Raw genomic sequence first — 144,179 nt, forward strand, 5'->3', positions numbered from 1 at the left:
AAGGGGACTGCCATGAGAGGGATTCTAGCTGTACTGGGATGTAGCTTGCTGCAGATCCAGCATTTCTCCAAACCGGATTTTTGAGCATAGCTATATTTGAATTTTAGTAGTAACATCTTGTCAGTCAGTCCCTTAGGTGACTCATTAACGGGTATAATACTTCTGCTATGTCTTTGGCCGGGGGTATTATTCATCTTAGGTGGTCCACATATCCCTTTTAATAGACCTAAGTCTTTTGGATGATATATACAGTTGGCTATAAACCATGTGGGCAGGAATACAAGTAGTACCAGACTACCCCAGAGGCATACAGCCTTCCCTGACACTGAAGGTAAAAACATTTCTACAAGTTCTTATGCTTGTCCTTCTTCCTCGCTATCGTGTAAGGTTTCAAGGGTTAATTGTCCAATGCCTTCCTGAATCTCTTGCAGTTCCGGTAGCTGTTCGGGTGGGTCGGGTTCTCCTTCAATAGGTGGGGGGTCGGGGGTTGTGGGAAGCGGTGGGCACTTTTTCAGCCTGCTGGCATGGATCCAGGTGTTTCCTAGGTCAGTCAGGACCGCAGTTCTGGACACCTTTTCAACCTTCCAAGGTCCAGAGTAGATTGGTCCGATCCTCTTTTTGTGGGCCAGTTGTTTGACTAGCACTTGATCTCCTGGGATGAAGGGGTGTGTTGGCTCTGTGGAGAGAGGAGAGAAGGTGACAGAAACTTGTTCGTTCGTTTCATGAAGCATACTTACCAGGTTTTTCACGTACATTTCCTGTTGGGAATAAATGTCAATATCAGTGTCTTGGTCTAATGGGGGTAATTCTATGTTTGCGGGGACTCCCATCAAAATTTCAAAAGGTGAAAGTTTCGTTCTGGCGTGGGGTGCCGTCCTAATCTGGAATAGCACAGAAGGGAGGTGATCAAGCCATCCCTTCATTGTGCCCCCTGTGGCCTTTTTCAATTTATCCTTTATATTTCTATTCATTCTTTCCACTACCCCTGCGCTTTGAGGGTGATAGGGGATGTGTAGTTTCCATTGCAGCCCTAACAATTTAGCCACAGCCTGGGGTCTGTTAGAGGTTGGGGTGTAGGGTGGCTGTGCAAGCGCATGGTTTTGAGATGGTGTTTGGGGAGGTGGCGGGTATTGGGGGTACCTTGTAGTGTGAGGGGGGGGCGATTAGCAGCGTTGTACCCCCTTCCCCTGCCCCTTGGATAGCTCACCCTCTGTCTATATGGGCACTGTGATTTCCAATGTCCCTGTTCCCCACAATTGAAGCATCCTTGGTCAGGTGGGTAGGGCTGCATGGTCATGAGGTGCGGTGGTGAGGATGAGGTTTCAGGTGTGACTAGGGTTTGTGTTTGTGTCAAGGAGGGGAAAATTCCCCCTTTTTGTTCAAAGACCCCTGAAGTCTCTCTGGACCTAGCGTCCTTCATAAATTCATCTGGTGCTTGCTCCGCCCATTTGGGGTTTGTGAATTTGAGCAATTGCGTCACTTTGGGATCGCCTCCTGACATGATGGTAGTAGTAAATAATTGTGGTGTGGCCCTATCTACAGCTTTCCATAGGGAGTATACTCTGGTACAGTAATCATAGAATTTCTCTTTAGGTCCCTGCTTGGCTAGGATCAGTTCTTGGAGTGCAGATGACCCTTTGTATAATTTGGACCAATGACATCCCATGCCTTTCCAAAAGGATATCCAATCCTTATTGATCTGGATATGGGTTGCCCATAGGTCGTCTACAGGGGCTTCTTCTGGGCTGTCTGGGTCTACAATGCTAAGAATACCTTTTATGTCATCCTTGTCAAGCCCTGTGCCTGCACTATATTTTGCCAGAAAGGTACCTGCATCTCGTGGATACTTCTTGGGATCGGGACATAGTTCTTTTATTTTGGAGAGTGTACCCAAAGGTAATGGTATATGCACCTCGGTGTTCCCCATGGTCATCAAAGGTGCTTTGAATGAAGCCCCTACTGCTTCTTTCTCAGTTTCCTCTTCTATGGATAATGTCCCTTTTTTACTAATTGGACCTGACTCCTCAGTTTTGGGAATAGGTGTCTCTTTTGTATGGCTTCTTGTAGTGGTGGGGGGCAGCGCTATAATCCTATCCTGCGCTTCTTTTAACATTTCCTCCTTCTTCCCTAATTGCCTTCTTAACTTTTCTAGTTCCTTTTTTAGGTCCTCCATCCTTTGTTCCTCTCTCTCTCTTCCCTCCTGGAATTCCTTCTTCCTTTCTTCCAAGTCTTTCTGATACATTTCTAACATTATTTTCCTATCCACTTGTACCTTTTCTGCCTCATTGAGGGCTATTTCTTTTTGTTTTAGTCCTTCCATAAGTGTTTCTAACTCAGTTCTCCTTTTCCCTATTCTCTCTTCTTCCTCCTTTTTCCTCTCTTCAAACTCTTTTATCTTTGCCTCTAATTCCTGCTTTTCGGGACTACCCACTTCTTCTTGTCCTGTAACTTCCTCCTGTCTCCCCTCTTCCTCTCTGCCCCTACTTACTTGTTCCCATTGGGCCACTTGTTGTGGTGTTGCTGTGGTGTGTGCTATGGCGGCTAGGACTACAGGATCCAGTGAAGGATATAGTTGAAGGTATGGACCTGGCGTCCCATCCTCGTTTTTTACCATAACATAAGGTGGGGGTGGACATTGAGGCGGGGGAGGGGGAGGTGAAGGGGGTGCAGGGGCTTCAGCCATAGTACTGGGTCCTATATTTGGAGTAAGCTTTGTAGTTTTATTAATATGCTTCTTTTTATATTTGCATAGACATTTATCCCATGCATGGTAACAATCTTTCATGTATTGAATATTTTCCCACTTCCCTGGAGGGTACGAATTTTTGTGGATTTGGCATATTTTACTTACTTCCTGCCAGTCTTCCTCAGTACAAGGACCATATGGCCCTGGGTCATGTATCCCCAATTGCTGACACCTTTCTCGGACTTGTGTCCAAAATGGTTCTACCTGGGGGCCAGGGATCATATTACTGACAAATTCATAGGGTGATGGGGTGGCCATGGCTTGGGTTGCTGCAGAATTCCCCATCTAGTAGTCTGGGCAGTGTGTCTAGTGGCAGGACACAGGTGATAACACCCGGTTTGTTCAACAATCCGGTCTCTGGTCTGGGAGTAGGATCCCTGATCTTTTTGGGGCAGATGGACTTATATAAAACTATGAAGATTTACCCTTAATATACGATGAAGGGTAAATCCTTCCTGGTGGCGGGATATACCCCTCTTACACCAAGTCTGCAAGAGAAGCCTGTAGGTCTAGTGGTCAAAAGAATCTACCTTTCATTAATGCTAAGAAAAAGTAAACCTAGCGTGCAGCGTGAACAGGCGGGTGCTATCTCACTACAATCTGGTTCTTAATACTCTGTATTCATTTAACAACATTTGGGTTTATTCAAACAGATATCCACTCTATATAATTATATCTTATACAACGTTAATACTCTATATACTTACGCTTGCACCTAAAGAGAAACAGACATATTTTTATGGTTTAAGATTTCAGCTTTAAAACTTTACATGTACATTATCAAGTAATCACATCATGATGCATTTCATTATTTATAGTGCACTTTAAAAGTTCTCAAGTGGGCGTCCATTTAGCCAATCCTTATGTCACGGGCGTATATGATACCTCCCGTGTTAGAATATAATCATGAATATCTCTCTTAGTTTATAGTCGGACCAACCTAGTCAGACTCCTCAGTACCTGCGAACCCTTTTCACCCCCCAAGGGACCAGCCTAGTCCGTTGCGAAGGCACAGTTTATATATATATATATACAATTAAATTTCTTATAATGGTTGTTTGGACAGGTCAAGCATAAACGCCAATTACCATAAAAAGAGGTAAAGGTGTAAATGACTTACCTGTGCAAACCCCACTTTCTGGCACCAAAACTGTAAGGTGTTCGTCTTCTAGATTCCCCTGGATAGCCTAGGCTGGAGTGGCTCAATGGAGGTCCCAATCGCCGGCGGTTAATCAATACACATACTCGTGGGTACGTGGTGAAAGATTACAAGGTTTAATGGGAGAGTGGACCGTCTTTTATGTGGTATTCCACAAAGCCCTGCCCTGTGAGGGGCCAATCGGGTGATTTACACATACATCAACAATTTTCTTAACTCATGACATTAGTTCTTTCCTGAAATGTAAGTCAAAGGTTAATTACAATCTTCTGACAGTTATTTTGCCCTTTCAGCATCTGCTGACTGACCATATTCTTGCGTAACCAGTCCTTATCTAGCTTTTGTGCCTCTCAACAATGTACAGAGAAGAAAACACAGGCAGATATTTTCCTGAGATATCAATATCTAGCATAGACCCTCATGCAGATATCTGTCATCTAGTCACGCTATTTTGTACATAGTATGTCACGTACGCCAGTATGCTTGTCTTAATTCTGAACCTATTGAAATGCAAGCCTAAGCATATTGGTACTAGATTTTGACTAGTAATTTCAATAGGTATCCCCTTATATGTACCAGTTCAAAATTACAAACAGATTCTACTTAACACAACAAACCTACACAGTCCCTGTCTTGTTTTCACCGCCTGTATACTGCTGTTCTGAGTATATAGGGCCTGGGGGCCAAACTTCTTTCCTTTTTTTAATATGGGTACGGGGTTCCCCTTAATATCCGTACAAGACCCAAAGGGGCTGGTAATGGGCAGGGGGGGGGCTACCCATGCCATTTTTATCAATTATTCTCATCCATATTGCCGGAACCAGATATTACATTAAAACCGCAAGCAGTTTTAAATGACTTTTTTTTCCGTTAAATGTCATTTTGTGCAGGGACTGTTCTAAACATGGGAAACACGTGGCACTTCACATGCATACTATACCCCCAGGCACGATATTTAAAGCAATAATTCACTTTTTTTTCACTTTAATCGTCATTAAAATCAGTGCTCCCGAAAAACCGTCCGTTTTTAAAATCATTTTAGGCATTGAGCCATGTCCCCTGGGGCAAGAGCCAGGTCCCCGAACCCTTTTTAGGATAATATCTTGCATATTAGCCATTCAAATTAGCACTTTTTATTTCGAACATTCAAGTCCCATAGACTTCAATGGGGTTCTAAAGTTCGCACAAATTTTCGGTCCGTTCGAAAGTTCTGGTGCGAACCGAACCGGGGGGTGTTCGGCTCAGTGTGTATCGATATTTCGTTTTCTTGAACCCTCTTTTTACAAGTTACTACTTGCAATGCTAGTGATGCTGATCTGCAAAGAAGGCTGTTTAGCAAATTATCTTTCATCTGGTAAAAAGTTTTTTTTTCAGGAAATGTGGAACTCCTTGGAGTAATTGTGTAGGCTTTTCAGCAGAAAATGCAAGTGTTATTGTGGGAAGATGCCTACAGAAGTTGGATAGTAACCACAGCAAGCATGATACGTATGTCATCCTCTCTACTTAAACCATTGTGTGTGGATGCAGGCTATAGTGTAATTATAGATTTAAATTAATTTTCTAAAAATAGCAATAGAATGGCACAGCTGATGACTTTCTGTAAATTCCGCAAGATAGAAAACCTCAAATTACTGAAACATGTACTTTAGCGTCAAAGTGGCTTTAAGAAAGCTGTTAGAATAATTTTATACCAGATGACTGCTTTTAAATAATATCTGAATTCACAAAGCTGTCTAGTGGCCCCAGGTGCATAGGGGGGCCCCTACAGCCCCCCCCCCCCCCAACAGGGGGAATCACATGTGTTTTGAGCTGGTGATCAGTGCGGTGGTTGGGGGAAATAGCTGGAATCAATCTTTTGTGGCTCTCTAACTGCAGCAACTGAAAGCCTACATTTCTTCCTCCCTCCTGCATTCAGCTGCTGCAGGATGAGCCACAAAAGATTGATTCCAGCTATTTCCCCCAACCATCACACTGATCACTGTTGGATTCCCCCCCCCCCTCCAGCACCGCTGGCTTCCTCCACTCCTTTCCCATCTGCAGCAGCTGCAGGCACACAGGGGGGGAAACCTAATTATGAAAACCAGTATGTATGTCATTTACCAGTCCCTTCCTTTTTTAAGTGAGCACGGTACCGATCACTCACTGTGTTCATTCATAAACTGAAGCCTAGTAGACACAGTTTAGTACAACCACTAACAGTCACTGTCTCTTGTTCAGGTGCAGAGAGCAACTGGGGACTGTGTCTCCTCAGTCTCTTTTTCTGCCTCAAAAGTGGGACTTCAGGGGTCTGTTTAGACACCTGACATCTCACCAAAGACCCTACAACAGCATTGTGAAAAAAAAAAAATTTTCAATGATTTTTAATTTTTTTTTTTAAATAATGGAAAAATTCAAAATAAATCAGACCAAAATTTCTAAATAGACTAAAAAGCTATGTCCAATATTTAGCATAATGTAGCCGCATCCACTGTTTGCCACGGCACACGTAGTGTGCCACATGTAGCCATCTTCCTGAGGCCCCAGTGCATTACTTTGTCCAGCGGCCCATGATGCCACTGGCATTGGCCACACTACCTGAAGACTTTTTTGCAGCAAGTAAAACAATTCTTTATATGTTACAATCTACTCTATGAGAATTCTTCAAAAAAGTTAAAAATAACCTGCAAACTTGTGGCTCCTATACTGTTTCAAAGCATCTATAGTTGTGCAGCTATAACCTCTCTGCCTTTTCAAATGCCTTCTTATGGCATCAGAAGAAGTTCATATTTTAATGTATGAATTTCATTACTTGAAAATCCTGGAAGACAATGAATTTGAAGTGTCCTAAGATATTTAAACCCATTGATTCCACATTTTAAAAACAAAATTGCTGTTATGGAGTCTGGCAAGGAATTTGGCAAGTTGTGAAGTTTTTAGTTTTTAGCTCTACCACACAGCAATGCTGACATTGAGAGGGTTTTCTCTTTAATAAATATATATATATATATATATATATATATACACTATATTACCAAAAGTATTGAGACACCTGCAGAACAGGGAAATGTAAACAAGGCATTTCCCTGTTCTGCATAGTGACATGACAGGGATCTACTGCTCCCTGTCATCAGCAGCAGTGATCTCTGTCATGCCCTAGGTATCCCATCTCCCCTACAGTTATAACACGCCAAGGTAGAACATTTAACCCCTTCATCGCCCCCTAGTGTTTAACCCCTGTCCTGCCAGGGACATTTACACTGTAATCAGTGGCTATTTATAGCTCTAATCACTGTATAAATGTCACTGGTCCCAAAATAGTGTCAAAAGTGTCCAATATGTCCCCCTCAATGTCGCAGTCCCGATAAAAAAAAAAGTAAATCGCTGCCATTACTAATAAAAAATAAATGAATAATAAAAATGCCATAAATCTATCCCCTATTTTGTATACACTATAAGTTTTGTGCAATCCAATCAATATATACTTATTTTTTATTTATTTTTTAACAAAAATATGTAGAAGAATACCTTCTACCTTCTTAAAAATCGGCCTAAACTGAGAAAGAAATGTGTTTTTTTTATAGGGCCCTGCTCGTTAGAGCTTACAATCTAGAAGGGAGGGTCAAGTGGAACAAAAGGTAATAGCTGTGGGGGATGATCAGATGGAGAAAATGAAAATACACTTGTTAGGTGTGGATAGAATAGGCTTCTTTGAAGAGAAGGGTTTTCAGGGATCGTCTAAAAGCTAATAGAGTAGGATATAATCGGACAGATTGGGGGAAGGAGTTCTATATGATTGGAGAGGCTCTGGAAAAGTCCTGGAGACAAGCATGGGAGGAGGTGATGAGAGAGCTAGAGGGCAGGAGGTCTTGAGAAGAATGAAGAAAACAATTAGGTTGGTATTGACACTAGGTAGATCTGTGGATAGCTTTGTAAGTAGTTGTTGGTATTTTGAATTTAATTTGTTGTGTGAGCGGAAGCCAGTGGAGGGATTGACAGAGAGGAGTAGCAGACACAGAGCGATTGGTAAGGTGGATGAGTCTTGCAGCAGCATTCATGATGGACTGAAGGGGGGATAGTCTATGTAGAGGTAAGCCAATGAGGAGGGAGTTGTAGTAGTCGAGGCAAGAGATGACCAGTTAGTGAATTAAGAGCTTGGTTGTGTCATTGGTTAGAAAGGGGCATATTTTGGAGATGTTGTGGAGGATGAGGCGACAAGATTTGGACAGTGACTGGACATGGGGCTTAAACGAGAGTTCAGAGTCCAGGACTACACCTAGGATGTGTAGTCTTTGGGGTGTGGGGATGGGCTTATAGTCGTGCCATGAATTTTGACAGAGATCGGGGATGGGGCACGTGGGGGAGGAAAAATTATAAGTTCCGTTTTAGATAGATTAAGTTTGAGGAAGTAGTGGGACATCCAGACTGTTATATCTGATAGTAAATTAGTGATACATGAGGAGACTGAAGGAGTGAGCTGAGGGGTAGAAAAATCGATTAGATGACTTCTGATGGCAATTGGTTCCACTAGATTTTAGTTAGGGGTATCAGAGTAAAGGGGGCTGAATACAAATGCACGCCACACTTTTCACATATTTATTTTCAAAAATGTTGTAAACCATCTATCATTTTCCTTTCACTTCACATGTGCCACTTTGTGTGTGTTGGTCTATTACATAAAATCCCAATAAAATACGTTTAAGTTTTTGGTTGTAACCCAGCCTTTCTCAACCTTTTCAACACCGAGGAACCCTTGAAATAATTCTTCAGTCTCGGGGAACCCCTGCTAAAAATTAAAAATCTATAACTGAGAAGAATGCTCCATACACTTGTGGTCATTGGGAAAAATTAAACCTTTACAGATAGCTAAAATGATTACTGGTGTCAGTGGGAACTTATCTGAGAGGCAGAAACTGACTATTGCTCAAGCAACCTCTAGCCACTTCTGAAGAAACCCTATGGTTCCATGGAACCCTGGTTGAGAAACCATGTTGTAACATGACAAAATGTGGAAAAGTTCAAGGGGTGTGAATACTTTTTCAAGGCACTGTACATTGTGCATTAGCAAGGAGAGTTTGATGCAGTTAATGGTTTATTATAAGTTATCTTGTTCAAAAAAACATTATTTTATTGCTTACACCTTTATTGGGGTGTGCGTCATTATTGTAGTAGTTTTAGCTTAAAACTGTAGTTATTATGTACTTTATGGTGTATTTGTACTGATTATTTTGATTCATACATATTCTCCTTCTTGGTGGAGGTCTGTTGTAGCCTACAAAGTGGTGCAGTGCTTTTATATATGATATTGTATGTTACTGTAGAATCTGGACACCCTTAAAGCCTTTGTTACCCCAATACTTCATATTCCTGATATGTACCTGCTGTACCATGTACTTGTATGAGCGAATATCCTGTTCTTTTTCTAATGCTTCCTTTATGTGAAATCCCTGGTGTTCCTGCCAGTCCATCTGCTTTCCTATTAAAAACTGACCGCACTAAGCAGGAGAGCACACTGTGGTCAGTTCTCTAGCTATGCCGAGAACTCAGTATGATCTTCGCTAATAAACAGACTTGTCCTGACATGCCTGCGCTGCACAGCCCTTCACTGGGAAGCTCAGTGTGCTGCTGCTTCTCCTCCCACAGACATTCCAACAACAAAATCCATCAGATTTTTTCTGACAAATTTTGGCACAAAATTGTCTAGCATACACATGGTCGCACAAAGTTGTCGGAAAATCTGATCGTTCAGAACGAGGTGACTTACAACACGTACGACGGGACTATAAAGAGGCCAGTAGCCAATAGCTTTAGTCTCATAATTTATTCTGAGCATGCATGGCACTTTGTGCGTCAGAAATGTATACACATGATCGGAATTTAAACGATCAGATTTTGCTGTTGGAAAATTTTACATCCAGATCTCAAACTTTGTGTGTCGGAAATTCAGACGGAATTAGTCCGATGGAGCCCACACATGATCGGAATTTCCGACAACACAGTCCCATTGTACATTTTCCATCGGAAAGTCTGACCACGTGTACAGGGAATTATGCAGCTGAGAACAGAAGAAATGTGATCACTTATAGAAAAAAGGGAAAAAAGGTATTTATAATGTATTTTTATTTCAATACAAAAATGTTCTGCATTTCATTTCTATTTTAAACTGAATAGGTTGTTTTACAAGGTGATCGTTTACAATCATTTTAAGTCCAACTTTTAGTACAATTTGTCCATACTTATGCCCCATACACACTATCAGTTTTTCTGCTGAGTTTTTCCTTCAGATTTACCAAAACCATGTAGTGCAAGGGCCTGCCTGATTGCATACAAATTGAAACTCCTAAGGTTTGACCTCATATTACATGGTTTTGGTAAATCTGAAGGAAAAACTCAGCAGAAAAACTGATAGTGTGTATGGGGCTTTAGACTTTAGCACAACACGCAAAGCACTCTGCAATTGCTTCTGCCCCATTCTCCACACAATCTCAGGAATTGCAGTTTCCAAAAGTTAAATTTCCATTTTCATTAGGATATGCCACATTTAGAGAAACCCCAGAACTGCCATTTATGCTGTACCATTAAGGCAAATGGGAATCTGCAAGCAAACAACTCTGTACACAAGCACTTATTGTCACTAAGGCAATACCACACATATGTAAAGTGGTTGTAAAGGGTGAAGGTGTTTTAACTTCATGCATTCATGCAAAACTTTCAGTGTGCAGCCCCCCAGCATCCCCCTAATACATACCCAAGCCTTATCCAGCTGTGTGCACAAGAGCAACGGCTCTCCCAGGTCTCTCTCTCCTCGTTGGCTGAGACACAGCAGCGGAAGCCACTGTTAATTCCAGTCAATGAGGAGGGGATGGGATTGAGCCATGCTCTGTCCAATAGACACACAGAGGTGGCTCCGGTGCAAGCACGCATGAGTGCCACCAGTGCAAGCAATTTCCTATGGGGACACTCAGCAAGCGGTAGGGGCCAGAAGCACCAGTGGGGGACCCAAGAGGAGGAGGATCAGGGCTGCTTTGTGCAAAACCACTGCACATAGTAGGCAAGTATGATGTGCTTATTATTTTAAGAAAATAATGGAACCTTTAGAAATACTTTAAGGTTTAGGTGGGATGAACTTACTTGGAACTTAAAGTATGTTTAAAGTCATTTTTGCAAGTGTTGGATAGAGTAGGGACTCGGGAGGAATAGGAAACCCGTGTCAGGTTTTTAAATCTGTTTGTGTTCTTTCTGGGGAAATGTACCCTCTCTTCTGTCCTGGTGATCATTGTCCCAGTGCAGAAAGTGATACAAATTCCAATATTTTGAGTTATCTTCTGAACCAAAGTAGAGAGGAAGTTTTCCAATAGGGACACTTGTTTCGGTAACATTTGTGTAAGACATTTTCTGCACTTTAACATTTCTTCATCCTTTGTTGTAAGTCCAGCAAGGGAAGCAAAGAGAAATCTCCCGAATGGGGCACAGATGGCCAAAAAATAAATAAAAAATGGCAGGGGCTTTAACTATCCCCTACTCTATCCACATTTTTTACTTTAGATATGTGGGGCTGAAGACTCTGTTCCCTTTACCATGTGACAGTGTTGGGTGTCTGAGAGGCCAATTACCAAACAACAGTATTATCACATAAGAGGAATGTATTTATATATTGTATGCATAGTTCTCGTCTATATGAGTTTTTCTTGGAATAAATACATTTTCTATATGTATTGTGTAATATAGTTTGATCCTTACATGAGTATATACTGTGGATTTCAGTTATAGCACATAATTTGCAATATATTACTATTGTATTGTCAGTGCTCGTCTGAATGAGGCCTTAGAGTTGGAGGGGTTCTATTATCCTTGATGGTGCAGTACAATCATAAAGTGAACTATTTTATTCAATTTATTATACATAGAACATTGAAAGTCATCCTGAATAAGTAAATGAATGGGGACCTTGGATTGTGGGCTCCTTGAGGGTAGGGACCGATGTGAGTGTGCAATGTACAGGGAAAGGGACAATTGTAGACACTCACTCAGGTTGAACTGTATGGACTGGTGTCTTTATTCAACCTTACTAACTATGTAACTATATGTAACTATGTAACTATCCTAGAAAGAATTGTAGAGAGGTGGAATCTCCAAGCACCAATGTTGTCAAGAAGGAAGGAAGAGGAGTCAATCACATGCTCCCCATACACAAGAATATTGAGTATCCCCCTTCTTGGTGACCAAACAGATTGACAGGGGACACAAAAGAAAGTATGTGCAGATCAGTAGGGCGGCAAAAAAGGGAACCTTTTGGAATCCCTTGTGGGCAAAGCAAAGCTGTCAATACACTATAATCCCAGCCAAAACGTTTCTCTTAGTTTTGAATAAAGTATGGGAGGATTAGAACCTATGTCAAGTTTTTACTGATATTTTGGGTGTCATTAGACATATTTACCCACACTTCCTGTCTTGCTGACAACATTTTACCATACAGGAAGTAAGAGGAACTTTCCAACAGCAACGCAAATAGTAATACATTTTTTTTTTTTTTTAGTAGAGCAGGGGAAAGCTAGGAACCCTGTCAGATTGTTATTTCTGTTTGTGTTCCTGTTGCAGATTTCTCCTTACTCCCTGTATGTAGAAACCATTGTCAGCAGTACAGTAAAGAGAAAAAGAGAGGGGAAATCTCTCTAAAGCCCCATACATCAGGTTTTCTGCTGATTTTTTCCTTCAGATTTACCAAAACCATATAATATCAGGTCAAACCTTAGGAGTTTAAATTTGTACGCAATCAGGCAGGCCCTTGCACTACATGATTTTGGTAAATCTGAAGTCAAAAATCAGCAGAAAATATGATAGTGTCTATGGGGCTTAAAGAGGAAGTAAACCCAGATTGGCTTTACTTCCTCTTTTATTCCCTGCAAAGTAAAAGCATAACAGGCTAATATGCATTGCATACAAGCCCATTATGTGCCAATTACCTGCAAACAAAGCCCATGATGTCCCCGCTGATGGCCGCATCCCTCTTCCTTTCGGGGGGCCCTGGACTCTGGCTCTTTGACTGGCTGGAGTCGCATGACGTCACTCACATGCATGCGCGCAGGAGCCAACAGTCACGGCATGGGCCCTGTTGAAATGGCATGACTGTGCCCTTCTTTCAGTGCACATGCACCGATGACTTCGGCACAAGCGTATATGGTAAATATCTCCTAAACCGTGCAGGTTTAGGAGATACAGTACCTACAGGTAAGCCTTATTATAGGCTCAACTGTAGGTAAAAGTGGTGTGTAAGGGTGTACAACCACTTTAACAGAGCTCCAGATAACAGTGAAAACCTGCCAGATTTCTAATACTTCCTTATGCTGTCCAAAACAAGAAAAACATGTACAGTATTGGCTTGACATACACCGGATGACAGGTTCACAGTGAAAGTCCATTGACACTGCAATGTGTGCATTGAGGGTGTGTAAACACATGTGCATTACATGCATTCATATGCCCATGCCGGCTGCATTGTGTTGCATTTTAAAATGCACTGCAATACTTTTTTTTTTTACTTAACTAAGGTGTACTTACATGCATTGCGTCACATTGCGCCAGTGCACCAAAGAGCTTCTCTTGCTGTCATTGCCAGGTAATAAGCAATGCAAAAAGATCAATTCTGTCTCGTTTTTTTGAAATACACCATATGACTCTGAAAGCTGTTTAGAGTTCTAAATGTGTAATGCTGCTTTGCATCTGGGCACTGAAGACAGTTAATCATAATGTCTGTGCCCACATTGAATTGTAAAAAAAAAAAAATCCAGACACTGACAGGTTTGACAGAAACATATTTTTGTAATTAGTGAACTGCTGCACATGCAAACACTCTTCCTCTTCATAGATTCCCTTTTTACCCAGCAGGCATTTTGAAGCAAACACAGGATTGCCGAATGAATGAGCTTTTAATAAATCAGTCTTATTTTTGTACTTTTCCCAGAAAAAAAAGGTTTTACTTCGAGACCTGAATTATGCATTTAATACAAGTCCTTCTAATGAAAGTAAGGCTGGCCTATGCAGCAGGTAAAGATGTATATGGTTTGTATAACTTGGAAGTATAGGAGTATAAAAATAAAGAGTGAATGTAACCCCAAAGAAAGAAAAGAGGGAGATAGAACAAATTCAAACTTCTTTATTATTCTCCGGATGTATGGGGCCCCCAGTATGTATGGAAATGGCATTTAGTTACATTAGTCTATACCATTAGTCATGTCATAGACGCAGATCAAACAACTTGTAACTGTTGTTAGTAATTCTGTGTGCTTCTGTAGATGGGATAACACTGGCACTGATGGCAGAGACTTGGCAATAGCAAAGGAACATACAGTTCTGCATTTGTTGATGCCCTTTTTATTCTGGGTATGTTTGCTTGTTCTTTGTTAAGTATCAACCCTATTAACAATACTTTTTCAAAAAGAACAGAATAAAAAAAAACAGTTCCTGGGAAAAAAATTATTAAATTTGCACATTAAAAAGTGGTACATTATTCAGAAAGGGATTGCAAACATAACCACAAAATAGCAGTATTTTTTTCCAGGTACCCAACCTACATTGGGATTGTAAGACAGAGACCACAGAGGAAGAAACAGCAAATGAAATTCAAATCCTTTAATCTAAAAGTACAACACAAATACAAGTGTAAAGGAATCATTTGACAGTCATAGGCATCACCTTCATAAGACTTTTACCACATAGTTAAGCTATTTTTGCCTCTGAGCATCAGTCTCTGAATGATTTGGGTATCTTTTTAAGCTCTTAATTACAACCACAACATTGTTTTTGCATGTCACATAAAGGCTGAGTTGACTTGTGTTGATCTCCTGTTACATGGATAAGCTCTGTTATAGAGGCAAGAGCCATTCCTGAAAAAGGCCCACAGATATCACTAATGAGGGTCTCAGGGTCAGGAGCTAGGCAGACTGGGAATATATCATCCAGGAAAATAACCCACCTCTGATCCTTTACATAGGAAGGGAGGAGTGCTAAAGGGAAGAGGTGCAAGAAGAAAGGACAACAAAATAAAAAAAAATGGAAACCTGGAAGGAGGAGGACAGTGAGGACAGGAGATGACCTTCCATCAGCTGTGTGCAGGAGAGGACAGCACTAACTAACCGCAAACTCCAGCTTTACTCCCCCAACTCTTATATCTCCAGTGTTAATGGTCATTACAATCATGTTCTCTGCAGCTTCAAAACTCTACTCAGAAACTGACGTTTATAAAGACTGCAAGCAAACTGAACTGCCATTATTAGCTAGTCCTGGGGATTGGGGCATTCCCATGAAGAAAGAACGGATGTGAACATACAAATCAAATGTTTTACAACACAGGGAGTGTGTCCGATGAGGATTGTACACATACACTCATCACACATATTATATTCTGTCATTTCATTTCTGCTCTACATTCACTTTACAAAGTGCATTCCTACCTATTGTTACCTGTTATGTCCGACCTCTCCATCGGGATTCTAACACAGCGATCTCCCGAAATTCTGTCTATAGTGGAGCCCTGCAATTCATCTAGCCGGCAATTTCATTAGGGCAAGACAAACATCGGCCATTCATACACATACATTCTATGTGTAATACTTTATATATATGTTCATGCAAATTTATTTACACATCACATGTATTTTATATATATCGCAATCACCTCGTATGACTTACATTACAGCGTGTTACAATTAAAAATGTGATATATATATATATATATATATATATATATAAAACATATCACAAATTTTTAATTATATAATATTATAACGTGTTTACATTGTGGGAAATATATATATATATATATACATATATATGTATATACAGGCATACCCCACTTTTAAGTACACAATGGGGTTTATTTACTAAAGCTGGAAAGTGCAAAATCAGGCTCACTTCTGCATAGAAACCAATGAGCTTCTAACCCCAGCTTGTTCAATTAAGCTTTGGTAATAAAACCAGGAAGATCATTGGTTTCTGTGCAGAAGGACGCCTGATTTTGCACTTTTCAGCTTTAGTAAATATATATATGTATATATATATATATATATATATATATATATATATATATATATATATATATATATATATATATATATATAAATAAATAAATATATATATATATATATATATATATATATATATATATATATATATATATATATATATATATCCCAGAAAAATAATAAAGCAGTACAATAATTTACAGTGAATGACTTACAACATAAATGCAGCATAGAGTAAAGTTTGCAGATGGATAACAATATACACTTTGAACACAAGCAATAGAAGGGAACGGGGAAGGAAAGATTTTCATCCAAAGGGCAAAAAATAGAAATTTAGAAATTGTCGCTGCTTTTACCATACAATCTGAAAGATAATAACGTGCAATAGAAACGGCTTTGCAAAAGGGACATTTCTGTCTGGTGTGAAATATAACATACATAGAATTATAAACACTAGTGTATAAACTTTTTAAAGGGGACAATGGACAAAGGACGAATGGAGCATCGTGTTGATATTTTATTCTGTATTCTGTACAAATCATTATATATCAGGGTTTTTTTTTTTTTTTTTTTATTGAAAACGCACAGATGTCACACCAATGTACTTATATGTATATACAACACACACACACACACATATTTATATATATATATATATATATATATATATATATATATATATATATATTTATATTGTTTTTTATGGCTAGTTATGTATATTTTTTCTTTCAATTAATGCTCGGAAGCTGCTTAAGGGAACACTCTACCCTCAAAAACAAAAAGTATGTTCCAGACTAGTTCCCATCGCATTCATTGCTATCTATCTATCTATCTATCTATCTATCTATCTATCTATCTATCTATCTATCTATCTATCTATCTATCTATCTATCTATCTATCTATCTCCTCCTACACACCCATACAGAAACTGAGAAATACTGTCTTACCTGTGGAGCTGCCGATGTAGTAAAAAAAGATGTGTGTTGGTTGGTAATTTTGTATTCTGTAGGATTACTGGACAGGGATCATTTACGTGTTTCAAAACATTTTTTTTACCCTTCATAACATATTTATTTAACATATTTCTTATTCTGATAATGTCATGTCACTTTTAATACCAGTTTCTGAACATTCATTAGGGACCTTTAAAATAAAGCTTGCTTAGTAGCCTTTGTCAGATATGTGGTTAGCAGCTTTTATTCACATGAAAGTATAAAAAGAATACAGTTAATATTAAGAAATATTTATTTTGTATTCTGTGTACATGAGTAGACGTGAGTAGTAGATTATCATGGTGGGGCCATGTCCCAATACAAAGACAGGCATACAGCAGTGATCCTAATCACTCGCCCATAGGACACAATGAGGCTGATTTACTAAAGGAGTTGAGAATCTTCACACATTTACTTCAACGGCCCCACCATGTGCAGATGAGATCAATTTGATTTTTTTTCCATTATTAGATAATTGAACTGAATATTTCTATAAATTATTGAGCGAAGATTTTCAATTCCTTTAGTAAATCAGTTTCAAACTCAGTTCCATTGTTGTCAAATATGTATGCGTTTATATCTTTGAAGAACATCAGCTATACACATAGAAAGCTGAAATGTGACAATACTGTTACAAATCAGGCAATGGGTTGCAGCCTTGGACTGTATTCTGTATTGCTGAATGGAAGAAAGCTCCTGTGGACACAGGTTAGCAGCACCCTGTCACTCCCCAGCTGCTGAAGATGAGCTCTGGGAACAACCCTATTCATATTGCCAATCTGACATCTCGAATGATCACAGACTATAGTGGTGTCTGGAAAGGGTTAACCTGGGGAAATGAGAAAAAAAAATCACATACACCCAGGACTTGAGCACAGTGATCTATCTGATTCTGTACCTCCATTTCCTGCTAAACTCATAAAATCCTTCTTTTTCATTTGATTTACAATGCATCTATGAACCTGCTCACAGGAACATGTGTTTGGTCTTGTAGAAATTAACTATAAAAAAGCAAATTGTTGCAGCCTGAAACCCAGCAAATCTGCCCTCCTTTTTTTTATTGGTCCTTAATGGGAGCTGCTGGACTGGACTGGCCATGGCACCCTGACTGTGGATCAAAGGAACCTGGTCTGTGGTGGAGAAGGCTGTGGGGCAACAAAGCCAGTGCTGGACAATAAAGACCAGGGGCCAATGGTTCTGTGCCTGATGGGGATGGAGGGGGTCAGCATCCTTCCCTCCCAGGTGCCACCATGACCTGAAGTCATCAGTGAACCCATAGAATAAATAGGCACCAGCAGTTATAGAAGCTTACTGTGCAGATCAGCAGACCGATGGGCTTCCCATGGTCTCTTGGAGGACATGCACTGTATATTGGCATGAAATCATAAAATCAGGCTGGATTTTCTGTCCCAGTAAAATCTCTTGCCCCATAATCCATCCTCTGTGGCAAGCAGAAGGGGTGATTTACAGGTCTGTGCATGGAGAAAATAGCAGCCATTCAGCACACAGCGCCCCTAATGAGCTCAATGGCAGCAATAACCTCAATCACATGTAAAGCAGAATGCACTTATTATAGGGGATTAAGGGAAAAACCTAAACTTTATGGACTACATCCCCACTGCATCCCAACCAAACATACCTAATATATTCCATAAACTATGACAAGCATCCATTTATTTCCTATTCCAACTTCTGAGCTATCAACTTGAATCCCAGCTTAACCAGAAAAACATTTTATTTTTGCTGGTCAACCATTTTAATTAGGTGGAGCAGAGGGAGTCTATCCCCTTCAATAGTCTTTAACTCTTTGCAGGAAAGGAACTGAGCAAGGGGTTAAAAGCTGGCTATATAGAACAATAGAAGGAATGCAGAATAGATTACAGTGAATGCCTCAGAGAGTGAAATGTCCCTGCTCACACCATATATTGTGAGGAACTAGCTAAAGAGAGAAAAAATAGTCTTTTCTACTCCATGAATCCAGGTTAGACAGACAGAGTGTGGCAGACATGCATTGCATACAGAGGTGTGTGTCTGTATGTATGTGTGTGTATGTGTGTGTGTGTGTGTGTAAATCACCCACCTGGCCTCTCCATTCTTTTACTTACAATGTAAAGATCTAGTTTTTTGTTTTATATTAACGGTCTAAAATCTTAATCCAGGTGTTGACTAAGTGTTTATCCACTCTGCCCCACGGGACAATGGACCGAAAGCCAAGAAATCCAGCACATGGGATATTCTGGAGAGGAGATTGCTATTGCAGACTGGGACTTGTGAGAGGCCGGCGCTAGTAAACACTACAGTCCTCCCTTCCTAGAACAAGTACAGCTTCACACAACTTCACATGTCTGCGTCTGCACTCAGTGCTGCTGTGCGGAAACCAATGGCAACCTGTCTGGAGCAAACGCTTGCTCACCGTACAGTACTCTTTGCGCTGTGGCAGATTGTTATGAGTACCCCTAAATGTTACATACACATGAGACAAGAATGGTAATACAATCTATCTTCTTTCATCATCTTCGTTCATTCTTTTGAAGGTATCAAAGTTTAATTATATATAAATTGTATATGTGTGTGTGTGTGTGTGTGTGTGTGTGTGTGTGTGTGTGTGTGTAAATATGTTTTATATATATATATATATATTTGCTCTCTCTTTTAGAGTACAAAATCACTTGCACTTACAATCTTCCCTTACATGTTTGTGTGTTTAATATATATAAATTAAACACACAAATATATTATATATGTACTATTATTATTATTATCAATATTTATTTATTAATTGTTATACAAAATAACCTGCATATCACGTGCATTACATTGTGTGTGTGTGTGTGTGTGTGTATATATATATAGATATATATCTATATATACACACACACACACACATATATATATATATATATATATATATATATATATATATATATATATATATATATATATATATATATATATAAAAATTAATGTAAGGGATGTGCAGGTGATTTTGATTTTATATGTGTTTGTATTATATGTATAGCATCACTTACATATCACATAAATATAAATATATATATATATATATATATATATATATATATATATATATATATATATATATATATAAAAATATATATAATATATATATATCTTTAAGAAAAAAAAAAAAAAACCACTTGCCTGTCTATTTTAACCAACAGCGGCAGAGAGGCAGCAAGCAGTGGTATGCCTATTTTCTCCCCACTGCTGCAATTTGCACTAATGTCCATTAACATGATATTTAGCACACGTATCCACTCCCACACAGGACAGAGAACACAAGTGGTGTGTATGACGTGCAGCCCTAACAAACACACATAACCCACATAGACAAATGATCGTAATGACAGCTCCATACAAATATTATAGTGATTGGAAGAGCAGGCGGTGTGTGCATTAGCAGGGAACAAATACTCTCTGGGAGTGTGTGCAGTATTTGATTGTGTACAAACTGAACACAAGATAAACATTGGCGAAGTGCACCACTGGGTCCTTCCACTTTTAACTTTCTCATCATTATTATCCTTACTTGCATTGTAGCTTCCTGCAGGGTCTACTGCTAAAATCAAGCAGAAAGAAGTCTTCATATACCTTATACAAGTCAAACAACAAGAGAGAGGCTACAAAATAACTTTATGGTACTGAACATATATAGCAGTGTGCTATATTCACAAAAGGAGCAAGTATCTGCCTACACAAAATTAAGGGATGCTTGGTATCTATGCACTTCACTCATCACATATCTATCTGTTTATCTATCTATCTATCTATCTATCTATCTATCTATCTATCTATCTATCTATCTATCTATCTATCTATCTATCTATCCATCTATCTCTCCTTCTTTATATATATATATATATATATATATATATATATATATATATATATATATATATATATATATATAGAGAGAGAGAGATATATAGATATAGATATAGATAGATAGATAGATAGATAGATAGATAGATAGATAGATAGATAGATAGATAGATAGATAGATCTATATCTATCTATCCATCTCTCTCTCTTTATATATATATATATATATATATATATATATATATATATATATATATATATATATATATATAGGGAAAAAATTGAGCTAGATAGATAGATAGATAGATAGATAGTTAGACTGATAGTTCCTTGTTTGCACACACAAGAAAACAAAAACACAAACAATAAAGTATAAAGCATACAGAAAGATTTAATTGTTGTTACCCCAAAAGCATGCTAAACTTTGGCACAGAAGAAAAGTTTGTATAAATAAGCCCCTAAATGACATTATTGATACCTAGTGGGCACAAAGGTGGGCACAAAGGTAAGTGTGCTGTGCAGTCAGATTATTGCACTGGTTGTGGGAAATGTTTTTAGCGGTGCAATAAATGAAGGAAATACCTTGTCGCCCTTTCACTCTCCCCTCACATGATTTCATTGTTAAAAGTACTCCATCATTTCTCTCTAAAACCAATGAGTAAATCTTCCTGGCTAAGCCTGGTGACTCCTCTTTTAAACTGCAGACAATCTGGCAGCCCAAGTCAAGTTAATGTCAGAATTAGAACAACTTATGTCTTGACATTCCCAATGTTGCCAACATGATTATCAAAGGAGAAGGGGGAGTCGGAGGGGTTATGGGGCAATCAAATAGGGACAAAAATAGTTACTTATATAGATATGATTTCTAGGCCGGAGATAGGCGACTGAGAAAAAAAAAAAAAAAGGAAAACTAGAGAGTTAATTCATACCCAACTCCGCTGGGATCCGGCAGAGGACTAGAATGTGCTCTGTAGGCTGACTGGGAATCACATAAAGTTACAAGAACTTTTTTTCTGTATTAAGAGGTGGATAATTGAGTTTGGACTGTAATTCTACTTACAGGTCTCAGCCAAAGGAAAAAAAAAAAAAAAGAATGTTGGCTTTTGTCACACCAAAATCTGAATGCTATAGCCTGTCACTTCTGTCAGACCTGGAGAAAATGAATCATTTGTGGTGCTGGCTTGACAACTACTTCTGTTATATGTATTTCTATATGATGCTCCGTGCACACTAGCGTAAAAAAAAACAAAAACGTTTGTTCTCTTTGGAGTAAAAAACGCTCATACAGAGCATTTTAGTTTAGACGAGTTTAGGACAGTTTTATGTTTGTTTTTACTGCCAGTGAGCTCCAATCAGAAAGGCGAATGAGAAGGTTTGATCTAAAAATATGTCTGTAAACCTTCTAATGTGCATGAACATATAGGATAACACTGAGTTGCTTCTACAGGTAGAACACAAAATTCCTTTAAGCAACGTTTTTTATGCCAGTGTGCATGGAACTGGCACAGTCACAATGAAAAACATGGTGATGTGACGCCAGGATATATGTATATATATATATATATATATATATATATATATATATATATATATATATAGATAGATAGATAGATAGATAGATAGATAGATAGATAGATAGATAGATAGATAGATAGATAGCTATTCCAATCTGCAACATTTTTTGCTTCAAAGTAAAGGTTTCAAAACAGCAATGCAGAAGTAAAGAATGATGCAGATTGGAGATTGTATTCTTCTTCTTTGATACATATTTGGTGATGGATGATCAGGAGCCCACTAGTGATACCATCTCCACTCCATACTATCTCCACTTGTTGGACTTGGATACAAGTGGAGTGACTCACCCTGATATATATATATATCTGCATGTGTGTGTGTGTGTATATATATTTACATATTAAATATACAAGGATACAAATGTGTGTTATTCTAAGGCTCCAGAAACAAGGATATGAATGTACATAGGCTTCAGAACCCAAGATAATAAATAATGTACATTATGGCTCTAGAGAAAAAATAATATTAATATACATTGTTATTAGGCTCCAGATACAATGGTAATATTGTACATTGTCATTAGGATACAAGGATAGTAGTGTAGGCTCCAGAAACAAGAATAATGATGTACATTATCCTTAGGCTCCAGAAAAAAAAGAATATTAATGTACATTTATTAGACTCCAGAAACAATGTCATTAGGGTAAAAGGATAGTGTATATTATTCTAAGGCTCCAGAAACAAGGATAATATTATACATTACTCTGGCTCCTGAAACAAGGATAATAATGTACAAGGATAATAATCTACATTGTAATAAGGCTCCAGAAATAAGGATATAAATGTACATTCTTATTAGGCTCCAGAAACAAGGATTAAAATGTACAAGGATAATAATCTACATTGTAATAAGGCTCCAGAAACAAGGATAATAATATACATTACTATGGCTCCTGAAACAAGGATAATAATGGACAAGGATAATAATGTACATTGTAATAAGGCTCCAGAAACAAGGATATAAATGTACATTCTTATTAGGCTCCATAAACAAGGATTAAAATGTACAAGGATAATAATGTACATTGTTATATGGCTCCAGAAACAAGGATACAAATGTACATATAGGCTCAAGAATCAAGGATAATAATGCACATTATTCTTAGGCTCTAGAAACAAGGATACTTTTGTGTATTAGTCTTAGGCTCTATAAACAAGGGTAATAATGTACATTATTCTTAGGCTTCAGAAACAAGGATAATAATGTACATTATTCCTAGGCTCTATAAACAAGGATAATAATGTACATTATTCTTAGGCTCTAGAAACAAGGATAATAATGTAAATTAGTCTTAGGCTCTAGAAACAAGGGAAATATTCTACCGTTCTAGGTTAGCTTTAGGCTCCTGAAACAAGAATATTATAGTGCATAGGCTCCAGAAACAAGTATAATAATGCACATTAGGCTCCAGAAAGAAGGGATACAAATGCATGTTAATCTTAGGCTCCAGGTACAAGGACGTGGATGTACATTATTCTAAGGCTCCAAATAATATACATTCACATTGTGCTGTTCTATTACTTGTACAGATTTCTCTCCATGTTCTCTATTTCTTTCCACAGAGCTGCTTGGCACAGTAAAACGAGAGCCAGCACATCAGTCACACTAGAAAAACAAATGAAGACAGTGACAGAAAAAGTGTGGCTGGGTAACCCCTTAGTTACTCTAAACCAGACCTCCATAGGCTGGCACATGATGGGTTAAGGTCGAGATTATCTAGGAAGAAGCAATGGTGCTGCTTTATCACAGTAAATAATTACTCTGTGAAAGAGATAGGGTTCAGGCAGGTTATCATTGGCTATATATAGCTTCGGCCATGGAGGTGTCTGTATATTCATTTGACTTGCACTTCTGCAAAGGCAGAGAAATCAAATGCCCACTAATAGCAGGTACCCCTAGTAATTGCAGCATTTTACCATGGACAGTTAGATCTCCACGTTCTACCCTTTTCTAGTCATTTCTCCAACCATGCATTCTGCTGCGCTGATTGCATTGCCTGTACATTCTCTGTGCTGGGCTATCTAGGAGATAAGGCTGCCTGCCATAAGACTCCCTGCACTGTACATCCTCTGCACAGCAGACCAGGGTACAGGCCGTGACGTCACCCAGCCCTAGAGGTGCACTGTCTGCTCCCACAGACAAGCCTTCTGTATGCTCTGGGCTGCAACAACAATATTTCATTTTTTTTTCTACAGGGAAGTTGACTTTAACCATGCTATCCTAAATCAAGAAGGATTTATGTGATGAAGACCTGGTCTGGTAGCTGTATTCCAGAGACCAGCACCCCATGGTAGTAACATTACCACCTTTGTGCAGCTTGACTGGATCGTTTTTACCATAAAGGTAAGAAGCAAGAAACCCTAAACAAGACAGCCTAATGTTATATATGTAATAACGTAGGGATGTTATACAAGGGGTGATTTACTAACACTGGAGAGTGCAAAATCTGGTGCAGCTGTGCATGGTAGCCAATCAGCTTTTAACTTCAGCTTGTTCAATTGAGCTTTGGCAATAAAATCTGGAAGCTGATTGGATTCTATGCAGAGCTGATAAATATATATATATATATCTATAGATATATAGATATATATATATATATGAATATGTGTATATATATATATATATATATATATATATATATATATATATATATATATATATATTAGCACACTCAGCCCTGTACCTGTACATTTATCATGTGAGATGAGTACTCTAGTCACCTGGCACTCTCGCCCTCTCTCTCCCTCTCTCTCTCTCTCTCTCTCTCTCCCCTCTCTCCCTCTCTCTCCCTCTCCCCCTCTCTCTCTCCCCCTCTCTCTCTGTCCCCCCTCTCTCTCTCCCTCTCTCCCTCTCCCCCCTTTCTCTCTCTCTCTCACCCCTCTCTCCCTCTGCCTCTCCCCCTCTCTCTCTCCCCTCTATCTCTCCCTCTCTCTCTCTCTCTCTCTCTCTCTCTCTCTCTCTCTCTCCCTCTCTCCCCCTCCTTCCCCCTCTCTCTCTCCCCCTCACTCTCCCCCCTCTCCCCCTTCTCTCTCTCTCTCTCCCTCTCCCCCTCTCTCCCTCTCCCCCTCTCTCCCTCTCCACCCCCTCTCTCCCTCTCCCCCTCTCTCTCCCCCCTCCCCCTCTCTCTCTCCCCCCTCTCTCCCTCTCCACCCCCTCTCTCCCTCTCCCCCCTCTCTCACTCCCTCTACATCACTCTATCTCTCTCTCTCCCTCTCTAATATATACTATAATACTGTAATGACTTACTAGCATATCGGTATTGCTCCCATTAATATTAGCATCCTCTGTGTATCTGTGTATTACATGCACACACACACACACACACACATATATTGAATTAGTATTTAATGTATGTAGGTAAGGCTTTTATTATGTATATCTGTTGATTGTGAATGTAATTATTATGTATGTGTAAAATGAATTGGTATAAACGAATAGGTAAGGGGTTGGTTTATTATGGCTCTATAAGATATAGGTATTCCTCATCCTGCACTTCTCCAGAGATACCTCCCTGCCAATAAAAGCAGAAAGGCCTTTCCTGAGTATTTATGAGATGAGATGTGCACACTCCACTCCTGTCAGTGTGAGGAATGAAAGGGAAGTGTTCTCACAATAAATAAATAGCACACTCAGCCCTGTACATTTATCATGTGAAGTGAGGGTACTCAGCCCTATAGTCACTGGACACAGCATATGCTATACTATCCTGGCTCACTACCATATCAGTGTTGCTCCCATTATTGCTAGCATCCTCAATAATAACACCCTTGGACTGCTAGAATACTAGTAGCAGTTAGGTATGCTTGTTCATATATTTACCTAGGAGAGTGGGAAATCAGCAGACCTATATATACTGTACAATGATACTCCATAGCTGCTATGGTGATGCTGCCAATATGCCATGACTATGTTATCCCTATTACTTGAGAAGATAAGCATGTGAACATTGCAATGAGCTGTAAAAGCAAAGCGCTGGTTTACCTTGATCTGAGCCATTGAAGGAAGAAATAAATAAGGATGGAAGTGAGATAGAGAAGAATAGTGTGGAAGAAAGGGAGGGGGAGAGATGAAGGGTGGTGGTTGGTGGTGGGGGTGAGAGAGGAGAGTAGAAGGAAGAATACCCAGATAAAACCAATCTCCTCTGCACTATGACGGTTTGATTATTTTATTATAGCCGGACCTGCTGCTTTGTATACATTCTGCCATCAAGAGAAATACTTGGAGCATTCCAAGGCATGAAGTCTCTATTTTTACTTCTTTTGATGTCTCCTGCTGTAGCTCCAATGGTGCTGAGAGGGGTACTTTGTTTGGGGTGTAGTATCATTTAAATCCAGAGCTTTGCTCAGTGCATACTCCCCAAATTCATTAGAAAAGACTATTATCAGGGGGGGTGGGGGTGATGAGCACTAGGCCAGGGCAGGGCAGTGGAAGGGTTAATAGTGGCCAGGTCTCAGGAAGCCAGGCAAGGAGCAGAGAGAAGGATGAGGCATGTAGAAGACATGGGAGTGTGAGTGAAGTGAGATAGTGAGTGTAGGGAGCACATGAGGAGCTGGTTGGGCAGTGTCTAAACACTTGCAGTGCTCCCACTCTCCCTCTCCCTCCCCTCCCCATCATTACACTAAGCTGTGTGCAATAGAACAGCTTGGATTTCTCTCTCTATTCAGCGCACACACAGACACAGGAAAGGAATACAGGACAGAAAGACACACCATACACCCAGCACACATCACAAGGCTGCCCTTCCTCTCACCCTAATGTGTCCCCATCACTGGCTGCAAGAAGATTCTCCTCCATGGCCATGATAAGAGCTGCTGGATTTATCATCTCCCTGTCTCCAACAATCTGAGTGTTCACAGGGAAGGATCCGCTGCGTCTGGGAATGACATGAGGAGGACCCTGATTTTACAAGCCTTCTGATCACCTTTCTAAAGCTCCATCGATTTCTTTTCTGGAGACAGAGAGGAGGATTGTGCATGTGCTCCAGGCTGCTCAGTCCTTCTGGGGAGGAAGCCGAACACTGAGAAGATCTTCTTCTACAACAGCAGCAAGCCAGGGCCTTGACCACCGACAAAGGAGAGCCATCCCCTGCCAGGTAATGCTGGGGTGCCAGGAGCCCCGACTATTCTCTGCCCTCTGGGACAGCCTCAAGGCTCCTCTCTGGGCTCACTATTGTTATTAGCAGGACACCGGTATACTTCTATCTGCCTGTATTCCTCAATCAGGCCTGCCTCTGAGTTCTTCCCAATGCCAAACATTATACAAAGGGCAGGGATAGGCTAGAATGTGTACCGGGACTTCCAGGGACTTACCTTCATTCACTGACCTGTATTATGCATTATTTGAGGGCAGTGTGGGGAAAGGCAGCAAAACCTATAAAATTGAAACCAAAAGTATGTTTGGAGAATGATGTATGTCTTTTATCATGTCTTTTACATTGTTCCCCAATTCAGGAAGAACAGGATAAGCTACTTAAAAATTGCCTTATATAGAATTATAATAGTAGTAGTGATAATAATAATAATAATATAGGTGCAGCACAATGCATAATCATGCTCAATAGTGGACTTATATAACATATAATAGTAGAAGTAACAATAATAATAATGATAATAATAATAATATAGGTGCAGCATAATGCATAATCTTGCTCAATTGTGGACTTATATAACATATAATAGTAGTAGTAGTGATGATAATAATAATAATAATATAGGTGCAGCACAATGCCTAATCATGCTCAATAGTGGACTTATATAACATATAATAGTAGTAGTAACAATAATAATAATAATAATATAGGTGCAGCACAATGCATAATCATGCTCAATAATGGACTTATATAACATATAATAGTAGTAGTAATAATAATAATAATATAGGTGAAGCACAATGCATAATCATGCTCAATAATTGACCTATATGGCATATAATAGTAGTAGTAATAATAATAATAATAATAATAATAATAATAATGTAGGTGCAGCACAATGCATAATCATGTTTTTGCTTTTTTTTATATTCATTCCTAAATTTTATATAGTTTCTAAACATGCCCTGTATGTATATATCTTTATCTCTCTACAAATATAAACAGACAAATAGATATACAAAACACACAGGACATCCTGATAGATATCTAAATAGATATATTTTACACACACATATATGTTAGATTGTTAAAATGTTTGTATGATTTGTAAGTTCATGTCTTATGCATAAGTTAAACAGTTTATAAGCAATATCTTTATCTCACTAAAAATATAAAGTAGCCATAACTATAAACTCATTATACATATCTCTATCTATCTATCTATCTATCTATCTATCTATCTATCTATCTATCTATCTATCTATCTATCTATCTATCTATCTATCTATAGATCTAGTGTGTTTGTATATTATGTGTGTGTGTGTGTGTGTGTGTATATATTTTTATATATCACAAATTTTCTATCTATCTATCTATCTATCTATCTATCTATCTATCTATCTATCTATCTATCTATCTATCTATCTATCTAGTGTGTATTGTATATTATGTGTGTGTGTGTATATATTTATATATTACAAATTATCTATCTATCTATCTATCTATCTATCTATCTATCTATCTATCTATCTATCTATCTATCTATCTATCTATCTATCTAGTGTGTATATTATGTGTGTGTGTGTGTATATATTTATATATTACAAATTATCTATCGATCTACCTATCTATCTATCTAAAGTACAAACATATACATATCATAACATATCATAAACACACAATAGACTTACATATTAGATGTTTGCATGATAAGTGAGTTCAAGTTCTTTGTACATTTAGAAGTTTTATATAAGTTTAATTTCTTCTTTTTTTTTCTAAATGTCCTGTGTGTAGTGTATATATCTCTATGTCACTATAAATATAAACAGACAAAAAAGATATACAAAACACACAGGAAAGCCCAAATAGATATAATAAATATCTAAACACATAAGTAAATAAATAAATCTGTGTGTATATATATATATATATATATATATATATATATATATATATATATATATATATATATATATATATATATATATATATATATATATATATTACACAGATATATATGCTAGTTGTTGTTTGTATGACGTATATATAAGTCCAGGCTAAGTTCATGTTTTATGGACATAAGGCTTAATGTCATGTTTATAAAACAACATTATAGACACTTTTTTTTATACATTCTGTAAGTTTCATCGTATTGCTGTGAAATGTGTTCGGATTACTGGAGGGGTGAGAGAGAATAATTATATTTACAGGTATTTGAAGTGGTCGGAAGCACAGACAGAAGTAGCTTCTTTATTGCAGGAATGTCAGTTATCTGGTCACAAGCTCAGTGCAAGCAAATGTCAGCTGGAAATAGTTTGGGATTAATTAGGTCGAGAGGAGTCAATGTAAATGTATATACAGTAGAAAAGAGAAAGCACGATCCAGTAACATTCCTATGGTTCCCTCTGTACCTTTCTACTAAGGGTGTAGAGACACATCTGATGTATTGTTTATCGCAATACTATTATATAAAGATACATTTATGGTGGGTAATTAGAGGTGAATTTTATCAATTATATCTATAGGTGAACTGATTGTAGTACACTTTATTTTCTACATCTATATAAAGGGTACCAAAATATATCATTCCCACACGTATACTAATGTATGGTGACTATTTCACACCACATGCATATTATACATGTATATATATATATATATATATATATATATATATATATATATATATATATATATATATATATATTACCATATATTCACGTGGTGGGCAGTTGCATGTGTACAAATGTTGTGTGTTTATGTCTAAAGGCTGATGTACTAAAGGAGTTGAGAAAATTCACATAATAAATTATGTGTATCGAATCATGTACAGAAGTAAACATTTTCTTTTCACGTGATTGGATAACTGACGTTATTAATGATCTTATTGTGTAAACGTGATGAACTCCTTTAGTAAGTCAGCCTCCATCGTGTACTGTGGTTGTTTTCAGTTGCTAGTGAAATGTAGGTTCAGTTTATAAAACTTATCTAGAAAATGAGCTTTATTTCAATTAGGTCAATGTCATTTTCAAATCTCCTTGGAATTTTCTGAAAATAACTTTGTATCCTTATCGTAGTATGTTAACTAGTGAATTGAGGCTACAGTGCATTACATGAATCCCTAGTAAACATGAAACATTGTGATAGAATGCAATGTTACAAATGAAATGACTACTTCATGTCAAAGTAAACTTGGTCATGCATTATACAATTTTCTTGTAGAATTTCCTTTAGACTTACCTTCAACTATGTAGTGCAAGGGCCTGCCTGATTGGATACAAATCGAAAGTGTTGTTTAGGTTTGACCTCATATTACCAGGCATACCCCACTTTTAAGTACGCAATGGGGTTTATGTACTAAAGCTGGAAAGTGCAAAATCAGGCTCACTTCTGCATAGAAACCAATCAGCTTCCAGGTTTTATTACCAAAGCTTAATTGAACACGCTGGGGTTAGAAGCTCATTGGATTCTATGCAGAAGTAGCCTGATTTTTCACTTTCTAGCTTTAGTAAATAATCCCCATTGTGTACTTAAAAGTGGGGGTATGCCTGTATATGCTTTTGGGTAAATCTAAAGGCAAATTGTACAAGAAGAATGTATAATGTATGACCAGTCTAAGGCTTATATAATGTCGCCTAAATATGGAATGTATTATAGACATAGTATAAGCATTGTTAATCAGTGTAGTATAACAATTGTATTAATCAGTGCTGAGCTGTTCGGATAGAGGTGTATTATGTGGCCTCCTTGTCGCAGTAGTAGAGGGGTAGTAACTGGTGTGTGTGGACAGACACATTGACATGATAAGCATATTTTTTGATGAGTCCAACCTTTGTGTTTTGAGTACAGGGTCCTATAATACCATGGCGGACACTGAAGAGGGCTATGGGATGCCTGATACCCCGGTGGAAGCAGACCACAAGGAGCTGCAGTGTGATCCCAAGCAGGACAGTCAGCTGGGGGCTAGCAGCAAGACCCCCACCTCCCCACAAGCTGCCTTCACCCAGCAGGTAAACATGATATTGCATTCTCTGCAGGATGATCAGCCCCTTTACCATGCCCCTCTCGGCCTACAGATCACTTATATGTAGTAACGTTACTATATGGATAATGATCAGAAACTAAACATCCATTTCTTAGTGGGATTGTAAAACAGTCTCAGCTATGTACTGACAGCTGCCATTTTCCTAAAACTACATGAGGGCTAGAATGGCTAATGAACAAAGGGCACATCCAAGATATGGGGTACTAGCAGAGGCCTTCTCCAGTGCTGGATGGACGAAGTCATTGTACACATATGCATGAAATCTGAGTACACAAATGTTTCCTAATTCCCCTTGCCAAGATCCTCAGGGCATATTTCCAATTAATATTGTACTCTATTTATTTCAGCTTGGTGTATCCTGTGCCATGATGATTAGCACCCAGTTTAGGCTCACATACACACACACTTTCTTTTTTTCCCCATATTCTCATAGCATTGTATATATCGCATGCACGTGATGAGTTTTGAATCCAGTCTTCCTCATTCACGTGCTGCTTTGATTTTTGCCTAAAAAGGATCATTGCTACCCTGCCCTGCAATTACTTTTAATCGGGCAAGTTTTAGAAAACTTTTATTATCTCCCTACATACCCCTCAGTAGGTGGAGAGAACATGGGGTAAAATTTAATAAAAATGCAAAATAAAAATACAATAAAATAAAAGTAAGCAAAATACAATAATATACTCTGGAGGACAAGCTCGTATTTATTTACAAATTACAAATTATAACTGTTGTATAATATATACAATTACAATATGCATAAAAAAATAATACAGGTTTTACATTGTTTGATAAGTTTTAAAAGTTAGAAAAAATAACTTTTATCCAGATTGTATGACTACTTATTCACCTTGTACTACTTGTAAACTAGTACGATTTTTTTTCACACGTACGATTTTTTTTTACTCGTTAACTACTTCCACATAAATACATAGAAGTTGATGTTTAACAACAGAGAAGGGCGATGATAATACAAAGCCATAGTAATCATAGTAAAGAGAATCTTGCTTCTTCTGATTGGTTGTTCTGTGGAAATTGATCCCTTTTTTCCAACATAAATCACAGTATACAGGATTAAAATGATTGTAATGATATATACCTATAGATATATATGTATAGATATAGATAGCTATAGTATTATATATATATATATATATATATATATATATATATATATATATATATATATATATATATATATATATATATATATACATATACATATATATTTTTTGTTTTTGTTTTTTGTTTTACCCAGTATTTTTATTCTTGTTCCTCTACTTGGAAACAACTGTATATTAACAAAGGAATTTCAGATAGAAGCACGTGATTTATTTAGCTATGGGAATCAAGTTTCTGATTAAAAGCTGGAAAATCAAGCAGCAGTATCTAATAAATATTTTGCTCTCTGGCCAGGGAATGGAAGGCATTAAGGTATTCTTGCACGAACGAGAATTATGGATGAAATTTCACGAAGTTGGCACAGAGATGATCATAACCAAGGCGGGAAGGTAAGATCATAGTCACTATAAAGTAGTTCTATCCTGGGATATGGGGAGTGCATTCTTTGCACATGCTTTATTTGTCACACGTCCTAGTCAATTATTTTATTCATTAAAACTGGCTGTCAGGTCTGTAGTATTTGGAATTGTATTGTAGCAATGTGCCAGGATGCTATGAAAATAAAGATCCAAGGAGAGAAGGGAAAGGAAGGGGACTGAGTATGTGGGCTGAGGATAAAAATGACTTATTATTTTTTAGTTGTTTCCTAGTTATCCCGAGCACTCTACAACAGGCAGTACAGGCTGACATAACTATCAGCATACAATTACAAGACCAAGGTCGTTGTATGAATGAAAGCATAGGAGCTTGCAATCTAAGAGGCAGGAGGAAGAAACAAAAATAAGAGATCAGTATTTTACAAACAGTATTAGTGGAGGAGTTGTAGTTTTGTAGTTATAGTAAGCTTCATGCACACTGGCTAAAAAAAAATCATTGCTTCTACAGTGAGTTTGTGTTCTCAATGTTATCCTATGTGCACATGCACATTAGGACGATACGTATTTTAAGCTCAAGAGGTAGAAAAAAAACTTTCTTTATTGGTTTCTGATTGGAGCTTTCTAGCAGAAAAAAACCCGCAAAACTCTACTAAACTCACCTATGTACAGTACATAAAACCAATTGTATGTAGATTTGAGCTCACATGCCAGTAGAACATGTGATCACTGTATTCTGATGTGCTGATGATATATGTAGCGATCTTATTCAAAAGATTTATTTTTATTTCACAGGCTCTTCATAATCCACAGGCAGGCCAACAAAAGTGACAGTGACAGGGGCTGGGCATACGCCGTAATTATATAACCGAAGTTTCAGTAACATTACAAAAAAAGGAAAAAAACAAAAAAAAAAAAAAACATAACAAAAAAAATAATAAAAAAAAAAAAGCAAATAAATAGAAATTGTTTTAAGAACTCATAACACTTGTCACACCACTGAAATTGTTATTTTTGCGAGTGAAAAGTAAAAAATAAAAATAAAAATAAATTTTTAAATTAAAATAAATCAATCCATATGCTGAATACTGTATTTATTATTAGATGTATGCAGTTTTCAGAAAATATTTTTTGAGTTTATCCTTAAATACATTTGTAGAGATTGTATAAGGAACCTATTAAAAAGCAATCAGTTTAAACAAACTTGGCTAAAGTGTGGCATGCTTAAACTAGAAGGGAAGATATGGAGGTAGATAGGGAGGCAGCAGCACAAGGAAAAGGTAGTCTTCCCCTGGCCGGTCCTCCTTATCATTGAGCTGGGAAGCTTCAGGTCGGTCTCTCCCCTCTGTACTGGAAGCTATCCAGAGAATAGGTCTGGCACATCCTCCCTGTCTTCATAGGTAGGATTTACAATAACAATAAGAGATATTTCATTTATTTTTATTTCTTCTTTATTTCCATTTGCTCAAATTAATTCTTAATTGTGTGTGTGTGTGTGTATTTGACTAAGAAAAAATGAAGCGTGCAAAATCTAGAGCAGATCTGCATAGTAACCAATCAGCTTCCAAGTCTTTTTGTCAAATGTTCAAATATTAATTGAATAAGCTGAAGTTAGAAGCTGATTGGCTACCATGCACAGCTGCACCGGATTTTGAACTCCCCAATTTTAGTAAATCGACACACACACACACACACACACACACACACACACACACACACACACATACATATATATATATATATATATATATATATATATATATATATATATATATATATATATATATATATATATATATATATATATATATATATATATATATATATATATATATATATATATATGTGTGTGTGTGTGTGTGTATAGTTACATTCCAGCTTTAATGGCATATGTATATAAGATCCCAGTAAAATGAATAGAGCCTATTGTGTGTGCTGAGTTTATTTATGTCATTACTGGCACACCTTGTGTGTGACATTCGGCCTACAAGTGGTTAATGCAAGCTCGTCACTTTAAATGTAAAAATTACATCTTTTTTTTTTTTTAAAGCTGGCTTTGTATACAAGTCGCAGAACCCTGAAAGTTCAGTGATGGATTGGACTCTACAAATGCCTTAGGAGATCTAGTTTCTTCGGAGAAGGGAAAACAACTTTTAATGCAGTTTTGTTTAAAAAAAAAAAAGATTAAAAAAAAAAGTAGGATCGCTTTTAAACGTTGTGCCAGGAACTGGGACAGCATCATAGGCATATATTAGGGCCGCTCTGTAGCTCAGCTGCGTGACCGGTTCTGCGACAAATTGCTTTCTAGCGATTTTTCTGCCGCACAGACAAATTGCATTTTGCGATCCATCAATATGGAATGCGATCCATCTTGCAAAACAAATCAACGAATGAATTCGTAGCCTGCCGGGTTGTATTGTATAATATAAATAGACACAAGTAAAATTCCCAACCATAGACGGTATTATTAAGTAACAGACCGGGGTCGCTGGGCTGTACTAAAGGAGTCATGGTCAGGCTGGTTTAGGGGGGTTCTGGATGCTTCAAACGTCCAATCACAACAGCAGATATTTTTCCCGCAGGTCCCCATATTAGGTTCGCTCTCTATTATATGGAAATGATTCTGTTATTGTGGGCAGCTTAATTCATGCACGTTTGTAATCAGCTCATGCCATACAACGAGCATATCAATAAACCTAATAGAAAATATATAAAGGTCAGGAATATAGTCTGCTGGACTGAGACAGAAGAAGTCAAACAAATGACCCGAATATTCTATTGGCCTCTTTTGCAGAGAAAGGATGGCATGTTCTAACAGTGGAGGGAATAAAAAAAGCCCCCCCACATGTGGTTGTGAATTGGTGGCTAATGCAATATATCAGAGCATCTTTTCCTATCTCTCTGAATGCCAGTACATACAAAGTCCTGCACAGATTAACAACACTTATTAGCACATTTTCAATAATAAATATCAGCCAATCAATCAAAATCCACCATGTACACATAATGTTCAGTGTGTAGATGACTGTATGTTACTGGGTATAAATAGAACACCCTATAGGGGTTGATCAACTAAAACTGGAGAATGCAAAATCTGTTGTGGCTCTGCATGAAAAACCAATCAGCTTCCAGTGTGTTTTTTATTTTTTTTGTTAAAGCTCAATTGAACAAGCTGAAGTTGGCTACCATGCAGAGCTGCACCAGATTTTGCACTCTCCAGCTTTAATAAATCAACCCCAATGGGTGCTGCTTCATTTCAGTGTGCACAGTGAAGGTGCCCTATATGTGTAACTGAGCAGCACAAATAGAGATGGAACCAGGTTGCTAAAACGGCTAAAGTATCTTTAACACCTTTCCAAACAAGTGGATAGGGCACCCAGGTAAAAGTGAGGTAGGTATACCTATAGAGAACCTATGCCCACTGGAGTTGATTTACTAAGGGACTGGAGGCTGTCCATTTTTTAACCACCTCAGCCCCAGAAGGATTTGCCCCCTTCCTGATCTGACCATTTTTGCGATACGGCACTGCGTAGCTCTAGCTGACAATTGCGCGGTCAAGCAAAGTTGCACCCAAACAAAATTTATGTCCTTTTTTTCCCACAAATAGAGCTTTCTTTTGGTGGTATTTGATCACCTCTGCAATTTTTATTTTTAAAAGCACTAAAGTATCCTTAACACCTTACTTCACCTTAGAGTGAGATTTACTAAAACTGGTGCACGCAGAATCTGGTGCAGCTATGCACTGTAACCAATCAGCTTCTAACTTAAAGTGGTTGTAAAGCCTTAAGATTTTTCACCTTAATGCATTTTATGTATTAAGGTGAAAAACCTTCTTTGCTACAGCCCCCATTCCCCCTTTTCCTACCTGAGCCCATCTGATCCAGCGATGTGCTCGAGTACAGTGGCTCCAGCTGCTGTCGCTCTCCTTATCGGACAGATTGATAGCAGCAGGAGCCATTGGCTCTCACTGCTGTCAATCAAGTCCTGTGACACGGGAGCAGTGTGCGGGGCCAAGTCCCCCTGTCTGTGTCAATAGACGCAGCAGTGGGACTCTGGACTGAGTCCGCATGGGTGGTTTCCATGGTGGGCACACGACAAAGAGGATGAGCCAGGAGTGATAGTGGCGGACCCCAGAAGAAGAGGATCGGGCCTCTCTGTGCCAAACCATCACACAGAGCAGGTAAGTATAGGCATTTTTGTTATTTTTTTTTTTTTTTTAAATATAGGTTTACAATCCCTTTAAGCTTGTTCAATTAAGCATTGACAAAAACCTAGAAGCTGATTGGTTACTAGCCACAGCTGCACCAGATTCTGTGTGCACCAGTTTTAGTAAATCTCCCCCCACAGTGTCTTTACACAGCACAGACAAATGCGCACATGTTCATGCGACCTAACAATGGAGGTGTCAGCAACAACCAATCAGGTTTCACCTTTCAGTTTTTGAAAAAAGTTAAACTGAACTAAATGTAGCTGGTGTCATCGGCTGAACTTTTGTGCTCCTTTTCTTTTCTCCAATTCAAGTGACCTATTATATTATTAAAGAGGTACATTTGTCATAATACTCTACATTGGAAGCCTAAGACATTTTATAAAGGAATAATTCTAAAGGGGATACATGTTTACTCTTACTATTACCTGTAGTAACCCTTAACCTGCACTGCTACAAAATAACCAGGAATTGTTCATTCTAGAAATATAACTTATGTTAAAGGTTTCAGGTTTTTTTTTAGCTGTGTTAAGTATACTTCAGGATATTAAGATTTTTTTTTTTTTTTGAAGGACACTCTCTCTCTCTTTTGTTGTATATTTTTATTATATGAGGTTGATTTAATACAGGCGTAGAGAGCCCCAAGTATAGACTTTCATATCAATAGACTGACAGCTGAAGAGTGAGGCAATCACAAGTTTTTCAGCCAGCCTTAAAGCATGCATTTTTGTGTAATGTAGAACTGTCCATTCTAGAAATATAACTTATGTTAAAGGTTTCAGGTTTTTTTTTAGCTGTGTTAAGTATACTTCAGGATATTAAGATTTTTTTTCTCTCTCTTTTGTTGTATATTTTTATTATATGAGGTTGATTTAATACAGGCTTAGAGAGTCCCCAAGTATATGTTCACTTTGTTAAATGAATGACAGTACATATGAAGAATCTGTGTTCATTTTGAATACCGAAACATGTGCCAAGGGAAATGTAATCTACATATTAGCACATGGTTGGTCAATTAAAGTGATCACCTTTTTATATTATTTACTAAGCTTAGCGATCATTCACTGTGGTAAGTGAAAAGTCTCTACTTCTTTGATATATCAAATAGTCTATCTAGTGTCCTCATTCATTACTTAAGAAAGTTACCTCTCTAGCTTGACCTAACTTTAGAGTGATTCCACCAGGTCTGGTTATCAGTGGACAGTCTGGTGCAGGAATCTAAAGTCTGTATATTTACAGCAACCTGGCTCAGTGTTATAGGATTTCAATTTTCTGTATTATCTACTAAAGGTCAGATATAGCCCTAAAGAAATGTTCTGACGCATAGTTTCCTCAAATACATATTTCCTTTATCCACTCTGTGACATTCTAGGCAGAAAATATCTTTTTCACATTATTCACTGTTGTTTACCAAAATCTCATAACTACAGAACTGGAGCTGGTCCAGCAATAAACTCAGCGCCACTTTTACCACAGTAAGGGGAATTCTAAAAAAGAAGGTGGACACTTCCCTCAAGAACAATTGTTGTTTATTAGAGCATACTATATTGCGCAGGGAAATGATTGCCTTGTTTTTCTTTTTTTTTTTGAGGTGGAAACATAGACTTGTTTTATAATAGTGTAAAATTATGACTATGGCACAAGAAAATAAAAAAAAGTATATGTTTTCAATGGAATGCCACATTGAGCAGCCTTTCTCAATCAAGGTTCTATGGAACCCTAGGGTTCCACCAGAAGTTTCTGGGGTTTCCTTGAGCAAGGAGCAACTTTTGTAGTAACCACTGGCAATGATCTTTTAAGCTTATCTGTAAGGGGGGAATTCTTCTCAATGACCACAAATATAAGGTACATTCTTCCCACTGACCATCACACCAATGTACTCTGAGCTGTAATTATAGTATTTAATAATATTGATTCTCTGAGCCCAGAAAGGTTTTTTAGGGTTTCTCCATGTTAAAAAAAAGTTTGGCAAGGGCTGGCATAGAGGAAGAATTAGAGCATTCCCTCAATGTGCATCAATGCATTTTTATAGTAATACATTCTTTGATGTGTATCTTTTTCCACCATGTAAAGTAACAAAAATAATGATTTCTGTTGAACATATGGCTCACATTAACATACATAAGAGAGGTAGAGGTCATACATACAAGTTTTTCCCCAAAATGTTAAACACTTTATGTCCCCGATGCCCAACTTGCAGGCCTTTTGTGCTTGCCATGAAGCCCTTGGATCCCATTAGTCAAAATTGTGATTGTTGATTTGGTAAAGTGGCTACAATGGCAGTGATCTCTAGTAGTCTCTTGCAATGTGACCTCTGTCTTTGACAGTCTTCTGCAAAATGTCTCCAGTTCCAAAACACACCTGTAGCATATTTATAGTCTCTGACAATTTGCTGTAGTCTGCCGTTTTTGACAATCTTCTGTAGCATTGTGTATACTGAATTATTATGTGTAGTCTCATTGGTGATGTTAGGGCTTGAAGTTGAGGCCCCCTATACTTCATTTGTTGACAACCTCTGCTTCAAGGCCTCCATTTATTGCAGAAAAAGAACAATTTGGATAGCACTGTTATATTCAGCACTCATTGAGAAATCAATAGGTAATAGCTTAAATCCCTATCAAGAAAATACATGAAAATACCTTGGAATATATTTGCAACAAAGATAAAAATCCTTCTAATTTCAGCTAACATATTTACCTAAGATCGGACTTTATAATGAATTGGCATGGGTGTGTAGGGGCTGCAGAGTGTCATAGCCCTCCCCAGGCTATACATAATAATAATAATAATATAATACAACAATTGTGGGTGAATCTATCACAGATGTTTAACTTTACCTATGAAAACTTTTGACCGGTAAAGTGGTTTCTACATATGTTTACCTTTGTGGTTCACTATTTGGCAGGAGCTTGCCTTTAAAGCAAGTTATGAGTAAACCAAGATTGTACCATTGTAAAGCTAAAAAGAAAAAAAAAAAAACATATTTTTTTCAAAGTTCATTGCAATTTACCATCAGTTGAAATTCAGTTGCTGTAGCACCTTTTATTTACATCTTGGACAGAGTAGGGAATGCTGAACAGAAGCTGTTAGGAGCTCTCACCCTCATCATCATTTTGCTATGTTGGATACACTGACACTCAAGTAAAACAAAATAGCACCAGTGTTATTAATCTAATCAAATAGCACTCGAAAGTAATAGGCTCATGGAAAAAAAAAGTTTGTACATTCCAAATTAAATCATTTTTATTCCAATAGTTTATGAAAACTGATCTGTAAAAGAGAACGTTATTGGTATTCCTCAACAAACAAAGCTTTAGCCATACAATTTTTACCCTAACCAAGGCATGTGTGTGTATGTACCATTATGAAATCACAGGTAACTTCAAGTAACTCTCTGTTAAACAGAAAATGTACAAATAAGTCCATTCCTAAACTGGCCAGCTATGCCCCCACCTCAAAGAAACACAATATTGCCACAAGGTCGGTTATGGGAAAAGACTGGGGAGTATACGATGTATGAACTGGAGTCAATATCTATAATTATTACAACCTCTAATAATAGTACACATTCACTAAAGCATAGCTTTAGCATGCAGCTAATTTATTGTAGATTATGTTTGTGAAGTTAAGTTATATAGACTTTCCTATCACCAGACTGACAGCTGAAGAGTGAGACAATCACAAGTTTTTCAGCCAGTCTTAAAGCATGCATTTTTGTGTAATATAGAATGGTATTTCTAGGTAAACACAGCAAACTGAATATCATTTTAACAGAGGGAGTTGGGTATTTGGCCAATTACCGGTAATATGAAATTGTGAATGGGAAGTGACACCCTACATGAGTAGAGTTGTTTGGAGCAATTGAGTGGAAAGTATACTCAGAATGATACATATATTCCAGACTTGGCTCTCCGCTCTAATGAAAAAAAGCCTTACAAGTGTTCAGCATTAACTGATTTAAGATTTAGAAGAAAGAAAAATCTTTCCAATATCTGCCCAGTTCAAATTCTCCTATTTTATTCCAGGCGAATGTTTCCCAGTTACAAGGTGAAAGTCACTGGCCTCAATCCAAAGACCAAGTACATCCTTCTTATGGATATTGTGCCAGCTGATGACCACAGATACAAATTTGCTGATAACAAATGGTAGGTGCTTTTTATTCATACATTTGTTTGAAAAGTATTCAGGGAGTCAATTATATTGTGTATGGCTAATTGTTTTGATAGTGAACATGTATTGCATAGTGTCAGCCTTATGTATTATATTTACCTTGGAAAAATGGGATGCACCATGTACGTCCAAAATATTTTAAGTCATCTCATGGTTTCCCTAATTTTGGTACAAAAGTACTATCATTTGTGCTAGCTGTTATGGGAGACACTTAGCTATTTCTTTGCAACTTGATCTTATTTTACCAAAGTCAAAGCTGTGCAAGATGAAATCTGGTTGGATAGTATGGGTTGCAGCATTTGCTTTGTTGAACAAGTTAGCTATATTTTTGCTTTGTTGAACAAGTCAGCAAACACAGAATATTCTATTGATAGCACCCACAAAGACCTTTATCTTTCACTATAAACAGGGCTTTTTTTCTCAAAAAATAGGTGCAGGAACTCAACCACGACCCTCCAACCCCCCCCCCCCCCCATGTACACCCTCCAAACCGCATCAAATGGTATGATCAAAGTTTACTTACAGTGAAAGGGTCTTTAAGGTGCATTAAATATCAGGAGTGCATTATGTACAAATTGCTGAGTTGGGGGGGGGGGGGGGTGTTAAACACAGAGTGCAGAGTTCAGGGGGGTGTGCTACATGCAAAATTTGGGGGTGTGATACATACATTGTGCAGAGTTAAGGGGTGTTCTGCATACAGAGTGCAGTGTTTGGGGTGCATTTCACCTTCTTCCACAGCTGCTTGCCTCTGCATCCCCTATTCACATCTCACTTTCAGTCCTCTTCAGCTCTGTTCTCTGCATGCAACCCCCCTTCCACTGCCTCCATCTTCCTCCTCCCTCCTTAGAAGCTCCACTATCTTCCACATGTCTTACTTGTATTGCTGTATTAAGTTGAAGCACCCAACTGACTCTAGTACCTCCCCACACACTGTAGGTGGTTCTGCCTCTATCACTTGCAGGGAGATCATCCAGTAGGGGTTTTGGAATCTGCACTGCACCCCGGGTACTTTCATATCCCTTGTCCCCATCCTGCACTCTGTCGGAGCCACTCAGAAGATTAGATCTGTGGGAGCAGTTGAGAGATAAGCTGTCACTGATAAACAAAGAAGCTGGACTTCTGTGTTTACAAGTGATAGTGATGAGAAGGGAGCAGAAGGCCTGAGCCAGAGGTGGTAGAACTGACTTTCACTAAGTTCCATCTGACTATAAACATGTTCTGATTTAGAATCCCCATTCCTCAACACTTATAAACCCTACAAGTGTACCTTATCTCTCTAAATTTAAAAAAAAAATAAAAAAATGATAATTGGTCCAATATCAATGCATGAAATTGGTACGGTTTACATGATTGTAACATAAAAGCTGATTTACTAAAGGAGTTTAAAAACCTTACAAAAATGAATATTTACTTCAATTAACCAAGCACGTGAAAAGAAAATTCCTGTCTATTTATTCATCTGCATAAGATTGGATTATTGAAGTGAATATTCTCACAATTTATCATGTGTAGATTCTCAACCCTTCCCACATCAAAAAAGACCTTATTCGTTATCTTTAGAAAACCCTCCATGCTATAGTTTTGTGCAGTCATCCATATGTCACTTTTTTCGATCAGAATGAATGTAAAATCATGAAAATGCACATAATAACAGGTAAAAAAGACTAGGGCAGCGATGGCAAACCTTGGCACACCAGATGTTTTGGAACTACATTTCCCATGATGCTCAACTACACTACAGAGTGCATGAGCATCATGGAAAATGTAGTTCCAAAACATCTGGGGTACCAAGGTTTGCCATCACTGGACTAGGGTATTTCCCTAATTAGCAACAAGATTGATATACAGAAAAAAAATAATACATATTACGATGCAAAAAACAAAAACAAAAAAACTGGTGATGCATATAAGCAACATGAGTAAGTAGTAACATAAAAACTGTCTGAAACATAATTTTCCTGATACCAGTTAAAGCAACTCTGTTACTTATATAAAACTGCTAATAACCTGTATAGAAGAGAGTAAATGTGCACCTCTCCGGTTGGCCGTGCAGCCAATTGCTGCTCCATTAAGGAGAAATCTTCCTCTGAAGTCAATTTCTAAATTGACACTTCCGACATGCCTGTGTCTTGTAAGCACTTGGAGGTCGATTGGAGAAACACAATCAGAACTGCAGGAAACAGAGGGGATCGACACTCCTGGAAGTGTCAGTATCTGAATAGACTTCAGGGGAAGATTTCTCTTCAATGGAGTGGCATTTGAGTGGGACAGCAGTAGCTGTAAATACTAACTCTCTTCTTTACAAGTAATATGTTGATTTAGAATTGTATTACCTACAAATTGCTTTAAGCTTAACCTCTACCTGAAGCATGCGATCAAACCTCAACACTTAATTCTCAACCTACTCCTTCAAAAGAAACCCAAACCCCAAATCTAAACCACACTTACAAAAGCTAGCTTAACTCAAAATAGTGTCAGCCCAAAAACCCAGAATTTTCCTTGACTTAAGTACTAAAAGATAACAGTTCCAAGCCAACAATTACCAGTGCCAAGCCTGCGGCACCAAAAAACACAGCCTTTTACTGGTGAAACATTGTCCTACTTTTCCCTACGTTTAACACTCTGCTGTGGTTCATCAACCAATTTTTCAGAACTAAGGTGTTTTTTCCTGAAAACCATATCTCTGCTGACAGAGCACTATTCTTCGACTTTGATAAGTGTGTTCCTTAGATTGCAGCTCATGTGCACCTCCATATTGTATATGTACCTCTCCACCTCCATATTGTATATCTTAATTAGTAATTGTTGCTTTGCCCTTAGACCTCTGCCATATAGTATGGTTTGTGCAGATTTACTGAAAAACTACATTATATATACAGTAAATAAAATATATGTCTTTAGGTAATTTTAATGTATACTGTTTTTCATAAATACTGAAAGTAAGACAATTTAATTTAGTGAGAAAAAAAGAAAAAATCTTTTGTTTCAGAAGCTGCCTTAATGCATGCAGTTATGACTAGAGGTTATTTACGTAGCTCTTCATTTTATATCCTGACTATAGCATCAATCTGAGTTCTTTGTTGATTTACCCATGCTTTGTGTTATTGGAATACAAATGTCCTGAATTTTCTGTAATAAAGGATATTAAAATCACAGGACACTGATATAATTATGGACCGAAATGTGTGTTTTACAACTTGCAAACATCATGTTCATTCATAGTTTACATCTAGTTTGATATTTTTTGTGAAAAGAATTACAATGCAGTACACCAAAGCCAGTGTAAATAATTATCTTCTTCTTTCAGGGCTCTACATGCAATGGGGCAAATAGGCTGGTCTCTTTACAAAGCAATTTTCCCTTAGTTTGTCCTGAAAATTCTCCTTGAAAAAAATACCCAATCATATACAAGTAAAAAAAAAAAAACACTTCTTACACTGGATTGAATTTTGGAGGTCAGCAGAGCTTCATCTTATTCACTAGGCTAGGGGAAAATTCTCTTGCAATGTGAGCAGTCTATTTGCCTTCAGCAAATCAAGCCCAATTTGTTCACCAAAGGTAATATTGTAACACTCAATGGGGCTTATTTATCAGAACTATAGAAAAGAAAATGAGAACAAAAGCATATTAGCTGCCTATAGCATCAAAAAAATATTGTTCAATATATCAATACAATAGTTCCATATAATAAAAGTTAAACTGGAGTGGCGCAATTCAGTTAGTTATTTATTCTCTCCTGTTTTTTTGCATCAGCCAAATGTCAGATGAAACATCATGTCAAAATGACTATTCTCAAATATAACCTGTCCCTCAAGCTTTTAAAAAACATTGTAAAGGTTGGGTTCATCTTTCATAAACTACAGGCATACCCCAGTTTTAATTACACAATGGGGTTTATTTACTAAAGCTGGAAAGTGCAAAATCAGGCTTACTTCTGCATAGAAACCAATGAGCTTTTAACCTCAGCTTGTTCAATTAAGCTTTGGTAATAAAACCTGGAATCTGATTGGCTTCTAAGCAGAAGTGAGCCTGATTTTGCACTTTTTAGGTTTAGTAAATAAACCCCATTGTGTACTTAAAAGTGGGGTATGCCTGTATTGATACTGTGCAACAAGACAATGGGATTTCTTTACTACAACTGTAGAGTGCAAAATCTGGTGCAGCTCTGCAAAGAAACCGATCAGCTTCCAGTTTCTTTTGTCAAAGTTTAATCGAACAAGCTGAAGTTAGAAGCTGATTGGTTACCATGCAGAGCTATACCAGATTTTGCACTCTCCAGTTTTAGTAAATCAACCCCAGTGATTTCTTCTTCTTTGTGCATAATGTTTATTGCCTTTTGAATCTCCTTTATAAACATACAGACCATTGAAATAATGTACAGCTTGATTGTGTAGATTATGTTTGCAGCAATGTTTTAGTACTCTGCTATGTGAATCGTTTCCTCTAGCTATTGTATGAGCAATAGTCGAGACCGGGGACCCTTCAGAGCAGGAGAATGTGAGCTACAATACATGGGCCAAAACACAACAGCAATAGGTGGCTCAATGCTACAATTACTTGAAGAATTATGTGATTATCTTGGGTTTTTGCCATCCATACAGTTGCTTGCATACACGTCCAAGCGCTGCAAGGCATTAAGATAGTAGCAGAGATTCTCAGTTGTACATTTGCATGAATAGGAATTGTCCATATATGCTCTGCTCATAGCCATTGCATTCTGCAGGAACATTGGTTTATATGATCTCAGAACAAACTAATGTTATACATAATAGGGTTACATAGTACTTAGTCTGAGAAAACACACAAGTCCATCTAGTTCAAGCACTAGCAAAAATAAACAAATAGTAAAGCTAGAGATACAGAATCCTATACCCACAGTTGATCCAGAGGGAGGAAAAAACACTATAAGGCATGGTCTAATTTGCTCCAGCATAGAGATTTTTAACTTCACACATGGCTTATTGCTAGCTAATGTGGATAAGGCTTGTTCACTTTAATCAACCACTCAAGTGCTAGCAAAAAATACAGTTTTTTTTTTTTGTTTAATATTTACTTTGTTGGACATCATCAACTCTCTAATGCTGGGCATACACTATACGAAAAATTGGCCGAAAATCGGTCGTTTGGCCAGTTTGTTCGTTCAGTTAATGGGTACAAAATTAATAATCGTTGGAGCCTTTTTGAGCCGAAAAAACGAAGGACAAGTTTGGAAATTTTCTGCCGAATGAACGATAAATTGAAAGTTTAATGTGTTTCCTATCCAAACTGTTTGCACTAGGTATATGTAAAAAAACTAACAAAAGATTGATTCATTTATGTCCACTGAATGATATATCAATCATTACATGATGGCACTATGGTTTGCTATCAAGGCCGAATGTCTGTCTTTTGAAAATGGGTTTGGCCGAAAATAGTGTATGTCCAGCATTAGTAAATCAACACCAATACGTACTGAGCGCTTCAAAAACATAAGGCAAAAAGATAGCTAAAATGACTATTTAAAAGGCATAATTATGCTCTACTTTACTTGCAAGATACAAATAGATCATATGTATCAGGCATGTAAATGGGGCTTTATTTTTTGTGTCATGTCTCCTCTCAACCCTAAAAAAGTATTTACAGGCATACCCCACTTTTAAGTACACAATGGGGTTTATTTGCTAAAGCTGGGAAGTGCAAAATCAGGCTCACTTCTGCATAGAAACCAATGAGCTTCTAACCCCAGTTTGTTCAATTAAAGTGATGTTCCACACACACAAAAAATAAAATAAAAAATTCTTAAAAAAATAAAAAATAAATACATTTGGATTTTTTTGTTAACTCATCTCTAAATGCCTAGGGGGTGCCTCGTAGTCTGCCTAATTCAGTGCCTGTGCTGGTGACATCACTTCCCCTCGGCACAGGAAGGGCTCAGCTCTGCCCCCTCCCTCCTGTCAGTCATCTGGGACATGTGACAGGTCCCAGATGACTGCGCAGCCAATCATGGTGCGCGCCGCTGCTCGCACAGTGGGTGCCCAGCTGTGCCCACAGTTGCAATGCCGGCGCTGCCGAGAGGAGGGGGGGGACGAGCGGGGCTTCTTCCCCCGCATCGCTGGACCCTAAGTGTCTGATTATTAAAAGCTGCAGTATTTGTAGCTGCTGACTTTTAATTATTTTTTTTTAAGGGAAACTCCTCTTTAAGCTTTAGTAATAAAACCTGGAAGCTCATTGGTTTCTATGCAGAAGTGAGCCTGATTTTGCACTTTCTAGCTTTAGTAAATAAACACCATTGTGTACTTAAAAGTAAGGTATGCCTGTATTTCTCTTGGTAATATACTATTTAAAAAGACAGAAATGTTAACTAATCACATATTGTTGAATCAGCTTCCTTGATGTTAGCTGCATAACGTTTTGGGTCTCATCATGAAAAGAGCTAAAACAAAACATCTTTGAAAAGGCATCCAAGTTCCACATTTCAGCATTATTCTACCCAAAGCTCACTAGTTTTAAGGGTAAAATGTGATTACAGATGAAGGAAGGTCCATGAAATGTTGCTTAGTTTTTGCAATTAATTGATAATAGTTTGGGTGATGTTACCAAAACAATGTGTTTTTACAACTTAATTAATTTGGGGTTGATTTACTAATTTATTAGGATATGCTCCCATATCCTCATATTTTCACTTTGAGTACATGTAGGGATTACAAAAAAAAAACGATTTAGTTTTGCAAATGATTGACTACTTGAAGTAAACGCAACTACATTTTGTCAAATGATTTCACTCTTTGCTGAACATTTACCTTTCTCAGTGAACATTCTTTACATTTTTGGTAAATACACCCAAATATGTTAAAGTCTAAACTTTTTGAACATTAAAGGGGTTTTAAACCCTCGCCGATTTTCACCTGAGCCCTGAAATTTGCACAACGAGAAAGAGCACACCAGCTCCAGCTGTTGTGTTGTGTCCTGATTGGATAGATTGATAGCAGCGCAGCCATTGGCTCCCACTGCTGTCAATCAAATCCAATGACGCAGGTGCCAGGGGGGCAAATCATACATTCGGCGGCTATGGACATTGAATGATGGACTTGGGAGCACATCCACAAGGTAACCCCTGGGAGAGCGCTTCTCCTAGGGGGTTATCTGATGTGGGGAGGAACCCCTGAGAGCTGCCAAGGGACCCCAGAAGACCAGGTTCGGGGCCACTCTGTGCAAAATGAGCTGCACAGTGAAGGTAAGTATGATATGTTTGTTATTTTATTTTTAAAAAGGAACCCTTACAATCACTTTACTGCATTGTTGTTGTGCCCTCCAATTAGCTAACTCCTCTCTCCAATCCACCATTGTTCTGTCTTAAGACACTGTGAGCCATAGGCTCCTGCTGCTGTCAGTTAAGTCCTGTGAGGAGGGAGCGAAGGATGTGGCCAAGCCGTGCTGTGTGTGTCTATAAATGCACATGGGAGCTCACTCCCGTGAGTGCTGCTATAGCACAAGGCTTGCAGGGGGCACCTGTATGAAGGAGGAGCTGACAGAACTGGTGTGGAACTTCAGCAGAGAACATAGGAGACTGCTCTGTGTAGTACCATTGCAGAGAGCGGGTAGGTATAACATTTTTTTAAATTTTAATTTAAAAAAAAGAAACCTTTACAGTAACGTAAAAAGCTATTTAGACACTAAGCCACAATGATCTGAATTAAAAAAAAATGTTGTACTAATCCTGAATGAAACACAACAAACATGAAAAATAACAAACATGTTATACTTACCTGATATGTGCAGTGGTTTTGCACAGAGCAGCCCTGATCCTCCTCTTCTCGGTTCCCCAGCTGTTACTCCTGATCCCTTCCCCCTGCTGAGTGCCCCCATAGCAAGCCCCTCACTATGGGGGCACTCCTGAATACTCACTCCTTAGCCAGCTCTATGTGTCCATAGATATACAGAGCGTAGCTCAGCCATGCCCCCATTCACTCACTGGATGTGATTGACAGCAGCAGAAGCCAATGACTCCCGGTGCTGTGTTTGAGCCACTGAGGAGAGAGAGCTGAGAGCTGCTCTCACGCACATCGCTGGATTGAGATCAGGCTCAAGAAAGTATTTAGATGGAGCAGGGGTTGATTGCAGAAGATTTTTTACCTTAAAGTGGTTGTAAACCCTTACAAACCACTTTGACCTACAGGTAAGCCTAGATTAAGGCTTACCTGTAGGTCCAAGAAATATCTCCTAAACCTATACGGTTTAGGAGATATTTACCCGAAGACAGCCATCGTTGTCTTTGGTGCATGCGCCGTAGACAGTGGTGCGCAGGCGCACTGGGCAGGCCGCAGATCACGGAAATATGCCGCGAGTGTCGGCTCCCGTGCGCATGTGCGGGAGTGACGTCATCGCGGCTCCGGCCAATCACAGCGCCGGAGCAGCGAGACCCGGAAGTCGCTCCAGGATACATGGCAGTGGCGAAGAGGAAGACGAAGGACTGCTTCGGGGGCTTCATTCTCAGGTAAGTTATTCATAATGAGCTAGTATGCTATGCATACTAGCTCATTATGCCTTTGCCCTACAGGGTGTGTTTTTCTTTTGTTTTGTTTTTTGCCTTTACTTCCTCTTTAATGTATAGAATGCATTAAGGAAAAAAGCCTTCTGCCCTTAGAACCACTTTTTAACTAAACCCCTCACGTTAAAGAAAAGTAAACCTAAACAGCAATTTTGTTTGCTGCTATTGTAATATGTACATTACACAACAAACTAAAATATACAATACTTTGCAATGATAAAGACATCTATTTTAAAATATTAAGAACATTATTACCTATGTTTTTAATATTTTAAAATATACGTCTTTATCATTGTAAAGTATATGTACATGTAGATGGGAATAGAGACATGGAAATGGAGAAATGCCATTTGAGGCATTGACTAGCTTCCAGTTATGTTTTTGTAATATGACATTTACATTAGATTACACAGCTTCATTGCAGGCCAGACGGTTCATTGGCAAATTATACAAACTGACTTTGTCAAATATAAATGCTGTTGACTACAACATAAATTTATGAGGTGAGCAAGAAACAATTAGCCCTGAGCCCAAGACAGGGCCCAACCACTGCTTCCCATATATTAGCTGAAAGCCCACGTCACATTCTTTGCACATTTTTTCCCCTGCACATCATTTTTTTTTGTTCTGTTATCTGCTGTTTGAGCCTCTAGTAAAGTCATCAAAATTAAAAAATATATAATTTTGCCTGGCTTTATTAAACATTAGCAGCCTGAGTACTTATATACAAATAGTTATGGCTCCAGGCCATTCCACTCTTACCTGTCATGACACTTCTGGGTGCACATCCGACTTGTCACCTTAAGTCCACGACACCCTAAAAAGGTCATCACTTTCATGCATAAACCTTGTATTGAGGCTCAGTGAAATATATTATATAGCTTAACACTATGCCACTTAGCACTCTGGTGCATTCAATGCTGGTTAACATGTAATCATGAAGTGATCTCTACTGAAATCTTCTATCAGTATACAGCAATAACCACACCTTCCAGGCAGAGCAACCACCACCTGCTACTGATTAGGAGACCACTATCAATCAGTTAAGACATACCAAGTGTAATCCAAATAAACCTGCTTCCACCGAAAACATATTTGCTTTTTGAAAATTCTATCACCAAATGTTATGCCTATGAAAAAGACCCTGTTATAAAAAATGTAGATGCAATGTTCAAAAAAGTTTCTGATCTTCAATAAAAGTTTTAAAGTATAGCTTATAATTGGTCCTTTCTTGCATGCAGGATAGATTATGCATGAGATATTAGGGCATACCATATAGAATTGAGCCAATGCCCTGTTGCTGTTTTTAATGCTTATGGGCTGCACGTGCAATTTTTTTTTAACCTTTGAAATAAATCAAATATATTTCCTTTGATTTAGGTCTGACATATTGACATGATGAACAGAGAATGATAACTGCAATAAGCCTAGTGTGAAATCCTCAAAGAGAACAGCTTTAGTGTTAAATACTCCTAGATAGCAAGGTGTCTTTGGATTTGGAGACTCATCAAAGTTTAGTTACATTTGCATGGCGCAGAATGTAATGACATCTTATGGGAGTTGGATTTAGAGGTACCGCTTGAAAGGCTTTGTAATGCTTAAGCTAGTTTTACTGTATATTACAGCTTGTTCTATTTAGGAATGGGCGTTCCTAACACAAGCCACAGTTTTAAATGTGTGTTTTTGGCTTACAAGCAGAGGAACACATTCTGTATAAACTTTTGACTGTGAAATGCTTCTGTTCGTAATTGTTCTCTGCAACCAGTAAGTTCTGGACCTAATATTTCACTTTCTGGGAGCTACGCCTAACTCATTATCAAGAAAAATAATGCCAACAAGTGCAAATAAGTAAATATATCAAACCTATGAGATATAACTAAACAATACTCTTGTCAATTTATAAGTAAGGATCATAATGTAATGGATGTTTTCTCTACTTTCCCTTATATGTACGGTAATATTTATTTCCTATGAGCAATATTCCTCAAAGGAAGTCATGTTTTTAGTTCAAACTGCTAGTGTGTTACAAAATAAAACACCTGTATGTCCAGGAGCATGCTAGTACCAGGGCAGAGACTCACTAAGGTTGATCTACTAAGGACAAATAAGCTGTTAACTTTGCAACATTTTTATTTTGTAAGGGAATTTTTCCATAGCTTAGAGCATGGGTCTCCAAAGCTTTCAAAACAAAGGTCCAGTTCACCGTCCTTCAGACTTTAGGGGGGGCCAGGGTGTGGCTATTGGGAGAAGAAAATGTCCCAGCATCAGTGGTATTAAAAAATGCCCCATTTTTGGTGTCAGTGAGAGAAATTTTGCCCCATCGTTGGTGTCATTGGGAGGAATGGTGTCCCATCATTGTGTCATTGGGAGGAATAGTATCCCATAATTGGTGTCACTGGGCCCAATTGTTGGTGTCACTGGGAGAAATTGTGCCCCATTATTCGTTTCATTGGTCCCATTGTTGGTCGTATTTGGGAGGAATTGTTCCACATCATTGGTGTGACTGGGCCCCATTGTTGGTGTCATTGGGAGGAATTGTACCCCATCGTTGGGGTCATTTGGAGGAATTGCACACCTTTATTGGTTTCAGATAGGGAAAATTTGGCTCCATTGCTTGTGTCAAGGAATGAAATAGTGCCTCATGGGCCAGATAACAGCAAGCAAAGGGCTACATCCGGCCCCCAGGCTTCAGTTTGGAGACCACTGGCTTTGAGATGAGATGAAACTCTGCTGACTTCTGTCATTTAATCATATGCAAGCAAAAATACTGTCTTTTAATTTCCCTTGCATGTGATTGGAATTTTCACCCCACTCACTAAGCTAAGGGAGAATTCCCTTGCAAAATGAACAGCCTATTAGCAATTAGTAAATCAATCACACTGAATAGGTTTGGATAGTGTCCTAGATGCAGTATGTAATACATGAATCAGGGAATGGACACGTATCAAAAGCTAGTGACACAGCTGCTTTGCGATAGCCCCTTTCAGTACTAGCAAGTCAGTACCGGTGCTATAAAAGGTTGTATCTCTGTTAGCAGATTGTGCACTGCTCAATGCAGTATACTTAAATGGTTTTAACCTATTAAAATTCATCCTGCAAAAATAAAAGGCAATGCTTAATACAGGGTAACTAGACAGTATTTGGGACGATTGCCTCCTAAAGGAGTGAATCTTTCAGAGGACAACATTTTTTAGATCAGAAGTAATTTAAAATCACTTATACTTAGCCTGGCCATGCACAGAATGAATTTCCTTCCTGCAACCACAGATTGCAGGAAATAAATTTGCTGGATTCCCCCATCAACACAGACAGTGTTGATGTGGGAATCCCTCTTGCCAGACCATTGTCATGGTTCCAATCTCGGCCGGTTCCTGCTGAACCATGTATTGCCTGCCTTATTCTCGCAGCTGTTAATGATCATCAAGCAGAGGAAAATTAATAGCTGTATAAAAAAGTTGCACAGATTATAGTGATATCTTCACTGCTCTAGTTTGGGCACAGCAACTGTTTATTCAAAATTAATGCATCCTGAATGAATTGTATTTATTATAGGCAGCACTTTACATACTGTATATTAACATCAGTTCCTGCCCTCAAGGAATTTACACTTTATGGTGTGACCATGTCTATGGAGTGTGGCAGGAAACCAGAGTACCCGGATAAAATACAAACAAGCACAGGGCAAACATGCCAACTCCATGCAGATAGCATCTTGGCCAGGAATCAAACTGGGGAACCACTCAGACACTGTGCTGGTCATTCCTTGTAATTAGTATATTGTAACATATTGTAATCTGGATATTGAGATTTAACAAAAATACATTGTTATCTAAACTCTGAATTTCCAAAACCTCCTTCTTGACAAGATACCTTTTAATACTATAAGTCTGATCATGGATTGTAGATATATACAGTATGTATATATATACAAGGCTTTTTTTCAGCGGGAACAGTTCCGGCATCTTCACCACTGACAGCTGGTGGTGCTGGGGTGTGCTGCAGGCTCTATTGATTGATACTCACTGCTAGGGGATCTATTCTAGCTGGAGGGTATCTATTTTTGCATAGGGGTCTGCTGTTTCTGAGGAAGTCTGTTGTTGCTGGTGGAAGACCTACTGTTGCTGGGGGTGGGTCTTATATTGCTGTATTGCTGGGGGGTCAGTTGTTGCTGGGAGAGATCTACTGTTGAAGGATGGGTCTATTGTTGCTGGCTTCTGGAGAATCTATTGATGCTGAGAATCTATTGATGGGGAGATCTACTGTTGCTACTGGGAGTCTATTGTTGCTGGGGGGGATTTTTTTGTGGTGGGGTGGTCTATTGTTGCTGGCGGGGGCTCTATTGTTACTGGCTGCAGGGGTTCTATTTTACTGCTTTTCTTGTTATAATGACCAAATTCCTTACAGATTACTTAGCACCACAAATTGAGACTTAGTTCTGTATTGTCTAAAAGGGCAGTACTGGAAGGTGGGTAGGGGATGGAACCAAGGAACGGTGCTCGGAGGGGGGTAGGGGTGGAGAAAAGGGGTGGCTCAGAAAGGGGGAGTTCCTGCACCTATTCTCTGATAAAAAAAAGCCCTGTATATATATATATATATATATATATATATATATATATATATATATATATATATATATATATATATATATATATATATATATATATCTATATATATATATATATATATATATATCTATAATCATATCCAACATTCTGGTCAAATGTACTTGCCTGTTTTCTCATAAAAACTTGACTTGACTGTAACCAAGCTTCAATTTCTGTAACAGTTCTGTAAAATATTGTTTTCTGATAAATGAAAGAAATGAATGGGTAATAGTGGGAAAAAAAACATGCTTCACAAACATTTGTGAGGTTCTCAAATGAATAAATAGACACTAAAATGAGATATACATGGATAACTGGAAGAGTATAATTATCATTATTTCTTTTTTTAATGGGCACACTAACGGAATATTCAAATGACATATAACAGCTATACATCAGGGATATAGGGGTTGCTTTGTTAAATAGTATAACAGTAGTATATAAAGTTCTAACAACTGATGCAGACAAACTTATTATATACCATTTAGGTGGGGTGCCTCATATTTGTTGATTATAATGGGTTTTGTGGCTGTGTTTGTTTTATTCTATGTGGGTATTTCATTTGTAGGGTGTAGGCTGCTACTAGTCTTTGTCTGGTGAGGTCACAGGTTGTAATCTGCTTAGGTAAACCCAATCATTAAAATCTTATGTAAGCTTTAACATGCTAAAGAGATCACATCACCAACTTACAAAAATTCTGATCAAATTATTATTTTAAAAATATTTACTTGCAGACTGTTTTTCTTTCCATAAAAAAATGATTTTCATTGCAATGTTCCTCAACCAAACCGACCCCCAAACACAGTTTCCCCTCCCTCCTTGTGATTTCTTAGCCCTCTCGTTTTCTGAGGGTGTGTAATTACCATCTGTGCTGGTACAGCTCCCTTACCCCTCCTCTTCCTACTTAAGCGTTTATGTAGCTGTGGGCGGAGGAGCAAATTAAATATTATAAAAATCATTTGAGTTACAGCACTGAGTCTGCTGGGTAGCTGACATCACAGCATGGCAGCACCCATTAAGAGTCTTAGGGTCTTTGAAAGACTATATAAAAGGAATTTTTACAGGAGAATAACATGCATAAATACAGTATATATACATATCATCTTATGCGAAGACAGTTGCTTAAAGTGGTTGTAAACTTTTACAGACCACTTTGACCTACAGGTAAGCCTAGATTAAGGCTTACCTGGAGATCCAAGAAATATCTCCTAAACCTACATGGTTTAGGAGATATTTGCAAAAAGACAGGCATCGCTGTCTACGGCGCATGCGCTGTAGACAGCCGCACGCAGGCGCACTGTGCATGCCGCTGCTAACGGCAATATGCCCTTAGTTGCGGCTCCCGTACACATGCGCAGGAGTGACCTCATCGCGGCTCTGGCCAATAACAGCGCTGGAGCCACGATACCCGGAAAGAAGATGGACACTCCATGGAAGAGGGGACAGCGGTGACATCGCTGGCTCCTGTGTCAGGTAAGTAACACATAATGGACTACTATGCGATGCATAGTAGCCCATTATGCTTTACCTTTGCAGGGAAACAAAGACGGAGTAAACCCATCAGAAAGCTCTATTGATGGGAAAAAAATGACATACAATTTATTTGTGTGCATCGTTGCGTGACCGCACAATTGTCAGCTAAAATAACGCAGTGCCATAATGCAAAAAATGGCCTGGTTATGATGGGGGGGTAAATCTTCTGAAGGCCAAGTGGTTCGTTAACCTACCTCCGGCTTGCCATATAGGCAATTGATGGCGGGGTGGTTCTCTTGTTCTGGAACAATGTCATATGACGTCATCCCACTCACAGGCGTGCCAATCGGCAGCGTGCTGTGTCTCTGTTACATGGCGCATCCCCGATCTCTGTACAGAGCCGATGACGTAGCTCTTTACCCATGCGATTAGCTGTGTCCAATCACAGCTGATCACAAGTAAACAAGGAAATGCTGGTTATTGGCTTTCTTCTCCTCACACTGACAGCATGATTATCAGTGCAGCCTCAACAGTGCCCAGCAGTGATGCCAGTCAGTGCCCAGCAGTGGTGCCAATCAGTGCCCATCATTGATGCCAATCAGTCCTGCCTTTCAGTACTCATCAGTGCTGCCCATCAGTGCTGCCAATGAGTGCCCATTAGTGTCGCCAATCCAAGTCACCTATCAGTGCCCATAGGTGCTGCCTATCAGTACCCATCAGTGCCACCTATCAGTGCCCATCAGTGTCGCCTATCAGTGCTCATTAGTTCTGAATATCTCTGCTGCATATTACTGCCACCTCATCAGTGTCACCTCAACAGTGCCTTTCAGTGCCATCTCATCAGTGCCCATCAGTGCAACCTATCAGTCCTCATTAGTGCAGCCTCATCAGCGCACATCAGTGAAGGAGAAAAATTACTTATTTACAAAATTTTCGAGACGAAACTAAGAATTTTTTATTTTTATTTTTCAAAATTCTCAGTCTTTTTTTTTAGCAAAAAATAAAAAAACACAGTGGTGAGTACATATGACCAAAAGAAATCTCTATCTGTCTCAAAAAAAATTACAAAAATGTTATTTGGGTACTGCCTTGCATGACCGTGCAATTGTCGTTCAATATGTGACAGCGCTGAAACCTGAAAATTGGCCTGGGCAGGAAGGGAGTGAAAATGCCCTTTATTGAAGTGGTTAAAAATAAATGTCTGCTTTTTATGAGAAAGTGCCTTTAAAATGTGACAAATTACTAAATAAAATTTGCACTTTTCCTTAAGGAGACTGTGGGGTTGATTTACTAAAACCAGAGAGTGCAAACTCTGGTGCAGCCTTGTATTGTAGCCAATCAACTTCTAACCTCAGCTTGTTCAATTAAGCTTTAACAATAAAAACTGGAAGCTGATCGGTTTCTATGCAGAGCTGCATAATTTTTTGCACTCTCCAGTTTTAGTAAATCAACCCCAGTGGAGTTAAACTACATTGGATTACAGAGCGAAAATAAAATTTTGCTTATCCTAAGGGTCAACTCATACAGCCATTATTATTAAAGCCTAGCAGCGGAATTCGGATTCGGAAAACACATTACAAATACTGAGGGGAAAAAAGTGATTGGGCAGGGTTTTCCACAGACTCCCAGGTGCCAGGGGTATGAGAGGATTTGTAGTTTTGCAACAGAATGCTTACCATTGCTTGAATGCCTAACCAAGTCAAATTTGTTTTGTTTTGAATAGAGTGGGAAAAACTATGTTTTTGCAAGGTTTTTATTTCTGTCTGTGATCCTTTTTGGGAAGTTTTTTCTTGCTTTCTGTCACTGAGACACCAGACAAAACAAGGGGATAGCTCCCAACTGTCCCTGATTTTCGCTAGACTGTCCCCCATTCGGAAAAAAAAAAGTCCCTATGTTCCTCTTTTCTCCTCATTTGTCCCCTCATTTTGGTCTGATTTATATAGCTGTATATAAAATGCACTATTTGTCTTTTAAAAAGCATTTTACAGTGCTAAACCTTTTATCCAATTTCTTAATTGCTGCATTTGTAAATTCTAAGGGCCAATATAAAGGAAAAGTGGTTAAAAAAGTACTTGTGGGTTTAACCAATCATATTTTTGTTCAATACTCCTTTAAGGAGGGCATGGGAGGGGTTGTGTCCTATGCCTACATTCATTTCATCAATATATGTCCCTCATTCCCATTTCAGAAAGTTGGGAAGTATGGAAGGGAGTAGTTGTGGTCAGGAGATCTAACATTTCCCCACTTTACTAAAAACACATTTTGATTTTTGTCTTTGGTCCTGTTGGAGAGGATCTAACCCTTTGCTGTCCTATTCAAAGCAAAACCCACAAGTGCTACATTCTTAATTCCTTAAAACCTATTCCAACCAAATCTTTTTTTGATTTGGTTGGAATTGGTTTCAAGGAATTAAGAATGTAGCATTTTCCAATCCCTGCCTTCGCCCTTCTCCTATAGACTATGTCTGTTTATCAAAAGTTCCTTGTCTATCTTTGGATGGAGAAAAAGGAAACATATTTCATTAGATTTCATGCTTTCTTTTCATACTGTAGGTCGGTAACTGGTAAGGCTGAGCCGGCAATGCCTGGGCGTTTGTATGTTCACCCAGACTCTCCTGCCACTGGTGCACATTGGATGAGGCAACTGGTTTCTTTCCAAAAGCTAAAGCTCACTAACAACCATCTGGATCCTTTTGGGCATGTAAGTACCTCTACTGAGTAAAAGGTTGATGTAAGCAGAAAAATATTGTGAAATATAAAAAAAAAATCACTTATTTAACAAATACTTGAGCATGAGCTGTGTTTCTGTAACATGCCACCAGTAGCGGGAAAAGGTCCTTAAAGCTGGCCATACAAGAATCATGGTCATACACCTGGTTCCTGAAGAACTGGATTAAACTCAAGGCATGGGTGGTCCAAGCAGCTGGGCAGAAATATGTCAGTTGAACAGTGATTAAATCCAAACAGATGCTGCCACTGTTTGGGTACTCTGACAGTTGCACGTGCCGGCTGTCAAAAAACAATAGCTGGAAGGGGGTTTTCTCCATTTATGCTTTGTAATCCCTGAAGGGCTGAACAAGAGAAATCTTACAGTGTATGGCCAGTTTTAGGACCCAGAGCAAAAGTGCCAAAGTGCACCCCCCTCCCATGAGCTCAGAACTACATTGGCAGCATAGGTTGCAGGTCCTGCCCCTGTTTGTGTCCACCTACTACTGAAGTTGAAAGGGCTGCTCCCTCACAGTCCTGGACATCACAGTCTTGTGTTGTTGTCTATTGCTACATTATGTAGTCATCACCTCTGGTTTATTCTCAAGTATATTGCCAGTCATATGGCCTCCTAACCTCCTTGACTGCCTAAAACCTCCCTAATGCCTGCTACAGTACCTCTTGTATGCCTAACCATATGTAATTTTTTCTACAATCCACATACAGCGGGAATTGTTTTTAGGATGAAGAAGAGCTTGCATATTGTTGCATTTACTGTAGCAAATGTAAAAGGCACTCTTAGGGCAAGTGTAAAAGGGCACGTTGCCATACACGCGTGACATGTTTTTGATGGAGTCATTTAGCACAGGCTGTAAAACCTAAAGCTCTAGTACATACTGTATGTTGTTCACACAATGCAGCTCAGCACAAGCGGATCTTGCCTTGTCCATAAGTGTCAAAAAATAAAATAAAAATAAAAAAAAGGAATCAGCACTACCACAGTAGCAAGAACCCCAATACATAATGCAAACAATTTATGGTTTGACACCAGGAAATAAGTAATGGTTAATGTATTAGTAATTTTTCAAAAGATTTATCAAAAATATTACATCACAGCATTGCAAAAATACCTAAAATATATCATCATCAATAAATAAATGAACAAATGATCAAATCCTTATGGACTGACCTCCAAATTCCTTTTCCTGGATCTAAGTTCAAATAAGGTGATGCCCTGTTAGTTCTCCAGTCTAGAGCTCAATAGAATCATAAAAGCTCCCAACGTCATATACAAAGTATTATTAAACCAAAAGTGCTGGAAAATATTAATAAAATATGAATACATTAAAATAACACGTTTTTTTCAGCATTCCCCAAATGTTCCAAGAACTGCAAAAATGACATTGTGATACAAAAAATCTAAAGGAATGAGATTAAAATAATACACTGAAAGTAGTGAATCAAGGGCATAAATTACCGCACACTCATCTTTTCTGGGGGGTATCAACAGAAGTATAACAATAGATTATGGATCCCTCTTGGATTACCTCTTTCCATGCGGCTTGGCAGCGTCAACTGTGATAATATGGTCACTGACCAAGGGTGAAAGTGTGCCTAAATCAAAGGAAGCTAGCAGGTGAGCACTAAGCATAGTCAGTACACTTTTAGCACTCTAGATATAAGTTGCCAGGGAGGGTGGGCGGCGCAGGGGATTAACTTTTAACCAGCTACTGATTCTTGTTATTAGTAGCTCCCTGGTCATTTTCAGCATATTAGAATTTAGGGCCTTCGTGCAAATTCTAAACCTTTCCACCACCACCGCTACAGCAAGCAAGTGCTGAAAGAGGTGGTCTAGCAGTCAATAAAAAATAATTGGGGCAGTGGGGCAGCACAGTGGTGTAGTGGTTAGCACTTTCATTTAGCAGCAATAGGGTCGCTGGTTCAAATCCCGACCAAGACACCATCTGCCTGGAGTTTGCATGTTCTCCCTGTGCCTGCATGGGTTTCCTCCCACACTCCAAAGACATGCTGGTAGGTTAATTAGATCCTGTTGGAATTTTTTTTTTACCAAATATGTATAAAGTGTCACAGTTCTCTTTATTATTCTTGTATTTTGTGTTCATCTAACTTTTACTGCAGCCTATTTTTTGTTCTATTAGGGTTAGCGCATTTTTTTACTAATATTTCTACCACCACCGCTACAGCAAGCAAGTGCTGAAAGAGGTGGTCTAGCAGTTAATAAAAAATAACACCCATCATAATATTTTATATTATTACATAATTGTTAGTTACACAACGTATCAGGTTTGTAGTAGCAACTTGAGGATGATAAACATTCTCTTAAGAATCTGAGCAGAGTTCTTGTATATGTAGTTAATGGACTGAGCTCTTCAGGACACTACACAGAATGTCCCCCTTGAACCAAACTAACTCTAGCACAAGAGGGATGGCAGTAGCACACAGTCTCAAGGATCTCTCACACCAGCCTGTACTCATGAATGTCCTTACATAATTGGACAAGTTGTCCCTTAGTCAGCATCAGCAAACTTTCAATAGAATAGGCCCCCCAGTTAGCCCAGCTGGGACCTCTGTGGACCACAGACACATGGCAGGCTTTCCTAGGGGACACACAGCCCCCCCCAAGGTTGTGATCTCCTCCTCAGGGAAAATACTTCTCTGCTCTAGGTCTCAGAGAATTTATACACACTCCCAGCTACCACCTGGGCTCGCCAGGGATTAGCCAGAGCTGCATAATTATTCAGCATCTGATTTGAGCCTTCCTGCTCACTACCTGCTAGAACTTTTCCAGACAGACAGGGGGAAGAAGTCAACTCTCCAACCAGTGAAATTCAGAACAAACCTGAACAATCACACACAGCTACACTGATTACAGTGAGCCCGGAACTAAATGTACCTATCCTAGCACCTATATGGGACCCTCCTACACCAGGAAGACTGTATTTCTCATGCTGGATTCATTTAGTGTGCATTGCCTATCGCAGAAGTTGTAAGGCCAATAAATCTACACTGCTGAGATAGCTTAACAAATGCAAGGTGGATTGGCTGATGACAATCCTGATGACTCCTAATGTGCATCTGACACCACCAATTGTAGACTGGAGAGTTTACAGGGGGTTTAGGTCAACGGCAGGTTCTCCAACCCTTAATGATTCAATACTAGATCTGGGTTATCTTTACATTCACACAGATCTTCTATCTTTAATTTGCTTTAAAAGTCTCTGCAATTGGACCCTTTCCCAAACCCAGGCCCCATAGCAGCCCACAGTTATGCCAAATAACATTTGGGTATTATCAGTCAGTTAGATCCCTATTGGTATATCTTTGACAACAAAGCGATCAACACACTAGCCAAGGAAAGGGCTAAGGAGAAGCCATATGTACATATAACCACCCTTTATTGAAAAACTTTAATATAACATATCCTGACTAGGCAATCTCCTTACAAAAAACAACCCAATTCGAATAATTAAATAAATTACAATGTTGCTAACAACCACACATCATTCATTCCTATCCTTTTGTTGGGGATTACCTAGATATTAGAGCTTTTCTTTCTGTGTTGTTCTTGTTAAAGTGGTTGTAAAGGCAGAAGGTTGTTTACTGTAATGCATTCTGTGTGCAGCCAATGGCTCCTGCTGCTGTCTATCACATGCAATGAGCAGAAGGGAATGGACACACAAAGCAAGTCTCAGGATTGAGCCTGCATGAGTGCACTATGGCAAATGGCCTGGGGGCATTTGGCTGGTGGAGGAGCTAAGAGCACCAGAGGGGGACCCTAGATTAGGAGGATCAGGGTTGCTCTGTGCAAAACCATTGGTTAATATAACATGTTTGTTATTTAAAAAAATAGGTTTACAATAATAGAGTGGGCACACCTTTCCCTTTAATCTCAGTATCACTAGACAAAAGAGAGAAATGAAAAAGAAAAAAATGTAGCTGTATTTTGTGTATCAAGGAAAATGCAAGTATATGGGTTCACACTGAACAACTGATCATGTGCAGAGAAATTTAAAAAGATAGAAATTTCACATAGCGTAACTGAGCAATAGAGCATTAGAGATTTATGTGTATTATGTACTCTTCTAGTAAATTAATATCAAAGATTTGCATAAAATGTACTCGCTTCACTCACCTTCTTCACCCAATTCCACCTAGACCTAACCTTGTGGGTTTGCATGGATGTCCTATACTCAAAATATGCAAATCATTATGCATTAGGGATTAACAAAATGTTCAAATTTGAGCACATGTATCACAAGTTAACATGAGCAAGTTTATCAGCTCACAAATGCTTACGTCGCAAATTTTTACATTGAATATTCCCATATTTTATCAATTCTGATTTATTTAACTATATTTTTAATATTTTTTTTACAAATTAGATTTTTCTGAAACCCCTGAATCCTAATTTATGTTGTACAACTGCGACTTTATTCAATGAGATCCCGCTACATATACTCAGTTCAGCTAAACTCACGCATCTAACGTGTTGTGCAGGGAGATGAAAGGGGCATAACGTGCCGAGGTATTGGGCTGTATTTTCATCTCATGGTTTTATTCTGTTAGGGAAATCATGCCGGTTACTATAGCAACAGACTGGGAACACTGCCAAATGGAATCTCTGATATAGCTGCAAAATTCAGGTCCACTCCACACTTCTAGGTTTACACATTTAAACAGTATAGATGTATTTAAAGGTACAATGGACATAAAAAAAGGATATCTTTGCTTATAAAATGATTTTGTTTTACGCAATTATAATATGCTCTTGAGTTTTTATTGCAGCATTTGCATCTTTGTCAATATGCTAGGTTCAATTTCAATTTTTGTGTTTTAACAAATGATATGAATAGGCAGGCATTAGATTCTAATGAGAATTTGACTCTGACTATATTAGGAAGACATCAAGCCAAGCATTACCTTTTCCTTGAATGGGAGATCGGGGTCGTAGGAGGAAACAGAGATGAAGCCCATAGAGTTGTTGCATCCATGTGAAAATACTATATGTGCTATGCATGTTGGACTGTATTTAATCCCTTCAGATACGGGCACACAGGTTACAATGCTATTTAAAAGCAAATGGCACATGGAGGTATCCAGTGGGTTGCACAACACAAATTTAAGCTGGCCATAGATGGCTAAAATTTCGTCTGATTCCAGCATAATAAGCCAAAATTCAAACCATGTGTGACCTTGTTGGCACCACCTTGCTTGACCAGCTTAAACATAAAAAATTGAAGAAGCGGATGGAAAATTGTTGGCCAAACAGTAATTGAATCTATCAGATGTAGTCGCTGTTTGGATATTCAGACAGCCAAGGGGGCCACAGCTACCTGAATAAAATAGATAGCAGGGGAGATTTCTCCATTCATGCTAAACAGCCAAATCTAGTGAATTTTTTAGGTTCAGTCCACATGTATTTCTATGCGAGTATAGCTAGCTTTAAAGTCATTGTTTTTACATGTCAATAATAAATACGGAATGACCTGATAGGGTATAAACAGGAAAAGTCTAGGCAAACGAGGTTTTTCGATTATTAGAACAAAGTTATGCGTATATAATAGACCTGGCAAATGAAAAATAGGAGCAGTCCGGATTAGAAAATGCAAAGCTATGGTCCAGTTAGCGACAGCTGTTTATTTGTCTTATTTTACAAAGCACTAACCTATGCTACAGCATACAGAACCATGTGCCCATCACAATTATAAAGACTCACACATACACAATATAGTCAATGTACTCAGAAGCCCATTAAAGTACAGGAAACTTTTTGGATTGTATCAAAACCAGGAAGCTCTTATTAATAGATGAGTTATATATAAACTCCACGCAGAAAGTCTGCCTGGTTGGAACAGAACCAGGACCTACGCTCTGTAAAGCATAAGTGCTAACCACTGAACATACAATCTATGGTCAGTCTCTCTGACCCCTATTACCAAAACTGAAAGTTACTACCAACAAATTTAAAGGGGATGTAGTATTTGAAGTGCTATTATGATAAAAATGAAAAATAGATAAAAATGCTACATATACAGAATCATCAATATCTTCTAAAGTTATACATTTATACATTTATGTGTATAATTTGTAACTACCTAATGATAATATGAGCTCAAAGCAGACATAATAGCCCTTTACATATACAATCTCTTCTTCTTGCTTTGCAGAGCTACACAACGGCTGTGTTTTTCTGCTCATTAATATAGTGGACATCTATGTTGATTTACCAAAGTGGCAGAGAATGTTCACTTAGGGAGTTAACTTCCCTAACTTCCCTAAGATTGGTGATTTTTTACTTCCTGGGTGATTGTAATCACCCAGGATGGAGAGAGACAAAGCAATTGCACTGAGACAGTGATAGCTCCCTCTAGTGGCTAATCTACAGATCTCTATGTTTAATAAAAAAAAAAAGCAAACTTGTAAACATGTCATTTAAAAAAATGACTTTATGCTAAAGCCTGCAATAGTAACTGAAAGAATGCACTGACAAAAACACACTTTTAGATTTGTTCAGCCAGAATTAGCTTTATGCATTCCATCTCATTCAGCCTGCGTTACCATGCAAATGCTTTCTTTAAACTGTACTTCTTAGATAGCAGACAAAAAAGGTCTAATGTTGCTATTCTCCCTAAGCACTGTCTGAAAAGAGATTCATGGTGGATTGCTTATTAGAGGGCAGCAAGGCAATGACTGTCAGGCTTTCAAAATGGGATACTTCCACCTCCAGAATGTATGCCCGCTTTTTCTGCAACCGAATGGGGATTTTAAATGGAAATACCATGTCGCACCCATGAACCAAGAGGTTGGCTCACGGTTCGGTGCAGCCCTTGTCACTTGAATGGTGGGCAGTACTGCCTGCTGAACTCAAACTGTTAAGCCCCATACACACTCAGATTTTCTGTTGATTATTAACCGGTACTTCGATTTTCCAAAACCATATAATATGAGATCAAACCTTAGCAGTTTTAATTTGTATGCAATCAGGCAGGCCCTTGTACTACATGGTTTTGGTAAATCTGAAGATAAAAATCAGCAGAAATTCTTATAGTACGTATGGAGCCTTATATGAATTTTGCCACACCGGTGCAATGTGTACTAACACGGCTGCTGGCCATATTAACTTGTAGATAGATAGTTGGGGGACGTTATAAAACTGTAGCTCAACTGACTATTTTTAATGCCCCCCCCCACCAGCGGCCCAGCCCATGTAAATGAGAGCAACAATTTTATTCACTCCCAGAAAAAATATGACAAATAAAAAAGTTATGCTTCTGAACAACACAGGTATTTACATGCACACGTAAATAAGTTAAAGGAGCTAAAAATTTAATATAGCAACAATAGCCATTAATAATACATAAATATTATTTTGTTTTAGGATCCCATTTCTTTAATACGCAAAGCTAGCAAAAAAAAAAAAAAGGCGGTAATTCTGAAAACGTTAATACCCTCCAGTCTAAGATTTCCTTGGATGGTCACTAACAATGTTGTCTCACACACCTATATTGCCTACATCCCAGCTTACTGTATATTGTGCAAGGAACATAGCTCCGCCTTTAAGGAAATAGCATCAGGATGCAGGAATGTGCCTGAATGTACCATATACCATTACTAACAGTCTCTGATCATATTCATGTTAGCAGCTGCAGAATTGTCCCCATCATTGCTGTTCTTAAGGGTCCACACACACACAGGCCAATAATGGCTTCGCCACGGACTGCTCATTTTTTAAACTGTGCTATGGCATGTGTTGGAATATACTGTTTTTCCAACACCATGCCACTATGGTGTTCCCAGACATTGCACACAAAGCCTGGATAAGCATTGCGGTATATTTCAAAAGACACTGGAATTCACCCCTGCATAGAAATTTGCTTTTCATGTGATTGGATAATTGAAGTGAATATTCACACAATTTATTCAAAAAATATTTGTAACTGTTTTAGTAAATACACCTCTTTTTATTCATCATAATGAATTGTATTGTTGGTCCTCTTTGAATCCAATGACAGTTTTGGCTTATGGGGAAGGAAATATGGAACCCTGCACTCTGAAGAAACAGCCCAGGTAAGAAGAGATGAAAGCATCTTCAGCCTGATACCCCCCAGGATAGGCTTCTAACATGTTTCACCCCATCCACATGACTAAGCCCTGAGGGCTGTTAGAAACTATGGGGTCCCATACAGCCTTCCTGACAGGGCCCCCACCCCTGAATTACACAAATAATAAACATTTCTCTAATTATTTAAAAAAATATATGTTTTTGTCAATTTTAAAAATTATTTTTATTTATTTCTTACATTTTTAAATTATTTATTACAATTTTTATTTGTTCCAACATTGTTGAATGGGGTGGGGGGGGGGTGGGGGGGGGGGGGTTGGTTGGTTGAAAGTAAATGGGGGGATCTAAACAGACCCCTAACTTCTCACCTTTGAGACAGTGAAAGGAATTGAGGACACAGATTCTTCAATTCCTTTCTCTGTAGAGTCAGTTGCACTGAAGATGAATGAACACGTGGCAGAGGCATCTGTTCATTCACAAACTGAAGCTTAGTAAACATAATTTACTATGCTCAGTTATGAATGGACACAGGAGCGATCTCTACTGATCGCTCACTGTGTCCAATTCAGAAAAAGAGGGAGCTGGTAAATTACATATTTCCTGGCACCCGCAGCAGCCGAGGGAAGCTGGAAGTGCTGTGGGGGGGGGGGGGCACGGGCATACATGGGAATCAGATGTAGGCAGTACATGGAGGGGGATCAGTGCCACAGGACGGGAGGACAATTAAAGAACAATGCACTGTGTCTGTGTCTCACTCTCCAGCAGCTGGCGGGAAGGAGAGGGGGTGAAACCAGCTTTCAGCTGCTGGAGGGAGAGACACAGACACAGTGTATTGTTCTGTAATTGACTTCCCATCTGCCTCACCTATCCCCCCGCTGTCTGGACCCCCCTGTGTGTCAGGCTTTCTACAGGAGACCCTATAATACTCCTTTTCAGCAGCCCTGCCTGTGGGCTGGGCAAAACATGTCAAAGGCATTGCCTGACAGGCTGAAGCTGCTTGCATCTTTTTTTACCTGAGTTGCTTCTTCAGATGTTTCTTCCATCTTTCTTTCCCTATGTGTATATATAGAGCTGGGACAGACTCTCCCATTGCCAGCACCTGCATCCAATGCGAGTCACCAGAGCATTATAAGATGGCTGTTTGGACAGGCACCAGAAGCTTGTATGGTTCTTGATGACAGATTTGGCTCACCATAGAAGCGAATAAGGAGCCTTCCTGAATTTACCAATGTATGCGCACAGTTTCAAATGGTTTCTGTCAATCTGCAAACCATCATTTGTTTTCCTGGGTCTTAAAGAGTATTATGAGAAAACATCTGATGGAAAGCAGCCCTGGGATTTAAGGAGCCCATTGACACAAGGTGATGAGCAACTAACGTGGTTGATTTTGGTTGTTGCTGAGGTTTTTGCCTGGTCCCCCAGCTTCTTTATGGGTATTAAAGCATGTCTAAACACACAAGGGACAAGTAATATATTGCAGCTTACCAAACCTTAGATGTGGTGGTTGTTGTTTTTTTTATTGTTTTTTTTTTACTTTTTTTCTTTTAATTTCACCTGTTGATCCAGCCAGTAAATCTGTTATTTTCCAACCTCCTTTAACAGACAATAGCAAAATTGGCAGTTGGAAGGTTGAGACAAACCATTTAAGATTGACAGGGGTGCTTACAATGTGCTTTTATTTATGTAAAACCTTTATCCCAAAAGAAAATGTTGTTGTATCTGTGTTAGCTGGAGTTCGGCTTTAATTTGCTAGTCAAGTCCATCTAAATCTGCTAGTGTATCTAATACTACCCTCTTCGCAGGCTGGCAGTGCTGCTGTCCAAAGGTGTCTCTGTTGCTCTTCCATCCAGAATGGAGACACCCTAAGACAAGAAGTGTGTTACTGGACAGATCACCAGGTGAAAATAAAGGTAAAAAAAAAAAAGTCTATCAAAAGAAAACTAATGCAGCCACCACATGTAAGGATCGGTAAACTGCAATGTATAGAAATGTTTGTCTTTGGGTTTAAATATACTTTAAGATACAGTATATCTGAGAGTGCACATAAATGACATGGAAAAAAATATTCCGTAATGAAAATGTGAGTTCACATCCAACTATCTGCAGCTAGCTTTACTAAGACTAGTTAAAAAAAAACAGGCAGCAAATAACAAACGTCGGTAATTTGGTATTATCAAAAAACATGCTTTATGGTTTAATGTGCAAAGGAACCGTTAACTCTTCAATTTCTGAATGTCATCTCACAGATGCATCAGTCAGGGAAGGGTTACTTAAAACTTGTTGATGTGTGAGTCAAGTAGTAGTGAGTTGATGGTAATTGTCAGGAATTACTCTGCAAGCAACGTGCTGGGCATATCCTTCCAGGGCCTGGTGTAGAAAAATTTCATCAGCCAGCGGGTAAACTCCGTGATCAGACGGTGGTTAACGCAGGTGATGCCAATGGAGACATACATTAAATCTCCCTCATACATCAGTGGATGAATGAACAGGGTTCTTATACACACACTGCTGTTTGGCAAGGCTTGGGTTCTGTGGCTTTTCAGGATTGATGGAATGGTTGTCTTGGAAAAAAGGCAGAGAGAAAATGAGAGAGCAGCCTACAGGGAGACGTCAACCACACGAAAGGGGAGGGCTTCTGGGATTTAACTGTGTGTGTGATTCTGTCTGCGTGTGCCGCACATTTCTTGTGTGCTGCTTAAATATGTTACATTATTCGCTGTGTAATTAAATGATAAGTTCATCTTAAAATGATCAGCACTACTGTGAATAACATATATGTGTATTAGCAGCTCACCAAATACAGAATATGTAAGGCACATGTAGATTACACATTAAAAAAGACTTTGATATTCAGTATCCCAGCATTTTGAAGTATTATTATTTTACTTTTTTAATCAGCACTGTAGACCTTAATAAGCTTCTACAGGAATGTTAGCATTTTTCATCTCTATTATGGTTAGAGTACTTTGTGACGTGATCTGAAAGCAGCTATTGTTACATTTAACCATAGATTAAATATATTGATTACTGTATATAGGACATAGGCATGTGCACAGGGTGTGCCAGGTGTGCCTGGTCACACCCTTATTACCCTGTGCACATTAAGCCGGCCATAGATGAATCGAAACTCAGCCAATTCAACAGGGACTGGCTGAGATTCAATCCATCTATTGGCAGGCTGGTTGTACTGAATTCAGTTCATCTGTCGACTTCCAGTACCATCAGCCTGATGTATTTTTTGCATGTAAACACTGCCAGCAGTTATAGCAGCTGGCAATGATCATTGTGTTCTGCTGGCAGGGAAGGCTCTATTGCTCTGTGTGCCGGCAAGGAGATGGGAAAGATTTCCCTGTGACTGACTCTGCCATAAGAGGAGTGCTTCCGCACTTCTTTTTAACTGTGCTGGTGGGGAGATTAATGTGCGGACACCTTTATATATATATATATATATATATATATATATCAATATATATCTATCTCTATATATATATATATATATATATATATATATATATATATATACACACACACACACACGCATGTGTAGCTTTGGGGTGCATACCCTAATGCAATAGGCTGCGCACACCTATGATACAGGGACTAATTTAAACTTGTAATGCTACTAATCTGAACATAGACTATCCCTAGTAACAATATAATCATTTAGTTCAGGCCACATGCAGCCAAAGACGGGCGGCCCAACAGAAAATTGGAAACTTACTTAAAAATATTGATTTTTGGGGGGAATTTTTGGATAAAAATGTGTTTACAAATGCAGCCGAAGAAACATTTGACAGTAGGGTTGATTCACTAAAACTGGAGAGTGCAAAATCTGGTGCAGCTGTGCATGGTAGCCAATCAGATTCTAACTTCAGCTTGTACAGTTAAGCTTTGACAAAAAACCTGGAAGCTGATTGGTTTCTATACAGAGCTGCACCAGATTTTGCTCTCTCCAGTTTTAGTGAATCAATCCCATGTCTCATTACTGGACTATTATAAGTTTTATTTTCCCAAAGAGAAATCTTCCACTCTCGTTACAATCAAGCCTTACTCATGTCATCAAATACAATATAGGCAACATCTATATTTGTGAGCCACTATTTTCAAGGATGAGGCACACAAAGGGCAAAATTAGAACCAAAATATCTGATGAGTACTTTGAGAATTCATTGAGAACTGCTACTACATCCATCAAACCCGATATTGATGCATTCGTTTATCAAAAACAGTGTCAAATATCGCACTAGTTTTATGTTACCCTCTTTTACTTTTATTACAAAAAATATTACAAAAAAAGTGAAGTTTTATTACTCAGATAGGTACCGTATATACTCGAGTATAGGCCGACCCGAAAATAAGCCGAGGCCCCCAATTTACCCCCAAAAAAACTGGCAAACTTATTGACTCGTGTATAAGCCGAGGGTGAGACATGCCTGTCCATCCCTGTGTGTGTGTCCGTCCATCCCTGTGTGTCCGTCCATCCCTGTGTGTCCGTCCATCCATCCCTGTGTGTGTGTGTGTCCATCCATCCATCCATCCCTGTGTGTGTGTGTGTGTCCATCCATCCATCCATCCCTGTGTGTGTGTGTGTCCATCCATCCATCCATCCCTGTGTGTGTGTGTCTCCATCCATCCATCCATCCCTGTGTGTGTGTGTCTCCATCCATCCATCCCTGTGTGTGTGTGTCTCCATCCATCCATCCATCCCTGTGTGTGTGTGTGTGTGTGTGTGTGTGTGTGTGTGTGTGTGTGTGTCCAGCCTACCTGTGTCCCGAGCCTGTGTCCCGAGCCTCCGTCCCGTGCCTTGCCTCCTTGCCTCCGTCCCGTGCCGTGCCTTGCCTCCTTGCCTCCGTCCCGTGCCGTGCCTTGCCTCCGTCCCGTGTCGTGCCTTGCCTCCGTCCCGTCCCGTGCCGTGCCTTGCCTTGCCTCCGTCCCGTGCCTTGCCAGGATCGCCGCTCTTCGTCGGCGCCTCGGCGGCCATTCTAAAATTCAAAAGCCGCGCCTCCGCCTTCGCCTGTGATAGGCGGAACACTGAATTTCCCAGCAGCCTGTGTTCCGCCTATCACGGACATCGTCTCATCCTCGTCCGTAGTACGAGGATGAGACGATGTCCGTGATAGGCGGAACACAGGCTGCTGGGAAATTCAGTGTTCCGCCTATCACAGGCGAAGGCGGAGGCGGAGGCGCGGCGTTTGAAGGGTAGAATGTCCGCTGTCTGTCTGCTCGACACGCTGATCGAGCAGGCAGACAGCGATGACTCGAGTATAAGCCGAGGGGGGCACTTTCAGCCTCAAAAAAGAGGCTGAAAATCTCGGCTTATACTCGAGTATATACGGTACATTATCTGCAGTATTCATTTGTGATCTGCCCGACTTTTTCTGCTCATCAGCTATCCTTATTGTTAGTGTATTTTATGTGTGGCCCAAAACAATTCCTCTTCTTCCGATGTGGCCAGGAAAAGTGAAAATTTGACACCCCTGATTTATTCAATGCTTCATACAAGGAATGTTCCAATAAAAGACCATTCCTTTTTCTTTGGAAGGTTGGAAAATCTCATTGTGAGAAAACAGGCACATTCATGGTCTCTTAAAGCTCTTATGATTGTTTGTATTATTTGGAAATATGTGGCTAGGGAGGGATGATATATATTTGTATTACATTCTTAGGAAAATGCATACCCAGTAAACATCTGCTTGAACTGTTGAACATGTGTGGTTTTTCTGTTCCTGCAACCCAACTATCTCATAGAAATACTTGCCGATTTTAGCCTGTAGATTTTGCTGAAGCAATACCAACTATCTATAACTCTAATGGGCAAGATCACTAAACATTAACTTATGCTTTAGCGAACACATTTTTAAATTAAAAATGTCTCTTACATTCTGAGAAGCAATAAGGCAGCAATGCATTTATATGACTGCCGAGTGCCCCAATAGCAAGCCTCTTGATATGAGGGCACTTAAGCGAGCTTTCCTCTGAGCTGCCCTCTGTGTGTCCATTCACACATTCCATTCTCTGTCCTCCCCACGCTCTATCCTCATTGGTTCACTGGCTGTGATTGACAGCAACCAATGGCTCTTGTTGCTGTCTGAGCCAATGAAGAGAGAGAGACCCCGGAGAGCAACTGTTCTCATGGATATGACTGGCTGAAGATGGGGCTCAGGTAAGTATAAGGGGGTGGCTGGGAGGGGCTGCACCCAGAAAGTTTTTTACCTTAATGCATGAAACGCATTAAAGTAAAAAAACATTGAGCCTTTAGAATCACTTCAAGTGATTTAGTAAGATGGTATGGTCCACAGTGTCAAACGTAGAAGAAGGATGGAGCATTCTTCCATGTCTATAGCCATCAATTGGATATTCAATAGGCAAACCAGTGCTGTTTCTGTACTGTTTTTTTTTTTTTTTTCTGAAAGCAGATTGACATTTTTCAAAGATTTTATTTGACAGCCAAACTTGCAACAACTGTATTCGGTTGGACATTGGTTGAAATTGGCAGGATCCAGTAAGATGGTATGGTCCATGGGGGTTGCTTTACTGAAGACAAATAGGCTGTTCACTTTGTAATTTTCCCAGAGCTTAGTGAATTTGCTGAAATTTCACATGGCAAAGAAAACCCAATCATGTGCAAGGAAAATAAAATAAAACAATATTTTTGCTTGCACGTGACTGGATGATGGAAGTCAAAGGACTTCACCTCATTAAACTCTAGGGAAAGTTCCTTTGAAAAGTGCAATTTCCCTTGAAAAGCAAGCAGTTGGTTTGCCTTTAGCAAGTCAACCTTACAGGGCCAAATGCAGCAGAAAGATCACGGGGGATATGGATGGAGCCTTCTCCATTGTCTCTAGCTTATTATTCAATAGACAGACCAATGCTGTCTCTGTACTGTTTTTTTTACTGAAACCTGATTGAAATTTGTCAAAGATTTTAGTTGACAGCCAGGCTTTCAGCCTGTTAGCTACTGCATTCTCAATCACCGATCATAAAAAGAGGAGGTTTGACACTGGTCTATAATTGGCAAAGATCTCTGGATCCAAGGAAGAATATTTTATCTATGGCCTGATAATGGTTTCCGTAAGTTGGCGAGGGAAGTTCCCTCTATTGAGGGAGCACTGTGCAATTTTTTTTTACTACTCCACTTGTGACCCTGTTCACATCGCAACCTAGACATGACAGTATAAGCATCCGTTTTTGATCCTTTTGTACTTTTAGTAATTTTCTTTTAAGTCTGTGCAGGATTTTTTTTTTAATTATACTGTAGACTGGAAAACCAATGTCACATCTGGGGGGTAACAAAATAAATGAGTATTCGGTGCATAATACAAAAATGATTACATCACCAAACAGTGTTTATTTGTTCAAAGTAGAACACAAAGGCAGGGATGAGGGGTTGTTAATGGTGTTGTGCACTTATCTGCTAAAAACTGCTTGTGAGTATGCAGATAAGAGAGAGTGACTTTGGATTTAACCTTGAAGTTCCTGGGCCTTTCACATGGAGATATGGCTCCACATGTACAAAGCTGCAAGAAGTGAAACCTTTAACCCTTTACTCACTCTTTGCTAACTAACGATGATTTTTTTTTTCCATCAAATGAATGTAGATAATTAAATTGCAATTTGTTGGAATTGTTGGAAATAACACCAAATGTATGGCCGCATACTTTGTCAGGAAAATTTTAGATTATGGTTTTAAAATATTTTGCGGGCTTAGCTTTGTAAAAAAAATTTTTTTTTGCATATTACGTTAATGAAAATTCAAAAGATGCAAATGATATGTATAAACTCCATACAGCTTATATGTGGAGCTATATTCAAGCATCAGGCTACCATTGCCACAGTAAAGCTGACCAGAGAGATCAAAAGTCGACTGGTTCAGCAGAGACTATGGGGTAGATTTACTAAAACAGGTGCACACAGAATCGGGTGTAGCTGTGCATGGTAGCCAATCAACTTCTAACTTCAGCTTGTTCAATTAAGCTTTGGCAATAAAATCTAAAAGCTGATTGGTTTCTATGTAGAGTTGCAACAGATTTTGCACTCCAGTTTCTAGTAAATAACCCCCCATGTGTTGCCGGTTTAGCTTGACAGAGGCTTGTTAGAATTTTTTTCTCAATCAGCCGCTGAAGCCACTGATCAGAATATTCTGACAGCGGAGAGTTATCACTGTTAGTCCTTGTACACACGGTCGGAGACTCCGACGAAATGTGTCCTATCGGACCGTTTTGTCGGATAATCCGACTGTGTGTGGTATGCATCTGACTGTTTCCGTCTGAATATCCGTCGGATCCAATTTTCCAACTTGTTGGAAATATTTTCCGACAAACTGGTCCGATTGGACATACTCCGATCATGTGTAGAGAATTTTGATCGGACAAAGTGCCACGCATGCTCAGATCAAATTCCTACACCAAAGCTATTGGCTACTAGCGTGAACGTAGTCCCGTCGTAACGAAATAACGTCATCACGTTCTGAACGATCGGATTTTCCGACAACTTGGTCCGACCGTGTGTATGCAACAGTTTCGGACACAATCCGTCGGACAAAATCCGTCTGACAAAATCCAATGGATTTGGTTGGCAGAATGTCCGACCGTGTGTACAGGGGCTTAGAATACAATATCTCAGCGAGGGCAATTCTCTATCCACCTTGATTGTTTGAATGGAAGAATCTGTTTGTTTTTCTTTTTTTTTTTTTCAATTCAGCCTGTTGGCTGAACAAAAAATAATAATGTTTAAGGACACCCTTTTGTATAAGCTTCTCACCCCTTGTGTCATGTGATTATTTTTTAGAAGATTACAGCTATAACTCAATATTGGATCCAGCCTACTATTTCTTTTGTAAGCAAGACTAGTTTGTATGTGTACTGACCTCCAATCAAGAGAAACGAGATAGGGTTTCACACTTAATAAACTACAAAGAGTCTTGCAACTCCCCTCAATGCCCCTTGCACACTCTTCCCCTACAGTTCTCTTATTGAATATAGCCATGATTGCTCAAAGATGGCATGAGAGGGAAACAAAATAAAGTAAAAAAAAGTAAACGGAAAAAAAAAAAAAAAAAAAACTAAAAATTAACATTTTAAAATTGTTGAGCTTGGTGTCCAGGGTACTGGCCTTACCAGTGTCAAATGATTAAAACAGATATTTTTATATGTATACATAATTTTATAGGAATGAGACTCTGGAGTTAATTGACTAAAGTCAAATAGACTGTGCACTTTACAAAGTGTGGTTTCCCTCTGCAAGTGCAGTTACTCCAGGGATTAGTAAATGAGGTGAAGCTTCATTTTGCAAAGAGTACCCAATTGTGCAAGGAAAAAAAAATAATAAAAAAAAACATTTTTGCTGCCACATGATTGGACGATGGAAGTCAGCAGAACATCTGCTCATTTACTAATCTCTGGAGCAACCGCACTTGTAGAGTACACAGTCTTTTTGCCTTTAGTAAATCAAAGTGTCTATGTAATTCTGACTTGCTTTGAAAATCCCCTATTCGCTTCTATATTTACAGAACTAGTATGAACCCAGCACCAGCTTTTGCGTTTTCTGATGTTTTGGCAAAATTGCTTAGCATTATAGCAAACCATTGAATATCGTAAGCAGTTATGATACTAGCTAGCGGTTGCAAATGTATTGAGTATTGCAAAAGTTAAGCAATCAATATCTGCCCTTTACCTTTGAGTTTAGAGTACCTATGCACATTTCTTGGTGTGGGCAAGCTTCCTATAACAGCTGGCACATCACAGGCCTCAGACACAAGCTTAGCTTGCATATGTCTCTGATTTCCTACAGATGGCACAGGGGCTACAGCAGTGTGGGCTCAGTAGAGACTGCAGCCCCCTACCTATGGTAGCTCCATTAGTGCTAGACAAGGTACCACGTAAGCCTGTCCAATAAAGATTTGATTCCTGTGTGCAGCAGACTATATATATATATATATATATATATATATATATATATAATATATATATATATATATATATATATATATTTTTTTATCTTCTGATACCTAAGAGCTTTTACAGTGTGGGAGGAAAACATCTGACGTAGGGCTTTGGAATCTTAATTTGTAAATGTATGATTTTCATTGTTTATATTGCTATTAGCATATGGCCAATTCTGTTACATTATTTACATATCACGATGAACATGTGGATTACCATGTGTTCAATATGTTCATATAGATGATTTTATTAATATTACAATAACACAAATACATTTACGAGCAAACAGTAGCGTCAAGTGTTTCAATTGAATGCTCTCCTGCGGACAAAGGAGTTAGCAAATAACCCTCATTAGCTCAACTGACTTCGGCATTCTCAATTCAGATGAACAAAGAAACGTCACTAGTAATAAACAAAGGATCAAATCCAGCTCACATCCACTATTGGATAAGGAGTTCCAGAGACAAAGAGATCTAAGCAGAGAGGAGAGCAGAGGGCAACATGAGGCCGGATGGAAGTGCAAGCAGCTTCTTCCAAACCTCAGTCACTCCTGCAGGGGTTAAGTCACTCTTCAAAGGCTTCTACAGATAAGTCCTGCTTTGAGCTTGTATATTTATCATAAGACAACAGGGCAAATTCTATCAGTATCCGTTAGTATGACTGGAAATTCCATTTCGACATATCTTGTCTACTTTAACCCTTAACCCCCTGGTGCATTCTGTATTACTCTTTAAGATGTGAAAAATGTGACAAGTCCAAGGTGCGCAGTTTTGAAGAGCAATGGTTAACATTCATTTTAGGCAGTTGTACTAGAAGTGGAATGTTACAATACAGAGATAGAGAATCTGTTTGGATGGCACATTTAAGTGTGATATGGTATCCTAGCTGATTGGCTAAGATTTTATTAAATATGTATGTAGTCTGACCAAATAAAGTTATTCAGAATTTTATAGTTCATTGATCTCTGAATCTTGTTAGCTTCAAAACCAAGCTGAGCATGGATTGCCTATAAGCATATATAAAGCATCCGGAAACAACATAAGCATTTTGATTATTATTTGCATTTGTTCTTCCATTATCATGTATTCAACAATGAATGAACAAAGTATTTTTGTGTCTTCCATTATTATTATTGTTATTATTATACAAAATTGATATAGTGCCGACAGTTTACGCAGCACTTTACAACAAGAGGGCAGACAGTACAAATACAATATACTTTAAGGGCCGGTTCACACAGCAGGCGAGGCGAGGCGACTCCGACTTGCCTCGCCGCGACCTGCCGCGGCCTCAGTGGCGACTTGCAAATGACTTCTGTATAGAAGTCAATGCAAGTCGCCCAGAGGTCGCCCAAAAGTAGCACAGGAACCTTTTTTCTGAGTCGGAGCGACTCGAGTCGCTCCTCTCAGAACGGTTCCATTGTACAGAACGGGGGCGACTTGCGAGAGCGAGGCGAGGCGAGTCGTGTCGCCTCGCATCGCCCGCTGTGTGAACCGGCTCTAAAAGGGGTTGTAAAGTACATAATTTTTTTTTTTTTAATAACAAACATGTTATACTTACCTCCACTGTGCAGTTCGTTTTGCCCAGAGTGGCCCTGAACCTGGTCTACTGGGGTGCCTCGGCGGCTGTCTCGGCTTCCCCCCGCAAGTACTTCTCAAGTTCATACGAGCTCCCTCGCATGGTGAGAAGCACCTGCGGGCACGCTCCCGTGATACAGCCAGCGGCTATAGCCACTCACTGTATCACTCGGGCCCGCCCCCGGCACGCCGTGTCATTGGATGTGATTGACAGCAACCAATGGCTGCGCTGCTTTCAATCCATCTACTCTAGCCAATCAGTGGCCAGGCTGAGCGGCGAAGAGGACGTCGGGGGCGAGCGCGGGACTTTCGAGGGGTCAGGTAAGTAAAACGGGGGGGGGGGGGGGCTGGGGGGGCCGGCACTGTCAGATGTTTTTTCACCTTAATGCATAGAATGCATTAAGGTGAAATAATATTTACCTTTACAACCCCTTTAATACAGTAGGAATAAGAGGGTCCTGCTCATTAGAGCTTACTAAGAGGGAGGGTCAGGGGGTACAAGAGGTAATAACTGTGGGGATGAGCTGATGGCCAAAATAAATGTACAGTTAGATGGGGGCCAGATAGGCTTCTCTGAAGAGATGAGTTTTCAGGGGTTGTCTGATAGTAGACAAAGTAGGAGATAGTCAGACAGATAGGGGTAGAGTATTCCAGAGGATGGAAGAGGCTCTGAAGAAGTCCTGGAGGCAAGCATGGGATGAGATGACAAGGGAGCTAGAGAGCAGGAGGTCTTGAGAGGAACATCTAAATCTTTGACTCAGTAGTAGGAAACTGTGAACACAGCCTTTACCTACCTTTACCACAGCATTTATTTATTCAGAATGGGCACGACCAAATGTATTATAGTGTTAGATTATTCAGCACACTGAATTGTAGGGGTTGATTTACTGAAGGCAAATAGGCTGTACATTTTGCAGGGGAATTTTCCCTTAGCTTAGTAAATGGGGTAAAGCTCTGTTGCTTTCCACCATTCAAAGTGCAATGTGCAAGCAAAAATACGGTTTCTTTTATTTTCCTTGCAGATGATTGGGTATTCTTTGCAAAGTGAAAATGCCCTTGCAAAGTGAACAGACTATTTGCTGTTAATAAATGAAGCCCACGGGCTGTAGGCTGGCCATACACTATACAATTTTGTCATTCATTTTTTTTAAGATTTACCTTCAACTATGTAGTGGAAGGGTCTGCCTGACTGCATACTCATTGAAAGGGTTTAGGTTTGACCTCATATTTTATGGTTTTGGTAAAACCCAAGGTTTTGGCCAACCTTAGTTAGTAAACTGCTGCATATTTAAGACAAGTGCTTCGGGGGGACTGATTGCTTTAGTGTAGTAGATTTATTTATATTCAAGGAGTTGATTCTTTTTTACTACATAAATTAACAATCACATTCATTTCCCTTTTTTTTTAACACAATGCTAATGTGATTGGTGAAGAATTGTAAACTCAAGCTGTGTCTTGGGTCACCTGTAGACACTATTGGTATCTACATGGCTGCAGCTGTCAGCACATATTGATAGCCTTCCAAAGGTTGGATATGAGTCAGACACAAGACATGTATGCTAAGGTGCAATCAGCACATGGAATGGTGCCATTGTGTATGGCCTGCTGCGGCCACCAGAGACTATTATGTCCTCCTGTGACAGAGTGCAGTCTAAGATCAGGTTATGGTGAAGGGACTGCTCCCAGGTGGAAACAACTACATTAACTTCAAAGCAGTGATTATACTGCAACATTTTCATCAGTAAACAGTCAATGCATCAATTATCGTCAATGCATTTGAAAATATATTTTTTTTTTCACTTTTGGGGAGATACTATTAAATTAAAGCATCCACAAAGTATTTCAGCACTTATTTTCCAGATCTGCTAGCCTATTCTTACTATTATGAAGGAGTCTGTTTCTGTTTCATTTTTCTTTATGGAAATTGCAGTGGTTAGTTAGAGAAATAGGATTTTTTCTCTATGAAGGAGCACAGAACTGGGACCTGCAGTGGTGAAATCTCATCTGAGAGATACAAAAAGCCAGAGGGTATTTTATTTGGTAACACCTTGCTGTCTTATATATAGAAAGCCCTATGTTTCAAAGTGTCAGTACTAAGACGTTTCTCACAGTCACCAGTTAGAATTTTTTTTATTTTGGCTGCTGATACATCAAGTACTGACATAAGAACATTCAGAGAACACTCTTCAAGAGGTAGACCCTCCAAAATATCATATAGGGAGCTCTCTGTAATCTAATTTTACTGGATTACCCTCAACTAAGACTAATGCCCTGTACACACGGTCGGACTTTCCGACTGAAAATGTGCGATCGGATCGTGTTGCCGGGAAATCCGATCGTATGTGGGCTCCATCTGACTTTTTCCGTCAGAATTTCTGGCACACAAAGTTTGAGAGCTGGATCTAAAATTTTCCAACAAAATCCAATAGTTTAAATTCTGCTTGTGTGTAGACTATTCAGGCGGCTTTGTGCGTTGGAATTGTATACACACAATCAGAATTTAAACGATCGGATTTTGTTTTTTTTCAGATCAAACTTTGTGTGTCGGAAATTCAGATGGAAAAAGTCCGATGGAGCCCACACACAATCGGAATTTCTGACAACACAGTCCGATCGCACATTTTCCGTCGGACCATGTGTACAGGGCATTACTCTTGATAAGAAAGTACTGAATAGGGATGGCGGAACTGTTCACCTGGTGGTCGTTTCGCGGCGAATTTTGCGTGTTCGCGATTCGCCCGATCGGCGGACTATTGCTGCTGTTCACCCGGCAGATATATGTGTTTACAGTGTGAAAGAATTTTGACCCATGATGACACATCCATCATGGGGTACAGGACAGCCAATTGAGACATTTCAGCACATGGACAATTGGACATCCCCCCTACCTTATAAATAGACCTGATCTGGCAGCCATTTTACATTCTGTCTTATTTCAGTGTAGGGACAGGACACTGTGTGGAGCAGGGAGAAACTGTAGTGACACAAATCGCTAGCTATTAGGTCCAAAAAGTCCTTTTAAGGACTGGTATGGTATAGGTGTAGTACAGTATATAGGGTTGAGTGCACTGCTGTGCTGGTGATTGCAGCAGCCTGTCTTTTGTCAGTGCAGGGAGGGACAGGACGCTGTGTGCAGCAGGGACAGTCAGTTTAATCACTAGCTATTACTATTAGGTCCACAAAGGTCCTTTTAAGGACTGGTATAGGTGTACAGTATATAGGGTTGTACACGTATAATATACTTTCTTCCAAATATAGAAAGAATATTATAATTGACTGCTGCCCTATTCTGCAGCAGTCCTTTATCAGTGTTGGGACTGAGGTACAGTCTGCAAATCACTAGCTACTTGGTCCACAAAGGTCCTTGTAAGGACTGGTATAGGTGTAAAATATATAGGGTTGTGGTGCACTGCTGCAGATTGCTGCCCTATTCTGCAGCAGTCCTTTATCAGTGTAGGGACTGAGGTACAGTCTGCAAATCACTAGCTACTTGGTCCACAAAGGTCCTTGTAAGGACTGGTATAGGTGTACAATATATAGGGTTGTGGTGCACTGCTGCAGATTACTGCCCTATTCTGCAGCAGTCCTTTATCAGTGTAGGGACTGAGGTACAGTCTGCAAATCACTAGCTACTTGGTCCACAAAGGTCCTTGTAAGGACTGGTATAGGTGTACAATTTGGAGGATTGTGGTGCACTGCTGCAGATTACTGCCCTATTCTGCAGCAGTCCTTTATCAGTGTAGGGACTGAGGTACAGTCTGCAAATCACTAGCTACTTGGTCTACAAAGGTCCTTGTAAGGACTGGTATAGGTGTACAATATATAGGGTTGTGGTGCACTGCTGCAGATTGTTGCCCTATTCTGCAGCAGTCCTTTATCAGTGTAGGGACTGAGGTACAGTCTGCAAATCACTAGCTACTTGGTGCACAAAGGTCCTTGTAAGGACTGGTATAGGTGTACTATTTGGAGGGTTGTGGTGCACTGCTGCAGATTACTGCCCTATTCTGCAGCAGTCCTTTATCAGTGTAGGGACTGAGGTACAGTCTGAAAATCACTAGCTACTTGGTCCACAAAGGTCCTTGTAAGGACTGGTATAGGTGTACTATTTGGAGGGTTGTGGTGCACTGCTGCAGATTACTGTCCTATTCTGCAGCAGTCCTTTATCAGTGTAGGGACTGAGGTACAGTCTGCAAATCACTAGCTACTTGGTGCACAAAGGTCCTTGTAAGGACTGGTATAGGTGTACTATTTGGAGGGTTGTGATGCACTGCTGCAGATTACTGTCCTATTCTGCAGCAGTCCTTTATCAGTGTAGGGACTGAGGTATAGTCTGCAAATCACTAGCTACTTGGTCCACAAAGGTGCTGGTGTCAGTACACTCTATCATGGTGCTGGTGTCAGTGCACTCTATCACGGTGCTGGTGTCAGTGCTCTATATCACGGTGCTGGTGTCAGTGCACTCTATCACGGTGCTGGTGTCAGTGCTCTATATCACGGTGCTGGTGTCAGTGCACTTTATCACGGTGCTGGTGTCAGTGCACTTTATCACGGTGCTGGTGTCAGTGCTCTATATCACGGTGCTGGTGTCAGTGCTCTATATCACGGTGCTGGTGTCAGTGCACTCTATCACGGTGCTGGTGTCAGTGCTCTATATCACGGTGCTGGTGGTGATCATCTCCTGCACCCTCGTCATAGCCTACCCTGACCTTTCCTCTCCTCCATTGCCTTCATGCGCTCCTGAGTCCTGAAATGTCAAAATTTCACATATAAAAAAAGAATGCTTGTAGTTGTCGATCCCAGATTCACTTCATACATGTGTTATGTCAGTGGCCATGTGGTGGGACTATGTGTGCACAGCTAGTAATTATTTTGTGGCTGGAAATATGACTTGTAGGTTTTTAAAGTTCGCCTGCCATTGAAGTCAATGGGGCCCGCCGCGAACTTCGCGGTTCGCGAACTTTCGCCCACGTTCGCGTTCACGAAACGTCCCGTCGGAAGTTCGTCCATCTCTAGTACTGAGTGTAAGTTTGTAAAAACGCTTGTATTTTGTAACATGTATTTTTACCGGTATATATACTACTGTTGTATTCAATAAAAATCAGAGATCTTATCAACACACTCCAGCTTGTTTCCTGTGTCTCATGTGGTCTCTCACGGATCTAAGGATCCAGGTGGTCTGCGGGAATTAACCAAGGATGGTCGTCCAGAACCAGAATTCCTTTCACGTAGCAAGCATTTTCAAATATCTGCCTGTCAGCTCAGTCCTTCACTTGCGAACCTTGAATCTAAATGCTTTCTAGTATTGAAATGCTGCTCCCTCCTGCCTCACTGATGGTCACCATCATACTATCTGGCTGATAGTGAAGCTCAGGAGGTGTGGGTGGCAGTGGAACCACACTTGACCACAGAAGATGGTTGAAAATTCCATCACAGTGTGCCCAGAGATTTAAAAAAAAGTGGACTGAGATACCGTGTTTGCAACCAGAGTTGTCCTTTCACCAACTTTTACATCACTTTAGACACACTTTATGGTACCCCGAGCGAACTACAGTATTTTCTGGACATCATTAATAGCTCAAACATTGCTTGAAATCAATTAATAAAGTTAAATTGATAATAATTTTGCACAGTTCCATTAACATGTATGTCAAGACATCTGTGAAATACATGCACATTTAAAAAATCGCAAGTTTTATCCCTTTAAACATGGTGGAAATACAAAAAAAAATGGTTGGTGTGCCAGAAATATAGTGCACTTCTATCTTCCTCTTTGACATGACAACACAGCTCTTAATTCCTAAGCAGGTGGTGTCAGCCCTGCCTAGTTATTTTCTGATTACAAAGAAAACAGACCTCTCCTTATTACTTTCCCCCATCCTCATCTCCATAACCCCTCCTGTGCACAGGTAGCGAGCAGAAGAAATAAACAGTTCACAGTTTGTAACTATGGGAACTGGAGAAAGTGCAGAGAAGGGCAACCAAACTGATAAGAGGCATGGAGGAGCTCAGCTATGAGGAAAGATTAGAGGAACTGAATTTATTCACTCTTGATAAGAGGAGATTAAGGGGGGATATGATCAACATGTACGAATATATAAGGGATACATATAGTGAACTTGGTGTCGAGTTATTCACTTTACAGTCAACAAAGAGGACAAGGGGGCACTCTTTACGTCTAGAGGAAAAGAGATTTCATCTCCAAATACGGAAAGGTTTCTTCACAGTAAGAGCTGTGAAAATGTAGAATAGAGTCCCTGTAGAGGTGGTTCTGGCCAGCTCAGTGGATTGCTTAAAGAAGGGCCTGGATTATTAAGTGTACATAATATAACTGGGTACTAACATTTATAGGCTCTGCTGGGGTTTTTTTCCTTCCTCTGGATAAACTGTGGGTATAGAATTGGGTATATGGGATTGTATGATATTATTATTATATTTTATTATTATTTTTTTATTTTTTTTGTGGTTGAACTGGATGGACTTTTTTCAACCTGACTAACTATGTAACTATGTAACAAGATTTCTGGCAAAAGCAAAATTTTTTTTCTTTTGCACACTTGTTGTATTTAGCAGTCCAGAAGTTAGCAAATAGGAGTTCATTGTTAGGGTTTACACATACTTTAAACCAATAGTAAAATGCATAACCAATCATTAATATCATCATCTAAAGTTTGTCTTATCAATAACTGATATTCCAACATGTAAAATGTATGTACTGGCTAACATGCACAGGAAGCAACCCAAGCTAAAGCAAGATTCTACACATGCTCATCTGAAATGCAGAAATCCATTGGGATAAAATAATTTGTACTACTCTTGCTTTTTAACCAGAATACTGGCACGGCAGGGGGAAATTATACAAACACTTGCCACTTGTTGTTTTGCCAGAGCACATTCGTCTTCTTTGGGGTAGCCAACCTAAACCAAAGCCTCGTACTTACAGTTTACTACTTTTCACAAAAAGCTTTATTTTTCTTTTGCAGAATTCTTGGTTTTAAACACTTTTTATCCACTTTTTGCTGTACAGAGCACAAATTTGAACAAACATGTGGTGCATTTTGCATAATGTGTGCATAGTTTTTCTCTGAAATTTCACAGTTAAAAAAAAAAGACGGAGAAAAAAAAAGTTGGCAGGCAAGTATCCCGTTAAGCTGATCAAACACTTTATGATGATGGTTGGATATTAAGTTGTGATCTGAAGTCTTTATTACAGCTGCCATTCATCTATTTTAAAAGTATATACTGTATATACAAAAAGGGACAAAAAATTATGTAAAACAAATAGCATATTATGTATATGTACAGTATGTACTAACTGGATGTATAATGCACAATATTGTTTGACTTGTAAAAATTTAGAGAGAGGCGAAGGCTACAGCAGAAAAATCGTTAGAATAAAAAAAATAAAAAAATCCTGACAATACCTTGACGCACTACAGAGCATGAATAATTAGGGTTAAATTTACATCTCTTTAGTATATTGTAAAATTATAGACATGTGAAAAGGTAATGAGACAGCTGCGTATATACAGCGTCTTGGCAAAGCTTAGCATAGTATTTTTTCTGTCTTTATTTTCTGTAATTGAGTATTTTAAGTTGTTTATTCTGGTTTTATGACTTTAGAAAATTTCAAACATGCTCTTGAAAAATCATGACTATTCATGTGCCACATCTAAAATTTTCTCCAACTTAGCTAATATAAAAACTAGACTGATCATTCAGACATCAAAAAAAGTATTATGTCATTTGGCTGTGGTAATACTTTATTAGCAAACATAAAAGAAAAAGTTCTCAAATGCATTTTATCTAGCTGCGGGATAGCTAATTTTATGTTAAAGAACAACTCCAACCACACAGCCAATGCAATGATAAAACACATTTTACTTGCCATGAGATTTGCTAAGTAATGCACTTTGTTGGACACCTATGATTCACCTATATCTGATGTGCTCGATAACCCAATATAAATAAAACAGTGACTGTACAGTAGTTCTGCAGACTTCATGCCATTGCTCCACCTTGGATGTTTTAAGGACAAACAGTGAAACATTGCTGGCACTCATCTGATCTCTTTCATCCATATAAACCAACCTAGGTAGTTTTAAACTGACACTAAACAATATCCTTATTTTCCAAAAATAACCCTCACATAACTACTAATGTATGTCCCCGTAATCTTTTTTCCATGAAATTATGTCTTATGCCTTGTACACACGGTCGGACATTCCGACAACAAAAACCATTGGATTTTTTCCAAAGGATTTTGTGCCAAACTTGTGTTGCATACACACGGTCGGACAAAGTTGTCGGAAAATCCAATTGTTCGGAACGAGGTGACGTTCATTGCGTATGATGGGACTACGCAGAGGCTAGTAGCCAAAAGCTAATTTAATCTGAGCATGCGTGGCACTTTGTCCGACGGAATTCTCTACAAGCGATCGGAAAAAGTCCGATCGGATTTTGTTGTTGGAAAATTTTAGATCCAGCTCTCAAACTTTTTCTGTCGGAATTTCTGATGGAAAAAGTCTGATAGAGCCCAACAACAAGATCTGATCGGACCTTTTCCGTTGGAAAATCCGACCGTGTGTACAGGGCATTACTGTTATTTTCTACCTTCTTATAATTTCTTCAATGAGTTCCAGAATCTCTCCTTTTACCCTTCATTTTCGTTTGTTTGGAATGAGCATTTGCTGTGGTCATGTGCATTATTCTATGCACACTATAAATACTACAGTCCATAATCCCTAGTCCATCTCAGTAAGGATCAAGAGAGGGTGGCTATATTTCTACAATGAGACTATGGAGAAGAAAAGTAGCCACTCTCTAACAGCTAATCAGATTATAGTATAAAAAATGTAGACATTTGGAGGAGCCTGAAAGCAATAGAAGGTACTTTTGAGCTAAGAATACAGTACTTGAATACATTTTTTTAACTAGAATGTAGCATCACTTTGAAGCAGAACTTCACCCTGAGAGGAAACCTCTTTTTTTGCCCTACTCCTCTTCTATATTTGGCACTTTTTTAGGAGGGTGAGAGGGTACCTGGTTTTGACAGGTACCTGCTCCCACTCCCGGTCAGATCACCGGAAAATCTACTCCCTCCCCCCACTGCCTACAACCTTCTGGGGCACGTCACAGGTCCCAGAAGCTGCAAGACCATTTACATGCGCAGTGGGCGGCTGGTTATGAAGCTGGAAGCAATCACAGCTGGCTGGCCACAGTAAACATGTCAGCACCTGGGATCCAAAGACTGGGGAAGAACTGGTTTGGGTGAGGATGGTGCTAGAACCCTGGACAGGTGAGTGTCCTTTTATTAAAAATCAGCAGTTAGGTCAGCAAACAGGGCTAAGAACCGCTATAAAATGGTTGTGAAGTCTGAAGGTTTTTTTACCTTCATTAATTGTATGCACGAGGCTAGGTTCACACTATAGCGATGCGGGAACGCCGCGAATCCGCTGCGTTTTCCCGCATCGCATACCTCCCGCCGGCAGTTCACACTGCCCTATGCGGACTGCTGGGAGTGTCAATGATATGTTAATGACACCCCCAGATCCGTCCGCATATCGCAGTGCGATCTGCACACTCGCACAGGAATCGGATCGCATGGTGTGAACACCCATGCGATCCGATTCTTCTGCGGACCAAAAAAAGGGTCCCGTGCGAGTTTGCTGCGGGAGCGATGCGAATTCAGCCATACTATCTGTATGGCTGAACTCGCATCGCTACGGAGATCGGATGTGATTTGCACTGCAGTGCGGTGCGAATCACATCCGGATCTCCCCCCGCAGCAGTGTGAACCCAGCCGGAAGGTTAAAAATCTTCAGTGTACAGCAGCCCCCTCCCCAATACTTACCTAAGCCCGATCTCCATCCAGCGATGTGCACGAGAGCCAAAGTCCTCCCGGTTTTCTCAATCCTCATTGGCTAAAATACAACAGCATAGAGCCATAGGGTCCTGCTGCTATCAATCACAGCCAGTGAGGCAGGAGTATGGGGCAGGACTGAGCCACACTCTCTGTGTCCTATGGACACAGAGCGCTGGCTTGGGAATGAGGATGCAAAAGTGCCCCCATGGCAAATGCCTTGCTATGTGGGTATTCAGAAAGGGGAAGGGGCATAGAGTGCAGGCGGGGACCCGAGAAGAGGAGGATCAGGCTGCTCTGTGCAAAACCATTACACAGAGCAGGTAAGTATGAAATGCTTGTTTATTTGTTTTTTATAATTTCCTTTACAAATCCTTTAAGTATAAAACCAGGTTTTAGATAATGACACTAGCTGAACAGAAAAAAATTATTACTTGTTAATAAATACTTTAGTGGTCAAGGAGAGGATTTGCCTTAATTAATTTATCTCCATGTAGATTTGTGCATTACCAGTCACGATTTTCTGATATTGTTCAGCAAAAATATCAGTCTGATATGAACTATATTATATGGCCACTATAGAGGGAGTAAATGAGAGTAAAATATATAGATAGCAGATGAAAGGAGAGAAGCTATAAATGAACAGTTTAACGTAGCGTAGAGATTCTTTCAGTTTAGTGGTGGGAGGTGAGGAGGAAGACTGGGGGTGGGGTATAAGCAAAGGGCAACAGCCGTGCCCCTACTGTGAGAAGAGACTACAGAGTATGGTAGAATACCCCCCGAGTGCAAAAGTGCAGCAGTAGCCTCTCAATTAGAGTCACTGTAATGAAATTAAAACCCATTAGATCATTCACCGCTGAGGCCTGCAAGTTACCTACATGTCAAAGGAATTTGGTTAAGCCACTGGGATGAGAGGAGCCTTGTGAATTAGGATGTCTCCCTTGTTGAAGGGGTTGGCGGGATCTGCCTGCTATTGACGCCAGCTCTTCTAGCAGGCAAAATACATAGCTTTCCAATTTAAATGAAAAGCCACTATTTTCTCTCTCAAATATATACTTGATGTGTGAATAGACATATATTTGGGGAATATAGTCTTCGCCCCTTCCTATTCCTAGTGCAAGGGCAATGGTTTCATTTCCCTATTTTCAAACCTGTTGTTTCTACTGTTATCACCGGTAAACTCAAAGGGAGCAATATACTCAAATTCCATTCTCTAATCATAATTCCTAAATGAAAAAATATATTCAAATCAATAACAGAGACCAGGAAATATTAGTGTAATTTCCTAGAGGTGTTTGGACAGGGAAAAAAGTAAAGATATTGCTAAATATTTTCCTTTTTTTTTTGTCACTAAACCCACAACATTAAAATCAGTCTGTATATGCAGTAAAGCATGATTGTTATACTCACTGTGGAACCTAAGGGGGTAATCCTCTGCATTGTGTAAAAGGACGTTTGATCCTGTCTTCTCTGATCCTCCCCTTCTTCCACTGCACTGTCCCTAATTAATTTCCTGATAGAACAGAGGATTTGGGATTCACATGCTCAGTTTGGTGTGTGTCGCTAGAGAGTTTTTTTTCTCTGGGAGGGTGCATGTGATCAGCAGAGGGGTAATCAGCACTGTCCAGACAGAGGGTCATGGGTCATGCATCCTTATAGGACAGTCAGAGCAGAATGAAAACTTCTCTTACAAGCTTTAAGTGCCGAATGCCGCCGAGCTCCGTTCCCTGCGACGTTACGGCGCACAGGAGCGGAGATCGGCGCCAAATTCAAAAAAGTTAAAAGACACAAAACACACACAGTACTGTAATCTTACAGATTACAATACTGTATTAAAAAATTACACACCCCCTTTGTCCCTAGTGGTCTGTGCAGTGCCCTGCATGCACTTTTATATTATAAATACAGTTTTTTCTGCCTGAAATTTGGAGATTGTCCATAGCAACCAGAAAGTGTCCCTTTTTTCAGTGTTTTAGGATTTGATTACATTATTGAATAATTTTTATTATTCTTTATTATATTATAAACTTTATCATACCCGGGATGTCTACTAGACTCTGGTTTGAACAGATTTAAGAGAGTTATTCCTAAGAATTACAGGACTACAATATAAAACGGCAAATTTCCATGCAAAATAATTGTACCGCTTTCAGCACCTAAAACCAGAATGAATCATACCGACAGGGAGGTTAAGGTATCTGATTGCTATCTGAACCAAGTCTAAAGGTGGACTGGGAAATTCATATCTGCCAATATCATCTGATGTAGCAACCCTAATATAAAAGGCAGGTGTGAAAAAAATGCTGTAAATGAAGAATGCTTTCAGATATAGAAGTGTTAATAGTTTATTTTTATCAAATAACAAAATGGAAATTATATGAACAGAAGAAAAATCCAAATCAAATCAGTATTCGGTGTGACCACGCTTTGCCTTCAAAACAGCATCAATTCTTCTAGGTAGACTTGCACACAGTTCTTGAAGGAACTCAGCAGGTAGGTTGCTTTAAACATCTTGCATAACTAACCACAGATCTGTGGGTGTAAGCTGCCTCAAATCCCCAGACACGCTCAATGTTGAGATCAGTGCTCTGTCGGGGCCAAACCATCACTTCCAGGACTCCATATTCTTCTTTACGCTGAAGATTATTTTTAATAATATTGGCTGTATGTTTGGGGTCATGGCCCGGCTGCAAAATAAATGTGGGGTAAAACATGCAGCTCCCTTATGGCGTGACATAATGGATACATATCTGCCAGTATTTCTCAGCATTGATGACACCATTGATCCTTCCTGATGAAATCCCTGACTCCAATTCAGCCCCAAACTTGCATGGAACCTCCACCATGCTTCATTATTAACTGCAGACACTCACTATTGTACCTCTCTCCAGCCCTTTGGTGAACAAACTGCCTCTTATTACAGACAAATATTTAAAATTTTGACTCATTAGTCCAGAGCACCCGCTACCATTTTTATGCACTCCAGTTCCTATGTTTTGTGCATAGTTGAATCACTTAGCCTTATTATCACATCGGAGGTATAGCTTTTTGGCCACAATTCTTCAATGAAGACCACTTCTGGCCAGACTTCCCTGGACAGTATATGGGTGTACCTGGGTCCCACTAGTTCCCGCCAGTTCTTTGCTGATGGCACTGCTGGACATCTTCCGATTTCGAAGGGAAGCAAGCATGATTTGTCTTTCATCTGCATTAAGTTTGCTTGACCGACCACTGCGTCTACAGTCCACAACATTGTCCTTTTTTTTGTGCTTATTCAAAAGAGCTTGAACAGCACATCTTGAAACCACCGCCTTCTTTGAAATTTTTATCTAAGAGAGATCTTGCTGATGTGGTATAACTACCTTGTGTCTGTGTCAAAGAATGCAATAAGGTAAAAAAAAAAAAAATTCTATCTTTACAACCACTTTAAGCCAGCCATAGACAAATTTCAGCTGATTCAGCAGGAACTGGCCAAATTTCAATCAGTCCATGGGCAGGCTGGTTGTACTGAAGTTGTTCCATCGATCGACTTCAGTACAACCACCCTGGTTTTTTTTTTTGCCCTATCACTGCAGACAGGTATAGAAGCTGGCGATGGTCATTGTATTCTACCAGTGGGGAATGCTGGCAGAACACAATAGCACTTTGGGAGGGATTCCCTTAACAACACTTACAGCATTTTATGGGGTAATCAAGCAATTGTCTTTCCTTCAACCCGTGGTTGAAGGAAAATAAAGTGCATAATGTATGTCCTGCCTAAAGCCTGATTCACACTACAGTTTTTTTTTTGTGCATGAAAACAAAACCGACAGCTCCGGTCGGAGCCGCTGTATTTTTTTATCCGACATTAGTATAGCAATCCCCCCGCCCCCCACTGAGCAGTTCTGTTCTCTCAGGGGAGTGCACCACCTGCCAGAACACTCCGATCAGCGCTTTCTGCAATTGGCTGAGAGTGCTGATTGGGAGTCAGTCGGCTGCTGGTTTTCCAGCATGCTCTTCCGACAGAAGCTGCAAAATCTGACAGTTTTTGACTGGCAGACCGACATACATATGGGCTGAACGTTGGCCGTTTTTTTTTTTTAAACTGACCAATGTCTCCTGATTTGGCCAATGTGTACCCGGCTTTATACTTCTGCTGATGTCTGACTTTGGTTGCATAAGCAGTGTCAGTTCCAATATTTCCAATAAAAGCTCTGTCATATCTATAGTCTGCAACTTGCAGCTCCAGAATGATAGAAATTGATTGTAATTTAAAAATCTGTCATTGCTCATTTTCATTTAACATGTTTATGAAGAAAACTATGTAACCATTATTATTATTATACAATTATCATACATAGCATTTATTTAAGTTAGGAGAGAAGAGTAAAATTATGAGCCTTGTTTGATTCCAATGAGGCAGTGGTGACAACTTTCTTGCTTTATGGGGAAGAAGTAAGTTCCACATAAACCTAATGACAAATCCACTGTTTTGGAAACAGTGTGGGCAGGAGAAACCAATGACTGTCATGGCCTGTCAAAACCAACTCAAGATTTGCCTTGCGTGATAAGCTGCTATTATTAGGAAAGAGGAAAATCTTTTTTTTTTTTTTTTTGGTAAAGTAGAACTAAATCCTGCATAGACACATGCTGAGTAAGCATTTTCAGCCTATAAGAGAAGTGCGTGAAAAAGGCTACTACTTGCAGGATCACTAAGTATAATTACAGACACTGCAATCCTTCAGAAGAAAATGAAATATAGTCATGATTGTAATGGAGAGCAATCAATCATTATTTGAAATTAGATAAGCTTTAATAAGTAAAGATGAACAGAATATGATATGTTTAGAAGATCAAATAGAACCTCAGAGCCCACCAGTTCCCATGCAATGCTAGTGAATTTATGCACCACATACAGGACAATGATTACTAGGCACAGATGGTCACCTTTAAAGTTCATAGTGTTTCCAAAAGGACCAATATGGTTTAGTAAATGAATTAAACATCTTCTCAGGCTGTGCAGAAAAATTCTTAAGTATGTCATCTGAAAAAGTACAGTAAGAGTTAACACCCACTATATTTTGAAGCCTGTAAAATCTTCCTTATTTTTTACTTCGTAGAACTGCCTGGATCAGAGGGTATGATGCCTAACTTGTGTGCCTGCCTTAGCAAGCTGGCTCCTGGCCCCTTAAAATGGTTATTCTTCCAGGTTCTGTAAAGTTTATAGATTTTCCTATTTGGGAATGGAAATCTTTACAGTCTAAATCAGACTGTTAGATGACACCACTTAACCCTTCATGGGTGGAAGGTGATACATTAGAAAATATTTAAAGTTGAGTGAGATTTAAGCAGTAAAATAAATACTTAAAATTACATTTGTAGTGTAATAATAAAAGCTACACATGTATTTTAATGTGCATACAGTCCTCAGAAAACACTAAATTGTTTACACTTTCTACTTTCTTGGTGATTGTTTGACTATCACAGATGCACACTTTCAGGGTTTTTTTTTTTTTTTTAACCCTTTAATGGTCGGCTTCACCATTTGGTAGAACACATTTTAATTCATTGAAAAATGTGGACTTTAAAGGGCTAATTCCCTCATAAATCTGACAAAAATAAATATTTTTGGCACTCTTTAGTAACACAACTTCTATATGTTCCCACAGAGCCAGTGGAAGTGTCATTATCATGACGTGTTTACTAGCTAGAAGAGATATGCTTCACATTTCACACTGAATGGGTGAGGCATTTGTATATATGAAGAGTACCATCATTGATCAGGATATCATGGGTAGCATAAGCCTTCTATGTGACCAGTGGTAGGCGTGGGCTTCCTTGAGCTGTGATGTCTAAAGAATCACTACCTCCACCAGGAACCTCTACACAGAGATATGGGCATTATAGTATAAGTTTCTTAGATCATGGGTCTCCAGAATACCCCAAATTTAGAGGAATCTGAAGAAATAAGGATTGCGGCAGGTAGCATTTGGCCCATAGTACAATGAAGGTTGAAGCTGGAGGCATAAAGTACCAAATGGTTAATCAAAAGTTAGGTTGGGCAGATCAAATACCAAACTTGTCAGGAATCATAATGAACTTTTTTCTCAAGCACTGTTCCTGTGCACCAGGCAGCTTGTTATCATGGACTTGCTTTTTTAAACAGCTTCATGTTAGCATACTATATAAAGCCCTAATGTACTCTACGAAAATTATAATATTTTAAAGCAGCAGTTGTTTACCTTTTTTTCATGTGGGCCTTGTTGGATACTCCTGATGATACCTAAAGCCTAATTTCTTGCAAGCAATGGTCGAAAACTAAAAGTATTCCTAAATGGATTAAAAAATGTATATTCTATGCACATTTTATATTAATTTCAAATGAAAATATATTGGCAAGAAACCCATTCTGCTGTTTCATTGTCTGACAGCAAGTGTTAGCTGGTCAGTCATATGTGGTGCCCTACATTGGGCAGTTGGTTACAAATCAGTCATCTGTAAGGCAGTTGTTTAAAGATCTCTTGAATCCTGCCTTGTCCGTGGCCTCCTCTTGTCTTTCTAGACTAGTCTATTGTTCACTCATAGTACCCTATCTGACCAGCTGGTTTGGCTCTGACCTTTCTTTGTCTGATCCTCTGTCTGCTCTGGTCTGACCTCTGCATGTTTGAACTGTCTTTACTTATCATCTCTGTTTAGATGCCATAAGCTGGCACTTAGGAACCTTGGGGCACTCAAGTATCAAGCAAGAACATAATGCTTTCTCAAAAAGTGGCTGCAAAAAAGTGTTGTAGTAACAGTCATTGAATCTTACATTGAATATTAATGTAAAACGCACATACATTTCAACAGAAAAGTACCACAATGTAGCCCATGAAGAACTTTCTGTTTACTTTGTACAGAATCTGCCCCATTCTGTCCACTCTACCCACTTTGTTTACATTGTACACTAGTTGGTCCACACCAATGTCTGCCTAATCTGTATATTCCTCCCTCTATCCATTTGGGTCAACTACTGTCCAAAATGATACAGACTCTGTCCTCAGTGTTTGTGTTAACCTACTTGCTGTCTATGCAACCCTTTCACAAACCTGCAATCATTCCACTACATTCAAACTCAGATGTGAGATCTCAGAAGACAAAACCTAATGCCACCAGCTCACTCAACTAGTCAAGGTTCTCCGGGCGTCCATTGTGGCTGTCTGTGGACAATGCATGCATTCTACAAGGACAGCAGCATGCCTCACCAAGGAGCTATGTCCCATAGTTTCAGAATAGCTGTAGATATGGGGACTGAATTACTAAATAAGTTGAACATCTTTACTGAAAAAAATGTGTTTATAATTATTTTAATTATGCAGTCATGCAAAAGACATGCGCACATGATCCAGTATGGAGAGTTCACATGGCTGGATTATTGAAGTGATTGTTTTCACGTTTTCAGTGAAGATTCTCAACTTCTTTAGTAAATCAGTTCATAGTATCATAATCACTCACAAAAGTATGATATTGTAAAGCTGGGTACACACTAGATTCATGCATCCACACAAGCAAGGTGGATGTAGGACTACTCCCCACTTTGCTCTTTATTTATTCTGACAGTGGGGGTTCCTGTTGTTAGAATATACTGATCAGTGGCTGCAGCCATTGACTGAAGACTGCTGATCGAAGAAGGTTTTTCAGAGAGAACGTTCAAGAGCAGCCAAACTAAGGATCGGGTCTGTCAAAGAGGGAGGACCACACATACACAGATCGAAATTTGGTTGATTCCTGCTGAATCACCTACATTTCGACCTGTTTGTGCACAGTTTAAGGCAATGGAATAAACAAATTTGCAATTACCTATTCTGTATCCTTATTACCTATATTGATTCTTTATGATTCTTTATGCTTGTAAATGCTTTTGAAATTATTTAATTTGCACAACAGGACTATTGTCAAGGAGAAAAGTGGCTAATTTTATAGACTCCTCTGAAAAAGAACTGCACAATTTAGGTCTATGTAAGGGACATGTCAGTGGATGAATGCTTGGCTCAAAGGCCAACTTCAGACAAAATTTTTATTCTGGTTTGAGATAGACTTGGAAAAAGTATATCAAATTTACAGTTTATGATCCCGTTAAGGAGATTTCACCTCGCTTCCTGCCCCTGTGACAGCAGAAGAAGAAATTAGGGGAGCAGTCATTACTGGAACAGAAAGTCGAAGCCCTTGTACACACGGTCGGAAATTCCGACCACAAAATCTGTCAGATTTTTTCAGACGGATTTTGTCCGAAACTGGTGTTGCATACACACGGTCGGACAAAGTTGTCAGAAAATCTGATCGTTCGGAATGTGATGACGTTCGTTCATTCCAACGGGACTACGTTCAGCTTAGTAGCCAATAGCTTTGCTCTTGTACTTTGATCTGCGCATGTGTGGCACTTTGTCCGATCGGAATTCTCTACAAAGGATCGGAAAAAGTCAAATCGGATTTTGTTGACGGAAAATTTGAGATCTTGCTCTCAAATTTTTTCCGGTGGAATTATGGGAAAAGTCTGATAGAGCCAACACACAATCGGATTTTCCGACAATATAATCCGATCGGACCGTTTCCGTCGGAATTTCCAACCGTGTGTAGAAGGGCTAAGACAGCAATAATAGTCTGAGAAAGGTTTTAACCTTTCTAACTTTTACTGAAAAAAAATTATTTTGTTGCAGTCCGTGTCGCAGCTGCAGAGATTTCTCATCACTTCATGCCCCAATAGGATGTGATAAGAAATTTACCCAATGGAGACGCAAACTAAGCTAAAAACAAGAAAACAAGGATTTTTGCTTATGTTAGGCTTTGAGGATACACAGGGAGCAGATGTGGGCAAAAATTGGATTTAATTGCATAGTAAAACAGTAATAATATCACTGTGTCATGTGCTAGAGCGCTTCTGCCCTCATGCCAGTAATTGTACCTATGGTGAATCATTCTGTTGACATGCCATTCACTGCAAAAATATTGCTGTGGTCCATTAACTAGAGTCATTTCCGCCACTGGCTAAATCCCAGATTTATCGTGCATATGACGTTAGTCACTGTGCATATGCAAAGACTGCTTGTTGTCCAGGAGAAGCCTCAGGGAAAATAACATTTATTTCTGTTCCTTCTTCATAAGTAGGTGCAGAACGTATCTAAAAGCAGCTCTCTATTCCACATGCATGTTGTTTAGCCTAGGTTCCCCCCTTGATCGGTCTGGGACAAATTTTAAATAATGTCCTTGTTTTAAAATGCCATGGGTTCATACCATAATGTGTGCATATTAAAACATCCCACACTGCTTGCTTGCTTAAAGTTGAAGTCTACTTTAGATGAGAAATAAAACAATGCCATAGTATAAATTTCAGTGATTTTTGGGAAATGAGTTTACCTACCGTAATCAAACAGTCCTTGTGTTGAATAAAGAGAAATACAGCAATGACCCAATCACAGTAGCAGGAAATGACAGTGGGGTTGTTTTACTAAAATGATAGAGTACAAAATCTGGTACAGCTGTGCATGGCAGCCAATCAGCTTCTGATTTCAGCTTGTTCAATTAAGCTTTGACAATAAAAACCTGGAAGCTGGTTGCTTTGCAGAGCTGCACCAGATTTTGCACTCTCCAGTTTTAGTAAATTAGCCACAGTGTTCCTATGGTTGTAAGTCAGCAACAAAATCTATATTGCCATTTCAGAAAATCACAGCTGACTGCAGCTTGAAATGGAAAGGTCATTTTTAACAAACCTGCATAACAAAATGGCTTCTCTTTGCAGTTATATACATTATATTTTTAGTAAATTGGAGTTTTACTTTAAATATCATATCAGAAAGTCTTATTCATTAAATAAAGCTAATATTTCTACAAGTGGTATCCCCGAGTAAGGCACTTAAAATCGATATTCAGCAGCAACTTTTTATATGATATTTAAAATCAGTTTGTAGTTTTTTTTGTACCTGAAATTTCTTTCTGTCCTGGCTGTTTTTTGTAGATCATCCTGAATTCCATGCACAAATATCAGCCTCGGCTCCACATAGTTAAAGCAGATGAAAATAATGGATTTGGGTCCAAGAACACTGCTTTCTGCACACATGTCTTCTCGGAAACAGCGTTTATAGCAGTCACTTCCTACCAGAACCACAAGGTAAAGGACACAATGTTTAAACCTACACCATGAAAGTATGACTGACCACTAATGATTGTCTATATACTATTATTTTCTAAACTGGGTACAGTGTAACATTTTCACAGTCTATTCAAACCAACCCAGCTTAGATAGGTGAAATTAGCTAAAAAGACCAATGAAAATGGTATTATATGAGTCTGTATGTGTCCCTTATGAGTTGAGGGAAATACAATTATAGGGACTTGACAAATCCCCAGGCCAGTGGATTATAATGTGGTCTTTTTTTCTGCTAGAGTTGGACTATAAGCTGAATTTAAATTAAAAAAATGCATACTAATCCAGTGCTTATCTGTGATAATTAAATTGTTATTTTTCAATTTAAAAAATTAAACTGTTTAACTGTAACGCTTGCAAACTAGTCTGGCTAAACAGCAAGTAACGAGTTAATAAAGCAGGCATATAAAACCACCCTTCCATACTTGCCAAGCCTTTCTCCAGCTTATGCACATTTTACAGTTTTATGGAGAGCAGGGAAGCCAACCAGTTTTTTTTTCTGTAACATCTGTATACTGTATACATAAAGCAAAGAATTTGCCCATATGGAGAAATCTTTAGATAAAAAATACACCCTGATCCTTGGAAAGAATGGCATCTGCTCAGTTTCAATATAGGTAGGAGAGATATATATAGTACTGCTTGACCTTATTTGCAGTTAATATATCTTTCAAAATCCTTTTAGTCTTTTACCCCTGAAGTGTGCACGTGTGTGGAAATATGTCTGCAAATAAAAACTAGATGCACTCATTTTCTTCAATTTGAGTGCAACTGCTAACAATATATCCCGAGGAACAAAATTAGAACATGGAAGTTTTACAATAATTTGGATGTTAGGTATATACAGGTTAAACTGAACCAGGGCCAGATCTAGCCTGTTTGATCTGGGGGTGCAAAGTATCAGCACACCTTTATGTTATCCTTGTGGCTAGGTGCACCACAGTTTTTAGGCTAGGCTTCAGGGCCTCATTATAGGGTTTACTATGCTGATACCACTGGTCCTGGAGGGCAAAACTAAAACATGGGGGTGCACAGCCCACCCCAGAACTCCCCTAGATCTGGCCCTGAACTGAACCCTAATTGGTTATAATAAAGGGGAATGCCAAGAAAAAAGCACCAGGGTGGACATAAGTGCTGTCACTTAACAACCAGACAGGGATCAGGCCCCTGCTTGGGGGGGTAGCAATGGAAACTTTTCCCCATTCACACAGGGGCAACTTGGATCCGACCTGAAGTCGTCCCAAGTTGCCTCAAGTGGCGCAACATGAATAAAAAAAATTTAAGTAAATGAAGTGAAGTGAAGTCTTAATGTACACTACTGAAGTCGCGCCGACTTCAGAAAAGGTTCCTCCACTACTTCAATCCGACTTCTAGGCAACTTGTACCCATTGATTTAAATGGAAGTTGCCTCCAAGTCTGATCCTCTGTCTTAACCTCCCTAGCGGTAAGCCCGAGTCTGGCTCGGGCTGCAATTTCAGTACCATGAGCGGTAACCCCGAGCCAGACTCGGGATCGCATCGCTGGATACAGGGAGGATACAGGGAGAGTTACTTACCTTGTCCCCTGGATCCAGCGATGTCCCCCTGCTGTGTGTGCGAGCCGTCCTCTGCTCGATTCACACAGTGTCCGAGTGCTGCCGAGCTCCGTTCCCTGCGACGTTACCACGCACTGGAGCGGAGATCGGCGCCAAATTCAAAAAAGTAAAAATACACAAAACACATACAGTACTGTAATCTTACAGATTACAGTACTGTATAAAAAAAATACACATCCCCTTTGTCCCTAGTGGTCTGTCCAGTGACCTGCATGTAATTTTACATTATAAATACATTTTTTTCTGCCTGGAATTTGGAGATTGTCCATAGCAACCAAAAAGTGTCCCTTTATGTCAAAAGTGATTTTGGACCAACTAGAAAACAGCGATAATAAATTATAATCACTTGCAGAATTGAGCGATAGCGATTTCTGAGGAGATCCATCATCAAACACTAAATCTAATGACAGCAACAATTCTGCAAATGAGCAAATTTCAGTGTTTTTGGATTTGATTACATTATTGAATAATTTTTAATATTATTTATTATCATTATTTATTATATTATAAACTTTATCATACTCAGGATGTCTACTAGACTCTTGTTTGAACAGATTTAAGAGAGTTATTCCTAAGAATTGCAGGCCTACAATATAAAACGCCAAATTTCCATGCAAAATAATTGTACCGCTTTCAGCACCTAAAATCAGAAATAATCATACCGCCAGGGAGGTTAACTAAAGCAACTTTCCAGGAAGTAAAAATAGTTTTCTAGGCAAACCCCTCCCTCCCACAGAGCTGATTATTATGTGATTGGCCACTGGCAAAGTCCCCTGTCCTGGAGGCAACTTCGTGCTGTAATTCATACTCAAGTTGCGTCCAAGTTGCCTCCCAAAGTCTCGCTGGAAGTCGTGTTGCCCCTGTGTGAATGGGCTCTGATTCTGTAACTGAAAAGATTCCTCTGAGGAGAAGGAATACTGAGGATCAACATTATCCAAGGACACAGAATTTCCCTGAGAAGGAGAGGAAAATACCCTTGTAACACCTCCTAAAGTCAATTCCTACTGGACAGGAATAGGGCCTACCATAGTGCAGAGGACCAAGTGAGTTCTAACGAATTTCTCTAACCTTTCTGCAGATCTCCTGCACTGCTAAAAGACAGTGTCAAGAGTGGATCCAGAGAGATGATGTCCCTGAAAGACTAATCAGCTCTTCTCATAGCTTCCCACACACATAGCGGCAGTGTCCTACTCATTTGTGCTGACATCAGTTCTATGCAGGACACAAGTTCAGAGGCTTGTAATAGATTGTCACAGTTAAAGCACAAAGCTGTAGAAATCTGCTCCAGCTACACTAAAATGATCTCACCTACCACAGCAATTGAAGGATTGTCTGCAAGGAGTTTATTCCATCTTGACATGGTTTAACAGATCAGAGTTACTGCCAACACAGGGCAAGGGGCCAAACCAGTTACCTCAAACTGGAATCTAGAGAGGGAATTCAACTTTCTATCAGCGAAGTCATCTGAAAAGCGATTCATGTTTGGAGGCATTTGACAGGCAACAGGTTGCCTCCTCACTGCCTGTTTTAACCCCCTAAATGCAGCATTACTGCCGCAAGAGCAAGCACTGCAAGTGGATGCGGGGCAGTTGCAGCGCAGCCCCGTTCACCTGGGGTTATACTTCCAGTCACTGCCACAGCCTCTGTAGCTAAAGGGGGAGCTGTTGGAGTGGTAAAACATGGCTCAACCATGTGGTTTTATTACCCCCCAACCTTACATGTGAACGAGCCTTTGGTTCACATCTGTGCAGCTGTATTTAGGGCAGCCTGTTAAATTCAATGGGCTGCCCTACACAAAGAAGTGATTTTGCGTTCATTTCCAGACACACAGTAATGTGAACCAAACCTTAGACTGGGGTGCCTTGAGACTGAAAATACTTTTCAAGGGTGTCGTAACTGGAAAAAACACTACTTTACACTGAATGGCACTAAACAGAAAATGGAGCACTGGGTCACACCAGATGCTGTGCCACAGCTCTGGACCTGAGGCTATTTGATGCCAACTAACACAGTATACAAAGGTCTGAAAAGCACCACAATGAAGAGTCCAGTGCCCAAATGTCACATCCAATGCTAGCCTTGTAATCCTCCGGTCCAGAACTGTCCGGGTGCTGCCTCTAAATCATTAGCTGAAGAAAAGGTGTCCTAACTCCTGTTTGCCAATAAACATTATGTAGTAAGCAGCAAATGTTTCAGAAATCCTGTGTCCCTTGATGGACAATAAATTAATTATATTTCTACCTGAAATGTTTTTTCATGCTGTGAAACCTGTGTTTAATCTATCCCTGAATTACAAGGCAATCAGAATAGAATAAATAAACATTTTGTTGCCTGGAGTGCAGCTTCCAGTTTAGTAATATTCCCCAATACACCAGTATACTTTAGAAAGATGCATGCACTTAGACATGTGCATTCGTTATCGTCCGAATGCATTTTCGTCCGAATTTCAGGGATTTTGATGTTTGTTTTAACAAAACGATAATGAACATGCAAATAAAACAATAACAAACTCGAAATCCGAAAGATCAAAAAAAAAAAATGCACTGCTTCATTTTGGTATCCATTATTTTTTCTTATCATTGCAACAACAGTTTGATATAGATAGAAAGATTTGACATGATGGTGACCATAGCGATCTGTGTCTATCGAACCTGCTGTCGAATGTGCCTAACCTAATTCTATTAGTCCAAGATTATTCGACATAGAGACAAAATATTTGACATTATAGAGACATGAAGATTAGACGAAACAGCTAAAAACATACGCTAGCCACGAGTGGAAATTTACGGTCAAATGTTCCGCCCATAGGCTATAGAAGAATTCTAATGTTGTTTGACTAGTAAAATTAATCATAATTATTACTAGTCAAACAACATTAGAATTCTACTATAGCTTGTGGGCGGAGCATTCGACCATAAACGTACAATCGCGTCGTACAGTTTAGCTGCTTTGTCCAATCTTCTTAGAACATCCGACAGACACCATAAGCCTTCAATTGACAGATTCGACCTAATTAATTAAGATTTTCAAACGAATGCATTTTTTAACAAAACAAAATAAAAACAAATTTCGAGAGTAACTAAATAACTGTATTTTTCAGACGAAACCGAAATTCGGAAAATAAATATTTCAGTGTGCACATGTCTACATGCACTGTACTTCAATCTCCCACATAATTGTTATTTCAAAGAAATCACATAACCTATCTGAGCTCCTTCTTTGAAGGAAGAGGCTCAGGCGGGAGATGTGACTTTGAATGAACCTGAACAGAGTTAACACCTGGAGTTTGAGAGACACTATTGCAAAGACCTATATCTGAGGCGCCGTTCATACTTTCACTGTCTTAAGGCACATAGGGTCCACAATAGGAAGAGTCACCTTGGCTGTCCTTGGGCGGAATGATGAAGTGGGACAGGAAGTCCCTCTCCTAATGAAGCCCCCACTCCCCTCCCCAAATAAATGACATGCTAAATGTGGCATGTAAGGGGGCGAGGAGTGCTTAAAGCGGAAGTTCCGTTTTTGTGTGGAACGCCGCTTTAACAAGGTTCTATTCCCTACCACACTATCCCCAAAAAACACTATAAGGCCTACTGTAATTTCTATATTCATCTATATTGGTTGTTGCCATTAGCAATTCAGAAAAAAATTATAACGTAGGTTAAAATCGGTCACCTCTGACCTGTCCTGAAGATTTTCTTTCACTTCTCCTAAAGAACCGTCAGGAAGCGAGAGCAAACAGCTCCCAAATGGAAGATTTCTCACTATGTTCTTGCGGCAAACCAAATTTTTATATTTTTCTTCCCCTTCGGTCCTAATGAAAAAAGTAGAATTGTAAGTTTACATCTGATAAAAAACGTGCACTAGATGGCTGCCTTGAGTAAGGTTCCAATTCGATTACTATAATCAGTTCAGTTGAGGTAGTGTTGCCAGTTATTGTAATTTGTGGTCAACATAATGATTATTACTGATTACAAATTTTCATCTTTTGAGTTTACTGTGCCTCTGAAAATAAAACTTTACAATTCTGATGTGACTTCCATATTCTTATCAGATAACACAGCTGAAGATTGAAAACAACCCATTTGCCAAAGGCTTTAGAGGGAGCGATGACATGGAGCTGCACCGAATGTCCAGAATGCAAAGGTAGTCTCTTCCTCTTTGTTTTTTCTCTGAAACTTGACTACAAGTAACTTTATGACATGGGTTTCTAATGAAAGGATAGGAGAAACGAAATGCTAGCCTGTCTCAATGCTGAAAAATGTTGCTTCTACTCAGACATGAATAAGATGGTCACGAATATTATGGGTGATGAACACATAGTATGCTAGTTTTAGTTTCTACAGGAAAAAAACAAAAAAAAAAATGTACTCGCACTGAAAGTGATCAGTGAAAGAAATCTAATGATGATATTGATAGTTTCAGCTGCTGTAAACAAAGTGCTGTTCACTTGACTGAAAACATAAAAATAAGATACCTACAGCACTCACAAAAAACATACATCATAAATAATTGTAAATCAAATAGGTGTGAAAATTAATCAAATGCCATGTATAAAGTGCTTTTGTGCTCCAATCGTTACAAGTGCAGTAGTGCTCAAAACTTCAAGGTGAGACACACATCCCTCCTGTGTCCCCACTTACCGAATGGAATGGACCTCTGGCTTTTCAGTCCAGGGGTCATTCAAGCTGAATCTCTGGCCGGAAATGGCAATCCACAGAAGGATCCAGTGGAGATCTCCCCCAACGTAATGGTCATATATAGGTATAAACAGATAGAAAAAAGGGGACTAATAGAAATATATATAATAAAAAGTACAGTTAGCACGTGTTTATTGCACACAAAGTCTAAATTTTAAAACCCCTGTCTGAAGACATTTACAACCACCGGCCAGGTTTGTGGGGATGAGGCCTCCCACTCCCAATCACCCACCCCCCATGTTGAAGGCATGTGGCCTAGTATGGTTCAGGAGGGGGAGGGGGGTGTTCGCTCACCCTCCCCCCCCTTTCCTGACCTGCCAGACTGCATGCTCAGATAAGGGTCTGGTATGGATTTGGGGGGGGGGGGGGGCACACGGTTTTTATTCTTTTATTTTGCCATGGACAATTTTTTTTATTCAGTTGTCAGTAGGGAAGTCCATTGACAGCTGATGACTCCGTTGCAGTTGCTAAAGACGCCGCAGCTGGCTTCCCAGGCCCACTCCTTAACAACTAGCTATTTACTGCTCCCTGATTGGGCAAAGCTTTGCCCAGTCAGGGCTTAGATTGCTTAGATTGCAATGTGCAGTGTGCAGTACATTGCAGGGCATTCGGCAGGGCGAACACCCGCTGAACCCCCTGCAAATTCGGGTGTTTGCCAAATAGTCGAACAGGTGATGTTCGGGCCGAACTTTTGCTCAGCCTGAACTGCTTGCCCAACTCTATTAACCACATATAGTTATCATTCACAAAATTGTTCTCATTCTCCGCTATATTTGGTCTGTGGTATGAATGCCAAGAACCACTGTAACAGTGCATGTTTTCCTCATCTCCAGGAAAAATTGGGCGTGCATTCTATTTATAAACATGAAAAATGCACTGCTTATACACCTGTGTAAGACGTCTTCTCTATATTAAATGAATTTTCAATTGATGCAAGCTACATACATTGGCCTGTGCATTGTATCTTTGTACCTGTTATTCAGGTCTGTGTTCACAGCACATGGATAAACCAACTATCTGAAATCCTCTGCTGGCTATAAATGGGTATATTAATTAAAAAAATATATTATTTCACTCTAGTACATAATTCATTAGTTAAAGAAAATACATGGAAAAACAGTCTTTAGAATTGGCTGTCTGTATGGGTCAGTGTCTATTTGGTTCTGTTGATAACACCAGCCATGCCTTCTCTAATAAGCATCTTCCATTCACTATTAACAAGCCAACATTAAAACAACAGCACAGGAACTATGACCTACCATTATACAGTCCTCTAGGCCAGTGGTCATCAACCCTGTCCTCAGGGCCCACTAACACGCCAGGTTTGCAAGATAACTGAAATACATCACAGGTGATATCATTTGATGCTCAGTAATTGCCGTATTCTAGTCTGCATCTCCCCAAGGTAATACATAAAACCTAGCCTGTTAGTGGGCCCTGAGGACAGGGTTGATGACCACTGCTCTAAGCCTTAGCTGGTATCTGATTAAGGGGATATTTCTATATCAAAAGAGATGCTGTCACTTTACCCAATTTTGGGCTCCATTGCTGTAATGGATCTGGGCTTCTGGGAATGGGGGAGTAAGTGACCTTTCCGATGTGACAGTGCTTGCATTTGAGTGGCCAATTGCCATACCAGGGTGGGCTACTGCAGCAGGGAGGTTCTGAGAGAGCATGGATGGGTAATTATACCTTGTCGTGGGGGGGCTACAAGGAGACACTGGTCACTTTGCCCTAAATGCACAATGACATGTTTAATAAATATGCAAAAAGTAAGAATTTTCGTTATAGATTACAGTTATTATCAAACCTCTGACAACAACAAAAACAACCTACAGCAAAATATTAAACAGTACATAGGATGTCATGGTGCTGTCATTGTGTACTGTCATCATTTCTATTAAGACTGTATTCATAATATCGCTTTTTGTGAACACATGCAAAATCTCACAAATTTGCCTGTGGTTACAGAATGTACAAAAACGCCTTGCATTGTGGTGCATTATTAATAGCACCCCCATTGTGGCAAAGCAGACACACATTTTTCCCGCGAATAAACATACAAAACAAACACATCTGGCAATACACGTCAACGTGTGAATGGGGCCTAAGACAAGTAGTAGCTGAAAGAGGCTGGAAAGGGTCAGTATCACTGAGATAAAAAATGGATGAACAAAGAGATAAAAAAATGCCTATTGATTATAATACACAGTTCGTTAGTAAACTAATAATCAGTTAGGGTGTATATCTACTCTAAAGTGTATCTAGGACTAAAACTTTTTTTCTTTTTTTTTTCTGTAGTTTTGGGTAGAATGGGGAAGGATTAGAACTGTTTTTACTGCAATTGGGGGCTCAAAGAGAAAGATTCCATTGCTTCCTGCCTAGCCAAGTTGTCCTCAAGACAGGAAATGAGGAGAACTCTCTTTAACAGCAACAGCATAAACATAAGTAAAACCTTTTTTTTTTTTCAGGGAATGCTACTACACTACTTTGTTGTAGGTTTTTTTTTTGCCTGTTTTCATGTTGCAGATTTCCCTCATTTCCTGTCTAAAAAAAATTGCTTTCATAGCAGAAAGTGAGGGGAAATTTCTCTAATGATCACAGACAGCAGTTAAACCTGACAGGGGTTCCACCCTGCCCCCATTCACTCTAAAATGAAAAAAAAAACTTTTTTCATATAAATATACTAAAAACTGCATTTTCTTTTTTTACACTGATGTGCATCTGGCTATATAGTTTGTTTTTCATTTCAGCAAAGAATATCCAGTAGTTCCAAGAAGTACAGTGCGACAGAAGGTTTCATCCAATCATAGTCCATTTCCCACTGAATCCCGGAATATTTCCAGTTCCTCCAACCTCAGTTCTCAGTTCCAGTGTGAGAATGGTGTTAGCAGCACCTCTCAGGACATAATGCCTCCTTCCAACTCATACCAATCTCTTCCTCATGAACCTGGGCCTATATATCACTGCACTAAAAGAAAAGGTATGTGCAATTTACTTTGAAGAGCTCTCTATTTTTTGGTTGGAAAACTGATCATTGAAATCAATTTTCCAAATTGTAAAGAAGTAAACCTATCATGCATTTTGAATGTTAAAAAGGAACTTATAAAAACAGAAACACTAAGGTGTCTTCCATTACCATAGTAAATCAGAAAAACACTTTAAAACTAGGATCAGCTAGTATTAGCACCACAACAGGGCGGACATAGGTTAATGTACGTATAAACACGATCCAAACATTTTTTCTAGTTTCCCACAGCACAGCTGATAGATCACACATATGATGTAATAACAATTTTTACTGAATTAATGAAGTTGGGATAGCCGCTTGCCTATATGCATATAAGCTGACGTTCCAAACCAGTCACCCAGAATAATTTGTTGACAGTGCCTGCCTTGTTTTAAGATCATTGTGAGTCAGTGGAAAGCAAGCTGTGTCTCTGCCTGCCTCCGATGACATGCTAAGAAGAATAAACTCCAAACCTTTTTTCATTACATTCACATGATTACGACTGTTAGAACCACAAAGAACCAATACAAAAAATATGCATATTACTATCTGTTCTTTGTCATTTTATAAAGGTTAGGTTGCTACTTCTCAATTGCTGAGTTCACCTGTTTTGGAGTCTGCCATTTTCCATTTGCAAATATTTTGGTTGATTTCTCCTAGTTAACTGTATTCATAAAGTGATGTATATGTGATTTTGGTATATTTTTGTTTTTTGACTGTACTTTTATTGTGGTGAACATAGGTGTTGGAAGATAATTCTTTATGGCATGCAATAATGATTAGAAACGACTATTTTCTGTTTCTGCACTGATAAAAATCTAATAAGATTGTAAAGCAGTTTCATTCCCTTGTCTCACAGGCATAGAGGAATAGGGATTTTAGAACCAAATAAAATAGTTTTAACTACAAGCTTGTAAAATATGTCAATACTAGTAATAATAAAAATTATGGTTGGCATTCCAAGCTGTGGAATTAATCTAGGTATTAAACAAAAATTGTATGTATATTTTTGCATTATAGTTACTGTATGCGATAAATGTGATAGAATATGAAAAAAGGAGTGCATCTTAATGTGATTTTTGAAATTGGAGAAACTTAAGTAGAGACAACCCAAACTACAGTAAATGCTATGTTTTCCGTATAAAAATATGGTGTTTCTTCTTATTCCAGTTTTCAGAGAGGTGTAACGTTTTCAAGTCTAAGTCCTTAAAGAGGTTGTAAAGGTAGGTGTTTTTTTCACCTTAATGCATCGTATGCATTAAGGTGAAAAACACCTCCCCCCGTTTTACTTTACCTGAACCCTCGAACTTGAACTTGCCTGTCTTCCTGGGGTTGCCGGCTCTTGATTGGATAGATTTATAGCAGCGTAGCCATTGGCTCCCGCTGCTCTCAATCAAATTCAATGACACAAGCGCTGGGGGGCAGGGCCGAGTCCTGCATTTGGCCTCTATGGACACCGAATGCTGGACCCGGGAGCACGTCCGTAAGGTAACTCTCTCAGGGAAGCGATTCTCCAAGAAGAGCAGGTTTGGGGCCACTCTGTGCAAAACGAGCTGCACAGTGGAGGTAAGTATGATGTTTGTTATTTAAAAAAAAAAAAAAATGAAAACATAAATAAATAAATATATACATTTACCTTTACAATCACTTTATGTTTTAAACTAGGCAAGATTTACATTTTGCTTACATAAATTGGGTGGAAAATGACTGCCATGTTTTTTTTAACTACTTAAGGACCACCTCCTGCACATATACCTTGGCAGAATGGCACAGCTGGGCACAAGCACGTACCTGTATGTTGCTTTTTAAGTGCCCAGCCGTGGGTCGGGAGCGCGCCACGACCCAGTCCTGAGCTCCATGACCGTGGCCGCAGGACCAGCGGACCCGATCGCCTCTGGTGTCCCGCTATCGGGTCACAGAGCTGAAGAACGAGGAGAGGTCTGTGTAAACAAACCTCTCCCCGTGCTTCCTACTGAGCCTGTCAGTGATTGTCTCTTCCCTTTTATAGGGAAAGATGATCAGTGACGTCACATGCCAGGCCACGCCCCACTACAATAAAAAAACACATAACGTCATACATAACACCTACACTGCCCCCTAGTGGTTAACTCCTTCACTGCCAGTGTCATTTACACAGGAATCAGTGCATTTAAATAGCATTGATTGCTGTATAAATTACAATGGTCCCAAAAATGTGTCAAAAATGTCTGATGTGTCTGCCATAATGTCGCATTCACAATAAAAATTGCTGATCGCCGCCATTACTAGTAAAAAAAAAATTAATAAAAATGCTATAAAACTATCCCCTATTTTGTAAACGCTATACGTTTTGCGCAAACTAATCAATAATCGGTAATTGCGATTTTTTTACCAAAAATATGTAGAATAATATGTATCGGCCTAAACTGAGGAAAAAAAATTTTTTTTTATATATTTTTTGGGGATATTTATTATAGCAAAAAGTAAAAAATATAGCATTTTTTTCAAAATTGTCGCTCTATTTTTGTTTATAGCGCAAAAAATAAAAACCGCAGAGGTGATCAAATAACATCAAAAGAAAGCTCTATTTGTGGGAAAAAAAGGACGCCAATTTTGTTTGGGAGCCACCGCGCAATTGTCAGTTAAAGCGACGCAGTGCCGAATCCCAAAAGGGCTTGGTCCTTTGGCTGCAAATTGGTCCGGGGCTTAAGTGGTTAAAAATGGTGTTAGAAAATTTTACGCCACTATTTATAAAGAGGCAACTTTGTTATTGGGTCAGGATAAACAAAACAATGCTTAGAGGGCTTTACATTTTGCAGTGGGCTTTAGTTGTGCCTCTGCTTACATGTCACTTTATTTATTTTTGCTTGCTAAAAGTGACCACTGAACTTAAATTAACCAAAAAATTTTATAAAAAAAAAACAAGTCGATCAGTATATATTAAAAACAGTCTGAAGGAAAAATAACAGTAAATGTAGCCATTCAAAATGGAGATCAAATTATGATTCATGAGAAATAAATGCTTGCAATTTGTTTATCTATTTCATACAAATATATATTGATTGTAAATTTTTTATATATGAATTTTATATATGAATTTAATGCAGAAATATAATGAATCTGTGTTTTTTATGTATGTATTGAACATTTCTGTTGATAACATTATTGTGGGATAAAACTCATATAAAATATATACATAAAATATTAAACACAATTAAAATGTGTACATTTTGTTGAATACGTAGATCTTAAGTGCCCTTTTAGGTTTCTCTGTATGAAAAAAGCATGCACAACTTTATACACATACGGTATGGAGATTTACTAAAACTGGAGAGTGCAAAATCTGGTGCAGCGCTGCATAGAAACCATTTAGCTTCCAGGTTTTAGACTAGGTTCACACTGATGCGGGTTAGAAACGATTTCAAACCAGCAATGCAGTCTGACTTTAGGGGCGATTTAACAGTCATCTGTGTGGGTTCATGCACAGACGTCTATTCAAATCACCCCGAAGTCACCAAAAGTAGTACAAGAACTTCTTTTGGGAATCAGCACGGTGTCGTAAAGTCTGCACTGCACCGATTCAGACGGTACCATTGCCAGCAATAGCCGCTGATTTGGCATGCAATTTGCAACATGTCAAATTGCACGCCAAATCACTCATCAAATCCGCCCAATGTGAACGTGGGCTTATTGTCAAAGCTTAATTGAACAAGCTGAAGTTAAAAGATGATTGGCTACCATGCCCAGCTGCACCAGATTAGGAGTGCACCAGTTTTAGTAAATCTCTCCATGTGTAACTTCTGTTAATTTACTGAACTGGGCAAAGCAGCAGTAAAAAGGTTAATAAAGATTCTTTCCCTCCTCTAGTTTATCTGGAGTTGGGCTTAAACCTGTCAGCACCAAAAATGGGCCTAACATGCTGTGGAAGGGTTTTGTAGGGACAGCGGTGTACCCTCATATAGGTGACTCCTCAAGCAACAAGGGAACCCAGAGATCAGGGCCACTATACCATTCTAATTGTGACATTTATAACTGAAGTTTTAAAGTTACCATGTCACTTTTGTTCCCTTCCCACGCATTTACCATCCCTCAGTTTCAACTCCCAAAACCACATCATGACTTACATTTAGAATCACTTAACATACTACGTATATATGTAAACACCAATAGAAGTTTGGAGTCTGACTTTTAAGAAAATATTCTAGGGCACCCCATTATAACTTTACACTTCTAAAGAGGCCCCCATATGGGTAAACTTGAGTACCCACTGATGCTCTCCTGTGGATTTCCGGGCCCTTCCCTGGCTTCACTTTCAATCAAAACCTCAATCCCTGCCTCTAATATGACATAATTTAACTGTATGGGGTAACATTATGTCGCTGTACTTGCCCCATTACCACTCTCAGGTAAACCATTATTCTCACCAGACCTGGAATTCCCTGCTGCGATTAATTGGTGGATCTTTCATAATTTTCTCAATGAATGCAAAGTGTTCTTTAATTTGATGAGCTGGAGATTGCGATCTCACTGCCCCACATTTTTTTCTCATCCAATCAGAGAACACTTTGCATTAATTGAGAAAAATTCTCTGATAGGCGCCTGTGCTGAGCAAGCAACCTGCTGTGTTCAGTATGCAGAAATGCAGCCACTCAGGATGGGACCCGGAAGCTAGTGGCAATCACTGTATTAGCAGTGACTACTACCGTGATATCAAGCTTTTACTGGGATCCCACAGGTATGAAATATACATTCTGTAACTATGTAAAAATTGTCATACCTGGAATTTACCTTTAAAATAGCCAACAGAAAGAGGTTCTATTTTGACATACAGTGCCTTGCGAAAGTATTCGCCCCCCTTGAACTTTTCAACCTTTTGCCACATTTCAGGCTTCAAACATAAAGATATAAAATTTTTATTTTTTGTGAAGAATCACCAACAAGTGGGACACAATTGTGAAGTGGAATGAAATCTATTGGATTTTTGAAACTTTTTTAACTAATAAAAAAATGAAAAGTGGGGCGTGCAAAATTATTCGGCCCCCTTGCGTTAATACTTTGTAGAGCCACCTTTTGCTGCAATTACAGCTGCAAGTCGCTTGGGGTATGTCTCTATCAGTTTTGCACATCGAGAGACTGAAATTCTTGCCCATTCTTCCTTGCAAAACAGCTCGAGCTCAGTGAGGTTGGATGGAGAGCGTTTGTGAACAGCAGTTTTCAGCTCTTTCCACAGATTCTCGATTGGATTCAGGTCTGGACTTTGACTTGGCCATTCTAACACCTGGATACGTTTATTTGTAAACCATTCCTTTGTAGATTTTGCTGTATGTTTGGGATCATTGTCTTGTTGGAAGATAAATCTCCATCCCAGTTTCAGGTCTTTTGAAGACTCCAACAGGTTTTCATCCAGAATGGTCCTGTATTTGGCTGCATCCATCTTCCCCTCAATTTTAACCATCTTCCCTGTCCCTGCTGAAGAAAAGCAGGCCCAAACCATGATGCTGCCACCACCATGTTTGACAGTGGGGATGGTGTGTTGAGGGTGATGAGCTGTGTTGCTTTTACGCCAAACATATCGTTTTGCATTGTGGGCAAAAAGTTCGATTTTGGTTTCATCTGACCAGAGCACCTTCTTCCACATGTTTGGTGTGTCTCCCAGGTGGCTTGTGGCAAACTTTAGACAAGACTTTTTATGGATATCTTTGAAAAATGGCTTTCTTCTTGCCACTCTTCCATAAAGGCCAGATTTGTGCAGTGTACGACTGATTGTTGTCCTATGGACAGACTCTCCCACCTCAGCTGTAGTTCTCTGCAGTTCATCCAGAGTGATCATGGGCCTCTTGGCTGCATCTCTGATCAGTCTTCTCCTTGTCTGAGCTGAAAGTTAGAGGATTGGCCAGATCTTGGTAGATTTGCAGTGGTCTGATACTCCTTCCATTTCAAAATGATCGCTTGCACAGTGCTCCTTGGGATGTTTAAAGCTTGGGGAATCGTTTTGTATCCAAATCCGGCTTTAAACTTCTCCACAACAGTATTACGGACCTGCCTGGTGTGTTCCTTGGTCTTCATGATGCTCTCTGCGCTTTCAACAGAACCCTGAGACTATCACAGAGCAGGTGCATTTATACAGAGACTTGATTACACACAGGTGGATTCTATTTATCACCATCAGTCATTTAGGACAACATTGGATCATTCAGAGATCCTCGCTGAACTTCTGGAGTGAGTTTGCTGCACTGAAAGTAAAGGGGCAGAATAATTTTGCACGCACCACTTTTCAGTTTTTTATTTGCTAAAAAAGTTTAAATTATCCAATAGATTTCGTTCCACTTCACAATTGTGTCCCACTTGTTGGTGATTCTTCACAAAAAATTAAAATGTTATATCTTTATGTTTGAAGCCTGAAATGTGGCAAAAGGTTGAAAAGTTCAAGGGGGAGGAATACTTTCGCAAGGCACTGTATTTCATGCTAGGCACAGTGATTTCTAAAAGAAATCACCATGTCTAGCCCAGCACATGTCAGAATAGAACCTGTTCCTGCTGTCTGTTTTAATAAGGGAATAATATTATTTTTAATCTCAGTGTGCTGCATTCCTGTTGCTTTTACAATTACCACTCATTCAGGATCCCGTTCAATTGGCTGCGTACCCATAACCCAAAAATGTTTAATCCGATGTATATGCAAAAATAAAAATAGAGATGAAACTCAGAAATAACTCTCTTATAAAATTAATGGATAAGATAGAAACTGAAGAACTGTGGGAAAAATATCAAAGAAATATTCAAGGATATAGAGCAAATAATAACACGATATGACAACTGTAAAAATATAAAACTTGTAAGAGGAAAGAACCTGAATTATACTTTATCAATTAATAAAACTAAATCTGCTAAAATAGTTAACAAAAAAAATATAAAAAAGTGAATGTATGTCTTTAGTATGCCCTTGGTTCCAAGGTGTGCACTCCAGAAGCTTCAAACTTCCATGTAAATATCTTTATCACCTTAAACTATTATTAAGTAATCTCACATAGATCAGTTCATTCAAAACAACATATTACCTAGCAGAGAAGCAAAAAAGTTGCTCTGGAGGTGACATCTAAGTACAGAATGCAGATAGAATTTAAAGTCCTGAATTTAAAAGTGGGGCTTATTTACTAAAAATGTGTGGTGCAAAACCTGGTGTAGCTCTTCATAGAAATCAATCAGCTTCTGGGTTTTATTGTCAAAGCTAGAAGTTAGAAGCTGATTGGTTACCATGCACAGCTGCCCAGATTCTGAGTGCTCCAGGTTTAGTAAATCCCCCCACTGTCTTGTTAAATTCAGGACAGTTGAAATAAGGCTCACCCATAAGAATGAAGAAGGTCACGGTGTGCACGTGCACCAAGAAATAGAACCACAGAAGATATTTTTGGGAGAAAGGTTGTGCACCACTGGACATGGCCACAAATCACTGCAATGGGGAGGAAGTTAAGTATTTAACACATCACTCTGCACTAAGGATGGGGAGGGGAATTCTTAAACAAGTTTACTAAAAATGTATTTGTCCTTGTTATAGAGGAAAGTAAATTTGGTACTGTGTAACAATAGTAAGAAAAAATATTTATTTTTATTTTCAGCAAGTGAAGAATCATCTGAAAATCCTTATAAGAAGCCCTACATGGACACATCTCCAAGCGATGAAGATCCATATTACAGATCTGGGTATCCACAACCATCATCCTCTTCTTCATCCTCAACCTCATTTCGCACAGAGTCTGCTCAACGTCAGGCCTGCATGTATGCTAATTCAGCACCTGCCACAGAGCCTGTCGCGGGCATAGAAGACATTTCATGTAATAGCTGGTCAAGTGTGCCATCTTATAGCAGCTGCACAGTGGGAGGTGGAATGCAACCTATGGAGCGATTGCCCTACCAGCACTTCTCTGCTCATTTTACCTCCAGCTCACTCATGCCCAGATTGGGCAACCATGCAACCACACAGGCTGCAGATACCCACTCCATGTTTCAACATCAGCCTTCTCACCAAGCTATTGTAAGGCAGTGTGCACCTCAGTCTGCAGGGTTACAGCCAGCTTCTTCCCTCCAGTCCTCTGAGTTCCTTTACCCACATGGAGTTCCCCGGACCCTATCACCACACCAGTATCACTCTGTTCATGGGGTGGGAATGGTACCAGACTGGAGTGAGAATAGCTAACAGAACATGGACATTAAATATACATTGTTTTGAAGTAAAAGCCTAAAACAAAATGTTTGTAGGACAACATGAAGTGGAGATATCCTAAAAAAGACACACAAACTTGTATGCAGGATCATTGCTTCTTAAACACCTCAAACATTCACCCAATTTTTCACTTTATTCCTATTCCTTCTGGCACCAGGATCACAAATGCGGTGAAGAGGAATGCAAGAAAAAGCAAGCTGGGAAATGCAAGATGAACAGTCTAAAATGACCTAACTAGAGGTTTTGTACTTCACACAATGGGCTTTGTTAAGATGGTTGGTGCTTATATGTGAAAACAGCACTTCATAAGTTCACTTACATGCCTCTGCCAAAACGTTGGGTGTTTTCAGTGTGTTACACTGTGTGACGTAGGAGGCTGGGAGAATAGTTTTAAAATATGTCAGAAAAGGGGGGGGAGGGGACACAGCAAGAGTGTATTGGAGAGGAGCAGAGATTCCATCAGAGCTACACTTTCCCTGTGTTCTTCTGCTCTTTCATTTTTTTGGGTCATCATTTCAAAAATATCGTACAAATGTTAAAAAAACTAAAAAAGTAAAGCTTGTATATAAACCAGGTCAATAAAAGGTACAGCTAAGAAACAAAACAAAAAAAACATGCTCTCAATCACCCATGCACAGCAACAATTATGTTACCCTTCCTACTTTATAAAGGTAACATTTTTGATCATCTTGGGAGCACTGTTTTGGGATAGCACTAACATATATTTCTAGGGAATTGTCTGGTTCTTTACAAGAACATGCTAAAGTTGGTGACATTGGATTTCACTGTGTTTCAAAGTACATTAGCAATCAAAAGTGTACAAGAATATGTAAAAAGTGAACACTAAAAAGGTAAATGAATGATAAATGAATGCACTTAGTAAGGCTGTAATGCAATTAAGACATTTTCTTTTCAGCAATAGTCTTGTTGCCATTGTAACCTATTAAAGCATTGGACATTTGGATTTCTGCCCTCTCCAAATACACAGTGGGGTTGATTTACTAAAACTGGAGAGTGCAAAATCTGGCGCAGCTCTGCATGGTAGCCAATCGGCTTCTAACATCTTTCTAAAATCTTATCTAAGAATTTTTGTTCGAATTTCAGTGGACAGCAGCAACAGCTGATTTTTGTGCGGCCATCAAATTTTTGTGTGGGCATGTTGGCAATCCTTTGAAAAACAAATTATTCTATCAATGATGGTAGAATCGTGTGAGAAATGTAATTGAAAAAGAAATGCGCATATGCAATAAAAGAAAATTCCCAGAAAAAAAAAGAAGATTCCCAGCCACGAAAATTATTTTCTGTAGCAACAGGAGGTGAAATTGAAGGCTTGGTTGGTCGATATTTTTTAAATCAATGGTGGCACCATCGGCTCACAAAACACACGAAATTTCTGATTTTCAAAAGAAAATTCTTTCGAAATTTGACAATGTATAGCCAGCCTAATGGCCCGTACACACGATCCGAAAATCGGAAGAAAAATACCGCTTTCGTCACGATCGTACGATAATCGGATCGTTAGTACAGAGCTTTTCGAGAGCCAATCCCAACAATTCATCCTATATTATTCGACCGGACAAGCATGAAAATTTTCCTCATGCAATACCAGATCGTACGATTTTCATTTAGTCAGTACAGTTGTTGCCCGAAAATACAATAAAAATACATTACAACACATGACATCACTTCTGATTTTTATTTCTGTCGTACGAGAATTTTCGTGACTATAGTAACCTATTCAATTTCTACTTGCGACTATTAAGTGAAAAAAGTCGTACAATCTGTTGTAAGATATTCAGATCGTGTGTATGGGCCATAAGCGTTAAAAAACAAAATGGACGTTGATTGGTTTCTATGCAAAGCTGCATCAGATTTTGCAGTCTCAGTTTTAGTAACTGAACCCCACTGTGTTATGTTTGTAAACTGTTGCGTTATTGACATTGTTATATAATAAAAAATAATATATTTTTCCTGCTTGATTTCTTTTTTTGTGATGTTCTAACAGTTCTGCAGAGGAAAATAAATAAAGTAAATTCAAAATGAATTCAACAAGACAAAAATATAAATAGTTAAATAGTTACCTTATTTTAGCAAGGAAGTGGTTTTATATATATATATATATATATATATATATATATATATATATATATTCATATATATATTAGTAAATTAGTACATCATTTTGTGCTGATGTGGTGTAACCAGTTATATGTCCGAAAAAAAATTCTAAACAAAGTGTGCAAAATAAGTTATTTTCAGCTAACTGTAGACAATGTAATCTTATATTTTAATACATAATATACCGGTACATTTGTACAGTACAATTTTGCATAATATGGGATACCATTTCTTTATAGCGTATTCTGTAAATATATCAGTGCTGCTATTTAAAATGAAAAAACAGAGGTAATCACTGCAATAAATCTAAAATGACAACATGGCTTTACAACACAAGGGCATAGGTCTATTTGAGAATACATATTTGCCAGCAGATATGCATTTCACGGTTGCCATCATAAAGAAATATTAAATGGGTAAATGCTTGTCAAATCTAAATGTATTCAGAGAAACAAGTTATGCCAGGGTTAAACATACTCAAGAGCGACAATTTATAGATGAAGGGCTTAAGTCATCATCGCTCTTGATTGCCTCAGGTTTTCTGCATTTGAGCGTGCACAGGAATAGAGAGAAAGGGAAAACCACAACTATCTCTCAGGGGGGTACTTAAGAAGAGAGGCAGCGATGGATCTGCCAACATGAACCAAGAACCAAAAAACCTGGAATGTGTTCCAGAACTTATTTATGTTGTGATCACAAGGGAAAGACCCCAGCTAACCACAGAGCCCCCGACCCCCTCCCTAGTTAGGTGCAGTCACCAGATTTACAGAAAATACTTCTGAGCAAAGGGGTTGTACAGAAGCATGTGTAAAGGATATAATGCATAATATGGCATACTTGGGCAAAAGGTACATGTAAAGAGCTGGTCACACAACTATTCACAACAATGAGGTGTGACGATAGGATGAAAAGCTCAGTTTCAGAAAACAAAAACAATTGCTGCAGAACAAATGGGTGGAAAAAAAGCAAAGACTCAACATTAAGTATTATAGTAAAGCAATGTGAAATATTAATAACATGAGTAGGCTGATTTTAAAAAGTGTATGGTATATGTTAGAAAGATAAGAACTAATTAATAAAGGTTTGTTTGCTATGGCTACTGATAACATATAACAAGATATAATAAGGTATAAAATGTATACAGTATATAAATTGCTTATTCCTAAATATTCCCATTATGCCATATTGCATCAGACTGGAAGACGGTAGCCAGACCTTAACAGATGTTAAAGCATATTTTATATTTATTTTTCATGATTAATTAGCAATGAAGGAATCTGTTTACCTGTACCAGTATTCAGTTCAGATTGAGGAGACTTGTAGATTGCAGGCACTAAAGCAGCATTAAACCCCAAATCAAAAATTGCATGTATTGCAGTTTACAAATCCCTACATGTGGAGAATGTGCATTCATTTTTTAGGCTTTTTTCTTTATTTAATCCTGGTGATCTGGCCAGTAACACACTTCCTGTCTTAGGGTGTCTCCACTCCACTGGAGTAGAAACACAGACACCTTTGAACTGCATTGTCAATCTGAAGAGAGCGTAGTGTTATGTCTGCACTAGCAGGTTTAGATGGACTTTACTCAAGTGACTAACTAATTAAGGCCCCTTTCACACGGATGTTCCGATCAGGTCTGCCTGTCTGTTTTTAAGGCGAACCCGATCGGAAACTCCATTCTCCTTTATGGAGAACATGTCCATTTACACCCACCTACATCCAATCCGATTCACCAAAAAGAGACGGATAGAGATCCGTTCCCCTTCAATTCAGTGGAACAGATCGGATAGCAGGGTGGTGTAAGCGCATAGGCAGTCCGTTTAAATCCGGCTGCCCATAGAAGAGAGCGGTTTGTGTCCCTTCTGCTCCTTTCATTTGCCTGCTCAGCAGGGATCAGCAGAGGGATCTCCTGCTGAGCAAGCGGATTGCGGCCGCAGTCCGCCCCATGTGAAATGGGCCTAAACCCAAACTAAGCTAACTTTTTAAGCAGTTACAGCAGCAGCTTTTTTTTTTGGGGGGGGGGTAAAAGTATTATGAAAATGAATAAAAGGGGATCATTGTAATCACCCCTGTCAGTGTTAAACAGTTTGTGTCAACCTTCTAACTGCCACTTTTGGTGTACAGCTTGGACTGTTGTAGGACATTGAAAAATAACAGACCTACTAGTTAGATAAACAGGTGAAATGGGGAAAAACCTAAGAAAATAAAATGATTACAATCACCACAAAAAAGAATTTGTAAGTTGCAATATGTTTTTTCGTTATTCACCATTAACTAATTTGCTTGATATATGAGTTGCTTAACAAAACTTATTACCAAATCACTGTGGCGTCTAAGACCCCTTTCACACCAAGCCACCTAGGGCATCAGCGGTAAAGCGATGCTATTTTAAGCCATGCTTTTAGCGTTGCTATTCGGCTGCTAGCGGGGCGGTTTTAACCCCCCGTTAGCAGCCGAAAAGGGATTAAATCCACCGCTGGTGGTATCGCAGCACAGCCCCATTGATTTCAATAGGGAGCAGCGGTAGATGAGTGGCGAGTTCAAAGAAGCTGCTGGCAGGACTTTGGCAGTGGCACACTGGCAGTGTGAAAGCCTCGGGCTTTTACACTGGCGTGAATAGAGCTACTTTTTTCAGGTGCATTGCAGGTGCTATTTTTAGCGATGTAGTGCCTGAAAAACGCCTGCAGTGTGAAAGGGGTCTAAGAGATAACATTTTAAGAAGTGTGCTAAACAAATTGAACGTGACTATTTATGTTTATAAATGTCAGCTCTGTAATTAACTAATGGCGTAAGGTGCAATCCAGCCTGTGCCGGTTGTTTGTATATGCTTAGAATTACAAGGTGGTGATGCTTCTATCAACCAAGATGTAATATCCCACCCCATTGCGTTTTGCTGTTTAGTGGGCATGGAGGAAAAGGGAAGGAGTGGGATTTCATTTACCACTGTATATACACCCATATGTGTGACTCTGTCGTCATGTGGGCTGCGCAGTTAAGAAAAAGGAGTAAATGAGCAGCTTAGAAGGGAACTGAAACTGGAGCAAGCTCAGTAGATGTGGTAACTGCTGGTCTACACAATCTCAGACTGCAGCAGGGAAACAGACAAGGGAGGAGAGACAGTGATCAACAGGATTGACCATTTTTTTCTCTCGCAAAATACAGAAAACAAATCCCATAATGACCGAGTGAGTATGAACATCATAAAATACAGTAAGTACTGACCGTTTTTAATGTTGTAGGTTTAATGACACTTCAAGCATATCCCTTCTTCCCTGGCAGCACAACTGGATATTTGGACCAGGTAAACCACTGCTTTTACACAGAATGCAGCGGTCTGGATCTCCAGCCTATTTATGTGGAAGTGGACATTGGCAAATGCAGGAGAGTGGATTAGAACTGGAGCACTATTAGGGAGAAGAAATTAAATATATTATTTGCAGCCTGACTTATTCTATCAACTAAACATTCTAATATTTGAGCAACGAAAAGATAGTTAAAACACATCAATGTATTAATATGTTGGACCAGCAGCATGTTAGTATTTTCTTTTGGGCATCCAGTAGGATTGATTTTCTAAACAAAGAGAGACTGTCCATCAACCAACATGCTAGCAAAATCCTGTTTTTTTTGTTTTTTTTAATGGACTTCTCTCACGTATTCTTAGGGGTCTATTTTTTTTTTCACACAAGATTCACACATCTTTCACCCGCGATTCACAAATTGTACTTTTTAGGAAAAATGCATAATTCTTAAAGAAGTGTGTGGGAAGATTGTGTGAAAACATTAATAAACAGACCCCAAAGTCGATATAGATTAACTTTATTTAATATCATTCATTTTGCAAAGTGAAAACACAGTTTATATAATATTTATTTTGTTAAGTAAAAGGCCTTTAATAAATCAACCCCATTGTGTCATTATTCAGTAAATAACTGCCTATCAGAGGGGGACACTTAAATTCTTTGCAATGAAGTCTTACTAAGTAAGTGTTCCAAAACAGGCATGTGGTATGAATGTTCATATTGACTGATTAATTGCCCTACTAGCCCAGTAGATTTCTAAATCGACATTTTAATTAAGACTTAAGATCTTATTTACTTGGTAAGGTGTTCCTTCACTAAATTGCACATCAAAAGGGAATCTTCAAAGGTGATGAATTTATTCATCCAAACCAACAGAGCCAGCTACTGGTCTTAGCGTGCGGTAACACAAAAAGTTGAAACTTAATAAATAGCAGAAGCTCAAATCTAACCTTAAAACTTCAGGCAAGAAACTAAATACACTGATTAAATATACAGTCCCTAACAAAAATCTTGTCGCTTCTCTATTTTGTAGAAACTCCTGCTATTAACCTGACTTTTAATTTATCAATTGGTGTTAGAAATAGCTCATATGAAAAGCTAAAGCCCCCCAAATGATGTTTAATGCACTGAAATAAATTAGTTTCACTGAAAAAATATTTATCATTTAATCAAGACAGACAGGTCAAATTTTGGCCAGACAAAAGTTTTGTCGCCTATACAGAAATTGAACAACTTTACTGAAAATCCAAAAATATGTCAGCAAATTAAGTAGTGGTGCTGTGAGATCCAAATTTAATATCTTGTATGACTTCCATGAGCTTGAAGGACAGCATCCATGCGCTTTGGCAAGGATTCATACAATTTATTGATGAAGTCATCAGGAATAGCAAAGAAAACAGTCTTGCATGCCTCCCAGAGTTCATCAATATTCTTTGGTTTAGTCTTCCATGCTTCATCTTTGACCCTACACCACATATGCTCAATGATGTTCATGTCTGGTGACTGGGCTAGTCAATCCTGGAGCATCTTGATCTTCTTTGCCTTAAGGAACTTTGATGTGGAGATGGAAGTATGCGATGGAGCACCATCCTTCCTCCAAAATTTGGCCTTTTTTATGGTTGGGAATATAAGAGGTAGTTAAGATTTCTTGGTATTGATGTTGCCTTCCACCCTGCAGATCCCTCGCACACCCCCATACCTGATGTAACCCAAGACCATGATTTTGCCTCCACAAAACGTCACTGTTTTCTGGGTAAATCTCGGCTCCATGCGGGTTCCAGTAGGTCTCCTGCAATATTTGCAGCGACTGTGGTGTAATTCAACAGAAGATTCACCTGAAAAATCCACCTTCTGCCACTTTTCCAGAGTCCATGCTTTTAGCTGGCTGTGGCCCTTGGCAAATGCCACATGGTTTTTCAATTGTCTTTTGTTTAGTTCTGGCTTATGGGCACTGATTCGACCATGGAGGCCATTTCGAGACAGAATCCGACAAACTGTTCTGGTTGACACAGGGACTTCAGGTGACCAGGTCTCGTGGAGCTCTGCTGCAGTGGAAAATGGGCTGGCCTTGGATTTTCGAGCCAACAAACGGTCCTCTCGTGCAGTTGTCTTGCGGGGTCGGCCTGACCTGGCCTTGTCCAAAACGTCCTCCAGTCTCTTCAAATCTTTTTTTATCCTCTGAACTTGATGCTGAGACACATTGAAGGTGTCTGCCACATCAGCAGTGGATCTGGTCTTCAGCCTCTTGATAATCAACACTTTAGTCTCCGGGTGAATCTTAGGCATGTTTGCAGAGGTCTAGTTGCAGTTGAGAAGGTCTAGTGTACTGGTGTTCTTTTTATACACACCTGAGACCTAATTTATCCATTATTAGTCATAGGTGAAGCTCATATAACAAGGCGACAACACTTATATCTTGGCAAAAATTTACTCAATGGGCTTTACCAAGCTGTGAATATTAGAATACTTTTTGTCAGTTTCGTTTTGCACTGAAACATTATTACAAAAGCTGTTGGGATTAAAATGACCCATTTCTTGTAACAAAATCTTGATTAGAAATATATTTTAGCGGCACTTCAGGTCAATTTGTACAAAAGCGACAAGACTTTTGTCAGGGACTGTATATAAAGGAGTTGTTTTACCTGACAAAGAATTAGTGTTTCTATTGATCCATTTAATCAGTTCTTAGTTTTGCAGAGCAGGGCAGGAGAATTCGTTTTTCTCTGCTGCACTTAAGTAACCCCTTTAGGTGCTGTGACAGTGAAAGAGGAGGCAGCATGTTGATGAGTATGGCCAAACACCCCCCGTTTCGGAGCAGAACATGCGTACAGGCAAAAAATTAGTTTGAGCATGCGAACACCGTTAGGCTGCTTTCACACTGGGGCGGGAGCGGCGTCGGCGGTAAAGTGCCGCTATTTTTAGCGGCGCTTTACCATCGTTTTAGCGGCGGTCTGCGGGTGCTAGCGGGGTGGTTTTAACCCCCGCTAGCGGCCGAAAAAGGGTTAAACCCGCCCGCAAAGCGCCGCTGCAGCGGCGCTTTGCCGGCGGTATTGCCGCGGTGTCCCATTGATTTCAATGGGTAGGAGCGGTTTAGGAGCGGTGAATACACCGCTCCTTCACCGCTTCAAAGATGTGGCTAGCAGGACTTTTTTCACCGTCCTGCCAGCGCATCGCTCCAGTGTAAAAGCCCTCCGGCTTTCACACTGGAGTGAAAGGGGCCGGTTTTTTTTCAGGCGCTACACAGGCGCTATTTTTAGCACTGTAACGCCTGAATACCGCCCCAGTGTGAAAGCAGCCTTAAAGTGTATGGGACACGAAAGTGAAAAATCAAAAGTGCTCATTTTAAAGGCTTATATGCAAGTTCTTGCCATAAAAAGTGTTTGGGGATCAATGCAAAAAAAAAAGTTTTAAGAACTGCAGTTTTTTCGGGAGCAGTGATTTTAATAATGCTTAAAGTGAAACAATATAAATGAAATATTCCTTTAAATATCATGCCTGGGGGGTGTCCTTAGTGTGCCTGTAACAGTGCCACAGCAAAATGAAATTTCTAAAGGAAAAAATTGAATTTAAAATTGCTTGCGGTTGTAATGTATTGTCGGATCCCGGAAATATAGATAGAAATACCAAAAATACCAAAAAAATGGCGTGGATGTCACCCCCAAAATCCACACCAGGCCCTTCAGGTCTGCTATGGATATTAACCGGTTCCCGACCGGCTCCTGGACATATACATCGGCAGAATGGCACGGCTGGGCAAAGTAACATACCCGTACAAGAGCTCCGTGACCGTGGTTGCGGGTCCCCGCGGACTCGATCGCCGCGGGGATACCTGCAATCATGTCAGGCAGCTCAAGAATGGGGAAATGCCGATGTAAACAGCATCTCCCTGTTCTGCCTAGTAACAGCACACTGTTATCAGGAGCAGCACACCTGTCATCGGGAGCAGCGATCAGTGTGGTGTCACACACAGCCACGCCCCCATACAGTTAGAGACACGCCCCTAGGAACACTTAACCCCTACACTGCCACCTAGTGGTTAACCCCTTCACTGCCAGTGACATTTTTACAGTAATCAAGGCAATTTTATAGTATTGATTGCTATATTAATGCTAATGGTCCCAAAAATGTGTCAAAATTGTCTGATGTGTCTGCCAAAATGTCGCAGTCATGATAAAAATCGCTGATTGCCGCCATTACTAGTAAAAAAAAAATTCATAAAAATGCCATAAAACTATCCCCTATTTTGTAGACGCTATAACTATATCCTCTGCTCCCTCTGCGAAGGCAGGATGAGTTCTGCAACCTTGCCCTTGTAATGTGGATCAAAAAGGGTTGCCAGCCAGTAATGATCCCTCTCCTTGATACCACGAATCCTAGGGTCCTTTCGCAGGCTTTGTAGAATCAGGGAGACCATGCAGCGTAAGTTTGCAGAGGCATTCAATTCTGAGTCCTCTGGGTCACTAAGAATCACATAATCTGTAACTAACTCCTCCCAGCCACGTACAGCTCCTTGGGTTTCTGGGCACTGAAAACCATCCCTTGAAGACTGCTTCTGAATTTTATCTTCTACATCCATGCTTACACAATCCTCTTCCTCCTCCTCTTCTTCCAGTGTGTTTGGCAGGCCTGCAGGAATGCTATCTGGATAAAGGAGGCCTTGAGAGGTAAGGAAGTCCTCCTCTTCCTCCCGCTGTTCTGTGCCCTGCCCATGATTCCACAAAGCGTGTGCTCCAACAGGAAGACTAGAGGAACAGTGTCACTGATGCATGCATTGTTGCTGCTCACCATCCTTGTGGCCTTCTCAAATGGTGACAGGACAGTGCATGTATCCTTGATCAGTAGCCACTGGCATGTCAAAAAGAAGCCAAGCTCCCCTGACCCTGTCCTTGGGCCATACTTGCACAGATACTTATTGATGGCCCTCTGCTGCTTGTGCAGCTGCTGCAGCATTGCCAATATTGAGTTCCATCTGGTGGGCATGTCACAAATGAGGCAGTTGGTGGGCAGGTTGCATTCCCTTTGAATGTCAGCCAACCCGGCACTGGCATTGTATGACCGGCAGAAATGACCACAGACTGTTCTGGCCTGCCTCAGGAGATCCTGTAAGCCTGGGTACCTGGTCAAGAACTGCTGCACCACCATATTCAGAATGTGTGCAAAACATGGAACATGGATCAAGTATCCCTGTCTGAGGGCGGATGGAAGGTTGGTGCCATTGTCGCATACAATTCCTGGCAGAAGCTGGCATGGCATCAACCACCTCTATGCCTGCCCCTGCAGAGCTGACAGAATCTCTGCCCCTGTGTGGCTCCTGTCCCCTAGGCAAACCAACTCAAGCAACGCATGGCATCTTTTAGCCTGATTGCTTGCGTAGCCCCTTGAACGCTTACGGAGCACCGCTGATTCAGAGGACAAATCTGCAGAAGAGGCCACAGAGCAAGAAGAAGAGGAGGGGGTGGAGGAGAGATCTGTAGCAGAATCACCACTAGCATTTTGGAGGCATGATGGAGGAACAAGCTCCAACAACACTGAACCCTGTCCTGCATCCTTCCCAGCTGCCAGCAGAGTTACCCAGTGCTCTATGAAGGCCCATGTCTGCTGGACTATGAGTCAGCGGTACAATGAATCTTACCACTGACCGCCCTATCCAATGAGGCCAAAACATTGCCTTCCACATGCCGGTAGAGAGTCGGAATGTACTTCCGAAAAAATAAATGCGCTTTGGAACCTGCCACTGAGGTACATTCCACAAATTCACGACGGGGGCAGAGTTTACCAGCTGAAAAGGTAGCAGTTGCCGTGCTAGCAATTTGATTAAGCTAGGATTTAGACACTGAGCATGTGGATGGCTGGGACCAAATTTCTTTTTACGGTTCAGCAACTGGGGTAGGGAAATTTGCCTGCTAAAATCAGATGGTGGTATACTGCTAGCAAATTGGCTGCAAGTACTTGTGACATCTATTGCTATACCTTCATTCCTCTCAGTGCAGGTTTTTGAGAGGACTAGAGGTATAGTAGAGTTGGAGATCCCAGATGAGGATTTTTGATGTGGGTCTTTCAAGTGCTGTTGCCAACGGACTGCATGGCAGGTCAAGCATGTGGTGCCCAAGCGGCTGCTGTTCTGGCCACGCTTGATCCACTTCAGACATAGGTTGCAAACAGCAACGGTGTAATCTGCTGCACATGTGTCGAAAAAACCCCACACCAATGAACTTTTAAAAGTCAGCGAGGAGTCAGAAGCACCCTGCACCTGCGAAGCTCTGTGGTGTGATGCAATAGGGTGGCTGCCCTTAAGCTGCCCCCTAGAGGACATCCTGCCTCATTGAAGTTGTGCCTCCTCCTCCTCTCTTCTCTCAGGCACCCAAGTACAGTCTGTGACCTCATCATCCCCTCTCTCCTCATCACTGGAGAAAACTTGACAGTATGCTGCAGCTGGGGGAACATGACTATCAGCTTCTTGTCCTTCTTGGGCACCCCCTCTCTCTAGGCTCACGTTACTCCCTTCCTCAACCTGGGATTCAACATCTGAGCCTTCAAATCACTACTCATCCTCCAGCAGCATGTACCCAACACTGTGGTGGAATAATTCTGGGGACTCCTCTGTGCATGATGGTGGGGCTATGGAAGGAGTGACTGTGGACAAGGAGCCAGTGGAATAGGCCGCTTTGGCAGCTGCGTTGGAAGCCAAACTACTCTTAGGCCGCGTACACACGCGGGGACTGTTCGCCCAACTTTGTCCGCCAAACAGTTTCAGCGGACAGTCCGCTCAAAATTAGCATGGACGGACTTGCCCACACACGACGAACGAACAGTCTGCTGAAACCGTGCGCGATGACGTGAACGGCACGTACGACGGGACGAAAAATACGACGTCCTATACACTGCAATGCAAACTTCGGCGTGTAAATCCTTTCTGAGCATGCGCGGAACTTAGTTTGACGAACAAGCCTACACACGAGGGGACTGTTCGCTGAAACAGAGTTTCAGCGGACAGTTTTTCGGAATTTCCGAAAAACTTTGTTCAGCAGACTGTCCGCTGAAACTGTCCGCTGAAAGCCCACACACGAGCGGACTGTCCGCCGAAACACTGTTCAGCGGACAAAGTTGGGCGAACAGTCCCCGCGTGTGTACGCGGCCTGAGACTGGGTGACAAGGATGAGAAGAATGAGGACGGCTTTGTTATCCACTCCTCAAACTCTTCTGCATGTTCTGGCTCAATAACACGGCGAGCAGCAGAAAAAAAGGACAATCGTGCCCCACGACCATCTGCAGAGGATGCACCATGTTCACGACCACCACTGTTGACTGTAGACACAGAGGCTGCTTTCCCTCTTTAGTGGCCTGTGAGCGTCTGCCTCTCCTTGGTGGCCTTCCAGACATGAAGTGTATTAGAAACTGTACACACTGTACTAGATACTGTGTACACCACCTACACTGTATTAGAAAATGTACTACGGCTGCTCTGTATTGTGTACTGTGTACACCATCAGAAGTGTAGTAGAAACTGTACACACTGTATTAGATACTGTGTAAACCGCCTGCACTTTATTAGAAACTGTACTACGGCTGCACTGTATTGTGCACCACCAGAAGTGTAGTAGAAACTGTACACACTGTATTAGATACTGTGTACACCGCCTGCAATGTATTAGCAACTGCACAATGGCTGCACTGTATTGTATACTCTGTACACCACCAGAAGTGTAGTAGAAACTGTACACACTGTATTAGATACTGTGTAAACCGCCTGAAGTAAAAACAGTGAACCACAGAATGCACTGTAGATATAGGCTACACTGGATGCAGAGTATATATATATATATATATATATATATATATATATATATATATATATATATATATATATACGAGACTGTATGGGGGGGTGTGGGTGAGAGAGGGGGTGTGGGTGAGAGAGGGGGATGAGAGAGGGGGTGATGGGTGAGAGAGAGAGTGGGATGAGAGAGGGGGTTAAGAGAGAGAGAGGGGGTGGATGAGAGAGGGGGTTGAGAGACAGAGGGGGTGGGAGAGGGAGAGAGGGGAGTGCGGGGCATGAGAGAGAGAGGGGGTGGGGGAGAGACAGAGAGGGGTGAGACTCTTCTCGGCTTCTTACCCTTCAGCTGTTTCCTGCACATCCTGTCCAGGGACACAGCCGGCTCTACCATCAACACTGGGGGCACAGACAGCACAGCTTGAGGCTTTATCTGAGGGAATTGCATGTGCTGTGTGTGCCCGGATCGAGTGTTCAGTGCTGCGTACTGTAAAGATTACTTAATGCTCAGTCCCCTCATTGGCTCCTTCACTCGGTCTCTTCCTTTATCCCAGGCGGGCAGCCTCCTCCTGGTTCCTCGAGTCCTTCCTTACTGCCTATATCATCTCTGCCTTTCACAAGTCACCTTAATGATCTCCAGCCTGTGTTGCCTCTGTCACTAGCAAGAGCGGTGTGCTGCCCTTGTGTCTCCACAGCGCAACCGTGCAATGTCACCCGCTGTGTCCGGGCCTGGTGTCACCCCTCTGGCAGGTGTCACCCGGGTGCCGGCCGCAACCCCCCGCAACCCCATAGCAACGCCACTGATTATGGGACATTCCGCGGTGCTCTAATTTTCCCATAATGTTCACTCTTCGGCGAATGGGTGAACACCCGATCTTCTAGTCAAACATCTAGCTCATCCCTACTGATGAGCCTATTACTTTACTCTATCCCCATTATTAGCATGTTACCTGTTAGCACATGGGCACTACAGCACAACTGATTTGGTCCTTGCGTGGCTTCACTCTCTACCAGTCTGATCTCTGCTGTATAGGGAATGCCAAGAGGCAGATGGCAAGGTAAATTTGGGTACATACACATCTTGCATTAAAAAATACATTTACTATGTGTTAATGAATAGGAGCTGTATTAATCTGTGTCTATTATATTTACCTGGAGTTATGCTTTGCTTTACACATTTATTACCAATTAAAGTTCTACTGTGCTATAATTTTATATCTAATATATTTATAATTTAGCAACTGTTGAAGTCTAGAAAAGGGTTTGTGGATTGGCTCCACTAAATTGATGATGTTCTACACTTAATGGATTACATACTACTAGTTTTGTTACATCTCTTTTGTTATTCTCTTACTGTAAATCCCTTACAACTGATATATATCATTATAAGCATTAAGTATTATTAATACTGGATTTGAATTGCTGCAAGATGTATAACATGGAGTGTTATGAATAACAAAAACAGAGGAAAAAAACATATCTGTTGGTAATTGCAAACGGTTTTCAGTATTTATTATGTTTAATAATATTAAGTATGGGGATGAGGTTTGGTTCTATCATGGGTTCCACACTTACTGTTGTCTCTTTATGCAGGTTGCAGACCAATGAACTAATGTGACATTTCAGCCACCCAAATCCATTGTAATGCAATGCACTAATGGGCCTTTGAAATCTGGACAGTTTCATAGTTAGTAAGGTTGAATAAAGACACCAGTTCATCCAGTTCAACCTGAGTGTATACAGTTGTCCCTATCCATGTACATTGCACACTCACATTGGTCCCTACCCTCATGGAGCCCACAAGCCAAGATCCCCATTCATATACTAGGGCCAATTTTGGACAGAAGCCAATCAACCTACCTGCATGTCTTTGGAGTGTGGGAGGAAACCAGAGTACCTGGAGGAAACCCATGCAGACACAGGGAGAACATGCAAACTCCAGGCAGGGTCGTAGTTGGGATTTGAACCAGCAATCCTGTTTACTGCTAGGTGAGAGTTCTAACCACTACACCACTGCGCTGCCCAAGAGGTCAATAATGGGGTTTTAGTTATGTTCCAACCTTCTCACTATAAAATGAGGATGAAGAGTAACCACTACTGGAAACTCACAAACTGCATAGGAAAACATTAGGATCAGTTAGGAAACTTTGCCTTAATTCTGACCTTTTTGGGCAACAACGAAGAACCCCATCAACTCCATTTGCTGTTTTGTTTTTTTGTGGGTTTATTTGTCTTCAAAATTATTTTGTGGTTAGCTTAAAGTCAGTGACCACTTTTAGCTTCTGTCCTATAAAATACATTTACCTATAAAAATGGCTTTTGTTTTTGTGGGAAGCAGTGTTCGGGGGTTTTCATTCATTTGGAAAATATATATTTTTTTATATTATGTAGATAGTGCTTTTATTAAAGGTTTTCCTTTTTTGGTAAACCTTTAATAAAAGCACTACCCTTTAATAAAAGCAAAAAAATAAATTTTTCTGCAAGGCTTTCCTTTAAAGGATACATTTATCTTTATGAAAAATAATAAATGCACATATTTTTGCAGGAAAAAATGTGCATTCAGAATTTTTGTTCACAGGAGCCTGAAGATAATTGCACCTGTGATCAATGGATCTTGGGTGCAATGTCAGGTTCCCACAGACACTTCTAACAGCTCTGTGTCCATACCTCTGTATAGGCTGTCAGAGCTGTAAGAAGTGTCAATGGTCTATGAAGGCACTGATCAGCATTCTCCTACTCCATTGAGAACTACAAGATGTCTGGTGCTATGGCAGACAGGACTTGTAGTTTATGAAGTCTGTGGATGGTGGGGAGACTGTGAAGCCTGAGGATGGTAGAGGGACTGTGAAACTTGAGGATAGTGGGGGGGGGGGGGGGGGGGGGGCTTTGTTGACAGTGATCTGTGAATGATTAAACTACAAGTCCTGTCTGCCATAGCACCAGACATCTTGTAGTTTAATCATTCACAGATCACTGTCAATGAATTATGTGGCTGTGCAGGTGGAAGAATCTCTGGCTGCTGTTACAGGGGGGGCTCTGGTAGTGGGAGGCAGGTAATTAGGATCATGTTACATATTATAACCTAAATATGGGTGTAACATGTAACATCTTCCTAAAGGTGGACTTAGCCTTTAAAAGAGAAGTATGGCCAACACTTTTTTGGCTTTACCTCTTTTTTGGGTCAAAGGAGTACATTTACTTTTGTTTTTCTGTGAACTAGTCAGTTGACAGCTGGCTACTGACTGCTATCAGCTGACATGGCAGAGCCGGCTAACATCATTTGTCAGGATCCTCCAGGGGAGTTTTATGAAATCAGTGGGCCTGTATGCAAGATCATAAGCTGAGCCCCATTGTTTGATAAAAAGAAAAAAAAAGCGGCATACTAGTGCACTGTGGCAAAGAGAGTGCATGGTTTTCATTGTGGCTGGGGTGTTAATAGGATTGTAAAAGACCTGGGGCGTATCTGGGAACCTCAAGTGGAATAGTGAGTGTAGCCAAATTGCTTCAACCCTGGGAGCGGCTTAAAGGGGTGTTGTTATGTACCCATAAAAAAAACTCTTCTGTTACATATGACTTTGCATACACTGAAAATAGTAAGAAAGCTAACACTTTATCTTAGCCTACCTTACAGAAGAACTCCATTAAAATAGTCAGGGACTGCTTAGCAACCAGTAACAGTTAAGACAATGAACAGTTTGGTGAGAAGTCTGTAATGTACAATATAGTGTATATAGTGCAGGAGAGGGAATGTCTGCACATTTCCCCACTATCCTCAGGCTTCACAGTCTCCCCATCCTCAGGCTTCACAGCTCCTCCATCCTCAGATTTCACAGCCCCCCCCCCCCCACTATCCTCAAGATTCACAGTCCCTCTACCATCCTCAGGCTTCACAGTCCCCCCACCATCCACAGACTTCACATTCTCCCCACCATCCTCAGGGTTCACAGCCCCCCCACCACCCTCAGGATTCACAGCTTCCCCACCATCCTCAGGATTCACAGCTTCCCCACCATCCTCAGGCTTCCAAGCCTCCCCACTATTTTCTGCTGTGATAGCAGCCAGAGAGAGGGAAGTGACAGGCACAGCTACAGCACCTCAAGCTTGTCTCATCCTTGTCTCATCCATGGGTGCAGAGTAGGTTAGAGCACAGTGGACCCCCCCTCCCCTCAGGGGCCCGCGCGCACTGCACACTCTGCACCTATGGATATGTCAGTAGGATCCACCCAATTGTTGTTGATAAAAATTCAGTAACATTTTTGTTGCCAATCTGTTATGATAGTTGCCTTTTGTTTGCAGCACACTAGTGTACCTCGGGAAATAAAAAAGAAAACCACAAAAATTAAGAGCAAAATCAGTGTACACAAAAATCACCCTATACTACTTCCCATGTTCACTGCACCCCCTATCCCCATAGTAAAAGTTATGCCTACAGTTGTTAGGCCTATTATCCCTGACTAAACCTGCCTGGTTGCTGTTCAGTTTTACACAGCTGTATCCCCTGCAGTATTTTTAGCAGGGGATACAAAGGATAGCATCGCATATGTGCTTTTGCAGTCACTGCCTTCACAGCTAAAGAGGTATTGTAGCAGTTGGGGGAGGTAAAAGCACAGCTTGACCGCAAGGTTTTCCCACACCCCAACCTCTTGTGCGAACAAGCCTTAATAGTGCAGAGAGTCACAGTGTCTCATACCACCACCATACCAATCACAGTGTCACCATACCAGTGTGGCTAGAAAGAGTGTTCCTGATTGCCACCAGTAACAATGTTCCTGATGGCAGCCACACCTCTCTTAGTGACACCAGACCAGTGTACACCAGCAACAATGTTCCTAACTGCAGCCACACTAGTCCCAGTGTCCCCAGACCAGTGCAGCCAGCATCAAAGTTCCTGATCACCTCCACAGCAGTCCCAGTGTGACTAGACCAGTCTAAGTAAGCAACAGTGTTCTTGATCACTAGCCACACCAGTCCCGGTGTCACCATAATAGAGTATGCCAGCGACAGTGTTCCTGATTGTTGCCACAATGGTCCTAGTATCACTAGACCACTGTGAGCCAGGAACAGTGTTCCTGATTGTTGCCACACCAGTCTTAGTGTCACCAGATCAGTGTAGGCCAGTAACAATGTTCCTGATTGTAGCCACACTAGTCCCAGTGTCCCCAGAGCAGTGTAACCAGTAACAGAGTTCCTAATCACCCCCACACCAGTCCCAGTGTGACTAGACCAGTCTACGTCAGCAACAGTGTTCTTAATCACTAGCCACAGCAGCCCCAGTGCCACCAGACCAGGGTATGCCAGCAACACTCTTACTGATTGTTGCCACACCTATCCTAGTGTCACCAGACCAGTGTAAGCCAGTAACAGTATTCCTGATTGTTGCCACACCTGTCTCAGTGTCACCAGACCTAGGACCGTCTTTAATATTGATTGGACCCTGGGCAAACATTTTCTTGGGCCCCACCTCCATACAATTTTGCCTCCACCTGCTCTCAGACATACAATAAATAGCAGCTAGACTCAAAATCAGTTTACTGAATCAGATCAGGCAGCGATTGTGATTGGTTGCCAAAGGTTACAGTGTATCATTACTGCTCACTGACTTGCTGTTATAGGTTACAGCATATGACTTTTGCTTCTTGATTGGTTGCTAGAGATTACTGTACATCAATACTGCTCACTGATTGGTTGCTAGAGGATACTGCACATCCTTACATAGTTACTGTACATAGTATGTGAGGTTGAAAAAAGACACAAGTCCATCAAGTTCCACCTATGTGTGTGATTATATGTCAGTAATACATTGTATATCCCTGTATGTTGTGGTAATTCAGGTGCTTATCTAATAGTTTCTTGAAACTATCAATGCCCCCCCCCCCCCCCGCTGAGACCACCATCTGTGGAAGGGAATTCCACATCCTTGGCGCTCTTACAGGAAAGAACCCTCTACGTAGTTTAAGGTTAAACCTCTTTTCTTCTCATTTTAATGAGTGGCCACGTGTCTTGTTAAACTCCCTTCCGCAAAAAAGTTTTATCCCAATTGTGGGGTTACCAGTATGGCATTTGTAAATTGAAATCTTATCCCCTCTCAAGTGTCGCTTCTCCAGAGAGAATAAGTTCAGTGCTCGCAACCTTTCTTCATAACTAATATCCTCCAGACCCTTTATTAGCTTTGTTGCCCTTCTATGTTTCCTGCTCCATTTCTAGTACATCCTTCCTGAGGACTGATACCCAGAACTGGACAGCATACTCTAGGTGCGGCCAGACCAGAGTCTTGTAGAGCAGGAGAATTATCGTTTTATCTCTGGAGTTGATCCGCTTTTTAATGCATGTCAAAATTCTGTTTGCTTTGTTAGCAGCAGCCTTGCATTGCATGCCATTGCTGAGCCTATCATCTACTAGGACCCCCAGGTCCTTTTCCATCCTAGATCCCCCCAGAGGTTCTTCTCCCAGTGTATAGATTGCATTCATATTTTTGCCACCCAAATGCATTATTTTACATTTTTCTACATTGATCCTCATTTGCCATGTAGTTGCCCACCCCATTAATTTGGGGGCTTACCACTCACCAATTGAACCTCTGGCTAGAGGTTACTGCACATTATTACTGCTCACTGATTGGTGGCTAGAGGTTACTGCATATACTTACCACTCAATGATTCTTTGCACATCATTACTACTCACTGATTGGTTGCCAAAGGTCATAGCACATTATCTCCTCTCTGCCTGCACACCGTGAACTTGGGGGGGGGGGGGGGTGAGGGGACCCATCAATAGACAGAAAACTCCTAGGACTCCTGGAATCAGTGGCAATGCTGGGGGAGGGGGTGTGTGATCAGGGTGTGTGTGATCAATGGCAATGCTTGGGGGTTGATAGGATCAATGGAAGTGGTGGGGAGAGGGGATTAGTTAGTAGGCAGTACACTGTGGCAAATTCTGAATCAGGCAAGTTTGTAAATGGATAGAAAACTGGCTAAAAGACAGAATTCAGAGAGTAGTGGTTAATGATTCTTACTCTGAATGGTCTAAGGCAGGGGTGTCCAAACTTTTTTCAAAGAGGGCCAGATTTGATGAAGTGAACATGCTCGAGGGCCAACCATTTTGCTTGACATTCTTTAAACCATTAAAATTCAGTCTAAGTGTGTTCATCCGAGCACTAATACACGGCCCAACAAGAATTCTCTTGCCTTTGTGCTGTGTGTGGTGAACAGATGAGCTCGGTGTGGTATTTGGATATACTGTATTTAATTGGCTTATACCACACACCTTAACTTTAAAAAGGAAGTCTCAGGAAAAAAAAAAAAAAATCTTACATTTTAAATAAAGACATGTGAAGCAAAATAAGGGTCAGTGCCCATCTGCAGCCCCCAGCGTATTGCCATGAATGCAGCCCCCAGCGTATTGCCATGAATGCAGCCCCCAGCGTATTGCCATGAATGCAGCCCCCAGCGTATTGCCATGAATGCAGCCCCCAGCGTATTGCCATGAATGCAGCCCCCAGCGTATTGTCATGAATGCAGCCTCCCCCGTATTGCCATGAATGCAGCCTCCACCGTATTGCCATGAATGCAGCCCCCACATTGCCAGGAATGCAGCCCCCACATTGCCAGGAATGCAGCCCCCAGCGTATTGCCATGAATGCAGCCCCCAGCGTATTGCCATAAATGCAGACCCCAGCGTATTGTCATGAATGCAGCCTCCCCCGTATTGCCATGAATGCAGCCTCCCCCGTATTGCCATGAATGCAGCCTCCAGCGTATTGCCATGAATGCAGCCCCCAGCGTATTGCCATAAATGCAGCCCCCAGCGTATTGCCATAAATGCAGCCCCCAGCGTATTGTCATGAATGCAGCCTCCCCCGTATTGCCATGAATGCAGCCCCCAGCGTATTGCCATGAATGCAGCCTCCACCGTATTGCCATGAATGCAGCCCCCACATTGCCATGAATGCAGCCCCCACGTTGCCATGAATGCAGCCCCCACATTGCCAGGAATGCAGCCCCCACATTGCCATGAATGCAGCCCCCATATTGGCATGAATGTAGCCCCCATATTGCTATGAATGCAGCCCACACATTGCCATGAATGCAGCCCCCATATTGCCATGAATGCAGCCCACACATTTCCATGAATGCACCCCCCATATTGCCATGAATGCACCCCCCATATTGCCATGAATGCAGCCCACACATTTCCATGATTGCACCCCCCATATTGCCATGAATGCAGCCCACACATTTCCATGAATGCAGCCCCCATATTGCCATGAATGCAGCCCACACATTTCCATGAATGCAGCCCCCATATTGCCATGAATGCAGCCCACACATTTCCATGAATGCAGCCCCCATATTGCCATGAATGCAGCCCACACATTTCCATGAATGCAGCCCCCATATTGCCATGAATGCAGCCCACACATTTCCATGAATGCAGCCCCCATATTGCCATGAATGCAGCCCCCATATTGCCATGAATGCAGCCCCCATATTGCCATGAATGCAGCCCACACATTTCCATGAATGCAGCCCCCATATTGCCATGAATGCAGCCCACACATTTCCATGAATGCAGACTCACCATTGCCATCAGTGCAGCCTGATTCATGTCCCTCTGCAGCGTTGGAGGAGACATGGAGGGGGGCGGGACAAGCACCGACAGACATACAGGAGAAACTCCTGTTTCTATCGACGGCCTCTTTAATTGAAAGTCCCGCCTCCTGTGATGGACAAAACGGTTGTCCAATGGCAGCACAGGACGGGACTTCCTTTTACACAGGACGCTGTCCTGTATCCACGGCACTCGTCCTGCCCCCTCCATGGCAGCCAGCATATCTATCTTTTGTGGCCCCCGGCGATCGGGGATTCGTTGGGGGCCACAAAAGATAGATATGTGAACATGACCAGACGGGCCGTCCGAAACCGGAACGCGGGCCGCGATTGGCCCGCGGGCCGGACTTTGGACATGCCTGGTCTAAGGTTATCAGTGGTTTACCCCAAGGTTCAGTGCTGGGACCCTTACTTTTTAATATCTTCATAAATGATATTGGGTCTGGGATCAAAAGTAACATTTCCGTCTTTGCAGATGATACAAAGCTATGCAGTGGAATAACGTCCTTACAGGATGTCTCCAATTTACAAGCCGACCTCAATGCTCTGTCTAATTGGGTGACTATGTGGCAGATGAGGTTTAATGTTGAGAAATGTAAAGTTATGCACTTGGGGGCTAAGAATATGCATGCATCATACATGCTAGGGGGAGTACAACTGGGGGAATCCATAGTGGAGAAGGATCTGGGGATTTTGGTAGATCGTAAGCTCAATAATAGCATGCAATGCCAAGCTGCTGTTTCCAAAGCGAGCAAAGTCCTTTCCTGTATTAAGAGAGGTATGTACTCCAGAGAGAGAGATATCATTTTGCCTCTGTTCAAATCATTAGTAAGACTTCATCTGGAATATGCAGTTCAGTTTTGGGCACCAGTTCTCAAAAAGGATATTGGGGAACTAGAGAAAGTGCCGAGAAGGGCAACCAAACTGATAAGAGGCATGGAGGAACTCAGCTATGAGGAAAGATTAGAGGAACTGAATTTATTCACTCTTGATAAGAGATTAAGGGGGGATATGATCAACATGTACAAATATATAAGGGGTCCATATAGTGAACTTGGTGTCGAGTTATTCACTTTACAGTCAACAAAGAGGACAAGGGGGCACTCTTTATGTCTAAAGGAAAAGAGATTTCATCTCCAAATACGGAAAGGTTTCTTCACAGTAAGAGCTGTGAAAATATGGAATAGACTCCCTGCAGAGGTGGTTATGGCCAGCTCAGTGGATTGCTTTAAGAAAGGCCTGGATTATTTCCTAAGTGTACATAATATAACTGGGTACTGACATTTATAGGGAAAGTTGATCCGGGGAAAATCTGATTGCCTCTCGGGGGATCAGGAAGGAATTTTTTCCCCTGCTTTAGCAAATTGGATAATGCTCTGCTGGGGTTTTTTGCCTTCCTCTGGATCAACTGTGGGTATAGAATTGGGTATATAGGCTGGTATGATATTATTATATATATATATATATATATTTTTTTTTTTTTTTGTGGTTGAACTGGATGGACTTTGTCTTTTTTCAACCTGACTAACTATGTAACTATGTAACTATATGTAAAGCAAAGCTGGAAATCTTTGGCAAGTACAGTATATATTGTAGTGGGGGATTCTACACTGACCGCCAATGTAATGGGGAATTTTCAATGACCACCAATGTGAGGGGGTATTTACACTAACCACCAATGTGAGGGGGAATTTGCGCTGACCACCATGTAACAGGGATTTTACGTCACCCACCATTATAAAGAGGGATTTCTACACTGACACCAATGTAATAGCAGCATTTACACCAACCACCAGTGTAAGGAGGAATATACAATGACCTCCCATGTTCACCAATGTTAGGGGGATTTACACTGACCACCAATATAAAGGGGGATTTACACTGACCACCAGTGTAAGGGCAATTCTGCACTTACCACCAATGTTAAGGAAAATGTACACTGATCACCATGTAATGAAGAATTTACATTGACCGCCAATGGAATGGGGGATTTTACATCAAAAACTAGGGATGAGCTTCGTGTTCGAGTCGAACGTAACATCGGCTGTTCGTCCGCTCGGCGAAGTCCGAACATTTTGGTCCGTTCGCGCCAAATTCGTGTGGCGCTCACGGCCCAAAATGCACTGCGATGGCGCAGTGCATTGCTGGCTCATGATTGGCCAAGCATGCACTGTGACCCCGCATGCTTGGCCAATCACAGCGCCAGCAGCGAGGAGAGCCATGATTGGCCACAGGCAGGATGCCTGTGGCCAATCATAGCTCAGGCTGTGTAGTGCACGCCCCACACTATATAAGGCCGCCAGCACGGCGGCCTTGTGTAGTGTGTTGGCGTCTGAAGCAGTGGGTGTTCTGTGTACCTTCAACACAGTACACACCGATCGTTTTCGGACGATTTTCGATCTTGCTGTTGTGTAGTGGTTGTTGTCTGCGTGCCCTGACCGCAGTATACACCGCTATATTCACCTCACCTATATAGCTAGTGATCTATCTTTTATAATAGAGCTTGCAGTCAGTAGTGTTAGGAGCTTGTGCGTGCTGTCTGCATGCTCTGTACCCAGTACATACCGCTATATCCACCTACATAGCTGTTCTCTATTTGAGCCCACTTGCCATCTGCAGGAGTTATTGGAAGTTGTGTGTGCCTCCAGCACAGCACAGTATACATCTGTATATACCCCTTTATCTCTGGTGTTTTATAATAAAGGCATCTGCAGGAGTTAGTGGGTGTTGTGTGCCTCTAGCACAATATACACTACCCAACTGCTTTTTTACCCAACTCCCTTCAGGCCATTACCATGTCTGGAAGGCCAGCAAGGAGAGGCAGACAGGCGCGAGCCGATAAAAGAGGGCAAGCAGGCTCTGTGTCTAGAGATAACAGTGCTGGTCGTGGATGCGGTGCATTGTCATCAGCACGTGGCCATGGGACACGCTTGTCCTTCTTTTCGGCAGCTGGACATGTTGAGCCGCAACATGCCAACGACTTGGTAGAGTGGATGACCAAGCCCTCTTCATCCTCCTCATCCTCTCTCACCCAGTCTCAGGGTACTAGCAAAGCAGCTGCCAACGCATCATCTTCCCTCCTCTCAATGTCATCATCAGTGACTCCTTCCCTAGACCCACCACGTCCTCCTGAGGAGTCTCCTGAACTCTTTGAGCACAGTGTTGGGTACATGCTCCAGGAGGATGCCCAGTGTTTTGTGGGCTCTGATGATGACACTCAACTAGAGGAAGGCAGTAGCGTGAGCGCAGAGAGAGGGGATGCTCAAGAAGGACAGCAATCTGGCAGTCATGTTCAACAAGCTGCAGCATACTGCCAGGTTTGCTACAGCGATGAAGAGGGAGGGGATGATGAGGGCACTGACTCCACGTGGGTGCCTGGAAGGAGAGAGGAGGAGGAGGAGGAGGCACATGTCCAACGAGGCAGGATGCCCTCCGGGGGCCAGCTTAGGGGCAGCACACCGACTGAATCACACCGCAGAGCTCCGCCTGTGCAGGGCGCTGCCTCTGCGCATTATTCTAAAAGTTCTTTGGTGTGGGCCTTTTTTGAGACGAGTGCATCAGATCGCACCGCTGCTATTTGCAACATATGTCTCAAGCGTATCTCGCGTGGCCAAAACATCAGCCGCTTGGGCACCACATGCTTGACCAGACATATGTTGACCTGACATGCAGCTCGTTGGCAAGCGTACCTCAAAGACCCACACCAAACAACAAAGCGGACCTCTCCTTGCTCCTCATCAGCTGGCATCTCCAACCCCACTAGACCTTCAGTCCTCTCTGAAACCTGCTCTGAGAGGAATGAAGGTGTAGAATTAGGTGTGTCACAGCCAAGTGCTTCCGGGAACTGTGCTAGCGGTACACCCACGTCCGATTATAGCAGGCAAATGTCCCTGCCCCAGCTGCTGGACCGGCGAAAGCAGTTCACTCCCAGCCATCCACATGCCCAGCGGTTGAATGCTAGCTTGGCTAAATTGCTAGCACTTCAACTGCTGCCTTTTCAGTTGGTAGACTTGGCCCCCTTCCGTGAGTTTGTACAATGTGCGGTTCCTCAGTGGCAGGTCCCCAAACGCCACTTTTTCTCACGGAAGGCGATTCCGGCTCTCTACCGGCATGTGGAAGGCAATGGCCTTGCCTCGCTGGACAGGGCGGTCAGCGGTAAGGTGCATATTACCGCTGACTCATGGTCCAGCAGGCATGGACAGGGACGTTACCTGTCTTTAACGGCCCATTGGGTCACTCTTCTGGCAGCTTGGAAGGATGCAGGACAAGGTGCAGTAGTGTTGGAGGTTGTTCCGCCACCACGCCTCCAAAATGCTACTATTGGTTGTGACACACCTCTCTCCTCCACCCCCTCCTCTTCTTCTTCCTCCATGGCCTCTTCCAGTGCTCTGTCCTCAGAACCAGCGGTGCTTCGTAGGCGTTCCAGGGGCTACGCAAGTGCGCAGGCAAACAATGCCATGCCGTGCTTGCGCTGGTTTGTTTGGGGGACAGGAGCCACACTGGGGCGGATGTTTTGTCAGCTCTGCAGGGGCAGGCCGAGAGGTGGTTGACGCCACGCCAGCTTAAGCCAGGAATGGTGGTTTGTGACAATGGCACCAACCTCCTCTCAGCCCTCCGACAGGGACAACTGACCCATGTGCCCTGTGTAGCTCACGTCCTTAACCTGGTGGTGCAGCGGTTCTTGGGCAGGTACCCCGGCTTACAGGATGTCCTGAAGCAGGCCAGGAAAGTCTGTGTGCATTTCCGCCGATCATTTAATGCCTGTGCTCGGCTGGCTGAGCTCCAAAAGGAGTTGAACCTGCCCAAGAACCGCCTTATATGTGACATGCCCACCAGATGGAACTCAACATTGGCCATGCTGCAGCGGCTGCACATGCAGCAGACGGCCATCAATGAGTACCTGTGAGACTATGGCACCAGGACAGGGTCAGGGGAGCTCGGTTTTTTCTCACGACGCCAGTGGGGCAAGATCAGGGATGCATGCACTGTCCTGTCACCGTTTGAGGAGGCCACCAGGATGGTGAGCAGTGACAGTGCATGCATCAGTGACACTGTACCTCTTGTCCACCTCTTGGAGCATACGCTGCATGGAATAATGGACAGGGCACTTGAGGCAGAACAGAGGCAGGAAGAGGACTTCCTTGCCTCTCAAGGCCCCCTTTATCCAGACAGTGTTCCTGCTGTGCCACCCATCACACAGGAAGAGGATGAGGAGGAGGAAGAGGAGGAGGAGGATGATTGTGTCAGCATGGAGGTGGAGGCTGGCACTCAGCATCAGCAGCAGCAGCAGCAGCAGCAGTCTTGTAGGGATGATTTACAGTCCCAAGAAACACGTGGACTTGTACGTGGCTGGGAGGAGGTAGCTGCGGATCATGTTGTCCTTAGTGACCCAGAGGACTCCGGACCGATTGCCTCAGCTAACCTACGCTGCATGGCCTCCCTGATCCTGCAAAGCCTGCGGAAGGATCCTCGTATTCTTCGTTTCAAGGAGAGGGACCATTACTGGCTGGCCACTCTCCTTGATCCACGGTACAAGGGTAAGGTTGCCGACCTTATCTTGCCATCGCAGAGGGAGCAGAGGATGAGACATCTCCGGGAGGCCTTGCAGAAAGGTCTGTGCAACGCGTTCCCAGAGACTGGGAGGTTACAAACTCCTGGTCCTGGACAACGTGTTGCTGAGGCATCGGTCAGAAGGAGCGGTGGAGAAGGTGGCCGTCTGACTGATGCTTTCAGACAATTTTTTAGTCCACAGCCCCAAGGTATGATCGGTTCCAGCACCCATCGCCAGCGTCTGATTTACATGGTGCAGGAATACCTAGGGGCAAGGTCAGACTTGGACACCTTTCCCACCGAAAATCCTCTGGCTTACTGGGTCTTGAGGATGGATCACTGGCCAGAGCTTGCACAGTATGCAATTGAGCTACTGGCCTGTCCTGCATCCAGCGTTCTTTCGGAACGCACCTTCAGTGCTGCTGGTGGCTTTGTTACCGATCACAGGGTGCGCCTGTCCACCGAATCAGTTGATCGACTGACCTTCATCAAGATGAATCAGTCTTGGATCACCCACAGCTACCAAGCACCTAAAGCTAATGTAACAGAATAATTTGCTTTGAAATATCACATCCCTTCAAGACTGCCTATGCTGATGCTGAGTGACTGTCCTGTTATGTTGATTGTCTATCCTCTTCCTCCTCTGCTGATATGTTGGAAGAACATTTCTGGTTCTGGGTGATGCCATCAGCCCAATTTTTCTGCCCCTGTTTAACAGGGGCGTTTAAGTACAATTTTTGATGCAATGCTTTGCAGCAGGGCTAATTCCTGCAATCAAACAAGAGTATATGGGAGAGGTTGCAGTGTGGTGGCAGCAGCACCAGTGCCTAAGGCCCAATTTTTCTGCCCCTGTTTAACAGGGGCGTTTAATTACAATTTTTGTTGCAATGCTTTGCAGCAGGGCTAATTCCTGCAATAAAACTAGAGTATATGGAAGAGGTTGCAGTGTGGTGGCACCAGCACCAGTGCCTAAGGCCCAATTTTTCTGCCCCTGTTTAACAGGGGCGTTTAAGTACAATTTTTGATGCAATGCTTTGCAGCAGGGCTAATTCCTGCACTAAAACTAGAGTATATGGGAGAGGTTGC

The 144,179-nt window shown here is 40.4% G+C and overlaps 1 protein-coding gene across 1 annotated transcript; it reads left to right on the plus strand.

Moving 5' to 3' along the window:
• Positions 1–26,455: 26,455 nt before the first annotated feature.
• Positions 26,456–117,709, plus strand: TBX5 (T-box transcription factor 5). The gene is made up of 9 exons (XM_077461268.1): positions 26,456–27,402; positions 31,249–31,409; positions 32,861–32,955; positions 41,173–41,292; positions 58,474–58,621; positions 98,057–98,209; positions 103,891–103,982; positions 107,290–107,519; positions 115,142–117,709. Exons 2-9 carry the CDS (start codon positions 31,263–31,265, stop codon positions 115,717–115,719), a joined length of 1,563 nt encoding a protein of 520 aa, XP_077317394.1. The 5' UTR covers positions 26,456–27,402; positions 31,249–31,262; the 3' UTR covers positions 115,720–117,709.
• The last annotated feature ends 26,470 nt before the right edge of the window (positions 117,710–144,179 follow it).

Source organism: Lithobates pipiens, unplaced genomic scaffold, assembly GCF_037356315.1.
Source record: "Lithobates pipiens isolate NorthernLeopardFrog02 unplaced genomic scaffold, aLitPip1_a1.2 Scaffold_3, whole genome shotgun sequence".
In the NCBI taxonomy this organism is placed as follows: Eukaryota; Metazoa; Chordata; class Amphibia; order Anura; family Ranidae; genus Lithobates; species Lithobates pipiens.

Excerpts from the sequence above, each read along its gene's own strand:
- TBX5 (XM_077461268.1), top strand. The coding sequence starts at position 31,263 with ATGGCGGACACTGAAGAGGGCTATGGGATGCCTGATACCCCGGTGGAA. Across the intron at positions 32,956-41,172 it reads ATCATAACCAAGGCGGGAAG|GCGAATGTTTCCCAGTTACA; the intron begins GTAAGATCATAG and ends ATTTTATTCCAG. Across the intron at positions 58,622-98,056 it reads ATCTGGATCCTTTTGGGCAT|ATCATCCTGAATTCCATGCA; the intron begins GTAAGTACCTCT and ends TGTTTTTTGTAG.